The following is a 141,028-nucleotide window of genomic DNA, read 5'->3' as shown; positions in this document are numbered from 1 at the left end:
AAACACAAGTGTTGGTTAACGTTTGGGCAATCGGACGCGACCCCAAGACCTGGAAAGACCCTTTAGTGTTCATGCCGGAGAGGTTCTTAGAGCCCAACATGGTGGACTACAAGGGACACCATTTTGAATTCATACCATTTGGGTCAGGCCGTCGAATGTGTCCTGCAGTTCCACTCGCTTCTCGTGTGCTCCCCTTGGCTCTAGGATCCCTCTTGCACTCCTTCAATTGGGTCTTACCGGATGGGCTCAATCCCAAAGACATGGACATGACTGAAAGGATGGGAATAACACTGAGGAAATCTGTTCCATTGAGGGCCATGCCAGTACCATATAAGGGGATCCAAACTCAGGTATTTGCATAGATATGCACTTGACATTGATCTACCTCCTCTGTAAGTTGTAACTAGCGATCAACTGTAAATGGTGCTGTAAAATAAAGAAAGGGGGTGCATCAGTACGTAACTGATCAACAGTACTGTGTGAGTAGACTGGAGTTGTAAAATAAAGGAGGGGTGCCTCAAAATGTGTGCAACTAGGAAATTAAAATAAGTAAGATGTGATTTCTCTGGGAGAAAAAATAACCATTAAAGGCTTGGGTGGTGTTTGTATTTTTACTTAATTCTAAATAGAAACTTAATACTTAATAGTGTTAAATATTAGATTATTTGTTTTTGTAGAATATTATTTCTATTAACTATTAAAAAGCAAAAAAAAATCAATATGTTATTTTTTCTATTTAGAAAAAACTATATATATTGATTTTTTTTATTTAGTAAAAGGTTTATAATAAGTCATGAAAAAGTAGAAAAACAAACCACCTAAATTTTAAAACTAAATTGTTTTCAGCATACTGAAAAGCTAAAAAAACAAACACCACCTTGGACATCTTTTAGAAATAAAAAGATTAAATTATGGGAGGCTCTAAATCATAATTAATCACACGATATAACATTTACTAAATCTAGGGATAGGAGTCCTGGGATTGATAAACTTATCACCAAATTTTGTTCAAAAAATAGATCGCGCTTCTTGTTCATAAGAATTAAGGTAAATCAATAATAATTTTACAATTTTCAATTTATTTGTTTTTAATGAAATGTCAATCTTAAATTATGTCTAAATACGAAATAAACGCATGTATTAAAATTTTTCATCAAAATAAATAAACCTTTGTGATAATCATACTTATATTGATACAAGTTTTTATATAATATATTTGAATTTTTATTATCTTTTGATGAAAAATTATAATGAGAGAACCTATTTTAAATATTGGACAGGGTTTATGATTTAATTACATTATTAGAAAAGGTTTAAAAAAGGCGATAGAAATATATGATCGATTTTAATAATTAATGTAGATTTAATCAAATTTTATCTCGATATAATTTCATGGGGAGCTAAATATGAAAGTGCAAGATTCAATAACAATGTTTCATATTGTTATTGTTAAGTTTTGCTTCTTATTTGGGGCCTTTCATTAACAATGTGAATAACTAAAGGAAAAGGGGTTGTAATTTTTTCCATTCAAGCTCTGGACTCTTTTTAAAATAAAAGAAGAAGGGGAGGAGACATTGCACCAGATATAGCGTTGTTCTCCACCGAACGTACAGACGTATGTCGCATTCCATACGTGGACACAACTTGAAAGGGGTCAAAAAAAGTCACATTCTCCTCGAAAATAATTATGGCTTTTCAAATTTTTTTATTTATGGGTCCGTTCCAAGAAGAGGAGATATGGTCCCGGCATCCTTGAAAGGATGCAAAGATGTCACATTCTCTTCTGAGTTGAACTTAGAGATTGCTTTCATATGAAATATTTTATGTCCTTAATGTTCCGTGTTCTATTTCCTGGTGCAATGTAATGCTACCTTTGGGCTTAAATATAACATTGGAATAGGTCTTTGGGGGGACCTGTACTCCGGTCCCCGCCTAACCCACCTCCATTGTATATAAATTAAATAAGAAATCATTTATTTTATTTTTCCCTTTTTAGCATAAATAAAATAAATATATATTTTTATAAAAATTTATGACTGTGTTGTCATCCCTTGAATAGATTCTATAAATAGATCGGTGCATATATCCCACTTATATAAGAATTAATTATATTTAGAGAAACAAGGAGCTTATATTTTTACCTTTTTTCTTGTTTTTATTTTTTAATTAATAATGTGAATTATGAGAGTGTCTTTTATTGAAGATGAAGAAGTATGTACATTGCATTAGGATCAAGATGTCGCATTCCATTTTTAGGACCATCTTGAAAAGGTTTGCTATTCGACCTTATATTTATTTTTAGCTTTTTTTTTTTTCAAAAACAAGTAAGAGATGACCCCGACCTCCTTGAAAATGATTCAATAAGACATAATATTTGGAAAATAAAATACTTTTAAATTTGTAAAAAATAAATTGATATGTATTGTCATCCCTTGAATGAGTTCCATAAATAGGTCGGGTATATATCTTATTCACCACTCACAAAGAGTATATACTTTTACTTTTTTTTTTTTTCTTATTTTTACTTTTCACTTAATTACAAGAGTGTCTTTTATTGAAGATAAAGAAGTATGTACATTGCATTAGAATCAAGATGTCACATTCTATTTTTAGGACCCTCTCAAAAGGGTTGGCTATTCGATCTTAAATTTATTTTTAGGTTCTTTTCCAAAAACATGTAAGAGATGGTCCCGAACTCCTTGAAAAGGATTCAAGAAGACATAATATTTGGAAAAGAAAAAAAATATATATTCTCCTTCTAGATGTTTAAGTTTATAATTGTTTATGTTATAACGTGCTTTGGTTCTTCTTTGGCGACTTATTTTTCCTAAAATATTATAAAATAGTAAGCTCCTTTGTATAAAATATAGTATTAAATCTAACTTAGCTCAAGTCATCATATGTGTAACGAATCGACCTTCTCGTGTCATTCTCTTTAATAATTTAATGTCTCTTCTTGAAGGTTTTTTTATTGCTAAAATCAGTCCTCAAATTGTTAAAGCACTTTACACCCTTTTATTTATATTTAACATTTCAAATTAAGTATAAGAAATATGAAGCTTAAAGGCCCAGCTTGCTTGTGCAAAATATTGTTGTAGAAAAAATTACATAAATAAACATTTTAATTAATTTATTTATTTTTTATAAGACTGTCAAACTTATTATAAAAATAATTTAGTCAGAAAGAAAGAATTGGTTATTAAGAAACATTCTTTCCTATATTCTTAAATGATTGTTTAAAATTTTTTATGGTATTAATAGCTCATTTTAACGTACGGTTATATTAAATTAATATAAAAAAACCTTTTATAATAAGAGAATTTGGAAAAAAAAATTATCTATATGAATTTACTTGAAGGTTAGAAAAAAAAAGGAAAATTTGATGTGCAAATTAAAAAAAAAAAAACAATATATGAGTTAATTATTATTATTTATTATTTATTATTATTATTTTCTTTTTTCCCTTTCCCCTCACCTCTATTGCCACTCCTTACATTTCATCCATAGTTTCTTTAAGAAATAGGTGAGTTTTTTTTTTTTTTTTTTAATTATTTCATTTTATTTTTATGTTGATTGTTCTTAATTATTAAGTTTGTATGAATTAATTTTCATTATTTTTGGGTTTGCATTTACTTGATTTGGATATTGTTTGTGGACTTTGGGTTGAGTTTAGGTGATTCGAATATCATTTGAACCTTGTTTATCCATTTATATCTATGATTTGGGTTTGTTGACTTAGGTTTTATTTGAGTTTATCAAATATTATTTTGAGCTTAGACTATTGATATTTCATTGGACTTATTTGATTGGGCTTGTTGTTGAGTTTATTAATTATTGGGTTTCAAATTGTTGAATGCATGATTTGGGCCTGTTAGGTTAGAGGTTTTCATATTTGGATTTGGACTTGATTTATTCTTTAAATTTTGAGCTTACATGTTATTTGACTTAAGTTTTATTTTATGTCATGAGTCCATTTTTTTTAGACTTTTTTTTACTAAGCATGGATTCGTGACACATGAAAGACTGAATTTTATGAAAGAAAAGAAGACTCAAGAAGACTGTAAATAGGACATGAAACCTTAAGTAAAACGAGGGTATTGAGCTTGCTATACATTTGTTTAGGTATACATTTTATTTCTTTACTTTTATTTAGTTTCATTTCTAGTGACTCCTATAAACATCTTTTTGTATGTATTTATTAGTTGTATACAGAGTTGAATATTTGATAGCTTGGATATTTTGTTTTAATAAAAAAAACAATTAAGTAGTTAAGTTTTAATAAAATAATTGTTCGAAAATTTATTATTTTTAATAAAAAAGAGTTATCTTAATAAAAAAATTCAGATAAATGGTTTTAGAGGAATCCATAAAATTGCTTGTAGTAAAAATAAAAAAAAATGTTTTTAATAACAACTATTTGAAATTTTATTTATTTGTTTACTAAAAATTATGCAGAATTTTGTTTTTAAAATAAAATTCTTTACTAAAAATTATCCAAAAAATTGTTTTTAGAAAAAATTGTCCAAAAAGTTCATTTTTAATAAAATAGTCCAAAAAAATGTTTTTTTTTTTAAATAAAACTTTCTTTCCTCAATAAGATTGTGATTAAAAGTTCTTTTTTATTATTATTTTTTATTTTTATAAATATATGTCTTAAAGATTTTTTTTTTTTTATTATAAATAAGAATATGATGAGAGTCATTTTTATAAATTGAAGTTGTAGAAATCATTTCCTTAATAAATTTAGATTGAAAATATTTTCATATAAAATTTATAAAAAAAATCAATTCCTTTGTAAATAAAATCAAGTTGGAATATTCTTCTATAAATAAATTTGTAATTTAAAAAAAATTTATAAAAATCTTTTTTCTAAATGAAATCCAAAACCTTCTAAATAAAAATTGAATTGAAAGTTTTTTTTTTCAAATAAATTGGTAATTAATTATTTCTTTCTAGATGAAATCCAAAAAAATTATTGTGTAAATATTTTTCTTTTAAGTTTGTAGAAAATCTTTTTATAAAATAAATACAAATTAAATTAAAATAAGTTTGTAAATAAGATTGTAAAAATTATTTTCCTAACAAAGGTAAATAAAAACCATTTTTTGTAAATAAGATCAAACTGATTTTTTTAAATAAAATTGATTTTAATAAATTCTTTTAACAACATTGAGTGTAAATAACTTTCTTACAAATAAAATTAAATACAAATAAATTGAATCGTATAATTTGTTGAAAATAAATTAAAATTTAACAAATAAGTAAATTGAAATAATTAATTAATTTATTTTTTTATGTAAATAAACCATTTTCAAAATTTCTTGAAATTGTGTTGTAATCTTTAAAATAATCAAATCATTTTTTTTTATCAATTTAATAAATCGGTTTGTGTAGTTCTCTTGTCATGCTTTTTGTACATTATTGTAATATGATTTTTGTCACCATGATTTTATTATATATTGATTTGTATTATTATTATTATTCAATATTTTTTATTAATTAATTAATTGTTATAATTCTCTTTACTTGTTTAGTATAAACTGTTAATATGCCGGCTTAGAGGGTTATTATGACTTATCAAGGGTTATTATGACTTATCACTATATCTACTCAATGGGTAACTTGCTCTTGCCACGTGGACTTGATTTTTTAGAGACATGTATTTTCTTAGAAAACAAAGAGTGATATTATGATTTTATTTTTTATTTTATCTTCCTTTTTAACAATAAAAAAAAGTAAGTAACAACTTCAATTTTTTTAAAAAATCATTTTTCACATAAAAATGAGTTTTATTATCCCGTAGGAACACACGTAAAAAATACGGGTCCACACATATATTGTGCAAAAATTATTCTATCCATATTTTTAATGACGAAAAGTGAATTTATGGCTAAAAATGACATTTTGCCCCGATATTTAGTTTATGGAAAAAAAAATTGTGAAAAAATGTGATATTTGTTGTAGCGATAATAGTTTAAAATAATTTTTTAACAATATTTTTATCTAAAATGAATAATGAATAAATTTAACTTTTTCAACATATAAATAAGTGAAGTTTTTCATTTCATGTACACATTTAATATTGAAGATATAATATTTTTGAATGTTTTGAATTAATATATAATTAATTAGATCGGTCTTTTGAATTAAAAAAATATTCTTAAATTTTGTTAAAATCATTTAAAGACTTTAAATTATTAATTATGTCTTATTTAATTTATTATTTATTTACCTAATTTTTTTTAAAAAATATATATATTTGTGTTTATAGGAGAAACAATAAAGTCATGATTTATAATATATTAGTTTTGATGATTAGATCTATTTTTTGAGTTCCAAATATTTTAAAAAATTATTAAACTCATTAATAAATTCAATATAAAGTATCACTCGATTTGGAGTTCATTTTTATAGTGAAAATTTATAAAAATAATTATTTGTAAAAAAAATTAATGTAACTATTATGAAACAATTTTTATCCATAAATTTATGGTATTAATGAGCTTATTAATTGAATGTCAAATTATTTTTAAAAATTATTAAATTTATTATAACTTCAACATATTAAGTTTTGTTTAATTTGGAACTTATTTATTTTGATTAAAAAATTATAAAATAATGATTTTACATAAAAGAGAAATAATAGAGTTATTTTAGACCAATTTTTGTCCACAAATTTTTGGTATTGATTGAATCATTATTTGAATTTAAATTATTTTTAAAAATTATTAAACTTGTAAAAGAAAAACAATAAAGTGTTGTTCTAAACCAAATTTTTGCTTATAAATTTATGGTATTAATTAGTTCATTATTTGAGTTTTAAATTACTTTTAAAAATTGCTAAACTTGATAATAAATCTAACACATTAAATTTTGTTTAATTTAGAGTTTATCTGTTTAATAAGAAAAATTAGAAAATAATGATTCCATGCAGAAGAGAAATAATAAAATTAGTTTAAATCATTTTTTGTTCATAAAGTTCTGGTATTAATTGGTTCATTATTTGATTTTTAAAAATTATTAAACTTATTAAGTCTTTCTTAATTTGGAGTTGATTTGACTAATAAAAAAATTTGTAATATATATATATGGTATTAATTGGTTCACGATTTGAATTTTCCTATTATTTTTAAAAATTATTAGACTTGATAATCAATCTAACACATTAAATTTTGTTTAATTTAAAGTTTATTTGCTTAGTAAAAAAATGGAAAATAATGATTCCATGTAGAAAAAAAAAATTCAGTTTAGATCAATTTTTGTTTATGAAGTTCCGGCATTAATTGGTTTACTATTTGATCTTTTTTTTTTTTTTAAACCATTAAACTCGTCAAGTCTGGCTTAATATGAAGTTTATTTTACTAATATATATATATATAGTTAGAGAGACAATAAACTAACCTAGACATTTAAAATAAATTTTGGTCTATAACTTACTAAAGTTATTAACTATTAACTTTCATGACATTTTAGTATTAATTAATCTGGTTTTAAATTTCAAATTATTTTTAAAAATTAATAAATTTTATGTATCAAGTACAATTTGCTTTGAAATTTATTTGTTTAAAGAAAATTTTTAAAGAAGTTAATAGAAATTCGAAAAAATACTTATAATTTAAAAGAAGATCATATTTGACGTTGATATCAAATCGGGGAAAGAAAAAAAGAATGATATCACGTTTAATTTTATTTTATTTTTAAAACTTGTTACATTTTCCTTTTATTTCAAAAAAACCAATGATACAACTTTTACTTATTTTTTTAAGTCTTTTATTTATTTCACTTTGTTTTTTAAAACTATTCTAGAAAACAACAGTGAAACGGTATTAAAAATTTTTAAAAACGGTTTTTTGTTTTTAGAACCAGTAAATTGTTTTAAAATCACACAACCAACAGCTCCAAAGATTTCAAACTTTTTTATTTTCACGTTTTCTACTATAAAAAAAAAAAAAAAAAAAAAAAAAAAAAAAAAAAAAAAAAACTTAGTATGAATCGAGGTATGTAGTCTTTCGTTTAGATTTATAATCTTTTGTTGGTATTTAAGGTGGTATCGAAGGATTCGCTAGAGAAGTCAAGTTGTTGAAAGTGATTCATTCCCGCCAAGGACTACATTTTCTCCGTTGCTGTCCAGCGCGGCCATATAACGTAAGGCGGCATATTGTCACTTTTACATTGGATTTGTCGTCATTTTTATCAGAAAATACAAAGGATTCTTGTGATTTGCTCATTAGATTAATATTTTCTTCTGATTCCATTTTGCTAGAAAGCATCAAGTTTTCTCCCGCAAGCATATTATAGTTTTGTTGTTAGTACAAGTAGTAACTAAGAAAAAAAATAATATATTTTATAATTTCATTTTTCAGAGAATATTTTATAATACGGTGTTATCACAAGAACATAATTTTTTTTTATAAGATTTAATTAAATATTAAATCCAAGCAATTTAAGACCCCGCCACGACCATGCCAATTCGTTATTGGCTTCAAAATCTCCATCCCGAAGTGAGGTCCAACTGGGCAGCAAGTTTCACCTGCGAGCTTCATTCAAAAGATGGAGTGGACTACAAATTTTCTTGTTTGGTTGATTATCCCTTTCTTATCAGCACTGCTCTTGCTACTTCACCGGCTAAACTCCGGCTTTAATAAGCATCTGCCACCGGGACCGCCGGGATGGCCAATTTTCGGAAATATTTTCGATCTGGGAACATTACCACACCAAAAACTTGCTGGCCTAAGAGACACGTATGGGGACGTCGTGTGGCTAAATTTAGGTTATATTGGGACGATGGTGGTTCAGTCCTCTAAGGCGGCCGCTGAACTGTTCAAGAACCATGACCTTTCTTTCTCGGACCGGAGCATCCACGAAACCATGCGAGTTCACCAATATAACGAAAGCTCTTTGTCCCTGGCTCCATACGGTCCATACTGGCGCTCACTGAGACGTCTGGTGACCGTGGACATGCTGACCATGAAGCGAATCAACGAGACTGTCCCGATTCGTAGAAAATGCGTGGATGATTTGTTATTGTGGATAGAAGAGGAGGCACAGGGGATGGATGGAACGGCTCCTGGTTTAGAGTTAGGTCGCTTCTTCTTCCTTGCCACATTCAACATGATCGGAAACCTTATGCTGTCACGAGACCTATTGGATCCGCAATCGAGGAAGGGGTCGGAGTTCTTTACAGCAATGCGCATATCGATGGAGAGCTCGGGCCATACCAACTTTGCTGATTTCTTTCCATGGCTTAAATGGCTGGACCCGCAGGGCTTAAAGAAAAGAATGGAGGTTGATCTTGGAAAATCCATAGAAATTGCTTCCGGCTTCGTTAAGGAGCGTATGAGACAAGGGCGGACGGAGGAAAGCAAGAGGAAGGACTTCCTGGATGTGCTGCTAGAGTTTCAAGGTGATGGAAAGGATGAAGCAACTAAAATTTCCGAGAAGGGCATCAACATATTCATAACGGTGATCCTTGAAATCTTAGATTATTTGATGCACATATAATTCCATGTCACTTACGTAACTCTAACTACTTGATGCATGATCATATATGGTGCAGGAAATGTTCATGGCTGCATCAGAAACCACTAGCAGCACCATGGAATGGGCTATGACTGAGCTCCTGCGCAGTCCTGAGTCCATGACTAAGGTTAAGGCAGAGCTTGGTCGAGTTATTGGAGAAAAAAGGAAGCTTGAAGAGAGCGACCTGGATGATCTCCCATATTTACAGGCTGTGGTGAAAGAGACACTACGATTGCATCCTGCAGTTCCATTCCTAGTTCCACGAAGAGCAGTTGAAGATACTAAATTCATGGGGTACCACATACCCAAAGGCACGCAAGTATTCGTGAATGTTTGGGCAATTGGAAGGGAAGCCGAAACTTGGGATGATGCACTATGTTTTAAGCCAGAGAGATTTGTAGACTCAAACATGGATTATAAGGGCCAAAATTTCGAGTTCATCCCATTTGGCGCAGGGCGAAGGATTTGCGTAGGAATTCCATTAGCCTATCGAGTGCTACACTTTGTGTTGGGGTCGCTGCTTCATCATTTTGACTGGCAACTTGAGCGTAATGTCACGCCAGAGACAATAGACATGAAAGAGGGGCGCGGGATCGTAATCTGCAAGTTTCATCCATTGAAAGCTGTACCCAAAATTAAGCCTATCTCTACCTGAATCTCTTTGATGTATTATCACAATGTAACGTTTTAGATTATGTGTTCTCCCAGGGCTTTCTTTCAGTCATCTGATTACAAATCCTGCTTAATGCCCGAGACCTAAACATAAGTTTCTCGTTAACACTTAGATTGTGACAATAAAGCTTGGCTGATGGTTATTTTATTAGTGTTATTATAATTGCGCAAAACGTACTGTGAGTGATCTAATAACAAATCCTACTTCATGCAGAAGACCAAATCATTTTCCCATAACATCTCATAGTTACCATGAAGCTCGATTGATATATCATATATTATTATTATTATTATTATTATTATTATATGAAAATGTGATAAGTATATATATGATTTTAAAATATATATATATATATATATATATATATATATATATATATATATATATATTGTTAAAAGTTATTTTCGTGAGGTATATTTTTAAATAATAATTTATTAGTGCATCTTTATCCTAGAAATTATGCATGGCAGCATACGAGAGGAGGAGGGATGATTTATTTTATTCAGATAAATAATAATTTGATAAAAAAAAAGATGAAAGTTATACATACACAAATATGATAGGATCTTTAATTGGTATTAAGCCTTAAAAGATGGTAAAGTAAATGTGTGTGGTGGATGAAATAGACGTTAACAATAAAAGGGCTCCTGTTATGGTCATATAAAATGATATTTAGTAGTTGTATTTTTGTGGATATAAATCAAACCGTGTTCACAAGAACACGAGCTAAATGTCGTTTTTAAAGAAACGAACCAACTGTCGTGATCTCAAGAACATGATCTAAACGCTGTGTTCTTGAAAATATGATTACACATAATCGAAAAAAGATCATTTATATTATAACCTATAATTGAAAAGAGATCACCTCTGTTGTAACAAGTTATTATTCATTTCAATTAGAGAATGATACGTGCGTTCAATAAATATAAATATCAAAGAGCATCTAAGAAAAAGATAATCTTACATTCGAGTGAGAAATTTGCATTAAGAAAATAGATGACACTGACAATGAATATTAATGTTAGTATTCTCAAATCGTATACATGGTTATGGACAAATTTGAAGAAGTCTATAATAGTTACAAATTTGGCAAAATTGTTTTATACAAAGAAATTAAAAAGAATTATCGTATACAGGAAAAAAAAAAAAACACACCGATGCGGTCGACAACATTACGCCCCCACCATTGCTAAATCCGCCAGTAACTACATCCACGTACGCAACATCACCTTCTGGACTTAGCTGCTATCTTTTTAATCCAAACAACAAGGGTATATTCTCACAAGAAAAGCTGTCAGGATTCTCCCATGCATATGTCCAACCACACTCAAAGATTACCACAGAGGACATGGCATAAAGTGCTATAATTTTGTTAATAGTTTTGGAACTACCAATTTTTACAAATAATTAATTTTTTTAATTTACTATAAATTTATTAAAAATCTTAGTTTTGGGCTAGCTACAAAAGTTCGTTCTGGAATTTGGGCTTGACCTGTCCAGGCTTAGGTTAAACTGATGATGTAAATAAATTTAAGTTCATTTGAAAGAGTCAAAAAAGTTAAGCATATAAGAATTTAAAAATGATTTTTTTCTTTTTTTTTAAATAGTTTTTGCTATTGTTTTACTGTAGAATTTAATATCTACATTTGCACTATATAAAGGGTCCACGACGAGGTCCGGGGCTGCGTGTACATGCCCAAGGTCAAAACCGAATGGGCTCGAACTATCTTATACGCCCAAAAGTCTGGTGAATTGGGTTTTCTTCTCATTCCAAGACCTAGCCCACTCTACCATGGTATGATACTTATGACGCAGGCCCACCAGGGTGATTCGCATAGCTATGGACTACCTGAAAGGACAGGTCAAACATCAGCCCAATTAGTAATTTGAGATTTCAGGAACCCTACATAGAGGGTTTTTACTTTTTAGAGACACAACACTGCATCCTTTGTGGGAATCAGGAAGCAAAAGATTGGTTTAAATAATGATTTCAGGAGCATGATAAGAGAATATTCCAATACAGTGGAAGAAAAATTATTGCAGCTTGAGAGAAGACTGGACAAACAACGAGAGGAACATGAAAAGGAAATTGATGCGCTCTTATTAGCTTTGGAAGCTCTGTGACAGGAAAACAAGATCTTAAAGGCAACAGCTACGGCTAGAACCTCGCAATAGACGTCGATTGTCGTCCATTCCGTGGAATCTCGACCTTCCCTCCAGTCAGCTGCACCCATTGAAGATCATGTGAGAGCAACCAAACCGACTAGTATACCTAAACAAGATTTTAGACCAAAGGAATCAATTCCACCATCGAGAAGACAAAGCCCATAGTTGAATGATGAGACAACATGTGGCAAGGATAATACTATATAATGACAAATCTATGATAAAAAAGAGACTTTTTTTTTTGTTACAACATTTAAAAAACTTAATAGTAAATTAAAAAATGATCTATCCCAATTAAAAAATAATAAATAAATAAATAAAAACAAGTCCTTAAAATAAAGACCCGAGTTCTTAAAGACACAAAAAATGATGTAAAAAATAATTAGCCACATTCCCCTAGTCACGTGGCATTATGCGGCAACATACCCATTAATAGGCAAGTAGCCCACAAAAATAAAACACAAAAATAAATATTTTTCTTGTCTAAAAATTCCTTAACTGATGTGTTTATAACCAAGAAAAAGAGTAAAAATGAAGTGGCTATGAAAAACTTGTATAAGATAATACAAGTTATTCGAGCTTGAGACTTTAGTAGGAGATTTGTCTTCTTACAAACACAAATCTCAATATCTTCTAAAAATGAATCCCATCAACAAGCAAATGCAAAACCTTAACGAATATCGTGTACAAGCAAATACGAAATCCTGTCTATGAAAAACATGGGAATAATTTTTTATTATTGATTCTCTATCAGAAACATTATAATGATATTTAAATAGTTTTTGCTATTGTATAATTTAAATCCTTATGGTTATATTTGTGTTATATAAATAGCAAATTTTTTTATAGTTTTTGGTATTGTACAACTTAAATCCTATGGTTACATTTGCGTTATATAAACAATCCATGAGGAGGTCTGGGGTTTCGTGTCCAAGGCTAAAATCGAATTGGGCTATAACTAATGCATCATATATGCATTACTCAAGGGCCCTTTAGCCCAACCCCACCAGATCCTGGTATGTTTGGAGCAAGTCTAACAACGTAAATTGTATGGCTTGAAATGGTGTATATGAGATGGTAGAAAAGTCTATTTTTGGATAGACTACTGGGTATATATGTTGCCTCTTGTGTCTTTCGTGGATGAAAATAACTTACATTACATCAATTGGGATGTCAAAGTGTATGATTTTCTAAATCAGGATACCAAGGAATGAAATCTCCAAGTTATTTCAACATTTCTTTCATCGAATGTTTTAACAGATGTTAAAGCACTTCCAATTCCTTTCTCTCCCATTGAGGATAAGATTTTTCTCCAAATTGTAAGTTTACTCTTAAATCAGCAACTTGGGCAATGAAAAAGCCTTCGATGCACCCTAGATAACAAATGCTGCATTGGATTTGGAAGTCAAATCTTTTACCAAAAATAAAGTTTTTCCTATGGTTAGTTATTAGAGATGTCTTCCCTACTTGTGAGTTTTTAATTGCTAGAAGGTTGGAAATTACAAACATGTGTTATCTATGCAAATAAAATGTTGAGAATATTAACCATATTTTTAAATTTTGTCCTTTTGTTCAAGGAATTTGGGATCGCATTAAGTATAATTGTCCTACACCTCTTTTCTATGAAGGTGACTTCCTATCTTGGCTTGAAACAATGTAAAAAAACTATAAAATTAATTGCAAAATTTACAAGCATCCTATGGAAAAAATTTCCATTATCTTGTGGAATGTATGGATCCATAGAAATCAAGTTTTATTTAAGAAGATCCAACCCAACACCTTTCTCATAATTGAGAAAACGACTTTAAACTTCCAAAATATTCAGAATTATATGATTGACTCATATCTTCAAACCGAATGACGCAAAGTCCCTTGATTGGTTGAAAAATGGATTTGTTGGATTTCTCCAATTAATGGAATATTCAAATTAAATTTTGATGCTTCAAGGATAGAGAATAACAGTGTTTCAAGATGGGTTATTAGAGACTTTAATAGACTATAAAAATGATTGTTATTAGACATATAAGTAATGCTTCAATAATTATTATAGAATATATGACATTAAGAGATAACATGTTAGTTGTCAAGAACAACAAGTTACTGAACCTAGAAATTGAGGGTGACTCGAAAATAGTTATAAATTGTTATAATAATAATAAAAATATTATTCCTAATTCTATTATGTTATTGATGGAGGATATTTGGAAGTTATCTCAAGATCTATATATTTATGATTGTTGTCATATTTATAGGGAAATGAATAGAACAACATATTGTTTAGCTAAGAAAGGTATTTATAATCTAGATTCAATCATTTGGTGGTCAAATTTTCCTTATTATGTTAGAAAATTTAATTTTGAAGATTATTGTGACACATTTTTCAATCGTATTTGTAGGTGTTCTATTTCATAGTCACATTTCGTGTATATATATATATATATATATATATATAAGTGACAAAAGCCCAACTTCAGCCCAATTAATAATTTCCTATTTTAGTAAATAAGCTATGTAACATTTAAAGTAATACTTTATTTTAAATTCAAAAGGGTAGGTGAATTGGCATTTGGTGGGTCTTCTAGTCGTTTTAACGCAATTATAAAACGAGTCAAGCATGATTTAGCTATTTAAATGTAAAAGATGAATGAGTTGCCATCTGCCAGCATCATACCATTTAAAAAATAAAAATAAACAAATCTACATCTTGGATGGAACTTGGTGCTGGGGTGGTGTTTTCTGTTGACTTAATGCCCTACGACATTTTTATATTTTCAATGGCTGTGACTCAAATTAACAAATTAATTATCAAGGAATAATTTGTTCATTATCAAATTAACAAATTTTCAATGGCTGAACTAATACATTATAAAAATAAATAAAAAATAAAAAATAAAATTGGTGACACAATCATTCAACCAACAATTGTTTCTAAAATGTAGAGTATATTCCAAAGCAAAAGTAGGAAGTTCGCTCGGTGCATATGTCCAAGCCTCATATGGTTCAAGGAGGTGCATGTTGTTACACTAATTTTTCATCTAACTTTTTCTAGAATCTTTCTCAATTTTTATATTCTTTTTTGAATGTCTGTGTCAACTTTTTGATAATGTACATAAAAATAGTTTCCAATAAAAAATATTCTCTAAATCCCTACAATTAAATTCACATAAAAATTTTTTCTATCAATGTTTTTATGAATACGACTTTATTTATATTTATTAGAACACAACTTTAGTTGATGCTTAAGATAGTATGACTCTAGTTCGTGTCTTAATGAACATGATTCATCCATATTCACATGAATCACGGGACCTAAAATATGTGGCACAACTTGCGAGCCATGAAAAATGAAAATAGGGAATGACGTATACTGATATACATATTCATATTAACAATAAATAAATAAGATTAAAGTCACTTTCGCCCAGATACAGTGTGATATTGCCATAATTTGATGCAATTTAAGTAATAAGGACCGTGTCGACAGTCTTACACGAGAGAGGCACGTGGCAATTCAAGGGTTCAACTGACCTGGTGTTTTTTTATGATCTAAAGTAACAGAATATTCCAAACTACTGGTGCAGTGCGTGGGGGCGGGTACGTCCAAAATAGACCAAATCGCAAGGGGGTCTCACAGTCACTCAAATCACACAACAATTTAACAAAGGACTGCTCTGGGGTCATGCTTTCGCTTACATAAGGGAGATGGAGGTCACATGCTTCCTTGAAGGAATCATGGCCGACTGGGCTTCAAATATTCTTCTATGGTGTATCATCCTTGTAATCCCGGTTCTATTCCTCCTACTTTGCAGGAGAAGGTCGGGTTCAGTACGGCTGCCTCCGGGACCGCCGGGATGGCCGGTTTTCGGGAACATGTTCGATCTGGGAGCAATGCCACACGAAACCCTTGCGGGGCTGAGACACAAGTACGGGGACGTTGTGTGGCTGAATTTAGGAGCTATAAAGACGACGGTGGTTCAGTCCTCTAAGGCGGCAGCTGAACTGTTCAAGAACCAGGACCTCTGTTTCTCGGACCGCACCATCACCGAAACCATGCGCGCTCAGGGGTACCATGAAAGCTCCTTGGCCCTGGCTCCATATGGCCCACACTGGCGCTCCTTGAGGCGTTTGATGACGATGGAGATGCTGGTTACGAAGCGGATCAACGAGACTGCCGGGGTACGTAGAAAATGTGTGGATGACATGTTGTCATGGATAGAAGAGGAGGCGCGTGGGGTGGGAGGAGAGGGGCGTGGAATTCAGGTGGCTCACTTCGTCTTTCTGGCGTCATTTAACATGCTGGGAAACCTGATGCTGTCATGTGACCTGCTGCATCCAGGATCCAAGGAGGGGTCGGAGTTCTTCGAGGTTATGGTCAGGGTTATGGAGTGGCCAGGCCATCCCAACTCTGCGGACTTTTTTCCATGGCTGAGATGGATGGACCCACAGGGCTTAAGGAAGAAGGCGGAGCGTGACCTTGGAATAGCCATGAAAATCGCTTCTGGATTTGTTCAAGAGAGGATAAAACGAGGGCCGGCGGCGGAGGACCATAAGAAGGACTTCCTGGATGTGTTGCTTGACTTCCAAGGAAGTGGAAAGAATGAGCCACCTCAAATTTCAGATAAGGACTTGAACATCATCATTCTGGTAAGTCGTCAACTCACATTCTTCTTGTTACTATCTGGAATTAATAAAAATATTAATTTCATATGTATTTTAAATACCTTAAAATATCAAAAGTTAATTTTTTTTCTTACTTTATATAATTAAAATTTTCAATATTTTTAAGATACTAAAATTTATTATATTTTAATCATAAAATAAAATATATTATATTTACTCTAGAATTAGGAGAGAAAATGGTAAAAAAAATAATAATAATAGTTATATTTTATTTTTCCATATGAACAATTTTGTAGATTGATTGTGAGTACTATTCTTAGATTATGCTAAATTGTGACTCTAGTTGAAATGCTTTAAGTATGAAATACTTTTGTTAATAGTTTTTCCATTAAAAAAAATTTTAGATAAAATTTTAAAAATAAATAAATAAAGGGGAAGAGAGAAGAAGCAAAGAAGACAAAGGTTAAAAATTTGTAACTTTGTTTATTAAGACACCATCGTTCAGAAAAAATAATAACTTACAACACCAAAATTTGAAAAACCGTTTGATGCAAATAAAAAATAAAGAATGACATAAAGGGCTATTGGTGCAGGAAATATTCATGGCGGGATCAGAAACCACTAGCAGCACGGTTGAATGGGCACTGACGGAGCTCTTACGCCATCCCGAATGCATGGCGAAGGTTAAAGCTGAGCTTGGTCGAGTTGTTGGAGCAAACGGTAAGTTAGAAGAGAGGCACATCGATGATCTCCAATATTTACAGGCTGTCGTGAAGGAAACATTCAGGTTGCACCCTCCAATCCCATTTCTGGTTCCTCGGAAGGCAGTTCGAGACACCAATTTCATGGGATACCATATTCCAAAAAACACACAGCTTTTTGTGAATGTTTGGGCCATCGGAAGGGAAGCGGAGTTGTGGGAGGAGCCTTCGTCCTTCAAGCCTGAGAGGTTTTTAGACTTAAACCATATTGATTATAAGGGTCAACATTTCGAGCTGATCCCCTTTGGAGCCGGTCGAAGGATGTGTGCAGGAGTTCCATTAGCTCATCGGATGGTGCACCTTGTTCTGGGGTCCTTGGTTTACCATTTTGACTGGCAACTTGACAGCAGTATCACTCTTGAGACCATGGACATGAGAGAGAATTTGGCCATGGTGATGAGGAAGTTGGAACCACTCAAGGCTCTACCCAAAAAAGTTTCTCTCTGATGTTTTAAAAATTGTAAGCCTCATCACTCAAAAGTACGTAGAAATAAACTACTTTATGTTTATCTGAGGAATTAATATATTTATGGAATAATTTGAGTTTATTTTAATTTGTTGCAATAATCACAAAAATAGTTATATTATAATGAATGCTAAAAATTCCTCTCCATTGTATTAAGAATGCTCTTAATTTTTGGAACGGTTTTTATTAATTTATGTCTCTGTTTCATGATATCCACTCTAAAATTTTAATTATTTGCCTTTTAGAATTAAACTTTTTCTATAGAAGATGGCAAGTTGTTGTTGGTCTACTCCTAACTAATAAATTGATTTTGGTTTTGGATTCTTAATCTAATCAAACACAAAATTTGAATTCATTGTCAACCTAAATCAACTATAAATTCCAACTGTAAATTCCACCTTCAAGGGCGGATGATCAACCCCTCTGATTAATTTATGAATATTAGTGGGTCCATCAAACCCAAATATTCTATGTAATTTCTTTTAAAAAGAAAAAACCAACGTGGCCTACTGATACACGTAGAAAAGACGATTTTCAAAATAAAATATTTCTAAAACAAATTGAAGAGGTTGACGTGTATAAAATTCTATATATTTTTAGTTAAATATATTAAATTTAAATTTTATTTATTTTTAGTATGTACCATTAATAAATGATGGTCATGATAAGGTTTATAAATTATTTTCAAATATAATTAGAGACAAAGAAGGTAAATTTTGTGAGACTCAGCTTAGCAAACAGGTCGATTATTTGGGGCATTTTTGTCATTATCATAAGCCCTTCACTTTCATTACATCAATGTGCATTGCCTCGTGAAATAGCAATAGAATTTCTCTAAACATTTTTAATTGACGTACTAATTAAACAATATCTTGTTTCAAACATAGGAGTTACTAAGAGTTAAATTTGAAAAAAAGAATCGATTATATGAGAAATGCTTTAGGAAGTTATAAAGAGATAACCTGGATTGTTGAATAGGGCATCTTCTTTGCATAGATTAGGTATACAGACATTCCAACTTATTAAATAAAACATGTGCTATCTATGCAAATAAAATGTTGAGAATATTAACTAAATTTTCAAATATTGTCCTTTCGTTCAAGGAATTTGGGATCATATTAAGTATAATTGTCTTACACCTCTCTTCTATGAAGGTGATTTCCCATCTTGGCTTGAAACAATGTATAAAAACGATAAAATAAATTGCAAAATTTATAAGCATTCTATGGAAAAAATTTCCATTATCTTGTGGAATGTATGGATTCATAGAAATCAAGTTTTATTTAAGAAGATCCAACGCAATCCCTTTCTCATAATTGAGAAAGTGACTTTAAACTTCCAAAATCTTTAGGATTATATGATTGACTCCTATCTTCAAATCGAAGGATGCAAAGTCCCTTGATTGGTTGAAAAATGGATTTGTTAGATTTCTCCGATTAATGGAAGATTCAAATTAAATTTTGATGCTTCAAGGATAGAGAATAACATACAGTGCTTTGAGATGAGTTATTAGAGACTCTAATGGACTATAAAAATGATTGCTAGTAGACATATAAGTAATGTTTCAATAATTATTACAAAATATATGACTTTAAGATATGACATGTTAGCTGCCAAGAAAAACGAGTTCTTGAACCTAGATATTGAGGGTGACTCAAAAATAGTTATAGATTGTTATAATAAATAAATAAAATGTTATTCCTAGTTCTATTATGTTATTGATGGAAAATATTTGGAAGTTATTTCAAGATCTATATATTTATGATTGTTGTCATATTTATAGAAAAACGAATAGAACAATATATTGTTTAACTAAGAAATATATTTGTAATCTAAATTCAATCACTTGATGGTTAAAATTTTCTTACTATGTTAGAAAGTTTAATTTTGAAAATTATTGTGGCACCCCTTCAATCGTATTTGTAGGTATTATATTTCATAGTCTCCTTTTATAATAATAATTAAAAAAAAAAGAAAAAAAAAAAAGTGACAAGCCCAACTTCAGCCCAATTAATAATTTCCGATTTTAGTAAATAAGCTATGTAATATTTAATAGTAATACTTTATTTTAAATTCAAAAGGGTAGGTGAATTGGCGTTTGGTGAGTCTTTTAGTCAAGGAGCAGGTGGGGTTTTAACGCAATTATAAAACGAGCCAAGCATGATTTAGCTATTTAAATGTAAAAGATGAATGAGTTGCCACCAGCCAGCATCATACCATTTAAAAAATAAAAATAAACAAATCTACATCTTGGATGGAACTTGGTGCTGGGTTGGTGTTTTCCGTTGACTTAATGCCCTACGACATTTTTATGTTTTCAATGGCTGTGACTCAAATTAACAAATTAATTATCAAGGAATAATTTGTTAATTATCAAATTAACAATTTGTCAATGGCTGAACTAATACATTATACAAATAAATAAAAAATAAAAAATAAAATTGGTGACGCAATCATTCAATCAACAATTGTTTCGAAAATGTAGAGTATATTCTAAAGCAAAAGTAGGAAGTTCGCTTGGTGCATATGTCCAAGCCTCATATGGTACAAGGAGGTGCATGTTGTTACACTAATTTTTCATCTAAATTTTTCTAGAATTTTTATGTCTTTTTTAGAATACCTATGTCATTTTTTTCAATAGATAAAAGTCGTTTACAACAGAAAATATTCTCTAAATCCCTATAACTAAATTAACGTGAAAACAATTTTCTATCAGTGTTTTTATGAACACGATTTTATTAATTTATACTTATTAGAACACGACTTTGGTTGATGCTTAAGGTAGAATGACTCTAGTTCATGTCTTAATGAATATGATTTATCTATATTTATAAGAGTACAACTTAAATCGCACTCAGGAGCATTTGATTTGTGCTCATCAGTATATAATTTAATATCCTAGTTCTTATGAACACGGATAATAATTATATTGTGCACTTCAATCCCTTCTGACCTATTTCGCAAAAACCAACAAATCTAATGGACTTGCATGGATAGATGCTAAGAGATTTTACTTTATAAAATCTAAGATTCTAAGCCCTTTGAGGATTTTTACCTGGTTAGTATGGTTAACTACTAGAAGCATTTCAGGACTAATTACGTGAATTTTTCCCTCAAGAGCCCGAGCAGGAGGACTTTCCCCAAAACCAATGATATATTGCTTTTGAAAGTTACAAAAGAGGACAGAAATTTAATAATTTGAGAGGATGTGGTAATATAATATGGAAGCCGGTCATATGAAAAAATAGATGTTTAAGTTAAAGCAATTAATATTTGATATAACCGTTGACCAGTCTAGACATGGTGATGATGATTAGGATTTGAAAATTCATGGACAGCTGACGCCCTTATAAAATGTGTTTGCTGTCTCCAGTTACGATCTCATATAAAGATTTTTCACCTATCACATGAATCACGGGACTTGAAATATGTGGCACAACTTGCGAGCCATGAAAAATAAATATAGGGAATGACATATACCTATTCATATTAACAATAAATAAATAAGATCAAAGTCACTTTCACCCAGATATAGTGGGATATTGCCACGATTTGATGCAATTTGAGTAATGAGGATCGTGTCGACAGTCTTACACGAGAGAGGCACGTGGCAATTCAAGGGTTCAGCTGACCAGGTGTTTTTCAATGATCTAAGGAACAGACTATTCCAAACTACTGGTGCAGTGCGTGGGTCGCAAGAGGGTCTCACAATTACTCAAATCACACAACAATTTTTAACAAAGGACTGCTCTGGGGTCATGCTTCCGCTTACATAAGGGAGATGGAGGTCACATGCTTCCTTGAAGGAATCATGGCCGACTGGGCTTCAAATATTCTTCTATGGTGTATCATCCTTGTAATCCCGGTTCTATTCCTCCTACTTCGCAGAAGAAGGTCGGGTTCAGTACGGCTGCCTCCGGGACCGCCGGGATGGCCGGTTTTCGGGAACATGTTCGATCTGGGAGCAATGCCACACGAAACCCTTGCGGGGCTGAGACACAAGCACGGGGACGTTGTGTGGCTGAATTTAGGAGCTATAAAGACGACGGTGGTTCAGTCCTCTAAGGCGGCCGCTGAACTGTTCAAGAACCAGGACCTGTGTTTCTCGGACCGCACCATCACCGAAACCATGCGCGCTCAGGGGTACCATGAAAGCTCCTTGGCCCTGGCTCCATATGGCCCACACTGGCGCTCCTTGAGGCGTCTGATGACGATGGAGATGCTGGTTACGAAGCGGATCAACGAGACTGCCGGGGTACGTAGAAAATGTGTGGATGACATGTTGTCATGGATGGAAGAGGAGGCGCGTGGGGTGGGAGGAGAGGGGCGTGGAATTCAGGTGGCTCACTTCGTCTTTCTGGCGTCATTTAACATGCTGGGAAACCTGATGCTGTCATGTGACCTGCTGCATCCAGGATCCAAGGAGGGGTCGGAGTTCTTCGAGGTTATGGTCAGGGTTATGGAGTGGTCAGGCCATCCCAACTTTGCGGACTTTTTTCCATGGCTGAGATGGATGGACCCACAGGGGTTAAGGAAGAAGGCGGAGCGTGACCTTGGAATAGCCATGAAAATCGCTTCTGGATTTGTTCAAGAGAGGATAAAACGAGGGCCGGCGGCGGAGGACCATAAGAAGGACTTCCTGGATGTGTTGCTTGACTTCCAAGGAAGTGGAAAGAATGAGCCACCTCAAATTTCAGATAAGGACTTGAACATCATCATTCTGGTAAGTCGTCAACTCGCATTCTTCCTTGTTACGATCCGGAATTAATAAAATAGTAATTTCATATATATTTTTTAAATACCTCAAAATATCAAAAGTTGTTATTATTATTATTATTATTATTATTATTTTTACCTTATATAATTAAAATTTTAAATATTTTAAGATACTAAAATTTATTATATTTTAATTATAAAATAAAATATATTTTATTTAATTAGAATTAGGAGAGAAAATGGTAAAATAATAATAATAATAATAATAATAATAATAATAATAATTATTATTATTATTATTATTATTATTATTATTATTATTATTATATTTTATTTTTCCATATGAACAATTTTGTAGATTGATTGTGAGTACTATTCTTAGATTATGCTAAATTGTGAGTCTAGTTGAAATGCTTTAAGAATGAAATACATTTGTTAATAGTTTTTCCATTAAAAAAAATTTAGATAAAATTTTAAAAATAAATAAATAAATAAAGGGGAAGAGAGAAGAAGCAAAGAAGACAAAAGGTTAAAATTTTTTAACTTTGTTTATTAAGACACCATCGTTTAGAAAAAATAATAACTTACAAAACCAACATTTGAAAAACCGTTTGATGCAAATAAAAAATAAAGAATGACATAAAGGGCTATTGGTGCAGGAAATATTCATGGCGGGATCGGAAACCACTAGCAGCACGGTTGAATGGGCACTGACGGAGCTCTTACGCCATCCCGAATGCATGGCGAAGGTTAAAGCTGAGCTTGGTCGAGTTGTTGGAGCAAACGGTAAGTTAGAAGAGAGGCACATCGATGATCTCCAATATTTACAGGCTGTCGTGAAGGAAACATTCAGGTTGCACCCTCCAATCCCATTTCTGGTTCCTCGGAAGGCAGTTCGAGACACCAATTTCATGGGATACCATATTCCAAAAAACACACAGCTTTTTGTGAATGTTTGGGCCATCGGAAGGGAAGCGGAGTTGTGGGAGGAGCCTTCGTCCTTCAAGCCTGAGAGGTTTTTAGACTTAAACCATATTGATTATAAGGGTCAACATTTCGAGCTGATCCCCTTTGGAGCCGGTCGAAGGATGTGTGCAGGAGTTCCATTAGCTCATCGGATGGTGCACCTTGTTCTGGGGTCCTTGGTTTACCATTTTGACTGGCAACTTGACAGCAGTATCACTCTTGAGACCATGGACATGAGAGAGAATTTGGCCATGGTGATGAGGAAGTTGGAACCACTCAAGGCTCTACCCAAAAAAGTTTCTCTTTGATGTTTTAAAAATTGTAAGCCTCATCACTCAAAAGTACGTAGAAATAAACTACTTTACGTTTATCTGAGGAATTAATATATTTATGGAATAATTTGAGTTTATTTTAATTTGTTGCAATAATCACAAAAATAGATATATTATACGGAATGCTAAAAATTCCTCTTCATTGTATTAAAAGTGCTCTTAATTTTTGGAACGGTTATTATTGATTTATGTCTCTGTTTCATGATATCCAGTCTAAAATTTTAATTATTTTCTGTTTAGAATTAACCTTTTTCATATAGAATATGACAAGTTGTTATTGGTCTACTCCTAAATGATAAATTGATTTTGATTTTGGATTCTTAATCCAATCAAACACAAAATTCGAATTCATTGTCAACTTAAATCAACTATAAATTCCATCTTCAAGGGCGGATGATCAACCCCTTTGACTAATTTATGAATATTAGTGGGTCCATCAAAGCCAAACTCTACGTAATTTCTTTTAAAAAGAAAAAACCAACGTGGCCCATTGATACACTTAGAAAAGACGGTTTTCAAAATAAAATATTTCTTAAACAAATTGAAGAGGTTAACGTGTATAAAATTCTATATATTTTTAGTTAAATATATTAAATTTAAATTTTATTTATTTTTAGTATGTACCATTAATAAATGATAGTCATAATAAGGTTTATAAATTATTTTCAAATATAATTGAAGGCAAAGAAGGTAGATTTTGTGAGACTCAACTTAGCAAATAGGTCGATTATTTGGGGCATTTTGTCATTAGCGTAGGCCCTTCATTTTCATTACATCAATGTGCATTGCCTCGCGAAATAGCAATAGAATTTCTTTAAACATTTTTAATTGACGAACTAATTAAACAATATCTTGTTTCAAACATAGGAGTTACTAATAGTTAAATTTGAAAAAAAAATCGATTATATGAGAAATGTTTTAGGAAGTTATAGGGGATAACTTGGATTGCTGAGTAGGGCATCTTCTTTGCATAGATTAGGTATATAGACATTCCAACCTATTTTAGTGGAATGACGTGTTATTTGTTTACATACATTATTTCATAAGGAATTCAATGTAAATTTTGATGGGATGCAAAATAAACTTTTTCTAAAAATATATGTAATAGTGAGAAATGGAAGCATTAAAAGGAAAAAAAAAAAACGTATTCAATGATTTTGTATAAATTTATGTTTTCATAAAGACATATAAGCTAAGTGACTCTATTTAATATATAATAAGACCATTGTTAGATGATAAAATTTATACATTATGCCTAAAGTTAATTCTAAAAATGTTAAAGTGATTTTTTTTTAATAAAAATGAAATATTTAACAAAAATTGAAAAATCATATATTTGAACTTATTCTTGATTTAATACTTGAAATGTGCTTCTCTTAATTTTTTTTTAATATAATAAATTAGTGAAAAACATCATTAAAAGTAATTTTTATCTATATTTAAATAATAATTCATTTTTAATAAAATAATTTCTAATAAAATTAAATAGTATTAATAAAAATATTTTTACCATAAATACTTCAAAATATAATCCCGAGATATTTTCGGTTTCAATTATCAACTTCTTTATATACCTAATTTCTATTTACAATAAATATTCCACAATTAAATGTATTTATTTGTCAAAGTTGTTGTATTTAATATTATTTTTCTAAGGACATAAATCACATCAATGCAAATTAATGCAAGACAATGAATTAATTACTTAGCACCTAACCTTATCAATATCAATTATTTTTCATTTAACTAAAAGTAACTTATTGATATCAATCAAAATAAGTAAAGTGAACTTATTATCAATAAGTTTAGTTTTACTTATATCTGTTGATATCAACAGATTATGTTTAATCCAATAGAAAAAGCCAAATATTTTAATTTTTTTCTATTCATGTTTGTTGTCCTCTTACTTTCTTAATAAGCACCTAATAGTTTTCACCTAAAAAACATTAATTCTTTAAGGTGAGCATAGAGTTTAGTAAATAATCATAACACGCAAATATTAAAATGGTGGATCCAAGATTAAAATAATAATAATAATAATAATAATAATAATAATAAAAACGAAAACAAAATACAAAATATATTATATGATAATTTTGTCCTACAAAAAAACTAGCGCAACATAATTATAATATAAATATAAAGAATGTATGAAATGTAAAACATACTATCACAATTAGACATATATGTAGTTAATTCATCAGCCATACAAAAGCCTACTATTCATGGTCATCACATCATAGTCTTTAGGATTTTACTACCTTGAATCATAATACTAAGGGCCTTATCTCCGAGTATCACATCTAGGGGCATAATAGAATGTATTCTGTCACTTCGAGGCTTTGCTACCCAACTCAACATTAAAAATAACATCATCTTATGACTTCCATCTTGCTATATATAATTTCACGATAGTATATATAATTTCACGATAGGGCATAATAGAGTGTATTCTGTCCAAAAGTCTAAAGTTTATTTACATCATGATAGTATATATAATTTCACGAATTCTAAATATATGCAAGTTAACATACAATTGCTTGAAGTCAAAGTAATATTTGTTTTGCAAATTCAATATAAAACATGTGTATTTGTCTAAATAACAATTCTTATTTTAGGAAAAATTTAGTAAAATCGTACATATGGTAACTATTCACAAAAATCTTTATCGGTAAAACTACAACAAAATTTGCAATACGATACCTCCTCAAGTCTAGGTTCTTCCATAACAAAAAAAGTTTAAGTAAATATAAATATTTGGGAATTTCATAAAAACTGAATTAAGATTCTTAAACTTTGTTAACCTAATCCAACCTATATAGCAACCTAAATTGAAATCTACATACTTTCTAAAGTTAATAAATTAGGAAAACAAGATCCAATTTAAGTAAAACTTATCCATTGACCAGTTTAGATATTTTAAAAATTAATAGATAAATCAAATAATTACCAAAAGATCATCAACCTCGCGTAAACTTAAATTGGTTCCAACTTTATCCAAAATAGAGCAAGTTGAAATACTACTCATTTTCTTGATTTTTCATTAAATAAATTAGTTCCAAAAATTATAAAACTCTTTAAATATACTCTATGATGAGTGTATAAAATAATAAAAATAACTTATGAGCCCATAACAAATTTAATAGTATACCCATATTCCGGAATTCCAAAATTGTCTTAGTACACCATACTAAAAATTCACTCACATTTACAAAATTCTTTTCCTATGAAAATGGATTTAGACTCGAGTGAAATTGACTTTTTGGTTTCATTTTCAAGTGTACTAGTTTATAAAGGGTCAAGATCTTTTGTCAAAACATTTCAAAATTTTGAGATACACGAGTTGTAGTTCAAAAATATCTTAGTCAAATCGACTAAATCTCCATGTTTTTTCATCAGTTTGTTCAAAATTTTTGTATTAGGTTATTGTGACCCGATTAGGATGAAATTTAAATGATTAGATGCCTTAAAATGTCTATTATTTTATAAAATAATTATGAGTACCGATATTCTTCCAAAAAATCACAAAATTTTGAAAAACATGAGTAGGCCCAAACTATTTCAATCGACTTTTCATTGATGTTTTCTGATCTATTTGGACTTTCCTTATAATACTAACATTATCTAAATGTAAAGAAGTTTAGATGGTTAAAATCGTTATTGAGTTGGGGTGCTAATATTTTTCTAAAAAGTTTCATAAAGAATCCAAAGTGGTTGGAATACCAAAAATAAGGTATTCGTCCATCATAAAAATTTCCATTTTCTTCTTTCATGTGGTTGATCCCCATTGACTCAACTCAAATATATCGTATGGAGATGATTCAACTTATACTCAAGTCTTTCTAATGTTACAATTACTTGAAATTCATCTATTTGTGAATTGAAAAAGTACAGTCAAAATTCGCTTAAATAACAGTTGATCGCATAGTAGTGTTCAGTGGTTGTTGCATTGGTTTATGATCAGTTAAAAAGAAAAAATAGCAGAGAGAAAATAAAGGAACAAGGAAAATAAAAGAAGAAAAAAAGAGAAGAGGAGAGTTAAAGATTTTGGGTTTGTAAGGATAAGAATAAAGAAGAGCACATTTGTGTTTTTTAACATTTTAAATTCTATTCCAAAAGAAAAAAAAAAAAAAAAAGAAGAAGAAGTGAAACCAAAGAGATTTTAGTGATATCTAAGATTCCTCTTTATTTGTTTTGTTTTTTTTTTTTTCCTTTAAATTCTTGCTGGCCAGTGGCTCATACATAAGAAAAAGACACTGGCTGCGTGACCGTTTTTCCCATCCTTCTTCTTGTTGTATAGGGATTAAAATATATATATATATATTCTTTGGAAAGCGTTTTATAATTCAGATAAAGCCATAAATTAAAGTATCCGGAACAAGAGACTCTTTGGTGGCCACAGTCCAAGCGTTACAGAAGGAAAAAGGTATCACCAAGTATCAGCACGTCATGTTAAAGTCGAACCTTGATACCTGAAGGCCGACAAATCACAAATTAGACTTCAAATAAGTTATTAAGTATTTAATTTATAATAGATATTAATATGTTTTGCTTTGAGAAAATCGATAATTGGAAACTCTTCGGTAGTAGTAGTACTGGCTATGATATAATGATTGTTCCCACGTGAAAAAACCTTGTCACGAAGGAACTGAATCCAGCTCACATCGGCTTAATGGTGGGTTGACAAAATTAACAACGTGGACTTTTGGTGTTTTTATCCAATAATATAAAGGCAAGGGTCGGCAAGCCCACTGTATGGGTTGCTGTTATCGGACAATTCAAGCAATATATAAATTTATATTACATTAGCAGGATCAACAAAAGTACCCAGGGACCGAGCTAGGAGAGCTCACATGCTAGCTTCAAACTTTCTTCTTTATTTGATTGTGATTTCATCTTCAGCTCTGTCCTTCATACTTTGCCGGAGAAAGTCTGTCTTCAACCGGCTACCTCCTGGACCAACAGGATGGCCAATTCTGGGCAACATGTTGGATCTCGGAACAATGCCGCACCAGACACTTGCGGGGCTAAGACACAAGTATGGGGACGTGGTGTGGCTCAGGCTCGGTGCCATAAAGACCATGGTTATTCTGTCCTCTAAGGCTGCTGGTGAGCTGTTCAAGAACCACGACCTCTCTTTTGCTGACCGCAGCATTGTGGAAACAATGCGAGTTCATGAATACAACGAGGGGTCCTTGGCCCTGGCACCTTATGGCCCATACTGGCGGACGTTGAGGCGTCTCGTTACGACCGATATGTTCGCAGTAAGGCCGATTAATGAGACAGCCAATGTGCGTAGAAAATGTGTGGATGACATGTTGTTATGGATAGAAAAGGAGGCGCTTGGGGTGGATGGAGAAGCGTCTAGTGTTCACGTTGCGGAAGCTGTCTTCCTCGCCATATTCAATATGCTAGGAAACCTTATGCTATCACGGGACCTGTTGGACTTGCGATCCAAAGAGGGTTCGGAGTTTTTCACCATAATGAGTAATCTAACGGAGTGGTCTGGCCATCCTAATCTGGCTGACTTTTTCCCATGGCTTGGATGGCTGGACCTACAGGGACTAAGGAAGAACATGGAGCGTGACCTAGGAAAAGCTATGGAAATGGCTTCTGGATTCGTCAATGAACGCATGAAAAAACAGAGGACGGAAGGGACCAAGAAGAAGGACTTTCTGGATGTGCTGCTGGAGTTTGAAGGAAATGGTAAGGACGAGCCCGCTAAAATCTCAGACCGCGACGTCAATATATTTATACTGGTAATATTCATTACCTTTTCTTGCTTTTGTTGCGATGGTTGATTACACCCAAAAAAAAAATTCTTGAATGATTTGGTAAAAATATTTTACTAATCAAAAAGTGTCATCAAGGATGAAATAAGTGGGATGTAATGCAGGAAATATTTATGGCGGGATCAGAAACCAGTAGCAGCATTGTTGAATGGGCAATGACGGAGCTACTACGCAACCCCAAATCAATGTCGGAGGTGAAAGATGAGCTTGCTCGAGTAGTCCGAGCAGATAGGAATGTTGAAGAGAGCGACATTGATGAGCTCCAATATTTACAGGCCGTGGTGAAAGAAACGTTACGATTACATCCTCCAATCCCATTCCTAATTCCACGGAGTGCAATTCAAGATACCAGCTTCGTGAGGTACCATATACCAAAAGATACTCAAGTTCTTGTGAATGCTTGGGCCATCGGAAGAGACCCGGGTTCTTGGGAAGACCCATCATCTTTCAAGCCTGAGAGGTTTCTAGACTCCAAAAAAATAGATTATAGGGGACAAAATTTTGAGCTGATCCCATTCGGTGCAGGGCGAAGGATTTGTGCAGGGATTCCATTAGCTCATCGAGTGCTGCACCTTGTTCTGGGGACGTTACTTCACCATTTTGACTGGCAACTCGAGGGCAATGTCCCCCCCGAGACCATGGACATGAAAGAGAAGTGGGGGTTGGTAATGCGCAAGTCTCAGCCATTAAAAGCACTACCTAAAAAGCTTACATAGCATTGAGCCACAAATTTACTCTAGGAATCCATGTTATGGCTCAAGTCCCTCCAAAATGTAAGTCTCTGTTCATATATGTATAAACACGAGATTTGGAGGATTCTATGATCTCTGTGCCGGCATATGTATTTTTTTTTTTTTTTTTTTTAAATAAAGTGACTGGACCCCATGATCCAGTCACGTAGTGATGGAATTACTACTATTTCACGAGTAAGGAATTTAATTTTGTGAAATAGTTCATCATGGAAGGAATAAAATAAGCTACATCAGGGCCAGTAAGATTGATGGAAACTATTCCGTTTTGTATAACCTAAAGTCCAGGCTTAGAGAAGAGCATGAAAACTACATGGGCCAAGCACAAAATTAGTCGGAACTTAAGATGATACAACCAACAGTCGGTGTGAGCCAGGCTCGGATTATTGTTGAACAATTTTAAGGAGATCAATTCTATTAGAATCTTAATTATATCTGATGCCAACGAATGTACACCAGAGATTAATTAATCTATTATCTTTTTATTTCAAAACATTTATAATTTTATTTATAAATTTATGTTTGGCATGTATTTAACTAATATACAAAAGAAATAAAAAGACTAGTCAAAAAAATTATCTTAATATTTTTTATATTTCATTCATTAGAATTTGAAAATAGGATAGTTAAAATTAATTAATTAATTTATTAAAAAAATTAACTATTTTATTGTGTTGAAAATATGAAAAATCTAGGAGAAAGCTTGTTAAAATACATCTATGCCAAAATTATCTAGGTGGCTAAGCATCAAATTCAAGGACATTTATAGGCAATTCTAGCTTGCCATCCATTTCGACCTTTGCCTTGGGTTGCTGCTGGCTACGAGCCAAGGGTTGGCAACTAAAGTCAATGATCTTCCAAATCCATAAGGTTATTAAGAAAGTTGTGAAGTACATTAGGGTGCATAGAGAAGGATTATTTTCTTGTAATATTACTCAAGAATGAACAAGGATCCTTGTAATAGTACTACAGAATAAACAAGGAGCGACAACTAAAGAGGTACTAGCCCATGTTGACATATATTCTATAGTAAAAAAAAAAAAAAGACGGTAGGTACGCAATTAGATTATGAAAAAAAAATCAAGAATGAAGATAAGCTCAACCTAAAAACATGGAGTAGGGTTTTGCATAAGTTCAAGTTTGGCCATATTGCAACATTGAAAAACCATCTTCCTCCAAATCCCCATGCTCATTGGGTTAATTAATAATAACAAGGATCATAGCTTCATATTTGTCTATAAATTAATGTCTTAGCAATGATATGTCTGACCCATTATAATAGACAAAAAACAAAATAGATAACACCATAAATCATAGGGACTTCGATAGAAAAGTCATAACAAGCACAATAGGGTCATGTTTTTTTTGCCCCCATCACCAGAAGGTTCAACCTTATTTAATCAGAATTCCTGACACGAAGGTACGTCAACCTTATACCCGCAAGTGGGGTAAGAAGATTTGCATCACCATTTGATTTTTTTGACTGCTAACTTGAGAGATTCCCAAGCTACTTCGATCATGGTGCCAACCTTGACCTAATTCTCAAATATGGTAAATTGATCTTTGTCAACCTCCAACGCTTACAAGTAGGAGAAAAAGGAAAAAAATACTGAAGCCTAATCAATAAACATCAAACCCTTGGTAAAAGTGTGGTATCAAACACAAAAGACTTCTCTTTATCATTATTCTTAAGATAGTTCGAGACCTAAGCTTACTCTTGGATAAGCTCACATCAAATGCCAAAAGAATCTTGTGATCTTTTGAAGACCCAATCTCATCGTGTACAAATCTAAAAAAGAATTGCAAATAAATAGACAAAATGGTATTTTTAATAATATTTTAGTAATAGCAATTTCTTACTATATTGCTACTATTCTTTATTTTAATAATATTTTAAAAAAAAGACAAAAAACACATAATTGTAAGATAATTAATTAAATAATAATCAAATCAATGCGATCAGTATCTATATATGTATTTTGATAAAAAAATTAATTTTTATTATAAAAATATATATTTTTATTCATAAAAGGTATAAAATAAAATGAAGGATTAGATTTGCAAATCGGGATGATGAATCATCCCTTATAATTCAATAATCTTTGATTTAATATAAAAGTTTATTTAGGTTGATGTATATAACCAAGATAATCTCCTTTGAAACAGAATCCAAAAAAATAATATAAAATAAAAAGGCAAAGCATTGGTACTGCTCGACTCTGTATTTTTCTATTAAAAAATTATGAATTAAAAGATGTTAAAGTTAGTGGGGATGGAAGAATCCAATGCAAGGTGAGGGAGCAACACATGTGGGAATTTAGAAAGGACGTGAATTATTTTAATAATAGTAAGTTGAATCTATATGTGAGGAAGGTTTATGTGTAAGGTTGGTAAAGGCTTAATAAGTTGTAAAAAAAGTATCAAAATAGTAAAAATGTTCATTCATTGCACGATAAAATATAAAAAACAAATCTTCGTTTTCAGAAAGGTAATAAATGAAAAGGAGAAAGGTGAAAAGAGAAAAGTACTTCAACGATTCATTTTGAAAAATGGTACTAATCAAATAATATCTTTGAATATTAACTGTCTTTTCCCCTACACGTCATAAGTTTGTTTTATAAGGGGAAAAAAACTTATATGGTGTGGACGTTGTTTGGGGTGGCCCAAAGAGGAGAACACAAGCTGAGACGAAAATGGAGTTGTCCACCGCTTCCATTGTTTTCTGGAGCTGTTTCTTCTCAGCAGCTCTACTACTTTTCCTGAGATTGATCAAATTCACAAAAGGTTCAACCAAATCTACACCTCCAGGTCCCCAAGGATGGCCTATTTTTGGCAACATATTTGATCTGGGAACCGTGCCGCACCAGACCCTTTACAGGCTTCGACCTCAGCATGGACCTGTTCTTTGGTTACAGCTTGGGGCCATAAACACCATGGTCGTACAGTCTGCCAAGGCTGCGGCTGAACTTTTTAAGAATCATGACCTCCCTTTCTCCGACCGCAACGTTCCATTTACGTTGACCGCACACAACTACGACCAAGGTTCGATGGCTCTCGGCAAATATGGCCCATACTGGCGAATGATCCGGAAGGTATGCGCCAGTGAACTCCTAGTCAACAAGCGGATCAATGAAATGGGTTCCCTTCGGAGGAAGTGTGTCGACGACATGATCCGGTGGATTGAGGAGGATGCGGCCAAGTCAGGTGCGGAGGGAAGAGCAGGGGAAGTGGAACTGCCCCACTTCCTATTTTGCATGGCATTCAACCTTATCGGCAACATCACGCTGTCACGCGATGTCGTGGACATCAAGTCCAAGGACGGGCACGAGTTCTTTCAAGCCATGAACGGGGTCGTGGAGTGGGCAGGGAGACCCAACATCGCTGACTTCTTCCCCTTGCTGAAACGCTTGGACCCGCTGGGGATGATGAGGAACATGGTCCGAGACATGGGACAAGCCCTCAATTTAATTGCGAGGTTTGTGAAGGAGAGAGATGAGGAGCGGCAGTCTGGGATGGTGAGGGAGAAGAGAGATTTCTTGGATGTGTTGTTAGAGTGCAGAGATGATGAGAAAGAAGGTCCCCATGAGATGTCAGACAACAAAGTGAAAATAATCGTACTGGTAACAGATATTCAATCTCTGTTTACTCTCCTTAGATTTGGCAAACCACTCTAATATTTTTTAGCATCCTGCTCTGTCAATGACTTTTTACTCATTCAATATGTCTGGTATGTCAAGAGTTATGCTATTCATGCCCACTTGCTCTGCCCAATACATCCACAATAGATATAAATTGCCCATTATTTTTAAAGAAAACTATGAACTCACTGTCCACCGGTGTTGTAGGAAATGTTCTTTGCCGGGTCAGACTACAAGCAGTACGCTCGAATGGGCTATGACAGAGCTACTCCGCAGACCTGAGTCAATGAGAAAGGCCCAAGAAGAGCTTGATCGAGTTGTTGGACCACATGGGAAGGTTGAAGAGAGCGACATTGATCAGCTGCTATATTTGCAAGCCGTGGTGAAGGAAACTCTACGACTGCATCCCCCAATTCCTTTACTGCTTCCACGAAATGCATTACAAGACACAAACTTCATGGGCTATTTCGTACCCAAAAACACACAAGTCTTTGTCAATGCATGGGCGATTGGAAGGGACCCGGATGCTTGGAAAGAGCCTCTCTCTTTCAAGCCTGACAGATTTTTGGGCTCAAATCTAGACTATAAAGGGCAGAATTTTGAGTTCATTCCATTTGGATCTGGACGACGGATTTGCATCGGTATATCTTTAGCGAACAAATTGCTGCCTCTCGCTCTGGCCTCTCTGCTTCACTGTTTTGACTGGGAGCTTGGCGGCGGTGTCACTCCAGAGACCATAGACATGAATGAGAGAGTAGGAATAGCGGTGAGAAAATTAATACCGCTGAAACCAATACCCAAAAGGAGGACTGTTTGAGATGCCCATGAAAAGGAATAAAATGGCTAAGTTGCTTTTGCAATTCAGTGGAAAGGTATTAATGAGAAGGATGATGTTTTGGAGCATAAGATGATATATCGGAGTACAGACTAGCATAAGGGTCTGTTTCTTGTACTCTATGTAATCCATTGATCCAGCTTTGTTGGTAATGCTAGTTACTCTTTGATCTCCTGTCTCACGGATCAAGCATCCGATCATGGTAACTTGTATCTGAATTGATTCTCTATTTATTTCTGCTTTTACTGTAAGCTCAGAACTTGAGTTTAAGGACTTGGGGAATTTTAAGCAGATTCTTAGGATGGAGATATAAAAATAATAAAAAATAAAAAATAAAAAATAAAAGAAGAAAGGTTTATAGACTCTGACAAACTGTAGGGAGACGGCTTTGTGCTGATGGCATCTTTAGCAGGAATTCCGTCGACACTAGCTCATAAAGTGATGCATCTTGTCCTCCTGGGGTTGTTGCTCCACCGTTTTCATTGGGATCTTGAATGGGATATCTTCCCAAAAAAACCTATTAAATTTGGCAGACAGGTGCATGTCAGTGACGATGCAGTCTCAACCATCAGAAGTTACCCGAAAAGCCCACGGTCTGAGACTGAAAAATTATCAAGGATTTTTGGGTTGGTATAAGTCTCTCAAAAATGTATTACTCTTATTTTTCGTAGTTTCACTTTTTTGGGTCCGCAGTTTGCAGTAAGAGCATAAGCTTTATTTCGACTCAAATAAACACATTCAGGGGAAAAAAATATTATTATTTTTAACTCTCAGGACATGATATGAACAAGCTTCAAGCATCAATGGTCAAATTTGTTAATTAAAAAACTAAGTTCCAAGATTACCATCCTCAATTTGGTCTGCTCCATGGGTGTTTCCCAATTCTTTAGATTGAATAGAGCTTTCAATCTGTGAGATGAGATCTCCCACTCTATACTGACAAACCTCTCAAGAAGTTGGCTGTCAAATAGAAAAGTTAAAGTCATCAATAGTATCCGTCCCAATAAGCTTTCATTCACTAAATCTCCATGCAGATAAATGAACCAAAAAATCGTCATCAAGTTATGGTATGAATTTAAAAGTTGAGATCTCGGAGACTTGAGGCCTAAGATCAATGCTGAACTAATCAAGTAATTCATACATACACATGGTAATAAATCCAGAATTCACAAATTAACAGTATCAAAACAACTCCCAGCTTGTGTGTTATTCAAGAAGTAATTTGCAAATTCTAATTAAACATTTTAATGCATGTTAAGAATATAAGAAACATGACTCTGCCTATTCCCTTACTACCAAGAATATGTATTGAATTCAATAAATAATTTAGGTTATAACAATAAAAAATAAAAATTAGATTGAGAATTGTTATTACACAAAAAGAAAACATAAAATTTAAATATTTAAAGCCGTTGTAAAAATTTCAGCAAAGTTTATAAGTTGACTATCCATCACTTTTCAAAAACCAAGATCATTGTACTTGACATTGACCACTGAAATAGATGTATGCACCATGTCCAACTGCAAGATAGTATTTAGTGGTATCGACCTTACTCTGGTTGGAGTCCTTCAAAGAAACAACGAGCTCCAAGACTCCAACAAGTTTTGTGTTTCAGTGTTTTGTTTCATTGAAGCTTTATAAGTTGCAACTACCTTTCAAAATATTGATTCCAAGCGTGAAAGTAATATACAATATCTTTTTCTTCCTACATGTACTATTAATCGATGAGATAAAATAGTGATTATAAGTTCTCTCAAGTTTTCTTTCATTTCTTCTTTTTTTTTTGCACGTAATTATATTGTCACAAATTTAAGTGTTTTTTGAGTATTAGTGTGACTCTTAGATAACTTGACCAAGTTGTTAAGTCAGTCTTCCTCATATACTTAGCTCATTAGGTTAAGCAATCAACTCGATTTGGAAGTTTGCTAAGCAAATGACTTGACTTGGAAGTTTGAAAGAAAAAGGAGGCAACAATTAAAGAGTTTGGATGAATGAAGCTTATATTGCATAATAATGATTTACGAGGTTTGCTCACATATGCTTGGCACCCTTGTCAAATGGAGTCTCCAACTATTTATAGGCATCAAGTGGAACTCCTTGAAACTTTGGTGGTTCCACACAATTTTAGAATTCCCCTAGAGAATGTTACATAAAAACCTATTTACAAGATATATATATATATATATATATATATATATATATATATATATATATATATATATATATATAAGAGTCTTCAAGAGTTGTGAACAACTCTCTAGAATCCTCCACATCTCCAAATCTATCTAATATCTCATACTCATGCGTGGATGTCTCCAAATTAAGGCGGAACAATCATATGATGTCAAACCGAATGTGAACATTGAAGTGCTCATCTCCTTGGGCAAAAGTAAAAGAGAATGGGTGTTTGAGGATGAAAAGGATAGTTTAATGCTCAAAGCACAATGACATTTCATGAATGGAGAAAGAAAGCTAAACTCCTATCAATATATATTGGAGAAATGATGAGATTATTCGGCATTGGAGAAATACATATTACTCAGTTGTCATAATTGAATTAAGGTAAATTGTGCAATTAAAATTGTCGTTCTCTTTGTATGAAGAAAAGGTAATTTTGGAATTGAACATCCCATTTGAGTAGATAAACTTTTAATCACTTGACATTATAATAAGACACAATCTAACGAAGGGCGTCAGAATTTTCATTGTTTTTTGATAGCTCTCCATAGGAATTAGGGGCTAACAAGAGTTAGGCTTGGAGTCCCTCGTATAAAATTAAAAATATTAGAAAAATGTATTACTTGGGCATTGCAACAAAGATAAAGTAGGTGTTAATTTCAATTTAAACATTAAAATTAAAATTACTTTTTAATGAAGGAGCCCCAATTAGTTAGAGCTTAATACTCTACAAGAAAATTAACTTTCAGCAATAAAATATTTTGTCATTGAAAGTCTACATTGCGTCTACAAAAATATTTCCCAACGAAAATTCTTTCGTGCCTTATTCGTCACCTTAAACCCGTCGCTAAAAGTTTCGTGACAAAAATCTTATTTCGTCACCCAAAGTTTTCCTTGATAAAATAAAATTTTGTCACTGAAGGTGTTTTCCAACGAAATATTTCATCGACAAAAGTAAGAATTTTTGTTACGAAAAAAATAAAATTTGTCCCAAAAATCGTCAATATTTAATGCCGACGAATTTTATTTTTGTTGCCAAATATTTTTGGTAACAAATTAATTTCATCGGTGATAGCCTACTGTCTCTGTGCTAGCTCACCCGTCAAACATGTGACTAGGCTATGATAGGTGCTCTGCACTCCCCAATGAGTCACCAATCCTAAGATTTCTTTGGCTGCAGCACGCTTAATAACTACAGAGTATTTTATGACAAGGCCCCCATTTGTTCTGAAAACTAATTGGTGATCAAAATAGGGACCTTATATTATTTAAGTTCACTCTCCATGGTCCATTAGGGTGGTCGTTGGCCCCCCATAAGGCCAACACTATTTATTTATTAAATAAGGTATGCAAGTCGACATGAACTTGACTTGAACTCAATTATACTCAATCCAAAATCATCAAAGGGTGTTAGATTCAAGTCATATCAAATTTTGTCACCTCTAAACAAACCTAATGTTGAATGAGAACAAATTAGAGGACTATAGTTTATTAATAGCTAGAATAAATTCAATTTCAGACTTATAGATTAAAGTAATAAATTTGAAATATAAAATAAAAGTACGATTGAAAGACAATGTTAGGGGAATGCCAAAGTGCAATACTCATATTGACATTAATAAAATAATAATCAAAATGAAATTAGGATTCTACATCATTTTTTTTCTTTCCCTTTCTCATTTATTCCAAACAAAAATATCAAACATGATGAAACACTATAAATATAAATCATATAATAATTTATGATATATTTCAATTATTTTTATAACTATATTTGTTTTAAATATTTTATTAAAAATGCATACAAGTATAAAAACTCCTTTACGAGTTAGTAGCCATAGAAGTTACTATTTTGCAGTATAATTTAAGATTTTATTCTTAATAACTAATCAATTTTGATAAATTAGTAATTAATAATTAAAAATAATAAATATATAATTGATTAATAAAAAATTAAATAACCAATTATTAATAAAGATGTGGTTGAAAACTTTTTAAAAAAATTATATTTATATAGAATTTCACATGTGCTATATATATTGGACATTTTTTATTTTGTAAATATGAAAATAGAGCTAGGCATATAGTACTTGCAATATATTATATCATATAATATTTAACTTATACTTATTTATTTATTAATAATATATGATATTTTCGTACACATAAATAATATTTGGAATTTTATGTAGGTAGAATGTTTTTATAGACACTAGACAATTTATTTGAGAAATTTAATTATGACCAATTATTTAAAAACCAAGTAATAATTAAAAAAAAAAATCTATTCATTTAAACTAGGTAACTAAATGTTAGTATAAATTTACTTCTTGAGTGGATAAGGTATGATTTTGAATGAGAACAAATTAGAGGATTATAACTTATTCATAGCTAATATAAATTTAATATTACATTGAACTTGTATGGATAACTTTTACCTAATATAATAAAAATCATTTAGTAGTATTTATGTATATGTAGCACCATATAATAATATTGAAATTTAAATAAATTTATATCATAGGATGTAATTTTACATATCTTGGATTATCTATTGTTATTATTTATATATATAAAAATATAAATAACATATTACACTATAAATATTAATTGCTTAAATAATTTACATTTTTGCTATTTCATAACAATACTATTATTACATAATAGAACATTTAAATTTAAATAAATCTACATTCTAGAATTTAATTTTATGGATCCTTAATTTTTATTATTATTTATATAAATAAAATATTATAGTATAAATATTAAGTGTCAACAAATATATATTATATTATTTCATAGTATAAATCATCTACTTATTTATTAATATTCTTTTTTAATATCACAATTTAATAACATTATTTAGTGACAAAATTACTCAATTTGTCAGGAAATAATATAATTACCGACAAAACCATTTTGTAAGCAAAAATAGATAAAAAAAAGTTGTAACTTTTAGTGAGGAAATTATTTTCATCACCAAAAATTATAATTAGTGATAAATATTTTCGTAGGGAAATAGTTTATTTTCGTCACAAAAATGTTTGCACCAAAAAAAAAAAGGCCAAATTTTCCCGCCACATCTTTCAACAACAAAAATTTCAAATTCGTTAGGAAAAGTTTGTAGAAAATTGACATTATTAACGACATCTAAAATTTCATCCGTAAAAGTTACTTTTAGCGACAAAAATAGAATTCACCCCTAAATTTTTGTCATAAAAAGTACATTTTCTTAAAGTGATTGATGGCACTGAAACAAACTCAAATTCTCACTAATCAATAGCAATAATTGAAAGTACCTCTAGCAAAAGCAAGATTTGTCACAACTGATTTAAAGCCACAAATTGTGCTCTAATGAAACATGTCAGAATAAACTATGCAACTGTAAAGGCTCAACTCACTCAACTTAACTCAAATTGTTGTTAAGACTCTATCCATGGATCTAACATATATCTTGAACAAATTACTAAATATGCTAAAAAAAAGTTCAAAGAGTGTGAAGTATGATGAAAATTTTGACAAATGAAAATTGAGCAATTCATTATATGAGAGATGAAAAATGAAGGTTATGGAAAGAGTTGGAGATTAAATAAATATGAGAAAGAAGGTTGAAGGACATAACTTGAAGTTTTAAACATTCAAATTAAAGTGACTTTGAAGTGAAATTTGGAGCACTTTCCAAGGTAATTTTTGAGCATGCTATAAATCATTTCGAAGTTCAAGAAGTCAAAAGTCCAACGCTTCAAACAATGTACAAATCGGAACTGAAATGAGAAAGATATGGATAATTGAAGTGAATTGCACAAAGAGAAACGGGGAGGAAGCTAAGTTCATATAGTCATGCGAATTGAAACAACAAGGGTGACATTCTAAAGGTTTTTGGAAACTAGTTCACATGTTGATGTGAGATTGATCTGAATTGAGTTATTTCTAAAGGTTTTTGGCAATTGTTTGGCATGCCACTTATCATTTCGCATGTCCATGTGAAACTTGAAGTTTTCATGTGAACTTCTTTCTCCTTGTGCGAAATTGATAAATTTTGAGCCTCAAACTCATGAAATTCAAATCATACAACTTTGATTGTGTTGATTTTCATGCAACAATTTATGGTGAAAATTAGAGAAAACGAAAAGAAAAACACTTGGATTTAACGTGGTTCGGCAGATTATCTACATCCACGGGAATAGAGAAAAAGACTTTCATTATATCTTAAATTAGGGTTACATAAAAGGGTATTTATACTAACCCTCAGATAATGAAATTCCAAAAATACTCTTAAACTATATCACGGGGGGCAACCCCCCGAACCTATCATTCACCCACAACAATAAAAATATAAGCTTGAATGACAAATGTCATCGCTTCGCTCTGACATTTGCCTATTTTTCTCCATACGTCTTTCATTCAATATGAACCACATATTACAACAAATTGAAAACCCTTGATTTGGAAGGAAGCTTTTACGTGTTCTCTACGATCTTGTCATGTGTCAACTTAACTTTTGGCGTATAAATAGGATATTAGATTTCTTTTTTAGAGGCTTTGGATTTTCTTAGGATAGGGAGAAAATTATATTGAAGATTTTTTGTGTGTTTTCTCCATTTTATTAATTTAATCAATTGAATATTTTTATTTTTTATTTAAACATGGTTCTTTATTCTTCTGTTATAAATTATGTGAATGAAATCATCATCATGAGAGGCTAAAAAGTTACCTTAGGGGATGAAACATGAAAACTTAAGATTAGAATCAAGGGAAAACAATGAGTAAAATTAAACTAAAAATAGAATGAATGAAAAATTGAAGCATAATAAATGAAAATAGAGATATCATCTAATGTTAGTTTAAAATATTCTACTCCATTTTTTTTTTCAAATTTAATTACATTACATTTAATATCATTTTTGTCCAAACCTATGTTAAAAATTAAGTTGACCCAAAGTTTGAATCATGAAGATATAAAATTTTATTAAATATAAATAACTTCTTAAATAAATAAAAATATTTATGAAAAATAATATATTCTATATTTTATTAATTATTATTATTATTATTATTATTATTAGATCGTTTAAATTAATTAACTAATCCAAAACCACAGCAAAAACTCTTCTTAAGCTTTGATTTTCAAAATTCTAGATAAAAATAAATAAATATATTTCTTAATAATTTAAAGATGGTAAGAACCAAGAACCTTCATCATCCCATAGTTGATTGCTTTGAAGTACTTCTTGATCAACTCATCGTCCATCGTTTGCGTGGAATTCACCAGTTGCTTTAGGCGTGATCTCTCCATCAATTTGTAGTCTCCAAATGTGGAGATAAACGATGATGGGTATTTGTGGGGCTTCATAGTGGGTGATGGAGGAAGTTCACATGCATGGACTTGGCTGCTTGCAAAATCAAAGAAATGAAATAGAAACTTAATTTAAAAAATAAATAAATAAAAATGAGAGAGATAAGAGTGGGAAACGTACGAGAGATGTGAAAGAAAATCTTATTTGAATGAAGGTGAAAAAAGAAAAATAGCAAATCAAATTTAAAATATAAGAAAATAATAATAACAATAAAAATGCAAATATACACAGGGCACATGTAAGTGGGCCTACGTGGTGTCGATCGGGGAAAATGCGGAGCCGATAACTGGATCTTCCAAAATACAACCCATCCTTTATGGGCTGGATCATCCATTGAATGTGAGAGGATTTTGCCTTCGCCATGCCCCTTCCCAACCAAAGATGGGCCCACAACTCTACTCCGGCGTGCGTGAAGGCCGGCCCCCCTCCTCCACTAATGTTATAGGTTTGAGGAAGAATAGTGACATTTTTTTATTTTTTTTTCTTTTTGTTTTGCGTACCCCATTCTGGATCTCCGAAATCAAACCAGGTATCATAGAAAAAAAAATCACGACCATAGCGAGAAATTAGCACGAATTCCGGGGAAACACTTACATGAGGACTATATACAGAGCAACCTACAAAACTTGCACGGTTTCCAAATCCTATCATTTTATATTGAACCAAAAATAATGGAAGCTTGTAGATGGTGAATTTCAAAAAAATAATAATAATGGAAATTGTATGACAAGTCAATTATTAATTCAACATATTTTATATCAGTAGACTTCGTTTCACCAGGAAGAAGAAAACCAAATAATCAAAGCGTTAATTAAGAAGGTGAAAGGCCATGGACTCACTTTACCATTTCTCAGTATTTTAGAAATCAGTGACAGTAATTGTTAGGAGTTAGCTGAGTGAGCAAAAGTTGTGAGGCCGTCAGAAACTCGACCAACCTAAGAAATTCCCCTGTGCTTTGGCTCCTCTGTTCAAGAAACGCATACAAATAGAAAACAAGTGGCTCTCAGTTGAACAATTGAAAGAGCCACTTCAATCACTCTTTCCTCTTTCTTTAGTTTTGTTTTTTTCATTATGATATTTTCAAACTGTAATTTCTAAAGCACTTGGTAGTGCATTGTTAAATACAATAGGGTCACTCTTTTTTATATAAGGTGGTTGCGATGAACAAAGATGGAGAACAACATAAACTGGAAAGGAAATAGAGTAGAGCATGAGTTCGCTTCTTTGGTGGAGTGCTTTCTTCTCTGCGGCGTTACTAGTCCTGCTGAGATGGATAAAGCCCAGAAAAGGTTCAACCAAATTGCGACCTCCAGGGCCACAAGGGTGGCCAATTCTTGGCAACATATTTGATCTGGGAACCATGCCTCACCAGACCCTGTACACGCTTCGATCTCAGTATGGGCCCGTTCTCTGGTTACAGCTTGGGGCCATAAACACCGTGGTGATACAATCAGCCAAGGTGGCAGCTGAACTCTTCAAGAATCATGACCTTCCTTTCTCCGACCGCAAGGTCCCATGTGCATTAACTGCTTTGAACTACAATCAAGGATCAATGGCTATGAGCAACTACGGCACGTACTGGAGAACTCTCCGGAAGGTGTGCTCCGGTGAACTCCTAGTCATCAAGCGGATCAATGAAATGGCTCCCCTCCGACACAAGTGTGTTAACAGGATGATCCAATGGATTGAGGATGATGCTACAATGGCGCGTGTACAGGGAGGATCAGGTGAGGTGGAAGTTTCCCACCTTGTATTTTGTGTGGCATTCAACCTCATCGCCAACCTCATGCTGTCCCGTGATTTCTTCGACATGAAGCCCAAGGAAGGGAACGAGTTCTATGATGCCATGAACAAAATCATGGAGTTGGCCGGGAAGCCTAACATGGCGGACTTCTTCCCATTTTTGAAATGGCTGGACCCACAGGGGATCAAGAGGAACATGGTGAGAGAATTGGGACGAGCCATGGATATCATTGCGGGATTTGTGAAGGAGAGGGTTGAGGAGCGGCAGACAGGTACAGAGAAGGAGAAGAGGGATTTCCTGGATGTGTTGTTGGAGTACCGACGTGATGGGAAAGAAGGATCTGAGAAATTATCAGAGAGGAATATGAATATAATCATACTGGTAACCTTTTTTGTACTGCTGTTTACACCGTGAATGAAGTTGAATTCAATCTCATTGTTGAATGTGTCCATGATCAATGCAGGAAATGTTCTTCGGAGGGACAGAAACTACAAGCAGTACAATCGAATGGGCAATGACAGAGCTACTCCGCAAACCCAAGTCAATGAGAAAGGTTAAAGAGGAGCTTGATCGAGTTGTTGGACCAGATAGGAAGGTTGAAGAGAGCGACATCGATGAACTGCCATATTTGCAAGCTGTGGTGAAGGAAACTCTACGCTTGCATCCCGCGCTTCCTTTACTGATTCCACGAAATGCATTGCAAGACACTAACTTCATGGGCTATTTCATACCCCAAAATACCCAAGTTTTTGTAAATGCCTGGTCGATTGGAAGGGACCCGGAAGCCTGGCACAAGCCCCTCTCTTTCAAGCCGCGGAGGTTTTTAGGCTCTGATATAGACTACAAGGGGCAGAATTTTGAGTTGATTCCATTTGGATCAGGGAGACGGATGTGCATAGGTATGCCATTCGCTCACAAAGTAGTGCCCTTTGTTCTGGCCTCACTGCTTCACTGTTTTGATTGGGAGCTTGGCAGTAATTTAACACCAGAAACAATTGACATGAATGAGAGGGTGGGCCTAACACTGAGAAAGCTAGTACCTCTGAAAGCAATACCCAGAAAGCGTATTGTTAGGGATCGATGATCATGAAAGGAGATGATGAAAAAGTCCAAGTTCAGATTGTATAAGGGTGATCTATCATTGATCAAATCAGCATAAGGGACTATGTTTTTTATATCAAGTAATTTCGACTCCTTTAGATTAATATATATATATGTATTTCGATCCTTTAGATTTATGTTGTCTACCCATGTGGTGAATAACGATAAGCCTGAATCTTACTCAAATGACACATGACAGAGATCTGATTTTGCAGTCAACATCCGTGGCATCAGCGTATTTAAATTAAGTGGGTCTCAGTCTGTGTAGCAAACCATGGTGGAAAAGTTAGTAAATGTCTAGCTACTTCAAAGAAAGCCCACATATCTTAAAGAGGTAGAGTTACTAAATTCTTCTCCTTATTTGGAAACCTTGAAAGTGTACTTAATCGGATTAAGCAACATCAGAGACACCTCCATTCTGCATGAGATGCAAGTAAAAGATCACTTAATTGATCGGTGGGGAAAGGCTAGAGGTTTTCGGGAAAATAAGGATCGTTCTGAGATTTGAGTTACTCAGCCCAAATAACAGTCCCATGAAAAGAGTGAGTATATCATAATATCATACACATCAAATATATCATGGAAAGAGAGAGAGAAAGAAAAAGGGTTTTTTTTTATTATTATTATTACAATCTCCTGCGGTAATGATTTTATAAGAAGGAATGGCAAAAATATGAACATGATGATGATTCTACACGACGGAAAAACAAGGAAAGGGACATGCTCCATGGTTAAATCGAAAAGGGCTTGATTGATGCTTTTCAATTTTTCTTTATTTTATTTTCTTATGCAATTACTTTAACATTTTGATTTATTTTGAAATCAAATTATAATTGACTTGTCACTTTAAAATAAAAATAATAATAATAATAACATTTGAGATTGTCATAACAAAATATCCTTATGTTGATATCATGATTATCATTATTGAATATCAATACAAGTTACTTGTTTATAAAGATATCTCTAATAGTCGTGTTATCACCTACACAAACCATTTATTTAAACAGATATACTTCAAACTAAAACGATCGCGCAAGTTCAAAGAGCGTCTTTTATGTTATGGATAATTATCAATCAATCAATCAATCTAATGAGAAAATAACAAGTGGAAACTTTATGAAATATTAATGTTTGAAAATATTGCAAAAGAAAATTAATTGAAAATTCAGTATATTTACAATATTAATTTTTAATAATTTTTGACATGATATACTTGAGATTTTAGGTAAATGTAAAGCAACACGAGGTAAAACAAACCCATGTTTCTAAATGGGTTTCCAATCCATCAACGGTAATTGCAAATCCATTAAACTCCCAAGGCGTAGTCATTATGCATCACCCAATAGAAATGGACCGTTTCATCAGTCAAACGTAATCTTAACACTTTAATTTTCCATGTGTAAGTCCTTTCAAAAAAATAATGACCGTAGCAAATACAGCTTCATTTTAAAGAATGAAAAGGTGAAAGTTAAAAGGAGAAGTAGAAAAGGATGCTAAATCATTTCATTTTTGGGTTATAAATTACAAATGAATCAATGTATATATACTAGTAATTTAAAATTCGAACCAGACCATCCATCAGATTCTGCTTCATGGCTCTTCTTCCCGGCCGTGGAGTATATTTGGCCAGACAGCGCAGAGTCTTAGAACTGACGTCCCCAGGATTCGAACTCAAGACTTAGTCTTTTTTGTTGCTCTCTAGCCCAGATGGTACCAGGAGGGCAACGTCCTAAGCCTTAAGGCCTATAGGATCCAAGTTCAAATCCTGAGGAGGCCACTCTATGATGCCCATGATTGGCACAGAGCCAAATATATTCTGCGGCCCTGCCCGGATAAAAAACAAATGACGTCCCAACACATGGGACAGATATCGTCAGCCCAGGCCATAGAGTTGTTTAGGTTTGAGTAATTTGATAGCATGAAATGCTAGCATAAATTATGAATTAAAAAAATTATACAATAGCACTAGCATGTTAACTGCTAAGAAAAAAAAAACATTCTTGGCTTAATGTTAAAGAGAAAAACGTGAATATATGAATAAGTACTTAGATTTTACAGATATGCTGAAAATATATCGATAGATATTTTAACACATTGATAGATCAAAAATTAATTAAAACTCACGAAAATGTAAGAAAAACTCTTAGAAATAAAATTAGAAGTATAATAGACATTTTAAAATTATTTTGTTGAAAAAATTGATATATGTATGATATGACTTGCAATGTTAAATTTAATTATATCACGTCGATTAATAAAAAAAATATGAATTTTGTAAGTGTACACTCATTATAAAACTAAATTATTACAAATATACTAATGATGTGATTAAAATATATTACTATACTAAGTTAATTTATTTATTAAAAGCATATTAATTAATTGTAAAAATGTACTCATTTAAATTTAATGTAATACTAATTTAAAAATGTATTAAGTTAATATTCTCTCAATGGACTATTATTACACTTGAATATCAAATTAAATTTAAATCATTAATTTAAAACTAAATTATTGTAAATGTACTAATTATGTGATTAAATCGTATTTATGATTTTTATTTAAAAATATTGGTACATTTTGACACAAAATATTTTTTTTTATTACTTGTATTGTGGATATGCCCATAATTACCGATAATTTCGTCGATATATCTTACTTATATATTATATACATCTTCTCTGATATACGATGTATCGGTAATATATCCCGATATTTTCGTCATCGGCCAGAGTAGATGCCCAATAGCTTTGCTCACTGCTCACATGGGCAAAATGCCATTAATTTTGTACAAAATTATGCGCAATGCCATCGAGTGTTTCAGCACACCCATTCAGCAAAGGTATTCGCAACAAATAGCATTGTTCTTAACAAACAAAGGTCAAGCCTTCATGAAATATTCTATTTATAATGCTATATGATAAATCAACGAGTATGCTAAAGGATTGATATTCTGAATATAAACCATTAATAGGACAAAGGCGAGCTGCTATTCTTTACAAGGATGTGGCTGTGAGTTCTAAATTCATTCTTTATACAAATAAAATTTGTGGATGCCAACATAACAATTTAACTCAAAATAGGAGGAACAAATAACTGTTTGGATGCTCCATACAGTACCTTAAGCATCAGAAAATGCTCTCTCAATGACAAGGATTCCGAAGTATAAGAAACAGCAATGCCCAAATAGCCGAGCAGGGAGCACTGTTGGCCAAGCTGCATCCAAAACATAAGTAGCCTTACAGAAGTGTTGCCGACTACTCAAACCCAATGATCTCAATCATCTTTTATCATAGGAAGCAAGAAATCTTTTGTGATAGATCACAATTCAAAGATTGCAAGCAATGTTATTAAACCCTTGGGAGCAAATAATCAGCATGAGCTTTGCTGCCAACGGACTCCAGTGAGGCTCTTTCATCAAGTTCTCTTCCAAACCTCCACATATAGTTCAGACCAACAAGAAGTTCCGTAATAGAAGCTTCTGTCTTTGTTTGATTTGCAAAATAGAGGGTCTGCACCAGAAGCACATTGGTCTTGCAAACCATATGCTGCTTCTCAAAGCTCCGCTCAGAGTGCCACCTTATCATGTTATGAGCAAGTGGAGCTAGCCATTCTAATATCCTTGCCAATGCCAGACTCCAATCTGATGCAAGAGCAGCATCATAAACAGTTGAAGCCAAATTTTTGGCATATAACTTTAGCTTTGTCCTTAGAGAGGCTCTCACAGTTGTCGGTAATGAATCATAGAGGTCATCTCTTGTATCAAGGTCAATCAAGTGAGGAGATGAAGCTAGCTTCTCAATTGATATAATAACATTTGCATAGTGAAGAGCCAAACCAGCATCTCCAAGAGTAGATGCAGGTGCATTTGACAACCTACACTTAGAATTGAAAATTGGTACCTTAGTATGACTTCTCTTGCTGTGAAAAAGAGACTCTGTGTTGGAACCTTTCACTACATCAATATTTTTTGAACAAATACCATTCGACTTCAGAGAGCCATTGCTTAGCGTCGTACAGCTCTGTAGGATAGGAGAATCATTTCCACCATTCATGCATCCTCTGAAAGGTCCAACAGAAGTCAATTTTTTGGTTTTCAAATGTGAGTGCTTTCCCAAATGAGCAAGTGACTGATCATGATCTGCCCGTTCCTTGTCAGACGCTAGCCATGACCTGGAAGCTGACCTGCCAAGAGGTCCTGAATAAAACCTTGATGAGTTGTGCTCAGATGGATGAATTGAAGGTTGCATTAGAGCTGAAATTGAATGACTGCGAGTAAGCAAATCAGTATTTTTGGGATCACAGACATCGCTTCCCTCCTCCTTTGCCATTTGGTCAGTCCCAAAGATATATTTGATCCTCTCAAGGATGGTAAAAACTGATCTTACCAGAAGCCGGACAGTGTGATCATACGATCTACTCCACGGAGACATCTCACATAGATTTCTCACTTCATGACGCTGCAACATAACCTTCTGCTGAAACTCCAGCAATTTCACCCGATCCAAATCCATATTTCCCTGCATTCTCCTCAATGCCTGTTCAAGCTCTGCCAACACTTCCACCTCTTGATACAGTTGTGAGGTAACCGCAACAAATCTCTCCATTTTCTTTACTTTCCTGTCCATCTTCTTCCATTTATACTCCCACCCACACCATGCAACATCATTCTGAATTGAGTCATCAAAATAACATTCAAAATGCTGAAACCTTGGGTTCGTGCACCTCTTCCCAAGCCTAGCTGTGGACCTCATCACAAACTCCAAATTTTCAATTATTTCAGCAAGTGCAAGACCCATAAGATAACTATCATCGTCAGATAGAAGCTTTCTGATCCCAAGTGAGTTCAAAATTTCTTCTTTCAACCTATCAAGTTCTCTATCACTCAAACCATTCCACAAATTAACCACCTTAGACATCAAACTTGCAACTTCAAATGCCAAAATTCCTATGATTCTCTTGTCAGGTTCAGCCACTTTTTTACGTGAAGTCCTCCACAAACTACTGAACCACTTCTCAGTGCCCATGCCGCCCCTCATTATACTACAAAATAACCATAAAGAAAACCCAACCAAACACCTCAATACATCTCACAGTTCCTGTATCATTTTTTAAACAGAACCCCGGTTAGACAATTGAATCTGCAATTGGGCAGCCAAATTACAAGTTTGCTATTTTCGCTCGCAATTACAAACCAAAAGCAGCTCTCACACATTATCAAAGTGCACAAAATACTGACAAAATGAGAGAGAGCTTGAGTATCACGAGAAAAGTAGATCTGAAAATACAAAGCCACCAAGAAAATGACAGAAAATTAACCCCAATTTCCCACCTTAAATCTCATAACTGATAAACGAATTGCCTGACATACCTAAACATATACACTGAGAAAATAAATATATAAACCCTAAACGTAACTCCTGAGAAATTTGGGAAAATGTCAGAAATTTTAAAATTTTCAAACCTAAAATTTCCATTATTAGCACCCAATAAAGCAATAAGCTCCGGTCAACCCAACCTAAAACAACTACAAGGCTGAGTTCAGTAGAGATTTTCACTTTTTAAGAAACAAAAAACAAAATAAGACATCAGATTCGTACTTATACCATTCCTCAGTTTGCTTAATAAATTAATAAGGAAAGAAAAAAAAAAAGAGGGAAATTACCGTTGTGATTTGAAGAACGATGAAGAGCTTATCCGACAGCAGGCTGGAACAACAGTGAGTTTCAGTGGAAATGAGGTGGAGGGCCTAAGTTATAATGTACAACATCACCGGCTTCAAATAGCCCCGACCATAGAAGGCCAAGGGGGAAGAGACAAAAGGGCATGAGAGGCGGAAATCGGTCAAACCGATGTGGGAAACGGGTTGTTTCTGGGTTTATCCTAGTGGAATATTAGGATGGTGCTTGATGCAGCCGAGGTCCAAGTGATGGAGGCCCTATCGAGTGATGAAACGACATCGTTTGTGATTGGGTTTTGGTGTCGAAGCGGACCCACCACGACATCGTTTTGGTCTGAAGAGACAGTTTTGATTGAAGGAATACCAAGCATATGGGAATCCCGCGTTAATTTCTGAGATTGTGGGGTTGGGTATTGAGGATTTTATGGGGCCATATGCTTGTCACGTGTACCGTAATCAATATACAACTAACCAAGTCTCCATCACGATGTTGAAAGGCTTGCTTCTCCCTCATAAATATTGCATCTACTCTTGTCCTCAGGCGGACATGTGGGCCTGCTCCTCTGTCGTCGTCACTCATGAGACGCGGCTGCAATTTAAATTCAAAATGACCCTCCGAAGACTTGGAGGCCTTCTTCTCAAGTGGGCCTTCCCCGTAGATTCGTGGGTCTCTCATCTCTGCGCCTCCTATAGTTGGGCCTCTCAGTATGTGGGCCGTGGTCCCTTCTTCTCGGTGCTCTATAGTTAGGGCCCTTGACTCGATGCTCGGTTCAACCTCAACCATCTATAGGTCTATATTTAAAAAACCGAAAATCTTAAATTGAGATAGCAAATCTTCTAAATCAATTGTCAATGTCCACGTGATACCCATCTCATCTGTCTTGGAGAACAACAGGCCATAACTCCGGTGTGAGCGAAACACGCAAGACACCGCCATAAATACCCCACTAGGATATTTTATATTGGTAATTTAGAATAGCAAGGCATGCACGCTCCCAAAATTTTGTAAAACTTTTTAGATGAGAGAGAGAACCAGAATAGTATTAAATCAGTTGTATTCAACCAAGAAGCCTTTGAGGCCTAGACTTTTTCTTTATCCAAAACCAATGAAACTAGACACTGCTGTGCTTCAATCTCCCTGTCACTCCTCTCCTTTTTGTCCTTGCTGCCCAGTTCTTCCCCCTCCTATTCCTACATTCTAATGCGTCTGTATATTTTATGCAGCCCATGATTCAACAAAATGGGACCCTCACCCAGAAAATTTTGGCCATACACCCAACGATAAACCAAGGCCCATATCAATAATTTTATTAAAAGCATAATCCCAACAGGCTCCCTCTCCGTAATTTTAAAATGCGAGGGAAAGGAAAAGAAAATGCAGTCATGATCAATGGAAGAGGAGAGAAAAACGGAAAGCCAACAAGGCGGTGGATTTACATAAAGTGGCAAAAATTATATTAATAGAGTTAGCTTGGAGTGTGAGTATTAGCAGAATCAACCCACATGGAGAGAGAAGCTGAATACATATATTAATCTACATATATGACTTTAATTATAGCTTTGCAGCTTTATTTCAAGCTTATTCATTTATTTTGTTCTGAAAGACGGATTTTAAAATATTTGGGTGTGGTCCTCCCTCTATTCCTTCCCCTCCTCCTCAAGGAACTACGAGTAAAGAAAAGGGGAAGTATTATTAATGATAATATAAATAAATATATTTTTTTTACCTTTCTTTTTGTTGGGACTCTTCAAGGTGTTAAAGGGTATGAATTGGACTTATCTCCTTTATCAAGGCGTGTATCGGAAAACCCAATTATTCAATTTTTAGTTTTTCTTTTTAAAATTTTTTTATATTAATGGTAGCCCACAATGGACTGTCGTAAAGAGGAAAAAAATAAATGCTACCCCTTGAAGACTTCTTTAACCCCACATGCTCATCACTAGGGAATCTCCCCTTTTATGTACTGCTTTTCTCTTTCTATTCAAATTTGATAGATAAAAAATGTATAGTATAAATGGAAAAAGAGAAAAAGAAAAGATGGTAAAAAGAAAATCTTGAATGCGTCCACATCTCTAGAGGGGCCTTGTTTTTGTGGAGGAGTGGCTTTCACATAAAGAAGACACTGGGTGCACCAAATAAATGTATCCCACCTAACTTGTGTATTTTTTTGAATTATTTAGATTTTTTTTACTTTTTAGGAAATATTTTTAAAGTGGGTCCTTCACGTGATAAGCGTTGAAAACATGTGCCACATTCATGGTTGGGTGAGGTGGGTGACTTGGGTCCAAGGGTCAGACCCGCCCGAGTTGTTCGGGCTTCCGGGTCGGAAGATTGCTTTCTTGGTACTTGGTTGAAGGCTTGAAGGCGACATGTGAGTCGAAGGAAAAGGGGTTGTTGTTTTGTGCCAAAAGTGGAGTGGGTTGGGCAGAGTCATCAAACTGAATCATACGTTACAACTTCTTTCGGTGTCAGGCGTTAAAATCTAGGTGGTGTACTTGGACAATTCGATTTTGGATCAAAACTAGATTTTGTCAAGGCAATCTTTACCGCGCGCAAGGCATTGTTTTCTTCCTTCAAGTCAAGTCAACCAGAAGCTATTTACTTCATCCTAAGACCGCTGATTACCCGCTTTGTCATCTTTGGCCGATGTGGTACTTAACTGATTGAGATGCGCCACGACAGCTAATGGATAATTTGAAAGTTGCCATGTCAAATGCTTTTTGCTCAAGGCTTTCATGATTTTGCTGAGATGGAAGGTGAAAATAATATATATATATACACTAATTTGTTTTTATTTGATTGGTTCATTTGTGTTGAATGGTGCAAGGGACTAGGTATGAATGTATGACAATAGGAGGACTCGTGAGGAAGGTGAGGTAGATCAAAATTTAGAAGGTCTATTAATTGCACTGAACATATATGCCATAATTTCAGCATTCAGAAAGTGGGTAATTAGTGAGGGGATATGGAATAACTTGAGGATATAGAAGACAGATAAGATTTGGAAAGTGAGTGTATATAATTGGCCAGGGGTTTGTCTAGTTATTATGGAAAAAATTATTATATACTCTATTGAAGAAATTCACTAGAAGATAATAAGTAGAAATTGGTAGAAATATGTAATAAAGCCAAACAAGTTTCTATTTACAAGAATAAGGCATCATAGTACAGGAAAGGCAAAGGTGACTGCATGCAAATGAAATTATTTAAATAATTTCTAATAAAATTTTATTTATGACTTTTTTTTGTAATTTTATTAAATTTATTGTCAAATAATTGTAATTTGTATGAGTTGATACAATACATATTATCACAATCACATGTAATTACAACACATGGCGGGATTTGTTAAAAAAAAAAAAAAAAAGAAATAAAAAATTTACATTTCAAATATATTTTTCTAATGCCATTTGGAAAATAAAATATGATAAATATTTATATATCAACTTACCCATAGATAATTTAGAAATTTTAGGCTTTGAATACACTTTTTTTTAAAAAATATATATTTATATCCAAAATTTTAAAATTTGAGATTTTATGTCTTTATTTTTTAAAAAGCATTATAATTTTACATTTTATATAAAAATACATTTATTTTTTTTTCTAAAACAAAAAATAGTAAATATATCCTAATTCATTCAAAAAGCATAGAGAATAATAATTCATACCACAATAAGAAAAAAATAATGGTTTATTTGGTAAGAGGTTTTATTATCTCTTAGTTTTTATAAAATAAAAGTTCATTTGAAAACTTAAAATATTAAAAATATTTTTAAATATATCTTAAAAATAATTTTTATGTTTAATTTAATATGTTATATAATTATTTTTTAAAACAATTATTAGAAAATAAGTGAAAACGGTAAAAACAACTAAAAAAATGTTAACTAAAAGCATTTTTTAAAAAAAATATATATATATACAAAACTGAAAATTTGTTTTTGTTGCCTGTTTTTTCAACTTTTTTGTTTTAGAGTTGTTGGTGCCAAACAAACCCTAAATATCTTAAACTAGTTTTTAACCTTCTGAGAGCGGTTGTGGATTAGAAGATTAATACAACAAGCGTGGTGAGATGCAAACTGTTGGATGGGCATGAAATTCAGAGAAAAACGATGATTGGATGTGGGAGTAAGGAGTAGAAAGCAGAGGATCATAGCTCATTTGTGACATATAAAAAAAAAAAAGATAGCGTGTAGTGAGGTGATATTAAGAGAAATAATAGGACCAGGCCGTCAACGGTCTTACCGACAGCCTTTATACCACTGCTTTGCTTTTGCAGAGTTAGAATTGGATTTTTCCGTTTCCATGGGCTTTCTTTTTTCCTTTTGTTTTTTTCTTTCATTTGTTTTCTCCCTTGTTATTTATTTTTGGGACTTTCTCCTCCTTTTCTGCCCACCCTATCAGGGCACCCCCTACCTTTCTCTCAATATTTACCAACTTTGCCATCCCTTTCAATTAATACCCCTATAAAAGCTAACATTATCCTTCAAAAAAAAAAAATGAAATTTCCACTTAATTATAATTGCATTCCAATCACGCTTACCCCTTTTAAAACCTATCATTGCTTCGACTATTCTTTATTTAAAAAGGAAAAAAAAAAAAAAAAAAACCAATCTAAAGTTTTTACCATTCAAATTTGAGACACCCTTTTTAGCCATCAAATCCCAACATATATGATATTGTAAATTTAAAAATAAAATAAAATAAAATAATTTTCATGAAATGGCAATCAGGGTCTAAAGCCTAAAGGTGACAAAAAGGGTGATGCAGATGGGGGAAGGGGACACCCACAATTGCCCCTCCACTATCTGTGGGCGCTCCAATCATCGAGTGGCGTCGGGTTAAAAACTTAAAAAGGTTCCTCTTTAAAATTGTGATGGGGAAAAACAGATGGGAAATGTAGGCTGGGGATTTGAACTTTTGGTATGTAAAATAATGGATTATTTTATGGCGGTTTCATGGCTTTAACAGCCCACCTCTAACCCTATTTGACCGCATTTTTAATCCAAACAACTGGTTTTGGAGATTTGGAGTTTGTAAAACCGCTTTTTAATCACTCGGAGAGAAAGCAACTATATTTTTTGAGATTACCGAATTGCCCTTCCCTTCCTCTTCTTTTTCCATCTAGGTCAATCATCTGTAAAAGATTCCATTAATGATACATATTCCGCCTGAATTAAAATATTTTTTATATTAATATGGGAAAATAAAAATTATATATAAAAAAAAACAAACAAAAAAACATTGAATTGCCAACTGGTTTAGCGTTGCTTGTAAAGTAAGACATGTCTCAGTGCATTGACTTCATTTGGTTAGATGTCTCTCTGCCTTTTGGCAAGCCACTCCTAATGTTGTAAGTTGTCTATAATTTAAAACAATAAAATAATATATTAGGTCTTATTTTCCCTTGAAAATTCAACTTTGGATGGATGGATATGTTGGTCATTCACGACAAAGGAAAAGGTAGATTGCAATCCTTTAATAAAAATGGAAGCAATTATTAAAAAATAAAAAATAAAAATGTATAGTATTTAATATTTATATAGTTAGAGGAAGATGAGATTCAAATTTCAACACCTACTAAAATTTGACTTTGTCAAAGGTGGAAGGGGTTAAGATATAAATTATAATTTTGGAATAATTTAATTTTATTAGTTGGACAAGGAAAGAAAATAAGGAAGAGGGGTGATAGCTTTGGGCTCGTACTGTACAACCCCCAATATTGATAAAAGCAAAGATTCCATTTCATATCAAACACAATCTCTTGAAATTTTATGAATAAAGTAGCACAAACTTTCAAAAAAATTTCGAATCAAACCTCATAAATAAATTATTCCAAGAATAAATGAGGCATTAAATACAAAATCCTTGGTTTCGACAATATTTCCAAGAATGGGGTAAGGGGACAAAACAGAGGTCAAAGGTAATAGATTAGCCATTATGGTAACCCAAGAAAATATTTATAAATAAATAGAGATATATATATTTTTTTTAAATGTAATTTTGATCATTTGGGAGGGGTAATTTCGGTATCCAAAAAATGGAGGAAAAAAAAAGAGTTTTAATGCCTTCCATTAATGGAGTGAAGGTCTCTTTATAAATTCTCAACAAAGTTAAAAAGAAACAGCTTCTACTTCTGGCGCCATTTGCACTGCAGCTCTGTGTTCAAAACTTCTTCTTCGTTTTTCTTCTTCTTCTACATCTCCAGTCTTCGGGTCATCTGTCTTTCTGAAAAGCCGTTAGGGGATGGAAGAGAAGGAGAGTACGGTTTCTGGGTCACCTGGGAACTCGGAGGCTGAGTCGCCTCCTGTGAGTGGGGTGGTGCCCCAAGTGATGAATATGGCTATAAACATGAGCATGGAGAGAAGTTTGGGAGGTGGTGACGATGGCGGCGGCGTTGGTGGCAACGTAGGTGGTCGTATTAGTGGTGGTGGTGGCGGCGGCAGTGGAAGTTTTGATTTATTGGGGAGGAAAAAGAGAGGGAGGCCGAGAAAGTATGATGCGGATGGGAACTTGAGATTATCGTATGCAGTTTCACCACCACCTGGATTTACTCTGTCATCTCCTTCTTCTGACTTTTCTTCGAAGAGGGGCCGAGGCCGTCCTCCTGGGTCCGGCAACTGGCAGCTTCTGGCTTCTTTAGGTGAGTTAAAAGGGAAGTATACGGTCAGTTTGCCGTCCGTTTGGTTACCGAGAAAATTGAGGAAAAGAAATAAAATAAAATAAAAAGTAAAGTTTTAAGTAGTATGTTTTGTATTATTCTGTAAGCCAAATAATTGTATTTGGTTTGGTGTTGCACTTGCACCCACTTTGATTTCCTCTTGTTTTGGGGCAGATTGGTTTTGTTTTTCCCAACTACTTCGTTTGGTTGCTGAGAAAGTGCTGAAAACTGAAAAGAAATGAAGAGAAAGAAAAGGAAAAAAAAGAAAGAATTTTGGGTAGGGAATTTTAAATATTTGGGACCCAAGCAAACAAAAACTTTCGCCCAACTGAGCCTAATACAACTTTTTTGACTTGGTTGAACTTCTGTATTTTTCTCGGAAAACCAAAACCGTAAGACCCAGAATTTAATTTTTTGTTTTTTTTCTTTCAGTTTCTCAACTACCAAAAGGAAGGTGAACAACTCATGCTAGTTTAAGGTATTAGGAAAATTAGGTTGGAGTGCGGTGGGTGTAGGGTCTTAATTTTATCCTGGTGAGGAATCGAAATTTTGGTAATTAAATTTTTAGTTGGTGACACACCCAGGGTTTAGTGGAGGTAGGTCTTCTGTTGGGAAAATAAATTAGGGTTTTCATTTGGGGAAATTAGGGTTGCTGTTTTTTGTGGAATAGGTTTTGTTTATGAATTATGTTCATGGAAATTATCATTCAACGCTCTGAATCTTTTCTTAATAATAATGAAATGAACTAAAAAAAGGATCAAGGGCTTTGCTAGGTGTCCATTTTAGTTTTGTTTAGTCTTGGATTTATCTTACACCTATAAGTTGATCTGGTGAAGGCGAACTGTTTGCCAACACAGCAGGAGGGGACTTTACGCCGCATGTGGTGACTGTAAATACAGGAGAGGTATTGATATTTCTTGCTTCCTTGCTCTTATATTTGTGTCTCAATAAAGAGAGAAAGATCTCCGTAGGGATCTTGAATATATATTTTTTTTTTGAGCTGATAGGGATTGCATTTGTTACTTGCAGGATGTTGCATCAAAGATCCTCTCCTTTTCTCAAAAGGGTCCTAGAGGAATATGTGTTCTCTCCGCCAATGGAGCTGTTTCGAATGTTACTATTCGCCAACCCGGTTCTTCTGGCGGTATCTTGACATATGAGGCATGATTTCTTTCCCCTTCATTCTTCCTATCAAATTTTTTGGATTTTTTTTTCTGATTTCTTAAATTCTGATCGAGTAAATGATATCCCTCTCTATTTAGTTTCTAATTTTGCAGATGGGAAATTGTTTTTTTTTTTTTTTCGGTCCCTCTTTTGGTTTTCTCATAGCTTCTTTTTCACTGCATCAAGGACATGAATGTTGCTATCTGGGGTTGCTCCCTTGGCATACATCCACAAGCAATATATTTTTTATTGTCTTTAGTACACAAACTCGTCTTCCATCTTGAAGATGGAATGTTTGATAACAGTACAGCGCGCTCTTCCCTATTTTTTTCGTCTTTTCTCATAAATGTTGGGTCAAATCGATCTGTATCTCCTTCCTGTTATAGAGGAATGAGAGGGCCAGAACCACCTCATGACTGCATCACATAGGTTTTCTAGGATTGTAAGGAAGCTTGGGGTACGTAAGAAAGCTAATTCAAAATGAGATGATCCTTAAATAGATGCTTTTTGAAGCTATTTTAAGTGGCAATTAGAAGTCATTATTTCTTGAAGTTTCTATCAGACGTCTCTTTTCTCTCTCAACTGGCTGAACTGAGACCCAAGGCACTATCAAACACACTTAAAAGGACATTTTGTCTCACTAAGGACGCTTCTGGGGTCAGTGTTTCAGAATTTTTCTCTTTAAACTTAATCAATCAAATGGTCAATTCAAATTGCTCATTAGCATGTTAGACACCATGCATGGAAGAGAGTACTTGTGTGTGTAGGCATATTTTTGGATTTTGTGTTGATCTAGGGATTTTGACTAATTGTTTCAGTTCCCAAAATTATGAATGCATAATGAGTACTTAAGAAACCTTTTTATCAGGTTCAGGTGAGCCGGTCAGTTTTGGTAAAAAGTTGGCAAATGTTCTGATATGCATATTGATCTGATGTAGAAAATGTCCTGAACCCACATCGTCCACTCCAAGGTCAATCACATGTTTCTGCCATGCCAGGACACATGTAGTGTTAACAATAGAGGAAAATAGCAATGCTAAGAAAACTTTTACAATGTATTTTAGCAATTATCGTCTGAGACTAAATCTAGTTCTTTGATTTTTTTTTAGCTTCTCCTGTCATTTATTGGGGGTGCAACAATCCATTCCAGCTGGTTGGTCTTCTTCATGCATGGGCCAATGATGTGCTTTTCATAGATTGTATAGAACAAAGCATGGGCTTTATCCTTGTTATATTGTGGAGAACGAAAAATATTGCCTTTACACTCCACTATCAAGTATAGAGCATGATTTGAAGGAGTCTTAAAGCTTCTCGCTTTGCTACTGTTTTTCATTCATCTAACAAGTATATCTTCTGATGTATCCTAATGCAGTTTGCAATAAATGCAGTCTAGCATCTGTAGGTTGTAATATGATTATATTTATTGATATTTTATTGTGGAAATGGACTTTATTTTAGTATCCCCCTTCTAATTTAGTTCATATCTTCTTGCAGGGCCGCTTTGAGATATTATCTTTGTCTGGGTCATTCACGGTCTCTGATTCTGGTGGTGCAAGAAGCAGGACAGGTGGATTAAGTGTCTCATTGGCTGGTCCTGATGGTCGCGTGATAGGTGGTGGAATTGCTGGCATATTGACTGCTGCTGGTCCAATCCAGGTAAGGCCTTCTTCTCTTATATACATTAGAATGGAGTTATATACCCATGCCTACTGCTATTATGTGTGGGTCATGGTAATAAGATTCATTTTGGTAATCTTTTACTCTCAAATGATCTCTTGAATCAATAATGCAGGAATTACCATATGGTTCTGAAACTGACTGTAACATATAGGCACTCCCTTCTTGTAAATTGTCACTGTTATGGAAGTAGTTTTGCATAAGTTACTTTTAGGACATGCAAGACAAACCACAGCTTGTTGTATGGACTTGGTGCATGTTGAAAGTGGATGTATGTCTAGATGTCAGGCTGAACTACCAGATTATTCAAATCATTTTCAATTGGATGCACATAATTCAGTCATATTGAACATGTCCTAATGCTTAATGCATATATCCCATTGAGTCATGGATATAAAACAAAAGATGGAAGGTGAACACTTCACAGTATTATCAAGTGTTGTTTCCTCTGGTGTGTCTGTACATTGTGTATATCATATCCACATTTCCCCTCCAATGGTTGTGGTTGGATGCGTGTGGCTAGCAAGCCACTAAGGATTTTCTGCAGTTTGTGAAACTGCTAAAATTACAAGGGAAAATTGGTTAATAAGTTTATTTTTCTATTTTTATCTCCCACCAACCCCATGCCAACTACCCCTCTTCTTCACTATTTCTTTTTGTGTTTCTCCCCACCAGCGGAAGGCTAATGGAGTTAATCCATTGATGGGTTGGATTCAATTTCCATTTGGATTTACTCTGTTTTCTATATGTAAACATCAAATAACCTCAATGTATCTTCTTTAGTGAGATTCATTTGGGTTCCCGTTTGCTTGGCCAGATTGTTGTCGGCAGCTTCATGCCCAATGGTTACAAGACACACAAAAGGAAGCACCATCGTGAACCTACGACTACCTCCATTATCCCACCTGCCCCAGATACAGTTACAGCTGCAAGACCAATCTCACAAGCAGCACCTGAAGTTGGGCCCTGTCTGAACTCAACATCCCCATCACATGGACAAAGCCATGGAGAAGCAGATGACAGTGTGAACAATAAACAGATTTCAAATGTAATATCTTTGCAGAGCGCTGCTTGGAATGGGTCTGAGCACAAATCTGAACAGAGACCCTCTCCTGACATCAATTTGACGGTGCCCAGTGAATAGGTAATTTGCATTTTCCGTTTTTTATTTCAAATCTAATGCTTGTAACTTGAAAGGTTATTTTGGTTTTTAGGTCAACTTTAGAGACCGAGTCTGATGGCACAATTGAATGAGGCTAATTTAACTTGCATTGTTGTCCTTGTAACAATTATAATTTTGTAATATTTCTGCCTGAGATTGTTAAAGATTATTAACAATTGTAGCCTTAAAAAAAATTTTAGTTGTGTTTGTGTTTCCAGTTGGACATTTAGTTTTACACATTGGTTACCATCAGCACTCCTGTGAAGTTTGTAATGTTTTGGTACACGCCAAATTTTTATTGCGGGTCTCCGCTTGGGAATTTTATTTTTGAAAAATGAAGTTGGAACTCAAGAGCATTTTGCTGTGCATTAAAGGTTATGGTTCTTAAAGCAATATTAAGTAGCTGTCTTCAAATGATTAGGGGTCCTCCTGAACTTTTCTGAACTTTGAAAAGAGGGAAAATCAAGTGGGTGAACTAAAATTCTCCTTTGTCTCTATGCTTGAATGATGAACATATTCTTGTTTGGATTTTATTTATGGCATTCTGCCAAGTGATGAAAGCCATAATCGAATACTGTTGTGTTGCACTTTATTTTTGTCGTTGCTGCTGTAAATAGGAGTAGAAATCTGCATGTTCAAACTGGAAGCTGAATATCTTAAAATTCCACGCAAAAATAGAAAATTATTCAGCAACTTAATTTTATTCAGAAGTTGTGATGGGCGGCTCTTCATTTTGAAAATGGAGAATAATTTTGGAGTAGAAACCCCAATCAGGATGGGAGAGAGTAATTGCAGGCTGTCCAAATGGGTTGCGTCTTACATAAAAAGGAAGATAGTCAGCATCCTCCAGTCCCTCCAAGTACTGCCGCGGATCCCCACCTGGTCCTAAACAAACCCGTTAAGTTGTTTGACTCCCAAGTAATTTGTAAGCAAAATTATTAAATGTTTTTACCTAGGGTTGTATCATTGGCATTTTCTGCCATGTAAGGAAGTGGAAAAATTGCAGTACCAGCCTGCAACAAGCCAAAAATAATAATAATAATTAAAAGTTCACAGAGGCGTATATGCTTAAGCTTACCCACAAGAACAACAATTTGCTTCTTAATACGCCAATGGCACAAGCTAAGGCTCCATCAATGTTTCGCCTATTGGTCAAAGGAAATCAAAATTCAGCACATTACCAGATACCAAACAAGAAGTTGGTGCTCTACGTTTTACCAACGCTCCATATTTATTTCAATCAATTTCGAACAACAATAAGCATTACTATATTTAAGTTATGGGTGTTCCTTAACATTGTATACTAACTCCTTCGCAGAAGACCATATCCCATCTTCAAATCTTTCTAGACAGAATTTCACGAAATTCTGGCAGAAAGGCCAAGGATCAAGAATCGTTAACCTAATTGATTCGCTGTGATCAGATATGGTCTGCGAGTGATGCTGGTTTTATTCCATCGGAAAACCCTAAGTACCAGAAAACCTCCTAGTCCAAGAACAAGAAGTTTCCTCCTTGGACCCACGTTGAGCTTCTTCACCCAAAGGTAACATTGTTTTCTTCTTATCTTATTCGTGATCGCGCTCACCAGACACTGCATTCTGGTTATTGACGCTGCATTCAAACTTTCTTGACATCATTCGCAGTAGGGTACGGCGACACGTTCCTCTAATTTAGGCACATGCAATGAAAGTCGCTAGACCTTTGAACTTCTGCAATTAACTATGACATTAGACTTATTATTTCTAAGATGTATTTATTAGGGTACGGCGACACATTCCTCTAATTTAGGCACATTCCTTTCTTGTAGCATCTATAGATGTATTTATTATTTCTTTGGGACATTAGACTTAGAAGCTTGATTGTTGCGGAAACGCTGGATGACGACGGAGTAGAAATCCCAGTGTGAATGGGTTGGTGATATTGCAGGCTGCCCAAATGGGTGTTCCTTAACAAATGAAGCAACATCAACAGCATCCACAAGGCCATCCAGATACAGCCTCAGCGCTCCCCCAGGTCCTACCACACATTCAGCAATCCAAGATCAGAAGTAAAAGTTAAATGAAATATATAATCTCAACACTAAACCAGTAGTTTGATTCTCACCCAGTTCTGTATCATTGACATTGTCTGCATTGTATGAAGCAGGGAAAATCCCTGTATTAGCCTGTAACATAGAACATTCAGGTTCACAGCCTAACAGAGGTTTAAAAAACTAGTCCACCTAATAAGCATAAAAAATAGATATATAATACGACAACTTCAAAATTACAGGATTCAGGATGGCTTTGTAAGGAGAATCATCAATCAACAGTGTGTTGGATGAAGAGAACCGTTTCCCAAGGTCACTGCTTTCCCATATCTTCCTCAGCTCCTTTAAAAAGAGGGGTTTAGTCTTCTTTTCAAGAGACTTGAACCCGGTGTCAGTGCAGCAGACTTGGTCCTACATAAGATCAAGTCGCTTGGATTTGGGAAACTTCAAAAAATCGTTTTGAAAAGTTAAATACTTACCCACGCGAATAACAGCTTGCCTCTTAATCCTCCAATTGCACAATCCAGAGCGGCATTAAGGTTCCGTCTATACAGGGGCTTAGGTTAACACTTGTTTTGTACATCAAGCATAGAAATAGCACTTGAACAAATATAATGATGGATAATTTAGTAATACTGACTCTATGGAAGAAGACCATATTCCAACTTCAAATCTTTCGAGGCAGAATTTCATGAAATCTTCAGAATGAGGCCTGCTATAAACTGGATATAGGAAAAAGAGAGAGTAGAGTAAATTTCAGTTACAAAGGATTAAAAAATGAAGGTATTCATAGTTTTTACCTAAGTGGTTTCCGAAGACCACGTCAGGCCGTCGGTGTTTTGGAATCCTGGGCGTGTCACACTTGAACGCCTTGTGTAACAGCAAACCACTAAGGTTCATTACAAGAAGATTCTTTCGTGGACCAAGGGTTAGCTTCTCCAACGAAAGACCAAAATCATTTCCTGAATCTTTTTCATTCTCACTCTCGCTCTCACTCTCAGTCTCAGTCGGAACCACATTCTTGTTCTTCGAGATGTCCAACTTTCCAGACATATTTGGTGATATCGGTAGAAAGAGAGATGGAACTGCCATGAAGAAGCTGTTGGTATTTATAAAGAAAGACGTAACTCTTGGCAATTAAACAACTGATTGTATTCCATGATTCATGTTTGGGTAATTGAGCCTGCTTCCGAGTTGACACTTCGGTTAGTGTGTGCACTCATCTTGGGAACTCTCATCATCCTCCCCCAAATGGTACATTAACTGTTTCGTTTGCAAACCTACGTTTTGTTTTTGGGTTTGCTGATCGTCAACAGGCCTCCGTCATAATTGCATCATTGAAGCATATTGAAAAGCTAAAATTCTTTATCAATAATTGAAGATTCTATTTATTGAACTTCTTTGTAATTTACAATTTTTTTGATAAGAAAATCGATGATCTTTCAATGCTTGGCTGTGGCCTTTTATACCATATTTGTCTACTCCTTTAGCAGGATTTTTTTACCATTTGTTTTCAATAATTGATTTTGAAGTTCATCTCTTATAAAGGACTTTACTAAAACCCACAAATGAGGTGATTTTATATTGTTTATTTTTTAAAACCTTTTAATTTTAGAGTAAACTCGTGATGTTAATTAGGAATTAAGTATTTTAGTCAAATTAAATGATTGATGTTATTTCTTTATTCAACATCATCTAGAAGTTGGATGTTGAAGTATAATGTTTTGGGATGATTCTCGAACACACACTATAAGTAAATTATGAGTAGTCATATTGAAAAGTCAGAGCCGCTCCTTCTAAGACTTACTAGAAAAATAGAGTACACCCAGAAATATAGATGTAGCGCCAAGTGGCAGAACCTTCCCGTAACACCTATCCTATTTCTTTCTAGTACCTTCTGTGATCCAAACTCATCACAATAAAAGTCTCTGCTGCCCAACTTTCTGTTCGTACACTCAGGCAAAGAAAATTAAGCACCAATTTGGTTAGAGCTCAAAAAACCGAAGCAAAATGAGAGGGGTAGATGACGGAAAGGGAAAGGAAACGGTGACGTTTGGAGCACCTAGTCATGACGAGGAAGGTCGGAAAAGGGTTGAGAAGGTGGAGGTCGACACCCACAATGTAGACACACTTAAGTACATCGAAAAGAAGCTGGAGGACAAGGGAGTGCTTCGAATGGAGCGTCATCCTGCTGACGGGCTTAGTCTGAAGCGCGGCCCACCCAAGTCCGGCCACGGCGGCAAGTACACTTGGGAGGGTCCTGACGACTTGGTTCACAACGAGCTCGAGGGTGCGCCACCGGCTTTGGATGAAAAGGATCCCAACTTTGTGGATGAAGAGGAGGAGGAGAGGATTGTGAAAGGGGAAGAAGAAGATGTGGCGGGGCTTGTTGTCGGTGAAGTTGAGGTGGCCAAGGCTGCTGAGGTCAAAGAAGGGGTTGCTAGAGTTGAGGTTGATCCTAGCTTGAAGTTGAAGGTCATATGAAGAGTGTTTTTTAAATCTTAATCTAAATTATATATATGGCGTCTTTTTTTTTTTTTTTTGTAAGCATGATTATATAATAGTAATATGACTTTATTTGTACAATTGTACGTGTTCTTTAATCATCCGCAGTTTACGATAATTACAATATTACACAAAAAAAATAAAAAATAAAAAGGTTTTTAAGACAATATTGTTTCCAAACAGAATAAAATTTAGTTTGAAAATTGGTTTCGAAGAGAGGCAGTCAAACATGCCTGGTGGGCCACGTGTCGGTCTAGATAAGCATATGCCAGTTTGGGATTGGGATGAGATTTGGGCCGACCAATCCCTAGGTCCTCAACTTATAAGCTGGTCAGATTATTCTAAAATATTGGGCCTTGGCCCGGAACTTGGTAGAGACCCCTCAGGACGGGGTGGGGTAACAAATTGTAGAAAGAGCTAACAGGGAGGAGGCGCCATGATTAAACTGCTTAACAACGCTTCTTCACAAAAGAAACTCTAAAAAATAAGAATATTTATGACCTAACACGTGTACCCAGTTCCCTTCACATTTCATTAGTGTTAGTGGATGACAGCACAGGGGTGGCTGTTGGCTGAATGATGGATGGATGCCTTGTTTGGTTACAGCAGTAACTCTTTTTATCTCCAGTCCTTTCTCTAACCAGCCTGAAGGAACTCCAACCTTTTCCAGTTGGTCATTTCCTCTAGTCTTTTTCTCCATTCGTTCCCATATGCTTGTATTTTGCTTTACAAGCCATTTGTAAACCACCTATACTAATCATTTAGCCATATTCCACACCATTCTGGATGTGATTTTATAACGTCTACCACTCACCATTGAGACACTCACCCAGAGTCTCCAACCCCCTGTTTTTTTTTTTTTTTTCTCCCACGGTTTTTTTTGTTTGTCGTTAAGGATTTGATGGACAATAGATGTGAAATTGACTAATGCTTAACGGTGGGAGGAGAGACGAGATCAAACCTCAATGAAAATGATAAATTAGGTATGTTGGAAAACATTTATGGTTAGGACGAGGACAGTGCATATGGCTTGCAAAACAAATATTTAACAATCTTAGACCTGTCAACGAGGATATGGTGTGGGGGAATTGAAAGAATGACGGATGTCTTAGCGGTTGGGCTGATGAAAATGGAACTTGTAACTTGTAATGCCTCCGATGATGTGAATGAAGGAAAAATCATTTGGTTAGCAGATATAGACCAATCAATATAAAGATTTTGCATGAGTGGAATGTCCCACGAAATCCTCTTTTTAAAGTCATTGGATTGCAATTTTGTGGGTTTAAGAGATTCAAGAACGGCCCACTTCCTTTTCCTCTCTCTCTTCCAATGTAGTAAAAATGATTAGCACACCATTGTTGATAATGGAAATAATGAGACATGGTACAATACTTAGGAATTAAGGGAAAGCGTTACGAGAATCCAATGCGATGGACTGATGATGTACAACCAACTCGTAAATTGACTTGCATATATGGTCAGTCCGTCCATAATCCAATCGGGTATTTTGTAATGTACTGTATGTATGCCAATGTGGGGACCTATCTATTAAGTGGAATCGAGACATTTATAATTGCTTCAGAGAAGCCTACAGCCACGATCTCGGAAAAACTCCTTGAACGAGGGGGCTTTCCCAACCGACACATCTAAAGCTCATATCGGATAATTGGATTAACCATGACACCGCACATCGTCAGGGACAACTTCCTTTCCCTTTTTGTAGGAAAATTTTGCTCTTTAATTTACCATTTGCCAGCTCCACAGTACTTGAAGACCCTCATGCCTGCACCCAAGTGCATATATTCCTGAGGGAGGGCTAGGAGGGGGGGGGGGGGGGGGGGGGGGGCCTCCACTACTTGTTTCTAATAATGTCAACCACCACTACATTAGCAGGCATTTCAGAATCCTATAATTCCTTCACTCCCAGAACAGGCCATACCAGTCCCACATTGCTTCCCTTTATCGATCAGCAAACCAATACCATTTGAAACTGCTCCTTCATTTATTTTGAAAGATTTTATTCATGTGTAAGGCCCCAAATCCCATTACATGGGTGTGATCATTGTTTGACCCAGAGGGATACAGGAAACTTCAGTGGTATGAAATCAAGGTTCAGAAACCCAGATATCACTGGTTTGACCCACCCTGCTTCTGAATTCACCCATCACACGGCCTGAGTCCATAAGGATTAATTCTCTACTTAAACGTTAACCCAACTACCCCAAAAAAAAAAAGAGAGAAAAATCTTGACTTAGGTATAAGATTTATTTTGGTAGGTGGGTAGCTTTCAACCACACAGTTCCATTCAGATTTTCCAAAATACACCTTTCTTCATTCATATTATAAGACCAGAAAGAAAAACACATTCACATGGAGGCTACGCAAGACCTTTTGATTGCATTGGATTTGTCTTAATGCTAATCAAAAAACTGGTCATAATTTAAACACTAAGAGAACAACCAAACGTGCATTTAAATAAAACAAAAATGAGTAGAAAATATGACAGTCTCTGTGACGAAATCTTGAAACACAGAGACATGTGATGCATCCCTTTCAGACCAGCAAGATTTGGGCGAGAAACCCATCTTAAATTAAAGGTATCTGAGCTAACCAAGTTTTTGTTTTATATCAGATTAGTGTCTCAAACGCTTTATATCACCGACACATCATATGGTCAATGTCTGGAAAACCATACAAAACTATAGAATCTACACCATCGTTGACAGAGAGAGCTCCGCAGACCCCCAAACATACTTTAGTCTAAAATAATATGGTCCATAGGTTTATGAATCTAAGAAATTGTATTTTTCAGGGATGTCGAATCATTCTTCATCTCTCTCTCCGCCTAAAGAAAATAGAAATTATATTAGTTTAATCAGAGTGTTTCATTTATGGTTGAAGGAAAACTCACACAATCACAAGAACCTCATTGAACTCAACGACATGTAGGGGACAAATGGTAGATGGAACATCACTTCCATGTGTGCTGTGCATCTTGGACCCCACCATCGTCTCACCTTTTCCTTGCCACATACTTGCCTCCATCTCCATCCCATCTACTTTATTAACTCTCAATCACATTACAAAATCTAAGCTGACTTAAAATAATCGGGCTTTTCTTTCTCTTAGATCACACATCTTTTCAAGTAATTGACTTGAGTATTAAATTCCTTAACATGCCCTTCATCACTTAGTTTTTTTATGGTAGCAAAAGTTCTGAATGAATGTTGGCTTCTTGTTGAGACTTTAAATCTTTGGCAAGCACATTATCTTCGACTCTTATGCATTCACACTGTTTATTATTGCAGGATTAGGTTGATTGGAAAAAGGGGAAAAGGGGTTATGATAATTATGGTAGAAAGGAATGTCATCATGTGGGATTAGCTATTGCCTTCATGTTGGTGTTGAAAGGAGATTACTTTGGAATTTGAAACTTGATTAATAATTATGACACAAATTCAGAATTATTATTTCTAATTTTTTTCTTCAGCTGCCATTGATTGTAGAATCAGTTTACTTATGACTAATTATAGTGCATTAGGTGATGATCGGGAAAGATGAAAGCCTATTCAAACGGCTAGTTTTGCATAGCTATCACTGAAAAAGATAGTATGATCTTAAGTTCATTCACCATTATCTTACCATTTTGGTTTAGGTGTCAAATATGAATCATGGGCTATAGGTGTCAAATATGAATCATGGGCTAAGTCAAGCTGTTGACATTAAAGGACTGAAGTCATCATAGGCTGCTACTAATATGAGCCAGATATTCATTATTTATTAATATTTCAAAAAAAAATTAATAATTTCAAGTGACTCAATAACCACATAAAACAATTCAATAAATTAAATTCATATTTTTATTTTACTTTTTTATCTGTATTTGTACTAATTACCTTTATAATTTTTTTTGCTATTCTACTGTCTTTATTGCTACTTGAACTTATTTATCTTAATTATAATTTATAAAAATAAATATATCAATTTTATGATTTAAGATATATTTTAAGTTAATAATTAAATAATAAGTTTTAAATTAATTGAAATATAATTTAATTTAAAATCAACTTAAATATTTAAATAACAAATATTAAATTTCACCAAACATAACTTAATTATATCTTAATTTATTTAATTCACCCTGTATTTATAAAAGGGTAAAAAAGGTAATTTGATAGTAAGAATTGTTAACATGGTTGGTGGCTGTGTGCCATACACCATGCATTTCACATTCTACCAAAAAATATTAAATAAATAAAAATACCCCACAACATTTCTTATTCTCAGCAACAAAAACAAGACAATTGAAGTGCTTATTCCTCCAACACGTTGCCTCGAGCTTACTCCTTTTTTGTTTTTTTTTCCTCAAGAAAAAAAAAAAGATAAATTGAGGGATGCATACATAAAGACGAAAAAGCCCCTGCCGACTCTGACAACAGCGACAGCTCGAAATTGCACCGATTGCCTTTGTATTTGTGTCGCCCGACTCTTCCCTATTCTTATCGTGGCATGGGCCATGGGTAAGCGTACGAAATAATTATACAGAAATTGGCTAGCAAAACTAAGATCAGTCCACAGAGGCTTGAGGGTATGATAAAAATGTGATTCAATCAATGTTCTATAAGAAAAAAATTAGTCACATTATAATTAGTTCACACTTGAATCAAAATAAAATCAATTTTTTAATGATTGAAGAATTAAATTAAGCTGGATTTGATTTGATTTAAATGATTGGTTGGACGTTTGTTAATTTTAGTTATATATTTAATATGTTTTTAAAAGTAATTAAAACAATTTGATTTATAGTTTAAAATATATTTAAAGTTTATAATCAAAATAAAATAAATATATTTAAAAATTAGTTTGATTGCACTCCAATAATGATAGTATTAAAAAAATATTAATATTAAATATCATAAATAACAAGCCATGAAAATATTAAAATATCAAATTATTTCAATTTTTATTGATTATGAAACAATGAAATCCAAAGCAAAGTTATGTTTTTAAAATTTTCAAAGCGAATCAACTTAAATAATAAAAATCGCATTGATTAGGTTTGATGGATTTGTTGGATTTTCAAATTTTTTTATTGCATTTTTAATATTATATACAATTATATTGACTCTCAATTCAAATACGAAAATACATCTCCTTCAATGTTGTATTTTCATTAAAAATATTTATTTAATAAAAGTTTTAATATAAACACGTTAGATCAATAATACAAAAAAATAAAACAATCAAAACAAATGTACATGAGATTGTACTTTTTATTAAAAGTTGGGGTCATATTATCAAAACATTTATCCAAATCTTTTTTATTTATTATCTTTTGTTATATCAACAAAATATTTAATACAAACACATGAGAGTTCAAGAACACTTTTAACGTAATTCGACTAATCATACTTATATTTATGGATGAAAGAAAATATTTTTATTATATCATAAAAAATATTATAGAGTACAAAATCAAATATAATTATTGGGTTCTCAAAGCATTTTGTGTTTTTAGATTCATAAAATAACCCAGATTAAAAATTTGAGACACTTCTCAACATTGTTACTTACCTTTTTTGTCACTTAAAATAAAATAAAAATTTAATAAAATTTCAAATCAATTGAAATTAAATACATTTATAAATTTTTTTAAGGGATATTAATGAAATTAATTCATTAAATAAACATCTCTCAAAATTTATTCCACAAGTATATATACTCGTAGCTAATGCAACTTATGAATATTAAGAAAAATATCACCTTCTATGCTCTGTTTTGGTCCGTTTCTTTCTTGGTTATGTCAAAAGTGACTCCAAGTACACAGAAGCCATTGAATTAATTGTCACCAAACCCAATTTTTGAGTTGTCATAAAATTAACATTAAAAAAATCTAAAGATCTTTTCAAATATTCATAGTAATGTTTTTGCATCACGTCTCGTTTCACAATCGAAGATATTTTATAAAAACATTTAAATTGATTTTTATGTTTTTTTTTTTTTGGGTGTTTTTAGAAAGCAAAATGTTTTTGTGGCAGAAACCGCAAAACTCCCAATTCTTCCCCACTTTAACAAGTTCTCCAACTGCCGTACCCTTTCGCAAGCGCAGACATGTCAAAGGGCTATATAGTACTTTCACATAAGACAGGCTCACGATACCCGTGCAGTAGTCCCACAGAGGGAGACAATATTGAGGGCGTTTCCGCCATTACGTAATTTTGAACGACGTCACATGCACGTGCTTGTCCTTTTCTTTTTTTCTTTTTTAGTTTTTTATTTACTTTTATTTAAGAAAATAAACCGTATTGACGGTTGATTCACAGTTGATTACCAAACAAAATACGTATAGTTAGAATGGGAGAGGCTCTAGTCGGCCCAATAAACAAGTGTTAAGTGCCAAAACGTGAAATGGTAAATGACGGTGGCGACCGATGACTAGAGGGTGGTGACCGGTGACAAGGCGGCGGCGATGACATGTGTACGTTATAGTGGTGTCTTTTTACTTGTTTACGTGTAGGCCGCACCATTCGTAGCTGGAGCAGTTTTGAGGACGTGCTGCTTTGGAAGGGCAAAGAAACAACACTATTAAAGAAGAGAGAGAGGAGAGAAGGAGGCTACATTAAACCCAGACCAGAACCAAAGAAAGCTTATATAAGATACTCTCTCTCTTCATCTCGGCACAGCTTTCTTCTTCCGCCTCCCTCCTCTGGTGCTACATTTATTTGTGTTGCTCTCTACTTCTGTTTTCTCTTATTAGAGGAGCAGAAGCTCTGGTTCGTGGAGATTATTGGAGAGAGAGGGAAGAGAAAGCTGGGCTTTCTATGCGGTTTGCCTTTAAGGCTTGCTTGTACGAGTTTAGAGGATTGAGATTCGAACGGAGTTTGTTCTAGTCATCTCTTGTGTGGCTGAGCCAGGCCACTGACATTCCAGCTCCACCACCATTGTTTTGCGTATATCGGAAGCAAAACCACCAGAAAAGAAGAAATATTCGTTCTCTTTTCGCAAAGGAACTTCTTTAAATTCATGCAGATCTAGTGGGTTTCTTTAACGAACTGTGCCGTTCAGTCATCTGATACTCTTGTTCCTAGCTTCCTACTCGCTTCTCCTCTGCATTTGCTTTTTTCAGAGCAAAAGACAGAAATGGATCGGCTTTCGTCGACAACTCTTCTTCCTGATGCACTTCAGGGAACGAGAGACGACATTTCTGAGCAACTTGGGGTAGTTTGGAGTCAGATCAAAGCGCCAGTGATCGTACCCCTCATGAGCATTGCGGTGGCCGTGTGCTTGGCGATGTCACTGATGCTCTTCTTCGAGAGGGTCTACTTGAGCATTGTCATCGTTCTTGTAAAGCTCTTTGGGCGAAAACCAGACAAGCGTTACAAATGGGAGCCCATGAAAGACGATGTAGAGTTGGGAAGCTCGGCTTACCCGATGGTTCTGGTTCAAATCCCAATGTACAACGAAAAGGAGGTGCTCTCTCTTGCGGTTTCCTTCTGTGGTTTACTCTGTTTTAGTAAAATTTTCTGTTGAGTTTCGGTTTTGATTTTGATTTTGATATTTTTGTCTTTGTTTCATACATGTCAACAGGTTTACCAGCTCTCAATTGGAGCTGCATGTGGACTCTCATGGCCCTCCGATCGTATCATAATTCAAGTCCTGGACGATTCAACCGACCCCACAATCAAGGTATCCACATCAAATTCTCAAAACATTCCGATCTGGGGGTGTCCTAACAATTTGGATAAAAAAAATGCAGGACTTGGTGGAGCTAGAATGTCAGAGATGGGCAAGCAAAGGCATAAACATCAAGTACGAGATAAGAAGCAACAGAAATGGGTACAAAGCAGGAGCTCTCAAGGACGGAATGAAACACAGCTACGTTAAGCAGTGCGATTACGTAGCTATCTTCGACGCCGATTTCCAACCCGAACCTGATTTTCTGTGGCGCGCCGTTCCCTTTCTCGTCCACAACCCTGAAATAGCTCTCGTTCAGGCTCGTTGGAAATTCGGTACTTTTTTTCTCTCTTTAACTCGACTCCGTTTTTACATTCTAATCTATTGTTTTCCCTCTACAACAGACACACCCCCCCCTCAATTGAGTCAATTCTAATTTGCAAAACTGTCGGTGGGTCTGGAAGCACAGATCCTACCCTCACAACACCGGTTACCGCTGTGACAATCCCCACCGTTTGATTTCCATAAAGTTGTGGGAGTATTGGGCTGTTCTAGACAAGTATAGGAAATGGTAGGGTCCCACCTCTTGCGTGGTGGACCCTGGTCCAGACACGTGTGCCTTTTTTTGGCAACTAACCCTCATGTTGGTGAAATTAATGACATGAAGTGAAAACTAAAAACCCTACAAGTCTTCTTCCAGCTGGAGTTTGAGTTTTGCTAATTGGGAAAAGTCCCAGTCCTAACGTACGGAATAGTCGTTTGTGGAAGTAGCAAGAATCGAGTTGGATTGGTGATTGGTAAATGACGAAATAACCCAGGGCTTTTACTGAAAAAGCTGTCTTTGAAAAATGCTGGATTTCGGGGGCGTATCTCCCACCAGGATCCATGTCCCAGACGCTCAATCACAAGAATTGACAAATTTGGAACTGCCGAAATGTTAAGGGCACTTCTGTCTTTCAAATCTTCCTTGCTTCCCAGCAGCAGCATGTGCTATCGCAGCGGTGGACCTCACTGCTTTACCAGCCGACAGTTGGAATTTAATTTTCTCTTTTCTCTCCCACAGTGTTCTGTTAAACTATTTAATAGTAACGTCTGCCAGCTAGGACGCTGATGTGGCAGTTTCTTTGCAGTGAACTCGGACGAGTGTTTGATGACTAGGATGCAAGAGATGTCATTGGATTACCATTTCGCCGTGGAGCAGGAAGTGGGCTCCTCCACCCATGCCTTCTTTGGATTCAATGGTGATTACCCAAGTTCCAGAATGATTTCGCTTTTCTTTTTAATTTTTTTTTTCCTTTTTTAAAAATTTATTGTTCGAAGTTGGAAGGTGCTTAAAGATTAACTGAGTGAACAAAGGAACTATATGATATGGTAATGGAAATACAGGGACAGCGGGTGTATGGAGAATTGCTGCACTGAACGAAGCTGGGGGATGGAAGGATAGGACAACAGTGGAGGATATGGATCTGGCAGTGAGGGCTAGTCTCAAAGGCTGGAAATTTGTCTACCTTGGTACTCTCAAGGTATATGCATATGTTATAATACTTCTGTGCTTAAGGCTTCCCAATTTTTGAATTTATTTTCTACTGATTGATGTCTCTTTAGAATCTTGTTTTGTTGATGTTTCATTATTTGACTTTAAATTTGTCGATAGGTTAAAAATGAGTTGCCTAGTACCTTTAAAGCCTACCGCTACCAACAGCATCGGTGGTCGTGTGGCCCTGCTAATCTTTTCAGGAAAATGGTAATGGAGATTGTAAGAAACAAGGTCAGTGTTGTTTCTTGACCTCCACATTTGAAATGAAAATTTAGAACCTAAAATCTAGGTGATTAACTCTCCCATTTTCTTGTTAATGTTTACTGCAGAAAGTGTCTTTGTGGAAGAAGGTCCATGTGATTTACAGCTTCTTCATAGTTAGGAAGCTTGTAGCTCACATTGTCACCTTTGTCTTTTACTGTGTGGTACTACCAGCAACTGTTTTGGTTCCTGATGTTGAGGTTCCCAGGTGGGGAGCAGTTTATATCCCTACCATCATTACCATCCTCAATGCAGTTGGAACTCCAAGGTTTGGTTTCTTGCAAGCTCAGTTTTCTTCTCCATTGGGTTGCATAAGCCCATGGTTCCCAAAATCTCAACTAAAAGTTCAATTTGCTTTTAAGACTGCCATTGGAGGAAAATTTCTAAATGGGCTAATGGGCTTGTCGAGTTCAGTACTATTCATTTTGAAGATTGTTGTTGGAGTCCACCAGAGGCTTGTTCTTGAAGAGAAAAGAAAACACACAATTTCTTTCCTTGTAAAAGCATTCTTCAATAGTTCAGTTCTTTACTAGAAGTTGTTCCAAAACAGACCCACTTGGTTGCAGTTCAACTTTCTGGATTGCTTTCCCATGGTTTTTATTCCTCATGTCGCTTTAATTAATGTATCTTTCAGGTCACTCCACTTAATGGTTTTCTGGATCCTTTTTGAGAATGTCATGTCCCTACATCGGACCAAGGCTACCTTGATTGGACTGCTGGAAGGCGGTAGAGTTAACGAATGGGTTGTAACTGAGAAGCTAGGAGATGCTCTCAAAGTTAAAGCAGCCACTAAGGCACCCAAGAAACCACGATTCAAGATTGGAGAAAGGTAGGTATTAGTAGTACATAATTCAAATTTCACTCACGCTGGGCATTGCTAGAATGATAAGACTTCTGAAGTTGATGGTGTCTGATTCATGTTTAAATGTGAACAGACTCCATTTGCTGGAGCTTGGAGTTGGAGCTTTCCTCTTCTTCTGTGGCTGCTATGATGTTGCCTTTGGAAGAAATCACTACTTCATGTACCTTTACGTTCAAGCTATTGCCTTCTTCATTGTGGGGTTTGGTTATGTTGGCACCTTTGTTCCCAAGTCTTAGAGGGAAATCTGAGGTGATGCTGTACTTTTTTGCTACTCGGCCGGTCACTCTGCTTGTGCCTCTCTCTTCTTCAGCCTATCTATGTGGCGTTCCTAGCTACACTTTCCCACAACTTTTACATTCCATCTTGTAAAAAATAAAATAAAAATAAAAATAAAAATAAAACCCTCCCCCACCCCCAGAAAAAAAAGAAAGTCTGCAAATTCTTTCAAGACAGAACATAAAAACAGTTGTTCCTCTTGTGAATATCCAAGAAACCTCAAGAACAGAACCAAACAAAATATTGTGGGAATGCAATAGGCAGAGAAGAAGATCAAGGAGGAGCAGCAAGCCAAGGCAGGTTTTCCCGTGGTAGATAGTTTTAAACATTTCGGAATGGTTTGTTTTGTAATTTTGTAGTTATTTTCCTTTCTCTTCTTTGTTGTGGTTGGGATTGTTCTGTGATAGAGAATAAATCGATGGGAGCAAGATAATTTTTGCACTATAAATTTCATGTTGCTCTACACTTGAACTGTCATATGACTTTGTTTGAAATATGGGAAAATAGGATCAATTTTACACTTGAACTCGACTCTACCTGAGTGGATGGAAAATTGATCATGTAGTGCACGAAAGCACAAGAAATTAAAATGCAAAAATATGATCCTGCTTAACGAATCAAACATGCTTCTTTAAATTCCCCACCCCCACCTTGATTTTATCACCAAAAAAAAAAAAAATCAAATATAATATTTTAATTAGTTTAATATTTTTACATAAAAGTTAAATTTAAGTTGAATAAGTTTTAGATAATATATAGAAATAATTTGTTTATTTTAAATCTACTTTTTTTCTTTTCTTTTTTTTTTTCTCTCATTTTTCTTCAAAATTTTCAAAACTAAATATAACTTAAAATTTGAATTTTTTTTTTTTTTTAAATATAACACTTCTAATCATTTATTTTATTTTTTATTGAATTCATATTTTGAAAGAATAAATTCACTTCTTATATTTATACGATCTTTTTAAAAGTCGAGTTGGTTATTTAAAAAAAATTAGTGACCTCTTCCTCTTTTTTTTTTTTTTGGCAAAAAAACTCAATATTTGCATAAAATCATAAAATACAGTAATATTAGAATTATTTAAAAAATAATAATTTTTTTAAAAAATATTTTCAAATTTTAGGGTATCTGTGCAATAAGCCCCCTAAAATGTTTAAAAAAAGGAAGGCTGTGATTCTAATTTCTATGAAGCAAGTTGCAACCATGTCCCATAAACAAGTGGTAGCGCCAATCTTGCAAGGGCGTTAAATCAAATAAAGGGGAAGAGAAGGAAAATGGCGAAACGAATACATCTCTCAAAATTCTCCATCGGTAGTACCCTGAACAAACCCCAAAAATCCCTCTTGCTTCCTTCCTGCAAGCCCTTCTGCTCTCTCACAGAGAAGCAAGAAGCTACGTCTACAAACAACAGCACCACCAACCTCCAAGGTCAAGTCCAAGAACAGGCCCGCCATGAACATGTTCAAAAGCTCCAAACCCTCCTCCAACAGGGTCGTACCGAAACCGCGCGAAGGCTCATCAGGTCTATGCTTTTACCCAAATCACCTTTCTCTTCACCCTCTCATCTCTACACTCTCTTCTCCCTCTCTTCAACCCCCATGAAACCCCTTTTCTCCGACATGCTCTTATCCATTTGTTCCGAGTCCAAAATGGTTTCGGAATCTGCGGAATTGTACATGTTGATGAAGAAAGATGGTGTATTGCCATCCGTAGCGTCTCTCAATCTGTTTCTTGAATCTTTGGTGTCGACAAAACGGTACGAGGAAACTCTTCAGTTGTTTTCGGAGATTGTGGAGTCCGGGCTTCGACCGGATCAGTTTATGTATGGGAAGGCGATTCAGGCGGCAGTGAAGTTAGGGGACTTGAAAAGGGCTATTGAGCTTATGACTTGTATGAAGAGGGGAGGGGTGAGTCCGGGTGTTTTTGTGTATAATGTTGTGATTGGTGGGTTGTGTAAAGAGAAGAGAATGAAGGATGCGGAGAAGCTATTTGACGAAATGCTTGATAGGAGGGTGGCACCCAATCGGATTACCTATAACACACTTATTGATGGGTATTGCAAAGTGGGACAGTTGGAGGAGGCATTTAATATTCGGGAGCGGATGAAGGTGGAAAATGTGGAGCCGACCATTATTACTTTCAATTCGTTGCTTAATGGGCTTTGTCGGGCACAGATGATGGAAGAGGCACAACGGGTGTTGGAAGAGATGGAAGTTTATGGATTCGTTCCGGACAGATTTACTTATACTACTCTTTTTGATGGCCACTTGAAGTGTGGGAATGTGGATGCTTCAATTACCCTTTCTGAAGAAGCAGTAAGGAAAGGGGTTCAGATTCTTGATTATACTTGTAGCATTTTGTTGAATGCGTTATGTAAGGAAGGGAATATGGAGAAGGCTGAGGAAGTTTTGAAGAAGTTTTTGGAAAATGGGCTTGCTCCAGTAGGGGTGTTTTTTAACACAATTGTGAATGGATACTGCCAGGTTGGTGATATTAACAAAGCATATACGACAATTGAAAAAATGGAAGCAGTTGGGTTGAGGCCCAACCATGTCACTTACAATTCCTTGGTCAAGAAGTTTTGTGAAATGAAGAATATGGAGGAGGCAGAGAAATGCATAAAGAAGATGGTGGAAAAGGGAGTTTTGCCAAATGTCGAGACATATAACACTTTAATTGATGGCTATGGGCGGAGTTGCCTTTTTGATAGGTGTTTCCAGATTCTCGAAGAAATGGAGAAAAAGGGGCTAAAGCCCAACGTTATAAGCTATGGTTGTCTCATAAATTGTTTATGCAAGGATGCTAACATTCTTGAAGCTGAAGTAATACTTGGTGATATGGTACACAGAGGAGTGGTGCCAAACGCACAAATATACAATATGCTGATTGATGGTAGCTGTATAGCGGGGAAGTTGAAAGATGCTTTCAGGTTTTTTGATGAGATGGTGGCAAGAGAGATTGTTCCCACGCTTGTAACATACAATATTCTTATAAATGGGCTCTGCAAAAAGGGTAAAGTAATGGAAGCTGAAAACTTGGCCTCTGAGATCACAAGGAAAGGTTTGAGTTTTGATGTGATCACATACAACTCCCTAATTTCTGGATATTCTAGTGCAGGAAATGTTCAGAAGGCTTTGGAATTATATGAAACTATGAAGAAATCAGGAATTAAACCTACTCTAAATACATATCATCGTCTCATAGCTGGATGTGGCAAGGAAGGACTGGTGCTAGTGGAAAAAATTTATCAGGAAATGTTACAGATGAATTTGGTTCCTGATCGGGTTATATATAATGCACTTATTCATTGTTATGTTGAACATGGAGATGTCCAAAAGGCATGTTCTTTGCACTCTGCCATGGAAGCCCAGGGGATTCAGCCTGACAAGATGACCTATAATTGCTTGATTCTGGGGCACTTTAAAGAGGGTAGGATGCATGAAGTAAAGAATCTTGTCGATGATATGAAGATTAGAGGATTAATTCCTAAAACTGAAACCTATGACATACTGATTGTGGGGCATTGCAAGCTAAAGGATTTCGATGGAGCTTATGTCTGGTACAGAGAAATGTTTGAGAATGGTTTCACTCCCAGTGTCTCTATTTGTGACAATCTTATCACTGGCCTTAGAGAGGAGGGAAGGTCCCATGATGCTGATGTTATTTGCTCAGAAATGATTATGAAAGGAAAGGATGATTGTAGAGCAGATGAGGATGCTTCTGCTGTTTGAAAATTGTAGTAAGTGTTTGTTGGGGTTAAGCTCTCAGTAGAGTAATTCATCTACAAAGAAAGGCCTAGGTATATTGGGAGACCTTTACCATATTTTGATGTTTCTGTTAGCTTATTATTTCCTTGTTGATCCCAAAATGCAGGCAGGGGCTTAACTGGTCTCGAAGGTGGTAGATGAGATTCTCCATTCAAAATTAGCATTAAAGCAGATATGTCAGAGGACTAAGCGCTGGCAGACCTTCCACAATTATGAAGATTTGGCAGGGAGATATTCATGCTGTATAAGTTTTAACAAAATAATTAAATTGATCTCCAAAGAAAACCAGGTATCTCATACTTATAGCCGTGCTATGTTGTTCAGAGTTGTATATCTACTCTAGGCAGAATTCCTTTTTATATTGAAGGGTGTGGAATGGAGATATTTATTTGAATATGTTTTTTGATCTAAAAATAGAAATTGTGCCACATACTGCAACATGTTAGATTGAATTATGAGCCACATCTTATGATATTCTTTTCAAAAGCTTTAGTTGGTATAAGTTCTCGGAAATTTATAACACAGATTTGTTATGGATCAATGTGGTTCCTCTAACTAAAGATGATTCATGTCCCTGTGAGCTGTACCCTTTTTTAAGCAACATGTGTCTTTCTGGCTTATTATTCTTTATTATTACTGAATGATGAAGAAGGGATTTATATCTTGTTGAAATAAATCTATACACTGCTTGACAAATCATTAGATATTTCCATACAGATGTCTTGATGAGGAAAATTTAAAACTTAGAGATGTGGTTATTCATCCTTTCCTAGTCATCTAGGAACTGAAGACAATCGATTATGGATAGTAATATATGCCACACTCAAGTATGACTCATTCTTAGGTTGCTGCAAGTTGACCAATCTTTCCTAGGAAAATCTTTAGGGCTACAAGAAACCTGGGTGGGAAATTTCTCTTCTTTTTTATTCCTTCTTGATACTGGTTATAATGTAGGAACTAATATGGTTTTTCTTAACTGACTTACATATATTAGATCCCAAACCTGAAGCGTGTTTGAAGTTGTTTATCTATAGGCTTCACATTGATTTGCACATGAGAAAACCTACCAGAAAGTTAATAAAAAGCACAATAACTAACAACTATTGAATCAGGGGATATGGCAGTGAACAAGCATGTTTTATCGAACAATTCTAGTAACACACCTCATTCAATTAAAGAATCCTTGCGACAAATGGTATCCTAACCTTCAACAATAGCTTCCAATAAATGAAAAATAAAATGTAAACAAATTTTTGCCTAAATTATGGATATAGCTTTTGTGGAAAGCGTTACCCAGCTGATGTTGTTAACTAGAAAAATTGATAAGAGGAATTGAGATGAGAGTCCAACAATGAGAATTAAGTTAATTTGATTTAGAGAAAAAAAGTCAGAAAAGTTGTAAACCATTATATTTAACTTCATATGATTAGAGGTAAGTAGATGGTTGCATCGCGTGAACTCAAGGTGCGTGATACTTCCATTCTTTTTTTCTTTCCCAGATAAGTAAGCTCAATGAATATGTTGATGACATCATAGAAACGATATATCCAGGTATAGAGGACATATGATGGGTAACAAAGGGCTTAGTCTGAAAAAGAGAGGACAAATAACTCCTTCCTGTCTTGGGCCTCGATCAGACCCAACTCATTTTACAAAATCAATTAAAAGCATCTAGAAATTTTTGAAGTAGTTTGGTATTTGTCACTCTCATGGCACGGTTGAGAAAGAGATGCAAGAAAAGAAAAATGGGATGCTGAGGTGTGTTCCACGGATGGTTGAAGGGTAGTCACTGAACACCTGAGAGGTGTTGGACTGTTGCCATCAAGCCAATTGACCCTCCTCGGTTCTCGTATTTTTGTTAGGTAGATTTTCTTAATGGCGAGGGTTACTGCTGGAAAGTAGTCAAATTCTGGGGTGGCAACAAGGGAACCAACAATGGCACCAAGCAATAAGCTGAAAATACCGTAGTTGAAATGAAATGAAAGGAGGGAGTATCATCTCCTGCTCACAGGATCGTAACTCAATGCCCATAAAGCACACAATAAAAGGAAGCTGCTTACACAAGGGAAAACAGAGAATTGGAGTAGACTTCCCATTTGATGCCTCTCAGTGAACATGGGCAATTTCCATTGCAATTGTGAGACCACAAAGACCCAGGTGATGTCCTCAGAAAATCAATGTGTACTAATGTTATAAAAAAAATTTGGTACCGATGGAAATATGGTGGGTTCGAGGTTCTAGAACTCGAGATTTAAATTGCTTCAGCAAAATTTTACCATGAATTGTAACTGATATAACTCACATATCATGTGATTTTGAATGACAAGTGGATGAACTTGTTACAAGGGTTATAGGATTATACAACAGTAGTAGAGTGTTACCCATTGAAATTTAGTTCGTGTGTACACCCGTTGGAATGATGCTGTGGGGTGAAAATTCAGAACGAATCAACCCAAGTACTTAGAATCAGACACAGGAAACCTCAAAACCTATTTTACCATAACGTCACTCCCTCAGTAAGGTTAGCTGTTCAAAAAATATTGAAAAGACGTTAAAACTCAACATATGAAAAATACATCAAAGAAAGTATGGAACAAAGTTTGAGATTTTGGGTCTCCCTTGTTGTCAGGGGTTATTCCTGCACAACAGGCCAATATTTACATCTTCCAAGCCTACAAAATGAGAGGAGAAATTCAGAATAACTGAAAATTCAAACACACCTCCAACAATTTATGCTAGGATTGTCCCAACTGATTTGAACAATTCAAAGGAGCATTTGAAGGAGAGAATCACTCTTGCATGATTTATGCTCTTTCAAACTGCATTGCTTCAACCCGGAGAGTATGAAGTATTCCCTCTCCATGCATATTATCATATACTAAAGCAGGATGAGAAAACAGCAATTACTCCCATAAATATTTCTTTTCTTTCTCTTCTCTGTTTTTCTGTCCATATCTTTTTCCCTCCTCATTTTTCTGTCTCCTTTAGTTCTTCTCTCTCTCTTGCTGCAGATTTCTACTAACATGAAATGTAAATTGCAACGAGCATTCCTATGGTAGATTGCCATTGCTTTAATAATTCAAAATTCAAATATCCCACATCCAAAATGTCACAAAACTTCAATGCCATGATTTTGGAGCAACCTCCCTGACAAAAAAAAAATGCAAAAATCTTCTTGTAGGAAGGCATTTCAATTCACAATGCTTATAATATATTAATCAAATCAATATTGCAAAGCACTCTGATGATTAAATCATTTTACAAAATAAATTTATGAATCAAACCCTATTCTACCACTGGGCGAGTAATTGAGTTGCCTACCTACCTCACCCAACCCAACAAAGAACATAGAACTACAGCTAACATTCTCCAAATGCCCCAATTCATCCAACAACCAGCATTCCACATGCTTAAATTTTTGTCTTGTCTTGTCCAAAGGACAGCACCAAGAAATCAATATATTTGCACAAGACAACGCCTAATTTAAAGGGATTATCACGGCATTCCCACGAATTAATCAAACGGAACTGAAAATTTCCCACACTTTCCCCATTCCCAGTCAGCATATGAGGCTTAATTGATCAAGAAAGACATATAGATTTCAAAACCATGGTTTAGCATTGCTCGAAATGCAGAAAAATTTATTATCAAAAGCAATCCAACAACGTGAATTCAAGACCTGAAATCACAAAACCGAGAAACAACTGGTAACCAAATCAGAGAAGTTTGAGGATATCCTCGGCGCCACTGAACGTAAACGCACCGCCCTCCTCCAAATTCAAGACCTTGACAACTCCATCGTCCACCAACATGGCGTAACGCCTCGACCTCACTCCCAGACCCACAGGCTTGTCGCTGAGATCGAGCTCGCACCCAATAGCTTTGGTGAAGTCCCCATTTCCATCCGACAACAGGAGCACTTGGTCCTCGATCTTCAAGTCGGCCTTCCAAGCCTTCATGACGAAGGCGTCGTTGACGGAAATGCAGGCGATGGTTTCGACCCCTTTGGACTTGAGCTCGCCGGACTTTTCAACGAAGCCGGGGAGGTGTTTCTGGGAGCAAGTGGGGGTGAAGGCGCCGGGGACGGCAAAGAGGATGGCTTTCTTGCCCTTGGTGAGGTCGGAGACGGTGGTGGTCTGGAGCTCTCCGGCGGAGTCGAAGTAGGAGAAGGTGGATTCTGGGAGCTTGTCACCGACGGCGATGGTAGCGGATATGGCGGTGGAGAATCTGAGGGGCTTAGGGTGGCGGAGTTTGAGGGAGAGGGAGGCGGGTGGGAAAAGGGCAGATGCGGAAGAAGAGAAAGAAAGTGATTTGGCGGAAGAGAGGAGCCTGGCCATTGTTAGGGTGGTTGCCATGGCGGCTGCTGCTGCTCCTTAGATTCAGGATATTGCGGAGTTGGAGTCTTGTGCCTTGCTTGGCTGCGTTTGATTGTAACGAGCTTGGGTGATTTGGGGGCGATGGGAGCGATGTGGAATCACGTGAGCATGCAGGGGATTGGCACGTGACATGGCCGTTTTGCCCTTTTTGTTTTTTTTTCTTGCTTATTCAATCTCATACATCTGTGGCCACATATCTCGCGATCGAGACTCACGATGCGTCTGATGGTAGGGTTTGGGCTCTCGCCCTTCGGAGCGTCCATGGGCCTATTAACCACCAATAGGATGAACAATAAATAACTGTCAGCCTCGATTGATTCTCTTCTCCATGTAAACACGTCTATTACCGTCTTTTTTATCTCCACATGAAATGGAGATAAGAAGAGTATCTTTGGTACAACGAATTATCTTGGCATAAATATTTGGAATTTGAAGATATGCAAATTCAAACCCATCGTCAAGGGGAACGGGGCATACCCCACAAACAAAAGACGAACGTATTCGGTATTCCCCTGTATAATCGAGACGCTATTGCCCCATCATAAACTTCTACTTCTCATGTCTTCCTATTCCTCCCTTTCTATGAATCTCCGTTATCGGATACGTTGGAATCTTAGATGCTTTTGAAGTTCTTAGGAGCGACATGAGAGAACCAATTTCCTCATCAGTCAAAAAGTCCACGCGCAATCAAAGAGAAGTTTGCAGGGAATGACGTCGAAACATGTATCTTACATTTTCAAAGACTTGCCCTGATTTGAGATTCCGCTGGCCTGCCTTTGCAACAGATTTATCAAATGTGTTAGTTAGTTTGGTCTGACTTATGCATTTTTATATTTGGATTAGCTCCAACCAAACTAGCAATTTGTCATTTCTTAAATGAATTAGTTAGTCTCAGGCACCATTCCAACAAGGCATAAGGTCTATGCGACACATTATTTAAATTAGTTCTAAAAAAAATAATTCTTTATTATTTTTAATAACAAAATTCTGTTTGTGAACTCAAAAGTTGAAAATAATTCTCGTAAATCATTTTTTGTAAAGGTATTGCATAAATAGAATGCAAAAATTTTCAAAATATGTAAGAGTTTGGCAAATAGAAATGTAAAGGTTGCACTCACTCTTACAAGCCTTATATTGGAGTTTGATTGTTAGATATTTTGACTACTTCACATCTAAGGCTGGTTACATTTTCTACCACGATAAGCATGACATGACCTACCCTGACCTACCCACAGCCAATAATAAATCACGTATTGGAAAAACTATGATTTTGAAGTTAAGACGAAGCATCCAATGAACATTTTATACCAATTTTTTCTTTATAAAATGTAACTATTGAGATAATTTTTAAATATTTATCCTCGCTTTCAAAATAAATAATAGTTTTAAAAAATATTATATTACATTTATCTAGGCTAAAAAATAATAATATTTTGTACAATTTTAATCATAAAATATAAAATTATATTATTAAACAAAAACTTAAACACTCTAATTAAACAATATAATTTTTATTAAGGTTAAATTTACAAATATAAAGAATTTTCACACTTAATTGTTTTTTTTTTGTTAAATTAAGAATTAAAATTTAAAAAATTCCGAACAATTTTTCATTTTTATTAAATCAGGATTAAAGTTTGTTAATACTTAATTCTTAATTTTATCAAAAGCTACCTAAGTTTCCTTTAATTTGAAAAAAATACCATTATATGCAAATAGAAAGACTAAAGTAATTTGAAACTAATTTTACCTAATTGTTTTTTAGTGTCTATTCATCATCTAAAATTTAATATTCTTTTAATATATTTTATTGGTATATGACGAACTTTATTAATGTATTAATTTAATTTTATAACGAGATTATTAATTACATTAAATACAAATATATTATTCAACATAAAAAATTCCATAGCTATATATCAAAGATATAAAATTTAGAAGCAATATTAAGCATATCATGCACAAGTCATGGTGCATGCGCGCATGAATACTGTTGGCCACTGAAATAGTCATATATTTAAAATTTCAATTTTTCAATGAAATAAAACAATGTTCGGAGTCAACACTGTTGGCCACAATATAATGTCGACACCTCCAGACGATTGATCGCTGACTGTATATAAAGTCCATAGCGTAGACTGAAAAAGCCATGCGCGAGAGGCCATCGACACGCCTAAAACTGCCCCCTTTTATTAATTATTATCAATTTTCTTTTGGCTGTAGGTGCAACCACCCACCAGATGGGGACATAATGCAGACGTACGGTTGAGAGGGGCCTCCAGAACTGATAAAATCATCCCAACACTTTGCCGTTTCTGAGATATTCGAAAAAATCGAAGGAAAAAATCTCTGAAGTGCTAAGATTAAAAATGGACTTCACTGGATGGCATCACCTTATTTTTATGCAGCATACAATTTCATTTCTTTTAGATTTAATTTTAATGGCTATTGAAAGGGTAGGGTAGCAGAGTATCAGGGTGATGGAGAGCAGGGAACTGTGGTACCGACTCGACTCCTGACTCTCCTCAACTACTACAGTCCTAGTCAGCACATGTGCCTCCAAGAAATCCGCCATATCCCACGCACTTGCAGCACCCATGAGCATGACAATCGGTCTGTAACCGTTACGTGGTGTCCGTGTTCTAAATGGCCCCTTTTAGCCATTAAAATACATTTTTTGAGTCATTTGTTCAAATTACCATTTTTCTTTCATACTTTGTTTTATAATTTTTTTTATTAAATTTTTTTTTTTAATTTGAGATTTCAATACAAATTTAAAATAAATGGTTAATTTGGACCATAATTTCAAAATATACCTAAACCGCTAAAGGGCCAATTTGACCAAAAATTATGTTACATGTGCTTTAGTGGAGTGCTTAATGAATTTTGGATGAAAATAGGCCATGCCATGAAACAAATATTATCTTTAAACTCTTTCTCCAACTTGTACTCAAATTAGTCTTTGACTTTGGGCCTATGAATATCATGGGGTTTTTTTTCAATTGGGTTAAAATCATAATTTAGACTTTTAGCCCACCTCTCAAACTTAGTTTCAAAACAGATGTTTTCTTGTTAAGATGTATAAAGTTGAATTATTATTCTAATAATAAGGGTGTTTTAAGTTGAATTATTTTTAAAATTTTATATATATAATTTGGTTATCCTATTTTACGCAAAAAGAAAAAACTAGGAGATAGAGATTCTGAATTTTTTTATATTATCTTTTCATCATAGTGAAATTTTGCAGGACCTACAAGTTGGTAACTCTTATATTAAGAGTCAACCATTATAAGTTTTGTATACTAATATATTTTAATTTTTCGTATTGTCATCGCTTTCAAAAAAAATAGGATTAAGGTGTTTTAATCATTAACATTTATCTCAACTATAAATTACCCAAATTTATTTTAATTAGATTGAAATCGAATTTTAAAATGTAATTTATTAATTTGTAAAGGAATGGCATTTAAAAAAATGATTTCATTTCAAATAAGAAAAATAAAGGCATCATTGACGTTCTTAAGTTTGAAAAAATGGCCCAGTTGATATTATTTGAAGAAAAAAAAAAAGAAAAGGGATTTTGCTCAAAATTGGTGTTTCATTTTATAGGCAACAAGCATTTGAGGGCGCGGAGAATCGGATCGTAAAGATGCCGGTTTGATTCCTTTTTGGGTAGTTGGCAGAGCATGCGGCTTCAATTGTAAGTCAAAAACCACGTGAGGAAAGTCCAGTCGCCAACGGTAAAACATTAAGATTTTGAAAAAGAATAGGAAGAAAAGAGAAATGGGAAAAAAAAATCATGGAAATTTGAATTGGGTTGTCTTCCATTAAGGTCGTGTTCTAAAATTATCATGATTATTTTTATCTTTAATTAAAAAAATTTAAATAAAATTTATAAATATAAAAATCAATGATATTACAATAATAATTACTTATACTTATCTCCTACCGGAGGATGAATTTTAGGTAAGTAAAATTTAAAAGGCCATAAACAGTGTTATACTAGAACAGTAGAACTAAACCCGACCGGAAGACGAAAGCTATGAGCCTATGAAATGATAAACACGGGGCGGCCCTAAAATCAAATCTCTATTTCTTAATCGGACGGCTGCTATTAACCCAAGCTTGCCTAAAAATACCCTAAGGTTCCCTGTCAGTCGTGTGAAACCTTCTAAGCTCTCACTATTTCCTTCAGATTCCGAAAGCAGATCTAAGCTCAACATGGTTACCATCCAGTTCGTGAAGGCGAGGCAGATCTTCGACAGCCGTGGCAATCCTACCGTCGAGGTTTGATTTCCAAAGATCGATCATCACTTTCGATGCTTTCTGCGTTTCTAACAGATCGATCATCACTTTCGACGATCTCTATCTCACCTTCGATCTGTGACAAGCTACCAAGTAGATCTGTTTATGTAGTTGGTAGCTTTGATTTGAAGCTGTGTTTGTGAATGAAATGTGGATTCAGCTGTAGAACTGTGAAAAATTATTATTTATTATCGTTAATATAAGATTTATCCCAGCTGAATCAGTTACCTTCAGTCAACGGAACAAGTTTAATTGAGTCATTCACTGGGTTTAATATCTATTCAAATCGTATTAAATCGTTTTTTTTTAATGATTTATAAGGTTATTCCCAAATATCATTCTAGGCGTTGTATTTGTATTTATTGTGATTAATTTGGAACCATGTGATTAATCATTCGCCTGAACTGCGAGATTTGAAAGTCTCAGATCGGTAACATCTGTTGATTTCAAATATATGATTGGATATGGGGTTTTGATGTAGGTGGATATTGGTCTATCAAATGGTGCCAAGGTTAGCGCTGCAGTGCCGAGTGGTGCATCCACAGGTGAGACTCTTATGTTTAACTGGTTGGATTAATGATCTCTGTCTCTGTGTTCATGTCTTACTAATTATTGTTTATTTCTTTTCAATTGGGGCCGCACCAAATGAAAAATAAAAACAAAAAAAAAAAGAAAAAAAGAAAAGAAAAGGTGATATTGTTGGAATAAGGATTCTTGGAAACGATAGGATCACTAAATCAGTGATTATATGTCTCTCAATGATTTGGTCTTTCTGAAAAGGCTAGGAAAAGGAATAGGTCGCATTCTTGAGCGATTGGGAGCATTTTCCTTTCTTCGTTCCCACTATCTGAGGTCACTTTCTTACGAAATTGGAAGAGTTTTTCCCTATCATTTTCAACAACGTAATGGAGGGTAAAGATTTTTTGAAAATGTAGAAACCATTGAGGTTGTTTTTCTTGCTAGGAAGGCCCCAATCTTTCATTGGAAAATAATTGTAGGAATATTTTAATAGCTCAAATACTGATGGTGGATATTTTATTTTGATGCATTGAAAATCTTACTGCCTCTTCAATCAACTTTGGGGGAAAAAAGGTTATGGCTTCCTACCTGCAAAACATGTTTTTGCTGGGTATGCACAAAGAAAACAGAACCAAGATGCTACATTTGACAGTCAGTTGTGAGCCTGAGGATTTGTCTCACTGCTTCACAGTTTTAGTTGTGGATAGGTTTTTTTTTTTTTCAGTGTTCTCAAAAATTACTCTGTGCATGTATGCTACCTTTTGGTTGCCTTGTAAATCTCTTTGGTAGATATAGTTTTTTATTTGGAAGTTTTAACATTGCTATAGCTAGTCATCAGTGGAAGAATGTTTCTATCTTCCATAACTTCATTTGTAGAAACTCTTGTTTTGAGAAATCTTATTTTAGTTGTGTTGTGACATTTCTATAACTGATGCTTAAAGATGTCTACTCTGTTAACATTTTTCTCATGCTATCTATTTTGCTTCTTAGGTATTTATGAAGCCCTTGAATTAAGAGATGGAGGATCAGACTACCTTGGAAAGGGTGTATCAAAGGTCAGTTATCACGGCCGAGTTCATATAGTTCTTGTTGAGAATAGATACCCCATGCTAATATTATTATTATGTTTGGTTCTTTGGCTTATGTAGGCTGTTGCCAATGTCAACACAATTATTGGCCCTGCATTGATCGGCAAGGTTGGTCCCATCCAGCTTCTTCACCCTGCAACTCTTTTTCCCTCTTTGGATGCTAATAATATATATACTTGGGCAACCTTAACATCACAACTCAGCAATGCTTAACTAGTGGAAAACTTTTATTTTTTGAACCTTAACTTTGATGTGTCCTGAGCTCAAGTTGGTTGAACTTTGAATTGATTAGCATTATTTAGGAATTGAAAAACAAAATCATTTAATGATAAATGATCGTATATTGCTCTAAGATAGCTTCCTGCAACTGAAACTAAAATTTTCTTATTGGTTTGAACGGCAAGGACCCTAGTGACCAGACTGGCATTGATAACTTCATGGTTCAACAACTTGATGGAACTGTGAACGAGTGGGGTTGGTGCAAGCAAAAGGTTGGACCAAATAGCTTTTGTGTACACATTCTTTTTATAACACATATTCACCAATGTTCCAAATTTGTTTTTGCAAGCAAAAGCTTGGAGCTAATGCCATACTGGCAGTGTCCCTTGCAGTTTGCAAAGCTGGGGCCATTGTTAAGAATATTCCCCTTTACAAGGTACGATATGGCCTTCTTTATATAATTTTATTTATTGCCTTATGTATTGCCCTAGATTTCTTCCTTTTTCTTCTATGGACTTATTAAGGTTGTTTTATGTCAATTGCCCATTTGGTATTGCCAGACATTGTAAGTGCAAGAAGAATGGCACATAAAATGCTGCATGTTATAGTCATCATCTTTGCATTATATGGTTGTTTTTTTTGACATCTTTGTAAAGAAATTTGAGAATCTGTTGTGTTGCTAGCCTGTATTGTATTAGGCACCAAATGATTACTATAATCAGTTGTAGGTCCTACTGTATTAGGTATATTATTCTAGGTGTTTCTTGTGGGGCTATTAAGTACTGATATTACCATGTCTTTTGAATACAGCATATTGCAAACATTGCTGGCAACAAGCACTTGGTGTTGCCGGTTCCTGCATTCAATGTCATCAACGGTGGTTCACATGCAGGAAATAAACTCGCAATGCAGGCATGCCTCTTGATATAACCTTCTATTTGTTTCTTAAAGATGCTCCCTGGTTGAGATTTATCCACTTGTGTTTGCAGGAGTTTATGATTCTTCCCATTGGAGCTCCCTCTTTCAAAGAGGCCATGAAGATGGGTGTGGAAGTATACCACCATTTGAAGGTGTTTGTTATTATTTATTTATTTATTTATTTTGGTACATTGCCTAGAGGACTACAACTACGTCATCACCTCTTAACTCTGTATAATACTGCAGTCTAGTTTACCATTTAACACTGAAAACATGCGTTTCTTGTGCTTGCTATTCTATCCTGTTACAGAACAGTATAATTCTATGGAAAAACGCTGCCTAAAAATAGTAATTGGATGCCCAAATGCTGGGAAAGCTGGGGAATTGTCTGTTCTTGGCCCTTTTGTGTAGGATATAATGATATGCATTTTCTTTTCTTTTGCTTTTTCCCCTCCTTAAATTTTTTTTTTTTGATAGATAAAGGGAATTATATTAAACGAAAAGAGGAAGCACCAAAACAGTGCCCTCTAAGTATATAGGGAGTCTACAAAAGCAGCCCAAAGGCTCAAAACCAAGGGGGGAGGAAAGAAACAAACCACTTTACCTTCCCTTATTTAGAGCCTAGCCAATAAAAAAAGCTAACAAGATAAAAAGGGCTCAAAACTATAAACACCCTAACCCAAGACGAAAGATTACATACAAATGAATATTTCAGTCTTTGAGTAAGTATGAATACACCTTGTTGAGTAAGTATGTTGTGATTTTCTCATACATCATAAATTTCATTGCATTCAGTACTTACATTTGCAAAATCTCTACTACTGTTTGGTCTTCTGCTAATTGCTAGCTTCTCTTGCTTATTCAGGCTGTGATTAAAAAGAAATATGGTCAGGATGCCACAAATGTTGGTGATGAAGGTGGCTTTGCTCCTAATATACAGGTCAATTTTTCATGAAATGTCATGTCAGTCAGTTCCCCTCCTCATGACGAGTCAACCTCTTTTGCTGTTAATTTACTCACAGCATCAATTTTTTCCCCTTTTTGGTGTGAGTTCAGGAGAACAAGGAAGGTCTTGAATTGCTCAAGACAGCCATTGCTAAAGCCGGTTACACGAAGGAAGTGAGTTGTTTTCAATTGTGTCAATTCTCTTAATGGTTTTTAATACATTGTAGGAGATTACAAAAAGTGAGATCTCCTTTTTCTCAGGTTGTTATTGGTATGGATGTCGCTGCATCTGAATTTTATGGGACAGATAAAACCTATGATCTGAACTTCAAAGAAGAAGTGAGTTTGCTTTCGATCTTCTTTGCTGCATGCACTTCTGGTTTTTGTAGGTTAATTGATTATTGAATAAAACTGGGTTGGATTGGGCCGTCCTCTGGTTTGGTGAACTTCCTCCCTCTGTTTTTAAGACATTGGAACTATCTTTTAGGTGCTCTTTCAATTTATAAGATCGTTTATTTTTGGCTCAAATATGTTTTTATTATTTCTGATCATTTGTGTTTATACAGAAGAAAACAATGATGGCTCAGAAAAGATCTCTGGAGATGCTCTCAAAAATTTATACAAGTCATTTGTGAATGAGTACCCTATTTCATCAATTGAAGATCCATTTGACCAAGATGACTGGGAGCACTACACCAAATTAACATGTGAAATTGGAGAGGAAGTACAGATTGTGGGAGATGATCTCTTGGTTACCAATCCCAAGGTTAGCATGGATGTTTTGGTTCTCTAGTGATCCTGTTTGAATGTACAGAAGTGTATATGGACTGCACAGGAAATGACAATGGAACACGAAAACTATTATGTAGTTTTGCTGTCTTTTTTCTGACCTCTACATACCCATTCATGTCTGCAGAGGGTTGAGAAGGCAATCAAAGAGAAGGCTTGCAATGCCCTTCTTCTCAAGGTATTGTTATAGTAGATCATTTCTTTAAATGGAGATCTCATTTTCACATTCAGAATTAGGAATGGAATAACAGTGTCACTCTTTTACCCATTCTGGAAACAGGTCAATCAAATTGGAACTGTAACTGAGAGTATTGAAGCTGTAAAAATGTCAAAGAGGGCTGGGTGGGGTGTAATGGCCAGCCACCGCAGGTTTGGAGATTAAATCTGAGCAGAGTCTATTTTGGTTACTGTATATTATGTTCCTCATTTTTTATACAGTTCAAGTTGCTGACATGGTTTGATGATTTTGTTTCAGTGGAGAAACTGAGGACACTTTCATTGCTGATCTTTCTGTGGGTTTGGCCACGGTAATTATATGCTTTAAATTTGAGGGAACATTATTTTTAGAGCCTTTTGGTGTCTCAACTGATCTTTCTTCCCCTTGAAATTGCGTTGGGCCAGGGTCAAATTAAGACAGGAGCTCCATGCAGGTCAGAACGACTTGCAAAGTACAATCAGGTTAACATCCTTGCTCCTTTGGCCTTCACTCCATCATCTTCGTACATAGTACTTGAAGTTGCACTTTCAAAACTTTGATTAAGCCTTGGTTTGTTCAAATTATGCTAATGTTCTTTTGTACTTTCGCAGCTCTTGCGAATTGAAGAGGAGCTTGGCGCAGATGCGGTTTACGCTGGTGCAAAATTCCGCAAGCCTGTTGAACCCTATTAAATTTTGGGTAGTGTTGAATCAAGACTTGTTAATGCGGAATTTACATTCCACTCTGCGGTCAATAAAGTTTTAAGTAGAACGATCAACCTAATGGGGACTGAATCCTCTCTTTAATAATTACTGTGGAAGTTTTGTTCTGAGAGCCAGCATAGTGCTGAACCCGAGAAATATTTTGGTAGTAGGGGGGCGTGGTTGCTCCTCTATATAAGCCTATAACCAAGTTGCCTTTCCTGTGTGGTTATAGAAAGTTTATCCGTTTCTGTTTCCTGTCTTGTTTTATTTCTTCACCTGGATTCTCTATCATGAATGGAGAGCCCCCAAGATAATCATAATCTTTTGTGCTGCGTATGTGATTTTGTTATCAAACTAAACAAAAAGGAAAAACTCAAGCTCAGGATCCTCCAAAAAAATGCAATCATTAAAATAAATAAATTAAAGGTGAAAATCTGCTTATCAGGTAGCATCTGTATGATGAGATCGCCTGTCTTCGGGGCGAGGTTCGAGCATCTGCTAGGGAAAGCTTTGGGACTAGGATACAACAATATTGTTGGTGAAAATCTGCCCTTTTTTTTTTCCAAGAAAGATTTTTTTTATTTAAAAAAAATTTTATAATATAAAAAAATTATCATTGTAATTTCAATTATTATATAGAGACCTCGGGGGCATTGTTGGCATGGTCGTCAAATGATTAAGGGTCTTTTTAATAGATTTCTGTTTTTGAGAATTAAAAAAAAAAGGAAAAAAAAAAATCATGTTTAATAACAAAAAAAAAATGGAAAATAATTTTTTGTTCTTAAAAGTATAAAACAAGATAATATCTTTTGATTGTTTTAAAAAATAAATATAAATATAGGCACAAGTAAAAATTTATTTTTAAAATATATTTAAAAACATAAAAAACATGTTAATGATATTTCAAGTTTCTAATCAAAATTTTTATTTACAAAATATAATAACAAAATAAATCTATTTTTTAAAACGGTATTTAAAAACACTTTCAAAACAAAAGTCTAAAAAGTTAGAGCTTGAACTCAACTTCAGAACTTCAGATATGTTGAAGATGATATATTTCTATCGGTGAACCTGCTAAGGTGTGTTTATATTTATTCTTTATAGTTCAAATTATCTCTTAACATAATTTAAAAGAAGCATTTAAAAATACTACAAAATTTATTCTAAAAATTCACAATATTTTCAAAATAAATGTTCAAAAACTTGTTTTTAATCTAAAATTTCTCCTACTTGCTTTTTAAGTTGAAAAAATGTTTTCTAATTTAAGAACAAAAAATATTTTTAAAAACAATTATCAAACAACTCCTTTATTTTTGAAGGGTTCGAGAATTGAGGAATGGGTTAGGGATGAGGATAACAGACACTTAAATAGAATTTAGGTTAACCAAGCCGTACGAGCAAATAAAACGACTCATATAGTTCAAATTGTTATAAAACAAGGACAAATACAATGCAAATCAAATTGAGAAAGTTGAGAGAATGAAAGAAAGAGAGAGAGAGAGAATGAGAGGAATAATTTTTCTTTCTTTTTCTTGGGATGTATATTATAGGAGACAGGAAACCCTTTTTTTATAGGCTTTCCAAATGACTTCCATTAATATCCCCATTAATGAATATTAATGAAACTCATAAATAATATTAATGGCTTCCATTAATGGAAGTCATAAATAATACTTAATTAACATTAATGTGGTCGCATTCATTACTACAATTATAACACTCCCCCTTGGATGTCCACCACATTGAAAAAATATACCTCATTAAAACCTTGCTAGTAAAAAACCCTATAGGAAAAACCCAGCGAAGGAAAAAGAGTACAATATTCTTTTCTTGGTATATTAGGACTGCCTCGCTAAAAACCTTGCCAGTAAAACCTAGTAGGACAAAACTTGAATGAAGGAAAAAAAAGTACAGTACACTAACACCCTTTTACAAGCTTACTCCCCCTCATGTCGATATCTTTGAGTTGACGCATTCCAATCCTGTGTATTAACTTCTTGAATGTTGAGGTTGACAATGATTTTGTGAATAAATTTGCTAGATTATCACTTGAGCATATTTGTTGCACATCAATTTCACCACTCCTTTGGAGTTCATGTGTATAAAAGAATTTTGGTGAAATGTGTTTAGTTCTATCTCCTTTAATATAACCCCTTGTTATTTGTGCAATACATGCAGCATTATCTTCAAATAATATTGTCAAGTCACTTTTGATAGAGGAGAGTCCACATGATTCTCGAATATTGATTACTACTCAAAAAGTGCTATTTCATAGCTTGTAATTAACTCTTTTAAACACTTTTGAGTAGAAGTTATTACATTTTAACTCAATTGGCATGTTAAGGACCTTTGCAATCAATTCTAATCAAATTGTGTAAGTTTTGGTGTTTTTGTTAGTAATTTGATCACCAAAGCAATCCAAGATTGAGGAGAGTTATTTGGAATCCATGGCAAAGCAATGAAGAGCTCAGAAACATGAAGAACCGAAGCTTTAAAGTCCTTTACCATAAGCAAATCCGGAATGCAAGGAGGGGAAGCACAGAGAAATCTGCCATGAAACATTTTTTATAACAGTCATGTTAGCCACTTTTGGAGCACTTCCTGAAGTCCACTTTATGCATGCTATATGTCGTTTCGAAGCTCAGGAAGTCAACAATCCAATGCTTCAAACAGTGCACGATTCAAAGCTAAAATGAAGGAGTTACAACCATTGGAAGCCGAACACCACAAGCTGAAAGCCAACTTCGCAGCGCTGTGAAATCAGCCTTTTGCTGCGAAGTGATTTTGCAGCCCTTTTTGTGCGTCTGCGAAATCTTGCAGACCTCGTTTTCACCTGCGAAATGGTCCTTAGTGCTTCCCAATATTTGCGACCGACACTTTGAGATATTTTTCTTCAGATTTTTGTTGTCTAAATCCCCAAACTCTCCTTGTAACCCACATATCATAGGATTCCTTAGTCTTTAAGCAAGAACAAAGGGTGAATAACCTCTTATATATAGTTTGTAATTTTCTTTAGAAAATCATCAATCTCTCGGGAGTTTGTTCTTGGAGACAACCTTTTGTAATAGTAAGAAATATATTTTACAGAGCACTTGCTCTGTTTTTCCTATATATTTTTGTTTTTCTTGTTATTTTTATTTCTAGCCAAACAAACTCTGAGGATGTTTCCTCAGAGGATGAGATGCTAGACTCTTTGTCTCTTGGAGTGAAGAAAGCCGGGTAAGTTTCCTCATGCATAAATTGGAAGTTTTGTTGTTTTAGTTTTTAATGAAAAGAAAGTGTGATCCGTTAATGGTTTTTATCTTTTTAGTTAACTTAAAACGCATTTAAATCACCTGGGCCAACACTTGGTAAGGCAAGTGATCTCCATCCATTGAGATGCACTAGTTTATCTCTTGCGAGCCTTTGGGAGGTGGTTTGAAGGTAGGATTTTCTAGAATAGCCAACACTTGGTAAGCTTTTGGACTCTAAGGCGACATCCATTAGTTATCTCTTGCGAGCTTTTGACGGGTAATCCAAGGTTAAGGATCACCTTGAATGGAAAATGTTAGGTGAGAGACATGAGTCATTGCAAGATGCATCAGTGAGAGGAATTTAGTGTTTGAACCCATTAAGGGAAAACATATGTACCACACCGGTTAGAGAATTAACTATATGTTAATTCTCTAATGCGAGGAAAAGAAACAAGTGACCGGAACTCCCTTTTTGTACAAGGAATTTGAGCCTAGTGATCTGAAACTCCAAGAAACACTTTTCTTTGTAAGTAAAATTAGTTACTATTTTTGGTTAGCTTAAAACCAACATTTTCCACCAAAGATTATGTTTTCTTTGAAAGCTAACTTTGAAATGAAAATGCACAAATTTAGCTTTGAATTAATATCAATTGTGGAGTGAAAACCCATCCCAGTGAACGACCCTAAAGCCACTATGCTATGCTAGCTAAGACTATCCTAGTACATGGTGTAATAGGTTATAAATTTTGTTGATTACTCCCTTCTGAGGACCATAATCAAGGGACACCAGCTGGACACGTATCAAATGGCACCACTGTCAGAGACCATTGAGAGGACATGAATCAGCTGAGACACCAATTGGGAACGAATCAAATATGTTGGATCATAGACCTTAGCCATATACATTCACGACTTGCTTCATGAATTGTTAGTATTTCTGAATGATTTGATGATATGGCTACCATTGTTTGTTTGACAAATCTCCATGAAATAGCAGTACCATTGCAATTAAACACATACCTTGTTTGTGACCTACCTTTATGTGGATCTAAAAGATATCCTGCATTTGCATATCCAAGCAATTGTTGCTTTGATTCCCTTGAGTAAAATAAACCCATATTAGTAGTCCTGCGAAGATAACGCAATATATGTTTGATACCATTCCAATGTCTTCGAGTTGGAGCAGAACTGTATCTTACTAATAAATTGATAGAAAAAGTAATGTTTGGACGTGTACAATTGGCAAGATATATAAGTGCACCAATAACACTAAGATATGGTACTTCAGGACCAAATAACTCTCCATCATTTTCGCAATGACGAGATGGGTCTTTTTTCACATCAAGTGATCGGACAACCATTGGAGAACTTAAAGGATGCGCTTTATCCATATAAAAACGCTTCAAAACTTTCTTAATGTATGTTGATTGATGTATTAAAACTCCATTTGGAAAATGCTCGATCTGCAAGCCGAGACAAAATTTTGTTTTTCCAAGATCTTTCATCTCAAATTCTTTTTTCAAGTAATTTGTTGTTCTTGTGAGCTCTTCAGGAGTTCCAACAAGATTTAAGTCATCAACATACACTGCAATAATTGCAAATCCGATTTCTGATTTCTTAATGAAGATGCATGAGCATATAAGGTTATTCACATACCTTTCTTTTAGCAAGTATTCGCTAAGGCGATTGTACCACATGCGTCCAGATTGCTTTAATTCATACAAGGATCGTTGTAACTTGATTAAGTACATGCTATGAGACTTTGTATTATTTGCTTCAAGCAATTTAAATCCTTCAGGGATTTTCATGTATATATCATTATCCATAGATCCGTATAAATATGTTGTAATAACATCCATGAGACGTATATCCAGTCCTTCTGAGACTGCCAAACTAATTAAGAAATGAAATGTGATTGCGCCCATGACAGGAGAATATGTTTTCTCGTAGTCAATACCAAGTCTCTACGAGAAATCTTGTACTACTAATCGCACTTTATATTTTATAATCTCATTATTCTCATTGCGCTTTCATACAAATACCCATTTGTACCCAACACGTTTTACATCTTCAGGTGTTTGGACTACAGGTCCAAAATCTTCTCGTTTTGTTAATGAGTTTAATTCTGCCTGAATAGCTTCTTTCCATTTTGGCCAATCATTTCTATGTCGACATTCTTCTACATTTCATGGTTCGGGATCTTCATAATTTCTTATGACTTTAGAGGCCACTTGGAAAGCAAAAATATTGTTAATAACAATATTATTTCGATCCCATTTTTCTCCCGTGTGTACATAACTTACTGAGATCTCACAATTTCAGGTATTTGTGCCTCTTCAGGGGCTTCTTGTTCAATATGTGCCTCTTTGGGCGCTTCTTGTTCAATATGTGCCTCTTCAGGGACTTTCTGCATTATTTGTGCCTCTTTTAGGGTTATAGATTTATCAATTTTAAACTAATCAGTCATTTTGATGACCTCTTCTAGAGTGCTAAATTTTTCTTGGGTTCTCCTTTTCCAGGGAGTTACATCCTTTAAGCCGACAGGTCTACCACGCTTCAGGCATATCTTAAATTCATTTGTTAACTGTCCTATAAGGACATCAATCCGTGCTGGAGTATTTGCAGCCGGGATATGTGACTTTGTCACTTTCTTTGTATCAATGAATGCATCTGGTAATTGATTTGTAAAATTTTACAAATGAATGATCCTTTAAACTTTTAGTTCACATTGATTTGTACGAGGATCAAGATGGGTCATAGTAGATGCCTTCCAACTAATTTCTCGTCGTTCTTCAGGAATCGACTTTTCTCCCCCTAATAACGGGAAAACACTCTCATTAAAATGACAATCCGCAAAACGGGCTGTTAAAACATCGCTTGTCAAAGGTTCAAGATATCTTATGATAGATCGAGAATCAAAACCTACATAAATCCCAAGTCTTCGTTGGGGACCCATTTTAGTGCGTTGTGTAGGTGTAATTGGTACATATACTGCACAACCAAAGATTCGTAAGTGGGAGATATTTGATTGTTTTCCAAGCACAAGTTGTGAAAAGGAGTATTCATGGTAAGTTGTAGGTCGAATACGAACTAAAGCTGCAACATTTTGGGTATGAGTATGAGCAACAGGATGCTCAATATTTATCCCTACTGACATGCAATAGTCAATGAATGTTTGAGAAGTAAATTCGTCAGCATTATTAAGAGGTATTGTCTTAATTGGATAATCTGGAAATTGTGCTCGTAATCTGATTATTTGTACAATGAGTCTAGCAAAGGCAACGTTACGTGTAGAAATGAGACAAACATGTGACTACCTAGTAGAAGCATCTATTAAGATCATAAAATAACGGAATGGTCCACATGGTGGATAGATAGGCCTACATATGTCCCAATGTATTATTTCTAAAAAGACTGGTGACTCAGATATGACTTTAGTAAAAGATGGTATGATTATCAATTTACCTTGTGAGCAAGCAACACATGAGTATTCATTGAGCGAAAGAATCTTCTGGTTCTTTAGTGGATGCCCATGTGAGTGTTCGATTATTCGACACATCATTGAAGACCCTAGGTGACCTAGTCTGTCATGCCAAAGGACAAAAACTTTTGGGTCGTTGAACTTCTGGTTCACGACAACATATGATTCAATAGGCTTTATAGTTGTATGATACAACCTAGAGAAGGAAGCCGAGAGTTTTTCCATTATAAGCTTCTGGCCAGATATAATGGAAGTAATGTAAAGATATTCTACATTATCTTCACTCATAGTTTCAATATGATATCCATTTCTGCGGATATCTTTAAAACTGAGCAAATTTCTTCTCGATTTGCTAAAATATAAAGCGTCATTTATATGGAATCTAGTTCCATTTGGCAACGTTATGTTTGCTCTTCCAGAGCCTTCAACTAAGTTTGTAGTACCAGATATGGTACTTACATTAGCTTTTATTAATGTCAATTAGAGGAAATATCTTTTATCTCGAAGAATTGTGTGTGTGGTTGCATAGTCTACAAGACATACATCATTCTCATTTATCTTGAGACCAAATAACACATGGATTTTAGATATAACTAAAAAAACAAGGCATAATGTAAATAACAAAAGAAAATCAAATGTAAATATAAGACATAATAATATATTATTTCATATATAAAGCAACATCAATCAATGTTAATTTTCTCATCATTTATCAAATGGTCTGTTTTTTCATTGGGACCTCCAAAGAAATCAATGTCATAGTAGGTTAGGTTCAATCCATCACCATCGATAAAGTTCATTTCTATCTCTTTTCCTTTTGCTTTTATTGATGCTTGGTAAAGGTTGACCAAATGTTTGGGCATACGACAGGTACGTGACCAATACCCATTCATACCACATTTATAACAATTATTCTCATGGTTCTTAGGAGGTTTATCTTATAAACGCTTTCCATTTTCTTGTTTTGCCTCGGTATTGTTCCATTTCGTATTGTTCCACTTCTAGTGGTGCAATGAGGCTTTCATTTTTTGAGAATTATTATTATAAGAACCATGGTATCAGGGATTTTTTCCACGACCACAACCACATTCTCATCCACGTCCACGAGTTTGAGATGATATTGCATTCACTTTAGGGAATGATTCAAATCTAGTTGGATGAGACTTGTGATTTTTCATCAAAAGCTTTTTTTTTTTTTTTTTAAACCTTCATAGAGATGATGACGAAGAAAAATCAGTGTTTTTGTACGATCCTGTAGGGATGCTTGATTTCCTTCTTTGATCATAGCTCCAAGATTATTGCATCAAGATGTATTTCAACATCAAGGATCTAAGATAGAGAGTTCTTTCTCGAAATGTCCAATGTCACAAATTTGAGTTTTGTGAGATTCGACATTGTCAAATAATTTCAAATATATGACAAAACAATATTGTTAGAATCAATTATAATAAATTGATAGTATTGGTATAACTTTGATTATAAACAGAATCAAATAATTTGTTTATAACTTTTAAGAATATGTAACAAAACAAATCAACAATAATATAAATATGTCAAATTTTATTCTATATAAATAACTTCAAGTTTAAGATACGAGAATTATCTTCAGAGCAATTCGTGTTGATAACGTGTTGTAAAATAAGGACAAATACAATGCAAATCAAATTGAGAAAGTTGAGAAAATGAAAGAAAGACAGAGAGAGTGAGAGGAAGAACTTTTCTTTCTTTTTCTCGGGATGTATATTATAGGAGACGGAAAGCCCTTTTATAGGCTTTCCAAATGACTTCCATTAATATCCCCATTAATGAATATTAATGAAACTCATAAATAACATTAATGACTTCCATTAATGAGTATTAATGGAAGTTATAAATAATACTTAATTAACATTAATGTGGTGACATTTATTACTACAATTATAACACAAATATCCTCTTTTCATTTGTGTTGTAATGATTAAAAACAATTTTTTTTTTTTTGTTTTTAAAAACATGAAATTAAGTAAAACATAATTAATAATTTTAATTCTTTAATGAATTGTTATTTTTTTTAAAAAAAAAATCAATCCAATTAATAGTAAATAAAATAAAATTTATGAGAACATGATGTCTATAATTAAGTATTAAATGTGTATATATAATAAAATATTTTAATTTATTTACATGTTAAAAAAATTTAAACTTTATTAATTATTTATTTTAAATAATATATTATTAAAAAATATTAATTTTAAATTATCATTATTAATTTTTTTATAAAGAAAATTACGATGTTGATATCTTTATATTCTTAACATATACTAAAATAATATATTTTTATAAAAATATATATATAATTTGTGATTTTATTATAATATTACTATTCATGCACAAAAAATATTTATTTTAATTTATTTTCAATTACAAAACTATTTTTTTAAAACTTTAATTAATAATATATAAATTGAACGTACACATTTATTTTTAAAAACAATATACCCAAACAAAAATTTGTTTTTTCTTTTAAACTATCTTTAAAAAATAACTCTCCAAACGCCCTTATTTTTATGAAACACTAATCTTTAACATAAAAAACAATTTATAAAAATAAACATTAGAAATTAAATAGACCGAAAAAAAAAATTTTCTTATTTTCAAAAATACAGAAATCTCATGATACAATTGGTGTTTAAACTGCAGTTTTTGAATTTTAATTTTATTGAAATAAAAATTAAAAGATAAAGTAAAATGATATTTTTATTAAAAAAACATTTTTATTTTTTAAGAGTTCTGTTTCTAATATTTAAAAGATAAATATTTTCATATGTTAAAAATATTAAAATACTTTTTAAAAATCATTACCAAATGATTCTAAATGTTTAACTTAACTATAAACTAAAAAAATTAATTTAATAGTTGTATTTGTAATGTATTAAAAAAATATTTTTTTGGACATAATTAGTTAGAAAATTATCAGAATCATTTGAAACCATTTTTTAGATTTTTAAAAATGATATCAAAAAATAAAAAATACCTAATTTTTTTTTAAAACATATTCAAACGTTCCGAAACATTTCGAAAAAGATGCTGGCTGTGGGGTTCGAACCCACGCGCACTTATGTGCAGAAGATCTTAAGTCTTCCCCCTTAACCTCTCGGGCAAACCAGCTGAGCTAACTTAACTTGGATGGCAGATGACTCGGGTTATGTCGTATTTATCCTATAGTTTTGGTTCAACCCTTTATATACGGTTGACATATTTTACGCCGAAGAAGAGAAACCCTAGATTGAGTGGGTGCGAGAGACGCTGTTGTTCAATGGCAGAGCACTTGGCATCTATATTCGGGACAGAGAAGGATCGCGTCAACTGTCCGTTCTACTTCAAGATCGGAGCTTGCAGGCATGGAGATCGATGCTCCAGGCTTCACACCAAGCCCAGCATCAGCCCCACCCTCCTCCTTTCCAACATGTACCAAAGGCCTGATATGGTCACCCCTGGCGTCGATCCTCAGGGCCAACCTCTCGATCCTCGCAAAATCCAAGAGCACTTCGAGGTTGTATCCTTCGTCCTTCCCTATTTTTTATTTTTTTAATAAATTTTGATCGTAATTCATTTGTTGTGATTTTTTTTGTTTTACATTTTTTATTGTCATGGAAGTCGAATGGGTTTTGATTTTTCAACTTTTTTCTCATCAACCAAACAACAAATTAGGCTTCTTATCTCTTGTCGGAACGCAATTCCTGAAATTAAATTAAATTAAACTGAAATTTATGTTTGCTATATATAAAGAATTGGGGTCTGACAAGAATTGAGAAAATACTTTTTCTTGCATATTCTTTAAAAGATGCTATGATATACAAAAACAATTAAAGAATAAAAGGTGATAAAGATTCTCCCAATGATATCTCCATCCGTAGCATGGAAAGTCAAACATCCTCCATATCTCCCATAATATCTCCATGCGAAAGTCACATATCTTCATATCTCCAATATAAAAATGCATTTCATTATGTATTTTAAAAGGAATATTTCCGATATAATCACACTATTCACACCAGGTGGCTTGAAGGGAACCACTTAGACGTTCTGTATTGCTTTAGCTAGCTGATGGATTTGTGTATCCGTCGAAGCTGATAATTTTGAAATGCATTCAATTTTTACTCTTCTACAATTATTATGAGTGCTGTTGGCACTGATGCCGATATTTTCTGTGGTGGTACTGGTTTCTGTTGGCCATAATGTTATTGTTTTTTATGCTGTTTTGCAGGATTTTTATGAAGATTTATTTGAGGAGCTGAGTAAGTATGGAGAGATCGAAAGCTTGAACATCTGTGACAATTTGGCTGACCATATGGTATTCTTTTGCTGACATTCATTCTTTGTTCTTTTGATTTTCCTTTTTTGGCCTAATAAATGAAACTGACTTTATCATATGTCCGTTAACAGGTGGGTAATGTATATGTTCAGTTTAGAGAGGAAGAACATGCTGCAAATGCACTTCGAAATTTGAATGGAAGGTTTTATGCAGGTTATTTTACCTCCATCCCTTTGCCTTCCTAATGAACACACACAAAAAAGAAGGAAAATGATAATAATTTAGGAAAAATAACCACTGATTTTGAATAAAATCACAATTAAGATGGTTGAATATGGAGTTGAACAAGTATCTCAAGGAATTCAATTAGCAAATTGGCTGTAATTGCAAAGTTCCCATAGTGGTTATTACTATAGTAATTTGTCAAGATTGTGCATCTTTTAGATGGTTGCTCCCCATAAAGTATAGGCCGCCATTGGTTGTCTTTTGATATGTCTTAGAACATTTTATCTTTTTTCTCTTTTTTATGCGTTGATGGATCTTGGAAAGTAGTAGGGGAGTGAGAAAAAGGGAAAAAAAATGCCCATTTCTTTTTTGTTTGGTTGACTAAGGAGAATGAAAAATAAAAGAAATTTAGTGAAAGTTATATAAGAATTTGTACAATTTCAAATTCTTCACTCTTTTTAAAAAGGGAATCAATTGGAGAATGATTGGAGAAAATTTTATTGAGTCCAAACTCTGTTCTTTTTCATTTTTCTCTTTTTTCCCTTACCTTTTTTCTCATAATTTCCATGATCTAGATGGAGTCTTATTTCTTTACTAAGATGTTTTGTAGTAGACAAATGTGCTGCCTAATGCTCTCTTACAGATGATTATTTTTCCCTTTTGGATCTGAAAACTTTGACCTGGACTGTTCTGCATGTGTTTATATTTATGCTCATGCCAGGTTTGGTAGTAACATGTGCAGAATAGTATAATTAGAATGGTGAGTTCATAATTGGTCAATCTAATGTGAAAAGCTATTATCTATAAGTGGGTATGCAATGCCTGAAATGGCTATAAGATGATTTATCATCTGTTAATTTACTGAGTGCCTGTGGTCATTCATCAGCAACTGGATGCTGTTTGACACAGATTTTTAATTATTTTGGGAATGGCATTGACACTTGCATGTTGTAACCCAATATCTGTTATGGCTTCACCATTATTTTCAGAGGAGTATGACATTATAACCACCTATTAAAAAAAAAAGGAAAGAAGGAATATAACATTATTAATGTATCCCATCAGTGCATCATAAGTAATCAAACTATAGAGAATAGTGATATTTTTACTGTGAATTCTTTTTCATAGTAGGGTAGTGTTGGACATGGCTACACCTGCACAGCTTATGTCTCTAATCTAGTGGACTGACTATTTATATGGGAAAGTGTTCTATATATTGTAGGTCAAAAACTTATATATCTCAATAGTGTATGTTCTGAGAACTTATACCATGCTGATTATCTCAATCTTTTTATTAGGGCGTCCCATCATTGTTGACTTCTCCCCAGTTACGGATTTCCGTGAAGCTACATGTAGGCAATATGAGGAAAATATATGCAATCGCGGCGGCTACTGCAACTTTATGCATCTGAAAAAGATTAGTAGGCAAGTTTGTGGTTGTAATTCTTTTTTTTTTTTTTTTTGGGTTTGTGTTCTGTGTCTTGCCTTGTTGCTTATGCCTTGGTGGTACAAATTTGTTTTGTCAGGGAGTTGAGGAGGCAATTGTTTGGGAGAAACAGGCGTAGGCGCAGTCGAAGCAGAAGCCACAGTCCATACAGACACCGTGGTCATGAGGAGCATCCACATGGTCCTCATGGTCCACATGGTCCACATGGTCCACGTGGTCCACGTGGCTCTAATAGAAGAGATGATGACAGAGATCATCGTTACCATGATAGGGGGGGTAGGAGGCCTAGAAGCAGAAGTCCTGCACGTAGAGGAGGACGAAGCAGAAGCCCTGGTGGAAGAAGGAATAAGAGTCCAGTCAGGGAAGGCAGTGCTGAGAGAAGGGCTAAGATTGAGCAATGGAATAGGGAAAGAGAACAGGCAGAAGCTACTAATAAGAATGATAATAGCCACAGTGACAATGGTAACAACAACAATGACTTTGAACAAGATGATCAACAGTATTATAATCCACAGCATCAGGAGGAGGACCAGCAGCAGCAGCAGCAGCATGGAGGATACAACTATTGATCCAATTGGAACTGTCTGGTTTGTCCCTGTGCCTATTTTCTATCAATATGATAGTCTTGGTCATTGGAATAAAAAATCTTTTTGCAACTTCTGTTTCACTAAGGCAGCCCATTTAGAAAATATAGCTTACAGCCCATTTTCCACTGTGCAGGTGGAGTACAGGTTCACTGTCCTGTGATATTGAAAGTAAAAACCTTTTTTTTCGTCTATATTTTTTTCCTTTCCTATCCAAAATAAAAAACAAAATGAATGGAAACTAACAAATAGGAAGAAAAGATCTCCTGGTTACTTGGGTGCATACATTGACAATTTGAAACCTTTAGCATTTTTGTTGAGACACTTGCATAAAACCAATGTTTTCTGTTCTTCAGAAAAATCCAAAAGCAAAATTTCCTTTTTTTTTCCTTAACTATCTTTTTGTGCAGATTTTTGGACATTGATGTATTAATCCAAATTATATATTATAAGAATTACTCTTAAGTCATTGTGGAAAATATTTTTCATTTTTGTCCTGAAACTTGGGCATTTACCTCTGTTCCTTGTTTTTCTAAGTAGCATGTTTATGTGAAAAGAAAAATTGCTTTTGGAGCAAAGTAGAAAAGAGATTAAAAAACAACTAGATTTTAACATTTTCCTTGTTGAAGGAATTCTATTAGCATTGGATGGGATTCTTTGTAACTACTTCAATTTCATTATCTTACTTAAAATTCTTGCACATGAATTTTTCTTTTTCACATTTGAAATATCTACTTAAAGCTATAATTTTCTAACCATTAGAGTCTCTTTAGAGCACAGGGAAAGAGGCATGTGGTTTTGTGTACAGATGTTTAATTGGGTGTCATTTAAATTGGCTTTTGAGAGTTGTTTTTAACTCCCCTAAACCCCAATTTCAACTGAAAGGACACAAACAAAAATTTGTTCGGTCCACTGCTCAATCTTAACCTGAATCCTTTGATGACAGAAGATTTACAAAGTGGAGCAGACAATCAATTCTTACAGGGTTTTATCAGTCCTTTGCTTTGTATTCTTTAGTGAAAGTTATGATCTTACATACTTTACGAGTTTTGCAGGTTCAGGTATTCCTGCTTCCCAGGATCGGGCCTCAATTTTTATGGCAGCTTACCATGATATTTGTATACAGGTTGGTTGGCTGATGTTGTCTGCAGAGCAAGTTTACAGGATTTAATGTTTTACATGGCGAAGAATTGGAGAAGCTGCTGAACCTCCTGAACAAGAAAAATACTCAACATCTTTGTGATTGCTTGTTGAGGTCTGTTGAAGTTAACCTATAGAGCGAGGACAAACAGTTTGGAACCTAAATAGCAAGTTTGCTTTTATCAAAGCTTCACCCAGTTGTTTTATTTCCTTTTTTTGGATTATGTTTTTGTGATGACATTATCAGGCATTTTCAGTGGCATTTCAAGTACTTTCTGGGGTCTTTCTGCTTCTCCCGGGCTGGTTCAAAATTGCATTATTAGAAAATGAATCAGTATACTTGCTGGACCTTCTGGTTAAAGTCTATTTTTTATGAGAGTGATAGGATTCAATGCTTTGTTCTGGCATGCAGAGTAGTGTATTCTTTTTATAACTTGATTGATTGTTGGGCGTTCCCAGGATCAGCATATCAAACGTATATTACTGTTTGTGGTCTCGAATATGGAAATGATTGAACGGCAAGGCCTGGGGAGCTGTTGGCACCCCTGAGTTCGACCCTGATGCTTGCAAAAAATGAAAATGAAAAAAAAAAATACTACCATTAATGCGTTAATAAATCAGGAATGCCCGGCCCATCACCATCACCCTCCCTACCATTTCGTTGGGCATATGTTTTATTTATTTTCTTGTTAAATGAAGGGCTTCTCAATATAGTTTTGCAAGCCTATAAAAAAGCATCTTGGGATTCTAATCGACGTATGCCAGCACAAGTTTGTAGCTTAATAAATGCCTTTATTTGGTGGTGACAAGTTTGTCTCTTGTTTACATGTAATGTAACTTTTGCTAGGTTCCTAACATAAATAACTCTCTTATTTCCAACAAAATGAAAATTCTAAGATCCTTTTTATACTGAAAATAAAGGTATAAGTAGATACCTCTGGTCAATTACAATTTCAAACTATACTTTGATAAAGCAAGAGTCTAAGAATGAAAGTTATGTGATTAGAAGTAAGAAAACTTATGTTTTTATTTTACCTACCATCAAGACAATGGAAATTTATTTCAAAAGTTACAATCAAGAGTGTTCTACCAAAGCTTTCTACCATGGTTTTTCTATAAATTTAACAAAAAGGTTAAAATACATTTTACCTTTTCAACTTTTGGTATGTTTTACATTTTATTCTTTTATATTCAAAACTTAAACGCTTTGCTCTCCAAAGTAGTTAAAATGCAACACTTTGTCCCGTAAACTCATTAAAAAATTAATAAATAATTTTTTAAATAAAGAAACAATGCTAAAATGCAAATAAAAATAGCCAAAATACAACAAAAAAAACATTTATAACCCAAGTTCAAAGTCATCACACTTCATAGTTGCATGTGAAAATTATAAATAGTTATGCAAATATCTGTTTAAAATAGAATTTTAAAATTGATAACTATTATATTTTAAAAGCATTTGAAAATTTTCACTTTAATGCTATTAATTCAAGTTAGTTTTACCTAATTCCATATTAGTGTTCATTCAAAGTACACAAAAAATCAATCTGTTTTATAATTTTATGAAAAATTTGTAATTGGGGACAAAATGTTAACATTTAATAAGCTTAGGATGCAAAATGTCAAATTTTTAATACGAGGGAACAAAATGTAAAACACACCAAAAATTAAAGAGTAAAATGCATTTGGTTCAGCAGTTGAGTTGTTGGTTGTGGGATTGGAAAAAGAGGCTTGATCTAGACATTTTGGTTATGTTTAGTTCTAGTAATTACTAAACAAAAATACCAAAACACATATTTTTCTAATGTTTGATGAATGAAAATTAAATATAATTAAAATGAATGAAAAATTTATATATGTTTATATAATAATAAATAAAAAAATAAAATGAGTTTAAAAAAAAAATGAAAATGATTTATTCATTTTTTCTTTTCCCAATTATTATTTAAAGCAAAGCTTAAAACAATTCACAATGAAAAAAAAACTCTGTTAGATTAGAGACCTCCTTTCAATAACAATTTCCAACGGTACCTTTTAATTTTGTTCATTGTCTTAAAAGCGACCTGCAAGCAAACTGCCCAATCAAGGTGCAACATAGATGTCAAATTCAATTTTGTTAGAATATGATGTGTGAAAAAGGAAAGGATCAATTTATTTATTTTATTCCTGGAGGGAAATTTGGCCCAAAAGAACCCACCCAGAAGGTGAAGCAGAGCGCGTTTGGGATCTCAAAGTCTAAAAAGGAAAAGGAAATCTAAAAAAGTTAAAAAAAAAATAAAGAAAAAGAAATACAAATGAGAATTTTGCCTCCACCACGACACTACCCAATATATTTCAGAGCTCACATGATTATATTTTGTTGGAACATTGCCAAGTGAAATAGCACCAAATGGGCAAGATGATAGTGACTGATTTGGTAGAACAATTAGCCAATCAAACATCACCAGCCATTCATTACTTACCTTTTGATAGCCTATGAGAGGCTCCTTCCTCCATGTTAACAAATCGTTCACAGATCCAATCCCCACTCCAAAAATGTCAATAATCCATGTTTAATGAGATAAATTTGGCCATTGAGATTCTTAAAATCAATGGTTGGTATACTCAGAAACATACCTAGTTTCCTAGGCATGGATAGATATTTCTTCTTACAGGTAGCGAGCCATACCAACCCACCCCCAAGACACAAGCTCATCTCCGCAAATCTTTATGAAAGGAAAATGGATGTTATTTTATATTAACAGATGACCAAGAGACATTCATCAACAAGAGGTAAAAATAACACCAAAATCCATCCCACCAAGTTTTCAGTAATAAACTCCACGGACATTAAGACGATGACTCAGTTCACCAGCTAAAACGACAAGTTTGAGCTTCACACAAGGAACTACTGGATTTACCTCTCTTTACTTAGCAGCAGTGTGCTTGGCCTTGCTATGACTTTGTAGAGCATTCTCAGAATTGAATGACCTGCAAGGCAGAGGACGAAATAAGTTTCTTCGACCACATCAAATAAAAACAATCTCCAGAACTTCCAAAGGGAAGACCCATACCTGTTGCAAGACTTGCAAGAGAATGATCCACCAGATTTCTGAACCTGCTGCTTAGGTTTTTCTGTGTTCGCAGGAGTTTTTCCAGCCTGCTTTGAAGGGTAAGGTGTTGCTGCATGACCACCACTCTTTTTGTCATCACTTTTTTTGCCATCTACACCATCAAAAGTGGCCATTCAGAAAAATCACCACCCACAACCCAAGCAAAGATCTTTTGATGACTCTCATAATAATAAATTTTGAGTAATAAACATTCTATTCGAACTCAAAATTATGAAAAGACGTTCTAATGGGGAAAAAGAACATAACTCAAAATCCAAGCAACTCACCAGTCTTTTGGGGAGTAACAAATTTTGCCTTCTTATCAGGAACAGGTGTTTTTGAAACAGACTCTGTAGGTCTTTTCTTGCTTGGTCCAGCCTTCAAGTAATAATAAAAAACTTTGACACTGATAATTGGTGTGGGATAATGTGTCAAAACATAATGTACACATAGACCAAAGAAAAAAATCAAAATACCTTCTTTGGTGTCTCTTTCTTCTTAGAGATTTCATTTTTGTCATCCTCATTGTCTTCATTCTCATCATCATCTTCATCCTCTGAGCTTGCACTTCTATCATTGACCATATCCTGGACCACAGATCGCCATGCAGAATTCAAAACACTTCAGATGGCATCATCTCCCAAGAAAACAATTTATTCACCAATACAGCCTAGAAGGATTTAACACATCTGCATGTGTTGCAATCATATAAAAGAAATGTGGAGTAATAGAACACAAGGAGTACCAACTTCAGTACCTCATCCTCAGATGATTCATCTTCATCATCCATTGATTCATCACTATCTTTGTCGCTATCATCATCATTTTCCTTGGGTGGTTTAGCATCTTTGTTTGGTTCTACGATCTTCACCTGCTTAGCTGCAGCAGACTCAGGTTTCTCTTGCTTAAGCTGTTGAGGCTTCCCTAAAAAATCGATTTAAAAATCCATATCAGATTTTGAGCAGCACAGAACTCAAAAGTGAAAAAAAAAGGCAATATCTTTACCATTATCCACAGTGGTATTATGTGGAATATCAATTTCAAATTCAGAATCAGAATCTGGAAAATATGAAAAAAAATCAGCATCTGAACAAAAACGAAAATCTTAAATTCTCAAACTATGCATGTGTAAAGACTCACCAGAAGAACTATCAGATGATTCAGATGTTGGAAGATAACAGCAAGCAGTCAAGGTCAATAAATAAACAGAAGATAAAACCAGTTATTCTACAAGGGTTACAATAATTAAGAAATTAAACTATAATGGGAATGGAGAGTAAATGAAACCATGAAAAGGATATTCCACTGAATTAGCAGCTTTATATCCACAAAAGTACACACTCCCATTTTTCCAGTTGTGGGATAGCTCAAATTTTTTTTCAAACACCAAGTCAAACGAGATCTGTGGGAATTTCTCTGCAGAAAGTGTTCCAAGAACAAGCTTCTGCCCACCAATATTTGCATATAGACAAACCAACTCATTTCCTTTGTCCTTCTTGATTTCTCCGAGAGAAGCCTGCAGAATAAAAGAATTTTAAATTCTTTAAATATGTAATGAATGGAACCAGCAGTAATAAAATCAATCGCACTAGACCTATAGTTCATCAATCATAACCTGTGAAATGTGAACAAGCATGTCATCCCCAGGTACCACCTCAAGAGGCTCTCCTGCTTTGACCTCAACACCTAGAAATGCAACATGTTACAAAGGTTTAAACTTGAGCTTACTTGTGACAAGGTTAAACAATGTAGCTGAATCAGAATCATTTAAAAGTATAACAACATCACATCAAAAGTAATGGTGCAGGTCATATAACAAATGAAAATTGGGATCGGACTGATTGGTAGCTCAGCTATGGGTAGAAAGTAAAAAAGAAAACAAAAATCCCCTGTATTAGCCTGCGCCAAACCATAAAATCCAGATCATGTTTCAAAGCTATGATATCGGTTTCTAACTCAAAAGGTCCTGAGGCAGATCGGAGTCGGCATTTAGAATTGGTTGGGCAATAACATAATATGCTAGTTAGAAGACTTTAAAAGTTTAGAAGAGTAATGACTTTTTTTTGGAAAAAAAATTACAATTTGCTAATGAAGAAATATTTAAAAATATAGAGATTCTTCATATCTGAGTCACAATGTTATGATTCCAAGTTGTCTCAAAAATCAGCCAAGTCAAACTATTTACATCTTAGCCAAGGCCAATTAATTGTTCAACTACACCACACTTAGATTGCATCTTAGATTTGTCGCCAAAATGCACAATATGCATGCATGCAACATGGCCAAGCAGGATATGACTCAGCCAAGGTGCATTCCACAAGTCCAGGCCAATAATTTAAACCATGATTTACACACACTTTACCCTGTAATAGAAAGGTATATACCCTTTTCTTTTTTTCACTTCTTTAGATTTCAGAAAACATTATTGTAAAAAATTTTAAAATTCAAAAGTAAAATGCAAAAGTTAAACAAATTTTCTCTTTTAGAAATAATTTTAAAATCACTAAAGAAAAAAAAACAAGTAGATAGTGGTTTCCAAATGACACTATAACCATGCAGTTCCCACCATAATTTTATTCTTAAAAAAGCCACAAAGAAAATAAGTTTAAAATGTGAAAACCCAGATATTTCATTGTTCAACACCCATTAATCCCAAAAAAACTTCCCTACTGTATTTAGTACAAGTACTTGACAAAACAGAAGTGAGTTCTTTAGTTGTTGACCAAAAGAACATATAGTTAAAGAGTTTTAGAGCTTGTTTGGGATCGTTTTAAAAAACAGTTCTTAATTGTTTTTGGGAACAAAACATTGTTTCGGAACTTGAATATGAAAAACAGTTGTTTAGCTTGTTCTCCTTGAAGGTCCTACACGCCAATGTAGGACACAAAAGTTTCAAAGTATTCTCTATATTTTCAATTGTTGCCCAAAAAATAACTAAAACATCTCAAATTTGATTTAAAAAATAATATGTTTTTGGAACAAGTTCTCAAAAAATTGTTTTCTTTCAAAAATTTGTCAAACAGATTTCCCGAGTTAGAAAGCCTCATTTTCTTTTATTTTACTTCAGCAACCACAGGACGTAGGGTATGGGAAGAGTGACATATGCACGTGAATTCAATAAACCAATACAGCATTAGAATAAGCCATAAAGATATACGATCGTCCATCGAAAGCCAAAAGCCCTAAGGAGAATATACGAACACAACAGATAAAAAAAATAATAAACCGCAGGAAATCCTTAATAAGGAAAACAAGTAAAATCAAGGTTTTAGACGCTACGCTTGTCATTGTTTGGGAAATGAGAAAACAAAAATGTAAAAACAAAAACCAACAATCAAACCATTGCATACGGTTCCGTCGTGGCCAGCTTTTCATTTTTTTCCTAAACCAAAACAACATCACACATACGATTCAACCTTTTTTGTTTTTCCTTTTCGATTCCCGAAGATCTCCTTATTTTTGTTTTTCCTTTTCGATTCCCGAAGTTCTCCTTATCCAAACAAGGAGTGACTACATAAATGAAAATAAACCATAGGGAGAAATATTTACCCCAAAACTCCATTTGAATGTCGAGACCGATCAATTAGGGTTTTCAATGCCAGATCCTGCAACTGAAAGATGGAATGAGAGTGTTAGGGCTGTTCGATGATATATTTATATATACAGAGAGAGAAAAAGAGAGAGAAAGAGAATGTGAAGGGAAGAAGCGTGATGATGTGTTGCGCGAAGCACCTTAATATGCAATGCACTAATTGGGACGGTTCATTTGCAGACTTCAGATCGAAGACGGTTAGACCACTTGGTACACTTCATTTCTTGAGTTTATTTATACAATTTTCTCTCTTCTCTTTCCACATGGATCAAAAATTAATTATTTAATAATAAAATAAAATAAAAAATTTATTTTATGAGTCCTATAATCATAATTATTTTTTCACTTTCTATAATTTTATTTTAAATATTAATATAAAAATGAATAATTTTATTCCAATAAAAAAAATGCAACGTTAAAAGGCTTTTACTAATTTGTGATTTTGGATCAATGAAAAAAAATTGTAATAAAGACAATTCCACGTGTAATATCGAATTTTTTTTCCATCAATGGTTTTATTTTAGAAATGCCTTTTTTTAATATAGTTTTTTTTATAAATAAACTAAAACCAATTAATATAAAAAATAATATATATGTTTGAAAGGAGAAACAAATTTACGCGGACCAATTTGGTGCTAAATACCAAATAATGATTTTAGGGATTTTGGAAACGAAGGGCCAGAATTCAGGTTCGGGATGGAAAAGCGTGTCACTTGCAGGTCTGTAAGTAAAATGAGGCGAATAATCAGAGATTTGAAACCAATTGCAAATATTTTTGACTTTAGGAACGTTGGGGTGTATCGATTTTGATACGGTCTCACGCTCCGAATCTTTTGTTCCTCTTTTTTCTGTTTTAAAATGGTGATGTGGCATCGTTTTATTGGATGTGCTTAACACGTGATGGCGGATTCACATGAGTACCCCACTTCAAAGAAATCATCGCAAATCTCGTTTTCAAGCGGAGAGAGAGCGAAGTGCAGAGGGAGTGAGAGCGAGAGCGAGGGTATTCAGAGTGTTTATATCTGCATCTGCGATTTCTTGGAAGCCATAACAGGATTCAAAGAGAGAGATGTATTCTCTTCTCTACGCTCTGGCTCCTTCATGGACTTCAGTGAGTGTTGTTCTTTCTTTTCTCCCTCCTCTGTCTTCTTTCCATACCTATATGTATATTCTGATGCATTGTTTCTGGCGAGGAATTAGGCGGCGATACTATTGACATTCTTCGTCTACCTGGCGATTGCTGGATCTATTCTACCAGGAAAGGTGGTTCCTGGAGTGATCTTATCAGATGGCACTCGTCTCCATTATCGCTGCAATGGTCATTTTTTTTTTTTAAACATTTATTTTAAATTTTCATGGTTTCTATGTTTCTGATTGTTTCTTCTCAATTAAGATCATTGTTGTTGTCGTTTAATTCTGTATAAACTGTCTGTTTGATCTAGGAGGAAATTTAGGAAGGAATAGATCTTGACATTTCGAATTTAATGGTTTTTATTGACATTGTTTCAAGTAAGCTGACTGGTTGTATTAGGAAAATTGACTGGACGGTTTTTAATTTTCTTTGGTGCTTAATATTAAAAGTTTGAGATGTAAAATCTTCAGGATGTGTTTTGCTGCTCTTGATTGGATTTGTTTTTTTGGAGTTCCAATTATTCCAAATTCCTTAGATTTACTTAATAGTGGCTAATGGTTTTGGGGGTAATGGAATTCAAATTCAATATACTTAATAGTGGCTAATGGTTTTGGGGGTAATGGAATTCAAATTCAATACCAAAGCAATCAAGTCGATAGCAGAGTTGGACTAAACCTTCAACTTTCAACTGCATGCACCCAGGTGCCGCCTCATTTAATTTATCATGCTACATCTTTCTTCGAGAGCAATTTCAAGGATGACGTATGACATTGTGCTTCTTTGCATTTTAAAATGCTTCACTGGTTCTCAAATTTCACAATTCTTTTCTATTTCTCAGGCTTATTATCTCTTCTTTTGCTGGTTGGGCTCCTTGGTGTTGGGGTTTGGATGAATTACGTATCACCAACAGTATGTGCTCACTCCCTTCCTATGCTTTTTACTGTTTATTTGAGTCCACTGGTCATAGACTGGTAAATTGTTGTTCATAAACATTATTTGATCAAATTGGAGCAGAATTTTGGGTAAAAAAAATAAAAAAAATCAATTACATATATTTGGAAATTTTGAACAAATAAAGGTTATCAAGAACTTTGATGTTGATTCATCAAAAATTTCAGTTGAAATTGGGAAAATGCTTAAAAATTAGAAAAATCATTGCCCAAAAGCTGGCTGCCTAAGAGTTGTTTGAACAAATTTGGATCCAGGTCAAGAAAAAGATTAGACCATAAATTATCAATTTAAAAATAGTATTATCCTCTAGCAGCATGATTGATCTTGTTTTTGTCATTCAATTCCAATTTATTCACACTTTGGGATTAGATTTGATGTATCTGAGGAAGCTCCATAGACTAGTAGTTGACACTATAAGGTTTTAAATTTATGTGTATCATGGATCTCCACTGGGGTTAAAGAATATTGCTAAAAAGAAAAGATAAATTATTTATCTACATATACAAGCAGAAAATGTGAAGCATCCAAAACTAAGTAATTGAAAAAGCATGCTGGAAAATTCAAAATGATGTCGAATTCATTTGGGGTGAATCCAGCTGGTGCCCTTTTCAATTATTGCAATCATTTGCATTGCTATGAGGCAATGGTTTATTACTTTTTAAACCTTAACTTGAGGAAATTGTTTGCCTGGATAGCATTTGAATTGGCTGCCATTTAAGATGAAGATGATAGAAATAAAGTGATCCAACTGCTTTGCTAGTGATGCAAGCTTCTCATCATCAACACAGCATGATTTTCTTTTAGTTTAAAATGCAATATAAAATTTTGACATACGTATATAGCATATGGAGTATTATTATACTTAAGGTTAGGCTGATTTGGGCCAAGCACGGTCCAATCTTATCCAAGCTTAATTTGGTGTCCTTGGGGAAAAACTTCGACCAAGCTCTGCTGAGCTAATATTCAAATTGGAATGATCTTTTGTCCAAATGGGTGGGTGTCAGGCCAGTTTTGTCCTATCAGTCATAGCTAATCGAGAATAAAGTCATTAATACTTTAATCCCAGTTTTTTTTTTCCCACTTGCTGGAAATTCAGTGGCATCTTAACATTGCAGGCAATATCAGACAGAGGACTTGAGCTTTTATCGGCAACTTTTATATTCAGTTTTCTTGTAAGTTACAACGTTATTGTCCATTACTCAGAAGATCTTTCTTTGGGGTGTTTTCCACTATTCAAGAATTGTTAGTATATCATAGTAAATATTCAACTGTAGCACTCTATTCTGTACCAGCAATTTCAATTGGTGAACCATTATCCTATTTGCATGCTCCTTCTATGTCTTGGACAATCTCAGCAGGTCTCATCCCAGTTATCAATAGTAATGATGCCTGGTTTATGTGAATGTTAAGATCAATCATTATAACTTCTAAGGTTTACCAAGTCTTGAAAATTGAAGAGTTTCTTTCTAAAAATTTCCTAGTTATCTTGTTGTATTTTTATGTAGTTTATATAGAAGGCAGTTAGTGTCTGCCATAGTTCTGTATAAAACAGTCTCTTCAATACTAAGGGTAATAAATATATAGTGGGGAAAAAGCGGAACAAAGCTTGGAGGCTGGTCCTTGTGGTTATTTTGGACCCTATGGAAGGTCAGAAATAGGAGGTCGTTTAACGAAGTTGAACAGCCAGACCAAGCAATCAAATCTTATTTTATATCTATATTTTGGGAATGGGTTAAAGTATACATAGAGAACCATTCGATGTCCATGATAGACTTTGTAGATTGATTGATCTTCAAGAAGGGGAAGGTTGTTTTTTGTTTTCCCTTTCCTTGGTTAGCCTTTACACGCCTATTATATACATCATATGTACTTTGGTGCACCTCCTCTTAGGTGCTTTTAGCATATATATGTGTGTATCTATATATATATATATATATATCTGTTTTTGCCCATTAAAAAACAATAAAATAATATTAATATATAGTGTCTATGGTAACATTGCATAAATCACAGGGAAAACATTTCATAAATTACAGAAGGGTGTCTTGAGATTTGTTTTCAGTCCTTTGTATTATATCAGATGTGTTCAATTGGCTTTCAACATACATATTGAAGAGGCCTGTAGAACAAAAAACAAAAAGGAAAAAGACACTTGAATAACTGAGAGGACAGTAGTGCGTACATCACTTGAGCATAATGACAATATATGCTGGGGTGCTGCATAGAGGTGTTTTTTCCAGTTTATCCTGTCTGTTATCTTATTTTTAATTCCTATGCCTTCATGCCTTTTCACTTTTAACATAATGAAAATGGAATACTATTATGTCATGGAGGCACAGCAATAATTAAACTGTTATACAATTTTTACTCTTTGATACCTTATGATTTTTTATAAACTTGCAACTGTAGGAGGCTGCCTTTTATTAAATATTGGCTACTTGTACTCCTTTTAGTGTCATATATTCTCATATTGGTTCTAAGCATTGTGTAATGCGATACCATTGCATATTTATGTTATGAAATATTTGTTTATGGACTACTTATTGATTTTATGTATCATTCCTGTTCTGTTTTGCCTTTTTATTTAGTAGAATTTTGCATTTTGTGAATATTTCAATTCTAAGTAAGCAATTCATGTTTTTCACTCCAATCTGTGCTCAAGGTGCTCTCTGTTAAGATTATCTTTTTCTAATGTGGCTGATAGTTATTGCTCTTTAACTTCTCTCATAATTTTTCTTCTTTCTAATTGTTTTGTATATATTTCTATTTCTTAATGCTAGGTGACAATGCTACTTTATACAGCTGGTTGCAAGTCAAGGAATCTGGGCTCATCTCTAAAGCCTCATGTCACCGGAAACTTAATATATGACTGGTACTTTAACAAATGCCCCTATAAGATGATTCCCATTTCGATTAAATATCATTCTAGGTTTTGAGGAGTTGTTTAGAAAATAGGAAGGGTGTAATTTACATGTGGATGTCCTTGGTCATTTTTTTGGCATTTTATTCTGACCTAGTTGCAAACAAATGTATGCATATTTCTCATGAGAATTTTGATCTTCATGAGAAAGAAGTGAAGGAAAGAATTTTAGAAATGTGTCTTTTCCTTACCACCCAATGGTACTCATGATGAAGCTTCAATCTCCTAGAGGATAATCCAAACCAGAATCATTGAATCCTCTTCTAGCTGAAGGTTAATCACAGTATACTTGAGTCAATGGAGCTTATATTTGATCTGGGCTTCCAGAGAATTCTTTTTGTGGAAGATCCTTGAATAAGCAATGTTGGATTTTTGCCAACTGATGCTAAGGAGATACAACAGATTTAATGAATTTCTAATTTCTCATTATGTTGTATTTGTTTTTATTAGATTCAGGAAATATTTGCATTTTCTACTGGGCATTCTAGTTAACTTCATTTTAATATGATCCTAGTTAGAAGCTGTCTTTAGTTTGAACATATATCAGTTAGAAAATGCGTTTGAAGCTGTTTACTGTATATTTCTTCTGTCAAAATATTGTGTGAATGGCCGAAAAATACCTTGGCCTTGAGTTTTGTATATTATATATAGACTTTACAAGAATGCTATACATGGAAAGCAAATAAAAGCAAATAAATCCGCACATGATTCTAGTCCTATACATGTAAACTATAATCTGTCAAATAAGGTATGCTAACTGTACAAAATAATAATGGAGAAATAAGGAAACAATTGTGGGTTAAAATGAGGAAAGAAGTGTGGGCTAAAATAAGGAAAGAAGTGTGGACAGCAAAGCTGTCCTTTGACATCTTCTCATCATATCCTGGAGTTCTCTTAACTACCTATTTGGAAGCAAGGAGATTCTAGTGTCATGACTATGCAAAATAGTTTCACATCTTCTTTGCTAAGATGAGAAATTTTTTCTATCAAAAGACTAAAAATTATATAAAAAAAAAAAAATGGCGGGAATGAGGCATTTTTCTTTTCCACCATCTCATGTGTCAGGCCAGATATCACATAAGGTTTGGTCTTCTTAGGGTTACACCTTTTTATGCTCTTATTGTGCTCAAATTTTTAACATTAGACAAAATTCTTTTTCATAAACAGGGTGCGGATGCGGGAATTTTCTCTTAGGGAGGCCAAGTAGACATATTTAAGTAACAACTGGGTTTGAAATTCAATATCTAATAGGGCCCTTGAGGCCTGGCTCAAGTGATAAAGAGTTGGGATGGATTTATGGGAGGTTCTGGATTTCAGTCCCAGTGGGGACAAAAAAAGAAAATACCTATAAATATATATATATACACACACACACACAATAGGTCTGCCATATTATTATTTTTGTAATGTTCTATGTATAATACAAAAGCTGGACTCTTGGAAACTTTACTAGGTTGTTAAATTTATGATGAATGAAAGATTTGGCATGGGCTGTTTGCTTTGTTTCCTTGGAGACTGGACTTTGCTTATCTTGATTTTGCTAATCCTTGTGTCATTCAATAGGTGGTTCGGGATACAGCTTAATCCTCAGTTTATGGGCATTGACATCAAGTATGTGATTGAGTCTTCAACTTTATGGACATGGAACTCTATGTTCATTTTATTAGAAACTTTCTGGATACCATACACTTAAATCAACTAGTGATCTTTTCTTTCTTCCTCTCTTACATATTATGGTTTTTCCTGATCTGAATTTGATGACAAAAATCAACCCATGGAGATTTGTTACATCATCATAGAAAACATCTTTTGCTTCGTAAGATGACTGGTTTTTCTTCTGTAGATTTTTCTTTGTAAGAGCTGGAATGTTAGGATGGCTGCTTATCAATCTTTCCATTCTAGCAAAAAGTATTCAAGATGCCAACTTGAGCCAATCAATGATCCTTTACCAGCTATTCTGTGTGGTAATCTGGCGATTCATTTATTTTTACCCTTTGTTATGAAATGAACGTCATGGGATTGCTGATGTCTTCATTTTTTGTTTCAGCTGTATGTCCTGGACTACTTTTTTTATGAGGAGTACATGACCTCCACGTAAGTGCATTATTTGTATCTCTCCAGCTGAATTTGTGATATTCCAAACTGTAATTCTCTGCTAGGTGTTATCTTGGCCCCACATTCCTTAAGTGGCCCTCTCTCTTTCTTTTAACTATTTTTCCGATTTAATTGTCATTCTTCTTCTATCTAATGTGGTTTATATGAGATTCCCCCCCCCCCCCCTTTTTTTTTCTTCTTTTTCCTTCTTTCTTTCGTCTTCTTTTCTTTTTACATTTTTTTATCTGAATTGGTGTGGCAGTTCCTGATGGCTAGGCATTTGATATGGCCTAACATCACCAATATTTTATAACAGAAGTTGTATTTGAATGATTTGAATAATCATGAAAAATTTATATAGTAGGAAAACATGCATGAAAGTAAGTTTTCTTTGTAAAGAATGTTGGTCTGATTGTGGATTCAAAATCCTTTGAGATCTCAAAGGAGATGGTCAAAGGAAAGGAAGTTGGTCTGATTGTTGAGAGGGGTTGAGTTCTTTCTGTTGGATCAGGTTTGGCAAGAGAGGACTTGTTTTGCTGTTGGAGGGTGTTGAACTCTGATGTGATAACTTTAACAGAAGGCCTTTTAGGTTGGAGTGGAAGGAAGGAGGAAGAGTTTTTAAGTTGGTACTTCGAAGCAATAATGTGGGTAGTTTTTTGCAGTGTTCAGTTTGTCAGCAGAGGGGAAGAGGTTTTCTTTAATCTTTTCAGAAGGAAGGGGTGGTGTGGAGGGTTGGAAGATTTTGGCAAGCAAGTTGAGGAGCATCAGTGTTGTTCTTGTAAACAGTCCTTCAAAGTTGCCTCAGGGGGATGCTTGCCAAAGGAGGGAGTGCTCAACCGATTTTCCTTGTAAAGGAGCTTCTTTTGTAGATGCAATTTCCAGAGGCAAGGGGGAAGTGGGAGAGGTTGTTTGCATCCAATGTGGGTGGGAGGAGTTAGAAAAAAATATGAAGAAGCATTCTCTTGTGGGTAGGTGGGGAGACTTTGCAGGTGAGGCTCCAAAGTTGGGTTGTCTGAAATCTTGGGCTAGCAAAAATTGGAGTCTGGTTGGGAACCTTCATCTACAGTTATTGGGTGGGGCTTTGATTTTATTTGATTTTGAGAATGCTAAGGATGCCAAAAGGGTATTGTGTTTGGGGTGTTTGTTTTTTCAAAGGAAAGAGTTTGAAGTTGGATTGGTGGAGCCCCGAGGTGGGTTGTTTTAAGGAAGGGGCTTCTGCTAAAGAAATCTGGGTAAGAATGATTGGGTTGTCCGTGCACTTGTGGAGAAAAGATTTCTTTAAGAGAGTGGGTGACGCTTGTGGAGGTTTTGTGGCTGTGGATACAGTGGAGAGATATCATTTACAGTGGGCTAGAATTCTAATCAGCTTTAACAGGAGGGTGCCTAGGCTCTTAAATGAGGTGGCAGGGTCTTCGGCTAACGCCATTCACCTATGGTGGGAGGCTCCACCATGGTTGTTGTCGGTTTCCACAAAGGAGAATCACTGGATGTTGGAGGTCAGGGAAGATAGCGAGGAAAGGTCATGTGCGGCTAGATGTGTGGGTGTAGAGTTTAGGAAGCGTGCAAAAAGTCATATGGCATCCTCGGAACCTTTGCGTGTTAACCAAGTTGTGCTGGACCCAATGTCTTTTCCTTTTCCTTGTAGCAACAAGTCATATGCCATGTAAAAATTTTATTGAACATTAAATAGCTTCCTAGTTCCCATATAAACAAAAAATGGCCTCTATAAGAAGCAACATTATGCTCTTTTTTAAGGCAAAGACTCTTTTCATAAAAAACAAGTTTAGAAACTGTTATTGAACTTAAAAGAAAGGCCTTTAACTTCTCAAAAGTCAATCTACACAAGGCATAAGATACTTTCTCATGAACAAAATGGGATTCTAAATTAGCATGGAACTCAAACCCCAATAAGGATTTTTTTTTTTTTTCTTTTCTTTTGACTAATTAAGTTCTTTGTCATGATTTTGCTATCAGCAATTTCTATTATATCTTACTCTTCCATTACTTTTTTTTTTTTTTTTCTGTGCATTATTTTTGCATGTCACTACATACCATTTCACTTAATTATATAAGAGTATGATGATATCAGGATGGATAGTGACACTTGAAAAACCTGGATTACTTAGGAGAAAGTTGGATTTGATTCTGGAGCAGGATTTGGTGATTCTGAAATCTGCTCTACTCTAATATTGGGACAATGCATCAGTTGAAGTATACACTTCATATCTCCATGTTTTATTTTATGTTCTTTCCTGACCATGAAAATCTTGATTAATTGCTTAGAGAAGTACTATATTTTCTGTACAATCTCATTCAGTTTATGTGTCTGACTTTTACAGTCTTGCTTCTTGTCTTTCTATCAGTCGATAATAGTAATGTTGTCACACTTTTATGATTTAATTTACAAATCTGACTCAGCTGTATGTGGTTATCTTTTATAGATGGGATATCATTGCGGAGAGATTGGGCTTCATGTTGGTGTTTGGGGATCTAGTGTGGATCCCTTTTACTTTTAGCATCCAGGCAGGAAACTATGATTATGCCTTTAACTTAGATTACATGAAAGAATTGTCTCCTTATGGATTCTTTTTCATTTTGTTACTTCAATTTGTGCTTAGATGTAATTGTACACCCTGGTGTACTTGGGTTGCACCAACCTCTTTTTGTTGATTCTTCTCTTTGTATGCTGTCAGGTTTTTTATGGTTCTTTATACAAATATTTTCTCAACTCTTTTGTCCTCATTTTTACTTGGAAAAGTTCTTTTATGCTAATAGCTTTGCACTATTTTGTCAGGAAATATTGGGTCACCATAACATGTTTCTAATGTTGTTCCTTGGAGTCTCACTTTATAAGTCTTTTAAATGATGAATCCTTGTCATGTTTGTTATAGGGTTGGTGGCTTTTAAGAAATCAAGTGGACCTAACAACAGCTGCTATTGTTGCAAATTGCTTTGTTTTTCTGATGGGGTAGGTCTCTATCGACTTATATTTGGCATTTGGCAGACTCAATCCAACTTTTTCCCAGAGCACCTGCTAAAATGACACTTCTATATAAAATGGGACAGGTATCGAGTGTTTAGAGGGGCTAACAAACAAAAGCACGTGTTTAAGAAGAATCCCAAGGCACTTATTTGGGGTAAGCCTCCAAGAGTTATTGGGGGAAAGTTGCTTGCGTCTGGTTATTGGTAAGATTCTCATTATCATCCTCATGTTTATATTGCTAGGCCTATTATTGTTATTGTTTTCTTCTTCTTTTTATTCTTGCTCATGTTTATATTATTAGTTTCATTATTATTGTCATCATTATCATTGTTGCCATTGTTGTTACCATTGTTACTTTTTAATAGGGAAACAAAAGTATATTACATAAGTAGGCAACAAAGAAAGTTGTGTACAAAGGGTGCCAACAGGCATAGTCAAAGAGAGATAACAAAAACAACTCCCTCCCTCAATGAGAACCTACACAATTTATAAAATCAACCATAAACATTAATACCTCATCTCTAAAAATATCCTAAACCGCATCATAAGAGAACAGGGGAGGGAACATGGATTTGAGCAATGGATTTGCTCTCCATTTCTGAATGATTTCTATTTTCTGTCCTTCTAGATAATCTAATAAATGCACAAACATGCAGCCATTTCTTACACTTTTTCCTAACAAAAGACCTATGCAACCCTAATAGAGTCTAGTAAACCAAAGCAGACAGAACATATACTACACCAAACAAAGAGAAAAATAGGTGCCATGAAAACCCCTGCTTTAACATAATTGAAGAGAATATGATCAATTGATTTTTCTTTGCCCTTGCAGAGAAACAATTCACCAAGGTCGAGCCTTTCATTTGTAGTTGGTCTAGTGTCAAAATCCCCTAAGATGCTTCCCAAGTAAAAAACCCTACTTTTGTCCGAACTTGAGAATTCTAAATTACTCCAATTTAGAAAAGGTATAGACCTTCTTAGATCCAAAACAAAATAGGGAGACTTAACTGAAAATTTTCATTAGTCAAATCCATCCAAGCCACCCTATCTTTTTCTTTATTCTACTAACTTTTCTTGTAATATTAAGAAAAATGTCTTCATGCTATCCAACTCTTAATCATTCAACGGTATAGAGAAACAAGGATTCAAATAGCCTCCCTCCCTTAACTGATCCCATAAATCCACCACCCAAGCATTCTTTGTTGAAGCTATGGCATATAACAAGAGGAATGAAACACTCAACAACAAATTCCCATACCACTTAGCCTTCTAAACTTTACTTTATTGCCCTCACCCATAACAATTAACAAAGGAGCCTCTACTTTTGAATAAATCCCACCCTCTATCACAAGAATACCCATCCTCCTCATCTTCCTCAAACTTCATAGCAATAATGTGCTTCCAAAGGCTTTACTTCTTGAATGATATTTCTAACTCCACTTGCCAAGAAGTGGCTCAAAGGAAAGATGTTTGATGGTAAGCCTCTATTTCCATTTCTTCATGCATGAGATCTATCACTTCACTAGATGAGGTTTTTTCTCAAGCACCTCTCCTTAAAGGAAGTCTTCTTGAATATTCTCCAAATTCAAGCTTACTTTCTTTGGGATAACAATGTTGTAAAGACATAGAATAGATGGGTAGGCTAGATAAGATGATCAAGAGTAAACCTTCCCTCTATGAAAGATGTTGTCTTTCCACATAGCTAGCCTTATATGAAATCACTCTTTCACCACATCGTAAACCGACTCCAATTTAAGGGAAAACCCAAGAAATAGTCGGAAGTCTCCCCACTCTACAACCCAATATAAAAATGGACTACTCCACATAAAAAATGATAGAAAGCCTTTTAGCCTTAATTTAAACTATCAATAAAGTCCATAATGTGTGGTTTGGGATCATTGAAGCCTTGAGACTACTCCATGAGCAAGGGTTGATAAAAAACCTTCAAATTTTGATTTGAAGCCCTTTCTCCCTGAAGTTACGCCATTACGTCCTCTCCAAATGCATTTGAACAAATAAAGGCGAGCTATGCATCATACCTTTCTTCTCCGCTTGCTTCCAATTTTTCATCCCATATTCATTAACTTCCTTGGGAAATACCCATGTATTTTGAAAATAACCAATAAAATTCATAGAAAATAGAAATTGGATTTTATCATAGTGAATGAGAATGTAATAAATTGATTCATGGCTAAACTTGCATAAAATACATCTAATGCTCAGGTCTTACTTATCAAGTTTCAAGGGTTAAAATCTTGCCTCTATTGCTTTCCAAGCAAAGAAAACTATTCTTAAATGAGGACAAGTGTTTGAAACCTCTGCCATGGGGAAATGATCCAATTTCATCTTGCACAAAGAGTTAAAATAAGACTTTACCTAGAACTTCCCCTTTTTTCTTCCTTCCACCAAAGGTAATCCTTCTCTCCACCATAAAATGTCACCTTATGAATGCAGACCATAGATCGAGGCACCTCCTTCCAACTCTCAATTTTGGAAATGCTTCTAAAAGCTAGGGCATCAATGACCACCTCCATTTCTAACCCCCCCCCACAAATCGATTACTCTCACCTCTTTAACTTAGACAATTCTAAAGAACACTGGAAAAATCTCTTTCCAAGGGCATTCCCTTATCCATTTGCCTGACCAAAGCTTGGTCCTCAAACCATTTCCAACTTGGATAACAGTTCTAAGACTAAACTCATCATGTTCCCTTCCAGTGTCTTTCCACAAATCTACTCTGAAGATGACTTCCCTCATCTCATATGTGCACCATCCCTTGTCCACTTTTCCAAATTGCCTTGAATTATCCTTGTCGTAAGCTATCTCCAAACCTATTTACCAAGAAAAGCACCATGAAGACTTTCCAGCTTTTAATTCCTGCCATTTCGCTATTTTTATCCTAGCACTCTATTGCCTAATTCACTAGATGCAACTTTCTCCACCCATATAGCTTTACCCTATAAGAAATCTCTATAAATCTTTTCTAATATAATTCTTTTTGGGAATAACAAATAAGGATATTAAATGAATTAATAGACTTGAGCATGTGCATTTGATAAGGGCCAATCTTTACCCCTTATAATCTTGTATCTTGCTAGAAAATAATCTCCTTTTAAATCTTTCCTCAACAAGAACCTAGCCAATCTATAAAATCAACAAGTATTTGCGTCCTAACCATAAACATCCTACCTTGCATCATAAGAGAACAACGAAACATGGATTTGAGCTATTAATCCAACTTCTCCTCATTTTTGAACAAAATGCACAAAGGTCTAGTCTTTTAAACTTTCTTATGTTTTTCCCCAAAACAAGTTTGTACTACCCTAAAAGAGTCTCTCTAATCACAAATGAATTCCTATACTTCACCTATTCTTCCAAAATTTCACATTTTTTTCATTACCCACAATTCAGGATGTTCTATTTTTAAGCAGATCCCACCCTTTCTTCGTAACCTACCTTTAAAACTATCCCAAATATCACAAAAACACCAACCCCTACCCCATCTTTCATAAATTTTCTAACTATAACTCAATTTCAAAGAGCTTTATTTCCTAAAGCATATCTTTAACTCCACTTAGAAATATCTTGTTGAGAAAAGAAAGATGTCTAATGCTAGGGCCACCTTTTCACTTTTCCATGCATGCGATCAATGACTTCATTAAGTGAGGCTTTTTCTTCTAGTACCCCTTCATCCTAAAGGAAGTCTCTTTAAATCTTCTCAAGCCACAAAATAGATAGACACAAAGATAAAGTGTTTCTTATTAAAGTAAGCTTCCTCCCTTTTGAAAAATAGTCTCTTCTACATAGTTAACTTTTTATGAAATCTTTCTCCCACCACATCACAAAGTCAATTTAAAGAGAGCACCAAAGGGGGTCCGCTCCACCTTACAATTGAGTATAGAAGCCAACCACTCCACATTAGCTACTCTCAAGATGGGAATCACCTTGCTTTTCTCTAGAGTGATCTTTAGCCTTGAGTTAGTTTTTTTATTTTTTTATAGTCACATAAAGATGTAACAAGAATCACTTCTAAACAATGGTGCACCCCCATGTACATAGAGGGTATACAAGTTGTACTAGAAAGGGATTGAAAGGAAAAGAAAAAAAAGAACTCAACAAACAATAGAAAGCCACCTAGCCCTAATTTAAACTATGAATGAAATCTTGTAATGTGCAATTCAGAATCCCTAAATATGCTCTTGACCACTCCATGAGGGAGTTGATAAAGACCTCTTTCAAATTTTGATACAAAAGCTCTTCCTCCTTGAAGGTCCCGTCATTATGCTCTCTCAAATTGTACCAGAACAAACTATGGGGAGCTATATGCCATATCTTTCTTCACCACTTACCCATGCCCTAACTTTCCGTACCATGAGGTGCTCCTTAACCGACTTCAAAAATAGCCATTGCATTTCAAAAATGGCTAGTAAGAAGTCATATGGCAGTTGAGTTTTATCAGAGTGAATGCGAATGTGATATACTAATTCATGGATGGACTCACACAAAATACTCACCAAAGACCAACCGCTTCTCATCAAGTTTAGGGTTAAACTCTTGCCCCATATCGACTCCCAAACAAGGAAAACCACTTTGAAAGGAACACAAGTGTCATAAACCTCTTTTGATGTGGGAGGATTAAATAGCCTATAACTCAACATCCTGACATGTATATGCTAATAGTGGTGCATGTTTGTCAAATATAACAAGAATTGAAGATTTGGAATGATCCATGTTAATGGTTTTTTTTTCTTTTTTCTTGAGAGGATATGATCATAGGCTAGGTTTTTTTTCCCCTTGAATTTTCCCATTTCTTATTCCCAAAAAAGGAAAAAAAAAAAAAAAAAAAACAACAACAACAACAAACTATGAGTAAAAAAAAAGTTTGAAGATCCATAAATAGAGTTGTAGCCTTTAGATAATGTCCATATAGAAGATTAAATGATGCTTCTATCCTTTGATTGACTAGGGCATATTTATCAACTTCTAGCCATGTATACCTCAACATCATGACCTATCTATGCTGACAATGATACATGTTTGTCAAATATAGCAAGAAATGAAAATTTGCAATGATCTACTTTGATGTCTTATTTTTCCATTTTTCTTTTTGTTGAGAAATTATGATCATGGGCTAGTTTTTTTCTCTTTAACTGTGTCTCATTTCTTATTCCAAAAGGAGGAAACAGAAGTGAAGGAAAAAAAGGATTTTTTGATGTCATCCATTATTCAAAATTTTATTAAAAACCAAAAATTAAAGTTCCGACTATTTCTATTATTAAAATTTCTTAATGTTAAAGAGTTATTACCGGTTATCTGATAAAGGGTAAGCTTGTTTTTTTTCCTTATATGTGCTCTGTAATCTTTTCTTGAGGAAGAAGGCTTTGTTTCCTTCCTCTCACTCAACACTTAAAAATGAAATTAAATCTAAAAGATAATTAAAAAAAACTCTAAGCTTTAATCCCAATTTCCTTACTTTGAAAACCTAAGTCCAAAAGTGGAAAAAACCATGACTTGAAAACTAGCCCAAGAACCCTTGCCTTGTATTAAATAAAAAATAAAATATAAAAAGAGAATAATATAGTCTGAAAAATAAATCAGATCTTAACTTATTCTCCTGTAGATGTTTGAAAATGATGGAGATGAAAATCTAATTAGAACTCAATTCTTGAAAACATGAACTCCATCTGTAAGTCTGATGTGAACTTGGAACTCCTAGCATCATAAGCTCTTTACTCATGTTTTCTTCGCACATATGGGTGTAGGTCCTTTGCAATCACTCAATAATCAAACCTTGAGTTAAAGATTAAGCTACTTGGAAGCAATATTGGGAGAGTAAGGTTAATGTGTTTGAATGGGATATATTCTTGAAAAAGTGTGGTAAATTTCAGCTAATTATGCCTTCACATAGAATCCTTCCTTGACTCAAAACATTAATTGGAACCTTTCTAATTAATTAAATGTTTTGAATATCTTCGTAAATAAATTAGGAAATAAAAATTAAATCACTTAATTAGGAATGCAATAAATATTTGAATAGTCAAAGACCTTTTAAGATACATTGTCCCATCAAGGAAACGAGTTGCACCTTGTTTTTCTTCCCCAAGTCAACTTACCAAAATGGTGATATTCCCTTTTCTCACTTTTTCAATAACCCAATAATGGTTTAATCCATGTGTAATCTAAAGAAACACCAAACTCCATAGTCTTGTACTTTGGCTCTCCCATGTTACTTCCCATTTTAGGTCATTTTCCATTTGAATAAAACTTTCTTGCTAGGAAAATTTCCCGAACATGAAACTTTTCATAAATGGAAACGTAAGGAGAAGCGCACTCTGTTTGTCACTATGCTTTCCCTACTCAAAATTTTAGCACTCTACCAAATACCAAATTTCCGAGCTAAACCCTGTGGTCTAGTTGATGCCTGATAAGCCATAACCATCTTCTACTACAATGTTGTGATTCCACTCCAAAACAGTTGAAATTTTAAGCTAAGCTAAAGTGAATGCAATCAGGTCTATCAAACTTCTATATATGTACAAGTAAGGCCCTATGTTAATGATCAATATGAGGACATAAGAGAACTATCTACCTCATTGATCTGCCATATATGCTCTTCTTAAATCTATGATTCATTCACATTTAATCACATTAAAAAGAAGCATCCTTTCACCAAATACATCGATAATACAAAAATCACTTTGCAAATATTTTCTTTCAAATGTAAACACACATGTCCAAAATTTGCTACAATTAAACAAGACTAACCACAAACATATTTACTACATGGATTCCTTATTCAGATCAACAAGCCTACATATTCAATAGACCATGCACCCAAACATATTCTAATTCCAAGTTTTAAGACCATATACAAACATGTAAATACACAATGCAAGAGGCTTAGATATGGCAACTCTTGCAAGATTGAGAACTAATTGCTATTTACCATGCTAGTCATGCTTACACTAATGATGGTCATTTAGTGAAACACCTAACAATATCATTCAACATAGAGAGTAACACACTAATTGTGAGCTCAACTCCTCCTATCACTAAGTCTAGTCATACCTATGTTGCAATCGATGAAATGGATTGTCCAATGAAGGTTTTAGAAAGGATCAATAACCATGAACTCCTTGCACTTGACTAATGCTTTGGACCATGCTCATCTCCAATCCAGATTCTGAGCACATTTGTTCATTGCTTATGTACTAAAATAGATACACCTTATTCATTGTGTGCAATCAATTTCATAACATATCGCTTTTGTTACTAAAATATCATGTCTAATAAGTGACAGTGCTTACATACATTTATCACCATGCTTGGTCTATATCGACTATTTTCCACCAATTTCATCTCCTGGATGGTGCTACAATTGATTATTCATAGAATCGATTATATAAAACATCATTGCCCATATTTTCTGATTCAATGCCGTTCTACTGTTTTCAAGATGTGTCGTCTCATGTAAATTCTTAGCCTCCCAAGATTCTCAATTATCTTGTTGAAGGGGATTCATGAGGCACTGTATTGCAATTACCTCCAGGACTGGTTGCTGGCACTTCCCTTTAGTTTACCTGACTTTATGTTGGGCTTACAGACAATCATCATTGATGTTTGGTCTATATTGACTATCTTCTAGTAAACTCGTACATGGATGGTGCTTCAGTTTTTTATAAAATCAATTAGATATAAAGCATGATTTATGCCTTTTGCTGATTTGGCACCTTCTACTGTTTTCATGATTTGTCATCTCATTTAAATTGATGTCCAAAAATTTTCAATAATCTTGTTGAAGGGGAATCGCAAGGCACTGTAATTACCTTGGGGACTTGTTGTTGGCACTGTCCTTTAGTTTACCTTGTGGGATAAGGTAATTCCTAAATCATACTGTGTTGACATGGTTACATATTCACAATTTTCATTTTGAATGTTCTCTTTTTTTTTCTACTTTTTGCAGTTCCCCAGTTCCATATTTTTATCCTACTTATCTTCTTATTCTACTAGTATGGAGGGAAAGAAGAGATGAAGCTAGGTGTGCAGCTAAGTATAAAGAAGTGTGGACAGAGTACTGTAGGCTTGTTCCATGGAGAATATTGCCATACATTTACTAGTAACAAGGTTCTGCATTTGTTTAACATAACCTGTCTGGCAAATTAAATGCTGCTGGTTTGTACTTCTACATGTAGGGATGTTGTTGGCCCTCAAATTATATGCTGCTTGCTGGAAGAACCTTGGGGCTCTTGTTTGTACCCTACGTATTTCTTTTTAATGGTTTTGTCATTTCAAAAAGATAAGTTTTGATCCTTCAACAAAATGCAGGCTTTCTTGTAGGGTTATTCCCTCTTTGATATTTGATGTTTTAATATGAAGGAAAATATCCAAATGTTTGACATTCTCTACTCTCTTTCCCTTCCCCCTTATGGGAATGAAATGGAGCAAACTTCTCATCGTCTGCTGCGGTGTAAAATTCCTATTTATCTTCTCTCTTCCTCATCCGTGGTATGCCAAGTTTAGCAAATATGTAAGTTACAAACTTCATTTATTGCTGGAAATGAAGCTCGGTTATTGGCAGTTGTGCGCAGTACGCAATGTGTCAGCTTACTGGGCTCTATGAAATGTGGGCCCATCTGTGTTCCTTCGTGTCCCACATGTCCCATCTTCATCTAAAACTCAGAGGCTGCAATTGGCTATATGCTCCTTCATCGGTACCAATGACGAGGGTAAGTATCCTATCTTATCTATGTTGCCTTTTTCATATTCAATAATTATTAAAGACACGAATGAGTCTTAACTGAAACCCAAGCTACCCATTAAAACATCTTTTTGTTTTTTTTAGTTGTAGTAGTAGATCGGTAGGTGACACTGAAAGCTTTTTTCAACGGCATGGTTATGCGTAGCCAATTCCAGAGACCAAATGAGTAAAGGAGGTGGTGGAGGTGGAGGTGGTGGTAGTGGTGGTGGGGTGGTCCCCCATGTCATCCTTGTCTCTTTATCTATATGCTTCTCATCTTTTATTCTAGGGAAAAAGAAGGCAGAGGCATGCCCCACTGTCTATGCTTTCCCTTCAGCAGGCGAACCGGGGAAAGTATGCTACAGAAAGAGGGTTGGGGTAGCCTGGGAAGCTTTTCAATGAATGACGGGGTGGTCCCCTTCGATTCATAGCGAGAGAAAGAAAAGACAATACGAGATTGGTGATTGTAGCGTGCACCCCTTGGGTCCCACCGAATTATAGGCGTTGTTTCTTTATGATTATTTTCCTTCCTAACTCTCTTTTGATCCACTTGGCTTTGGCGGTATTTGAGAAGGTAGGTGGGAGATCGGAAAATGAAAAGCTTTCTGGGACTGTTCTCGCCCAGCATCTCACATATTTTCTTTCTTAAGCCAATAAGATTTCTGTGCATCGAATCTAATCAACAACAGGAAATGCTTTCTACTAACTTTGGCATAACTTTCAAAATAGAAATAGATTATCTTATTTTTTGAACTATTTTCAAAAAAACATAAATAATTAAATATTTTGAAATTTTAAATTAAATAAAATTGTGCTTTATACAACACTGTCAAGGTAAAAGCTGAAAAGTATTGAATCATGGTATTATTTCAAAGAATTTGCTCAAAATACAATTAAAAATAAATAAATTTAAGAATTAAAAGAATACATAAAATTAATCTAATTTTTATAATAAAATAATACAGTGTTAACCATTAAACATGCCTCCCGATGTTCCCATTTTGGAAGTAGATTTCTTGAGAATCTAGTGGTCAAATAAAAATTTGGGTGGGCACGTGGGCGGTGTAGCCCTTGGCATGGTGAAAGGGCAATTCCCCTGTACGGATAGAGTTGGTAGCTCGCAGTCTCACAGGCGTACTTGCCCCCTTTCCACCCGACTTTATCTTCTTCCCATAAGGTTAAAAAGACAAAAAAACAAAAAAAACAAAAAAAAAAGGAAGAAAAAAAGCGAATTGATTCCTTCATTCGCTTTACTTTTCTACTGCCATTCAAAAGAAAGGCTGCGTTAATTGCATGTTGGATAATACATGTCATCAAAAACTAACTAGTTGTCAAATCTTTAACCCCATCTTGGCTCCTTTTAATGTTAATAATGGGACAAAACTTTAGCCTCTTACCGTTTCCACTAAAGAATGAGTCCATAATGCCACTTAAATGCATAGATAATAAGAGGCTTTAGTAGAATTAAGATGTACATTAATTTGTTCAAGTTACACAAATTTTAGTTGAAAAAATTGTCCAAAGTCATCTATTTAAATTTCACCAGCTTCTTGGAGAAATAAAAGATATTTATGATTTTGCTTATTTATAAAATATTTTGACAAATTATTAAAAATTCTAGTCATATTCGTTAAGTATCATAATTTAATTGAATATATAAGCGGATTTCTTTTTATATTTTTTGTAAAGTTTATTACTTTCCAATAGATTGACTTTTATTATTTTAAAATGTATATACATGAACATTGGATGGGTTGGCCCTTATGATTTTAAAATGCATATATATATATATATATATATACACCGGACGATGGGTTGTTGGGCTTACGCAATGATTGGCCTGTGGGCTAAGGAAGTGAATCTCAGCCTCACAAGTATAAGCAACTAAGGATAACTAGAAATCATGATGAGCACTGAGTGTTGAGAATAAAATACCAAAAGATTGATATAAAAAGAAAACAAAAAAGAATAGCAGGGCTCGGGGGTAGATTCTTGGAAAATGTCTTATGGGAAATCATTGCATGGTTGTGTTAGAAATTATGGGAAAAAAAAATTATATCGATAAATTTTAGTCACAAACGGGACTTGGACATAAAAACCTTCCATAAACCCCATTTTCAATCCTTGAAACCTCCCATAAATTCTCTCCATTCCTTTACTGTTGCCAAATTTTTTATATGGACTAACATTAATTGAATAATTTATATTTACAAAAACAGGTTAATGGATAGTTTATTATATATAATGAGCTCAATCAACTAGTGATCACATTTTGGATTGAGTTTTGCATCTTTTGAATAGAAGCTTAGTTGAGTGGCAAGTGTAGGCTATGGGTCTCATTGAAGCCCATTATGGGAAGATCGAATGAGAACCCAATTTGAGTTATGCTAAGTCCCCTCTCTAATCTAGATAGAAAGGGTTTTTTTGTTTTCCCATTGAACCATCATAATTATTATCAAGATCATAAAGAGAAAGACTTGATTGCAACAATCAATCACAGTTTTTTATGATGGTTCAAACAAATATGTTCTTTATAGTAATTTCCTATTATTAGTATCTTTTAATCATGTATGATTAATCTATATGATTATGTAAATATTTTACATTTACCACTTGAATAGAACATCGATATGTTTCTTTAAAACTATAATATGAAATCTTAAAAACAAGACACTCATTGCAATTGGAAGAGAAAAACTGAGAAGACAAATAAAATATCAATGGTATAACTTTAAAAATAAAAAATAAAAAGAAAAAATATTAGTTATATACATATTTTAAGTTGATATCATTATTGAGAACATTTCCTCTGTCATAAATTTAATTTTACATTATATTTTAAGTTTCCATACCTGAGGAACCTTAGTTGGGTTGTTGACAGCAATCAACCTGAATCTTCATTTAAAAAAGTAAAAATAGAATGGATATGACCATTGAAAGTTTAAGAAACCTGAAACCCAAGTCTAGCCCATTACCTTTGGTTGGAATAATAAAATGTATTCTAGATAATTCAATATCATTATTATCGCAATCAAGTCTATCAAATTCTTCTTATACTTATCTACCTAATCAACTCTGTCTATCAAATTCTTCTTATACTTATCCACCTAATTCGATATTTCTTCGTAATCTAAGTTCTTGCTCCAGCTTCAAGGCTTCATGTAACCATGTTCCAAATGATAAGTGGGAAGTGTTTCATTCAAGAGTGTCTATTAAGGAAAAATAAGAATTTCAAACTCTTTTCTAATTCCCATAATATATTTTGTGAGTTAACATAAAAAGTTTTTATAAAAATAATAATATTTATATCTTTAAAAGTTCATTTTAAAAATATAATCTAAATATTTTTGCTTACAAATAGACGAGCACCAACGCGAAATCTGAAACTTTGATTGTCTATTTATAATACTTTAGCAGGATGATGCGTAATCTGAGATTATTATTTTGTATTTATTTATATTCTTTGTCTCACCCTTTTATGCCCCAATGGATTAAAATTCTATTATTAATTTAAATTACAATATGAGAAAAATTAAATTCTTGTAAATTCAAATATATTTATATATAAATATTTATCATTAATGTGAATTAAATATCATAATTTTCATATTTTTTTTTTTACATCTTATTTCATACAAAATTGTTCTAAAATTGTTCTACACTTATGTTTGATATAAAAACTATTAATCAAATCAAACAAATAGAAAACAAAGAAAAAGACAAAAAAAATTTAATGTTGTTCAACGATTAATGTAATTTATATGTTTATAAAATGCACCAACACTCAATAAATTACTAATCATGATGAAAGAAAAGAGTTATAATAGTGAAATTTTCAAAAAAAACAAAACCTCTCAATTACGATTACACTTTCATAAAAAAAAAACAAAACTTTAAATATAAAAGAGTTAAATATAATAGGGGTAAACTCATTAATTAGTATACAAAAAAAAAAAAAAATCTCCAGGAGACGATGTCCCCTTCAACAATCACTAGCTAATTGAGTAATTCGATTCACTAAACAACTCGAACTTAACATCCCAAACAAAATCCAATAAAACTAGTTTATGTTTCACAATCCAAAAAAGTAACAAGAAAAAAATTTAATGTACTTTTTTCATATTTTTATGATAAATTAAATATTAAAAAATGATTTTTTTTTTCATTTTTAATACCTTTTAGAATCAGGCATAATAAAAAGTTTTTTAAATAATTTTTATCTTTCTAATTGTTTCTTATAATGCTTTATTAAACAAATAGATTAAAACACAATCAGAAGAATTTAAAAAAAAAAATACATTTTTTCTAAAATTCTGTGAAATATGTTTTTTTAAGGTAAAAAGGCTGTTTTCTATTTTTAGGAATAAAAAATGTAATTTTACAAAGAGGTCTAAAATTTCTGCAACATGGGATTTTGGTGGTTATGAGTTATGACTTACGACTTAGGAGTACGAAACCTTGATTTTTTTAATGTTTTAGTTATAATGTTGTCATGTCAATAATAAATCAAATAGGGGTGAGAGAGGCAGTCAGAGCACAGAACCTGAGATGAGCACGATGGGGATGTGGCCCACCTTTGAGAAGGATTACTGTCACCTCCCAACACCTACTAATTATTGTCATCATGAAATTCAGAATATTCCACCACCCACTACCACATCCTTTCATCATAGACCTAATTCATCCTTAGCCCCTTCTACTTTTAGATATTAGCTGAAGCCAACTCAAAAATTATTAGGGTATTTCTATGCAACAGATATGTAATTTTTTTTTTTTTTTTTTTAAGCAAATGTTTTATTAAATTAGATGAAAAAGTATTTCCTAGTTTTTAGGATTACTTAATATAGTGTTTGAATGACTTAATTTAAGTCATTAACACTTTAAATATATTTATAATTTAAAGTTAAATTTTTGTATCATTTGGCTAAGCGAGTGTTTGTTTTTTTAATTTTTTAATTAAAATCGAATTGATTTGAAGTTTCAAACTTCAAGTAGTTTAATTTTTTTTATTTTTTCTTAACTTATTACTTTTTTTATTTTTTTACTAAATAAAAAAATTAAAATATTTGATTTTTAAAAAATATTAAAAGTGAATTAATATAATTACAGAAAACTTGTAGATTTTTTTATGTGTTAATACTTAATAGAAATGCAATATTAAGAAAAAAAAAAACAACCTAATACTTAACTATTTAATTATAAATTCTATTTAGAATTAAATAAAAAAAATTATTTGCATCCTTTTTCTATTTCTATTTATCTTTTAGATTTGTTATTTAGAAATGGATTTCTCTTCTTTTTATGATTTTTTTTCTTTTTTTCCACCATCTTAATTAAGAAAATTACTCTATCACCTTTTTAGCAACTTATAAAGTCGGAAGAGATTAACTAATTTAAGTTTCTTTTATTTTAATTTAATTTTTTTCCTCATATTCATCGAAAATAAAATTTTTACAAATTTTATTTTAAATACAAATTAATTATATAATTAAGAATATTTTTATAATATTATAACTTATATTATTTTTTTTTCTTTTAAAAAAATATGAAATTATAATTACATCATTTTTTCTATACAAAATATTTTTTATTGTTTTAAAATTTTAATCTTATTTATTATTTTAATTTTAATAGAATATATATAAATTATTTTATATATATATATACTATAAGTAGATTTTCAATCATATAAAATAAATTTAGCATCGGATTTCAATTCAAAGTTAAAACACTATTAAATTTAAATTAATCGGACAGTTAGAGGTTGGATTGAAATGTGTTCGAATAGATTATTTTTTAATTTTGATTGAGTTTGGATTAGTTATCAACATGTGATATATCTGCTAACATTTTAATAAAAAAATATTAAATTAATAAATATGAAGTATTTTAAAGATTAACCATAATTTTTTTTAATTAAAAATGATTCATGTTTATTATTTCTCTTCATTCATCAAAGACTTCAACGAAATTTCTACGAGGTTAAAAATAATATTTTAAAAGTATTTCAAAATATTAAATTTATAATTTATAATTTTACGTCATAAGATAATCACGTTACCAAATGATGAGCTCCCGATCCTTTTCCAAAAGTAGAAATCCTAAACTTTTGTACTTCTCATTGGGACTGACCCTAGCCTATCCGGAAGAAAAGCAGCCGCTTAATGGACTCTCCTGAAAGCGAAAG

The 141,028-nt window shown here is 34.1% G+C and overlaps 18 protein-coding genes and 1 non-coding gene across 26 annotated transcripts in view; 14 read left to right on the top strand and 5 right to left on the bottom strand.

Moving 5' to 3' along the window:
- LOC117920053 (cytochrome P450 76A1-like) overlaps positions 1-619 on the top strand; it is a 1,942-nt gene extending 1,323 nt beyond the window's left edge. The window contains exon 2 of the mRNA XM_034837403.1: positions 1-619. This exon is cut by the window's left edge and continues 274 nt beyond it. Coding sequence (XP_034693294.1) covers positions 1-362 — 362 coding nt within the window. The 3' untranslated portion in view covers positions 363-619.
- Positions 620-8,532: 7,913 nt separating this feature from the next.
- On the top strand, positions 8,533-10,287 carry LOC117921142 (cytochrome P450 76A1-like). The gene is made up of 2 exons (XM_034838944.1): positions 8,533-9,462; positions 9,557-10,287. The coding sequence occupies exons 1-2, from the start codon at positions 8,551-8,553 to the stop codon at positions 10,172-10,174; spliced, it is 1,530 nt and encodes a 509-aa protein (XP_034694835.1). The 5' UTR covers positions 8,533-8,550; the 3' UTR covers positions 10,175-10,287.
- Positions 10,288-15,945: 5,658 nt separating this feature from the next.
- Positions 15,946-18,293, top strand: LOC117919973 (cytochrome P450 76A1-like). Its single transcript, XM_034837300.1, has 2 exons — positions 15,946-17,002; positions 17,572-18,293. Exons 1-2 carry the CDS (start codon positions 16,061-16,063, stop codon positions 18,184-18,186), a joined length of 1,557 nt encoding a protein of 518 aa, XP_034693191.1. The 5' UTR covers positions 15,946-16,060; the 3' UTR covers positions 18,187-18,293.
- A 3,594-nt stretch (positions 18,294-21,887) lies between these two features.
- Positions 21,888-24,302, top strand: LOC117919958 (cytochrome P450 76A1-like). The gene is made up of 2 exons (XM_034837279.1): positions 21,888-22,928; positions 23,581-24,302. Exons 1-2 carry the CDS (start codon positions 21,987-21,989, stop codon positions 24,193-24,195), a joined length of 1,557 nt encoding a protein of 518 aa, XP_034693170.1. The 5' UTR covers positions 21,888-21,986; the 3' UTR covers positions 24,196-24,302.
- A 4,770-nt stretch (positions 24,303-29,072) lies between these two features.
- Positions 29,073-30,727, top strand: LOC117920670 (cytochrome P450 76A2-like). The gene is made up of 2 exons (XM_034838265.1): positions 29,073-29,978; positions 30,116-30,727. The coding sequence occupies exons 1-2, from the start codon at positions 29,073-29,075 to the stop codon at positions 30,725-30,727; spliced, it is 1,518 nt and encodes a 505-aa protein (XP_034694156.1).
- Positions 30,728-33,419: 2,692 nt separating this feature from the next.
- LOC117920096 (iridoid oxidase-like) lies at positions 33,420-35,503 on the top strand. Its single transcript, XM_034837450.1, is given in 3 exon segments — positions 33,420-34,380; positions 34,606-34,622; positions 34,624-35,503. Coding segments are annotated over 3 exon segments (1,536 nt in total). The 5' UTR covers positions 33,420-33,453; the 3' UTR covers positions 35,216-35,503.
- Positions 35,504-43,811: 8,308 nt separating this feature from the next.
- LOC117921024 (iridoid oxidase-like) lies at positions 43,812-45,734 on the top strand. The gene is made up of 2 exons (XM_034838775.1): positions 43,812-44,894; positions 44,977-45,734. Exons 1-2 carry the CDS (start codon positions 43,980-43,982, stop codon positions 45,595-45,597), a joined length of 1,536 nt encoding a protein of 511 aa, XP_034694666.1. The 5' UTR covers positions 43,812-43,979; the 3' UTR covers positions 45,598-45,734.
- A 2,801-nt stretch (positions 45,735-48,535) lies between these two features.
- LOC117921289 lies at positions 48,536-51,580 on the bottom strand. Of its 2 annotated transcripts, none has more exons than XM_034839145.1 (2): positions 51,283-51,580; positions 48,536-50,895 (listed from the first exon to the last, which is right to left on the bottom strand). In XM_034839145.1, the coding sequence occupies exon 2, from the start codon at positions 50,654-50,656 to the stop codon at positions 48,968-48,970; it is 1,689 nt and encodes a 562-aa protein (XP_034695036.1). In that variant the 5' UTR covers positions 50,657-50,895; positions 51,283-51,580; the 3' UTR covers positions 48,536-48,967. The 2 variants fall into 2 exon arrangements, with proteins under 2 accessions (XP_034695036.1, XP_034695035.1); XM_034839144.1 differs by having other exon boundaries at positions 48,536-50,716; positions 51,283-51,579.
- Positions 51,581-57,412: 5,832 nt separating this feature from the next.
- On the top strand, positions 57,413-62,217 carry LOC117920888 (AT-hook motif nuclear-localized protein 7-like). The gene is made up of 5 exons (XM_034838566.1): positions 57,413-57,944; positions 58,799-58,866; positions 58,992-59,123; positions 60,621-60,782; positions 61,621-62,217. The coding sequence occupies exons 1-5, from the start codon at positions 57,548-57,550 to the stop codon at positions 61,945-61,947; spliced, it is 1,086 nt and encodes a 361-aa protein (XP_034694457.1). The 5' UTR covers positions 57,413-57,547; the 3' UTR covers positions 61,948-62,217.
- Positions 62,218-63,790: 1,573 nt separating this feature from the next.
- On the bottom strand, positions 63,791-65,047 carry LOC117920668. The gene is made up of 6 exons (XM_034838264.1): positions 64,795-65,047; positions 64,635-64,716; positions 64,474-64,540; positions 64,235-64,405; positions 64,069-64,129; positions 63,791-63,981 (listed from the first exon to the last, which is right to left on the bottom strand). Exons 1-6 carry the CDS (start codon positions 65,045-65,047, stop codon positions 63,791-63,793), a joined length of 825 nt encoding a protein of 274 aa, XP_034694155.1.
- A 919-nt stretch (positions 65,048-65,966) lies between these two features.
- On the top strand, positions 65,967-66,597 carry LOC117920894. Its single transcript, XM_034838583.1, has one exon. It carries the CDS (start codon positions 66,005-66,007, stop codon positions 66,476-66,478), a length of 474 nt encoding a protein of 157 aa, XP_034694474.1. The 5' UTR covers positions 65,967-66,004; the 3' UTR covers positions 66,479-66,597.
- Positions 66,598-73,089: 6,492 nt separating this feature from the next.
- LOC117920747 (glucomannan 4-beta-mannosyltransferase 9-like) lies at positions 73,090-77,574 on the top strand. Its single transcript, XM_034838354.1, has 9 exons — positions 73,090-73,969; positions 74,087-74,185; positions 74,256-74,508; positions 75,304-75,414; positions 75,560-75,696; positions 75,828-75,941; positions 76,040-76,239; positions 76,606-76,800; positions 76,907-77,574. The coding sequence occupies exons 1-9, from the start codon at positions 73,640-73,642 to the stop codon at positions 77,067-77,069; spliced, it is 1,602 nt and encodes a 533-aa protein (XP_034694245.1). The 5' UTR covers positions 73,090-73,639; the 3' UTR covers positions 77,070-77,574.
- Positions 77,575-78,319: 745 nt separating this feature from the next.
- LOC117919657 (pentatricopeptide repeat-containing protein At5g12100, mitochondrial) lies at positions 78,320-81,305 on the top strand. Of its 2 annotated transcripts, none has more exons than XR_004652118.1 (2): positions 78,320-80,909; positions 80,984-81,305. XR_004652118.1 is itself a non-coding variant. In XM_034836873.1 (2 exons), the coding sequence occupies exon 1, from the start codon at positions 78,385-78,387 to the stop codon at positions 80,839-80,841; it is 2,457 nt and encodes an 818-aa protein (XP_034692764.1). In that variant the 5' UTR covers positions 78,320-78,384; the 3' UTR covers positions 80,842-80,849; positions 80,984-81,305. The 2 variants fall into 2 exon arrangements, 1 of the variants encoding a protein (XP_034692764.1); XM_034836873.1 differs by having other exon boundaries at positions 78,320-80,849.
- A 3,145-nt stretch (positions 81,306-84,450) lies between these two features.
- Positions 84,451-85,313, bottom strand: LOC117921338 (peroxiredoxin-2E, chloroplastic). The gene has a single exon (XM_034839210.1). The coding sequence runs from the start codon at positions 85,230-85,232 to the stop codon at positions 84,594-84,596; it is 639 nt and encodes a 212-aa protein (XP_034695101.1). The 5' UTR covers positions 85,233-85,313; the 3' UTR covers positions 84,451-84,593.
- A 4,056-nt stretch (positions 85,314-89,369) lies between these two features.
- On the top strand, positions 89,370-95,196 carry LOC117920491 (enolase). Its single transcript, XM_034838062.1, has 17 exons — positions 89,370-89,540; positions 90,040-90,103; positions 91,068-91,132; positions 91,226-91,273; positions 91,570-91,656; positions 91,740-91,820; positions 92,195-92,296; positions 92,374-92,454; positions 93,168-93,242; positions 93,359-93,421; positions 93,509-93,586; positions 93,819-94,013; positions 94,164-94,214; positions 94,317-94,405; positions 94,512-94,563; positions 94,658-94,714; positions 94,844-95,196. The coding sequence occupies exons 1-17, from the start codon at positions 89,475-89,477 to the stop codon at positions 94,922-94,924; spliced, it is 1,335 nt and encodes a 444-aa protein (XP_034693953.1). The 5' UTR covers positions 89,370-89,474; the 3' UTR covers positions 94,925-95,196.
- Positions 95,197-104,714: 9,518 nt separating this feature from the next.
- TRNAL-UAA lies at positions 104,715-104,797 on the bottom strand. Its single transcript has one exon. It is a non-coding gene; the product is annotated as a tRNA-Leu (tRNA).
- A 104-nt stretch (positions 104,798-104,901) lies between these two features.
- LOC117920411 (splicing factor U2af small subunit B-like) lies at positions 104,902-109,713 on the top strand. 3 transcript variants are annotated; one of them, XR_004652238.1, is made up of 7 exons: positions 104,902-105,182; positions 105,897-105,983; positions 106,076-106,157; positions 107,468-107,594; positions 107,696-108,203; positions 108,337-108,371; positions 109,327-109,713. XR_004652238.1 is itself a non-coding variant. In XM_034837911.1 (6 exons), the coding sequence occupies exons 1-5, from the start codon at positions 104,946-104,948 to the stop codon at positions 108,183-108,185; spliced, it is 1,023 nt and encodes a 340-aa protein (XP_034693802.1). In that variant the 5' UTR covers positions 104,902-104,945; the 3' UTR covers positions 108,186-108,203; positions 109,327-109,713. The 3 variants fall into 3 exon arrangements, 2 of the variants coding, with proteins under 2 accessions (XP_034693802.1, XP_034693803.1); XM_034837911.1 differs by lacking the exon at positions 108,337-108,371; XM_034837912.1 differs by lacking the exon at positions 109,327-109,713 and having other exon boundaries at positions 108,337-108,372.
- A 2,178-nt stretch (positions 109,714-111,891) lies between these two features.
- On the bottom strand, positions 111,892-116,182 carry LOC117921269 (histone deacetylase HDT1). Of its 3 annotated transcripts, XM_034839115.1 has the most exons (11): positions 116,165-116,182; positions 115,982-116,043; positions 114,048-114,118; positions 113,734-113,948; positions 113,573-113,598; positions 113,439-113,491; positions 113,190-113,366; positions 112,909-113,019; positions 112,720-112,810; positions 112,394-112,544; positions 111,892-112,310 (listed from the first exon to the last, which is right to left on the bottom strand). In XM_034839115.1, exons 2-11 carry the CDS (start codon positions 115,992-115,994, stop codon positions 112,247-112,249), a joined length of 972 nt encoding a protein of 323 aa, XP_034695006.1. In that variant the 5' UTR covers positions 115,995-116,043; positions 116,165-116,182; the 3' UTR covers positions 111,892-112,246. The 3 variants fall into 3 exon arrangements, with proteins under 3 accessions (XP_034695006.1, XP_034695005.1, XP_034695007.1); XM_034839114.1 differs by lacking the exon at positions 116,165-116,182 and having other exon boundaries at positions 115,982-116,113; XM_034839116.1 differs by lacking the exon at positions 116,165-116,182 and having other exon boundaries at positions 113,190-113,356; positions 113,438-113,491; positions 115,982-116,112.
- A 782-nt stretch (positions 116,183-116,964) lies between these two features.
- LOC117920881 (delta(14)-sterol reductase) lies at positions 116,965-134,502 on the top strand. 2 transcript variants are annotated; one of them, XM_034838554.1, is made up of 13 exons: positions 116,965-117,135; positions 117,225-117,342; positions 117,995-118,065; positions 119,223-119,279; positions 120,888-120,979; positions 122,591-122,638; positions 122,871-122,991; positions 123,075-123,121; positions 125,563-125,644; positions 126,013-126,089; positions 126,188-126,307; positions 133,906-133,980; positions 134,115-134,223. In XM_034838554.1, exons 1-13 carry the CDS (start codon positions 117,094-117,096, stop codon positions 134,134-134,136), a joined length of 972 nt encoding a protein of 323 aa, XP_034694445.1. In that variant the 5' UTR covers positions 116,965-117,093; the 3' UTR covers positions 134,137-134,223. The 2 variants fall into 2 exon arrangements, with proteins under 2 accessions (XP_034694445.1, XP_034694444.1); XM_034838553.1 differs by having other exon boundaries at positions 116,966-117,135; positions 134,068-134,502.
- The last annotated feature ends 6,526 nt before the right edge of the window (positions 134,503-141,028 follow it).

Source organism: Vitis riparia, chromosome 8 (genome assembly GCF_004353265.1).
Source record: "Vitis riparia cultivar Riparia Gloire de Montpellier isolate 1030 chromosome 8, EGFV_Vit.rip_1.0, whole genome shotgun sequence".
NCBI classification, from domain to species: Eukaryota; Viridiplantae; Streptophyta; class Magnoliopsida; order Vitales; family Vitaceae; genus Vitis; species Vitis riparia.
This window is presented reverse-complemented; position numbering and strand designations above follow the sequence as displayed.

Excerpts from the sequence above, each read along its gene's own strand:
- LOC117921142 (XM_034838944.1), top strand. The coding sequence starts at position 8,551 with ATGGAGTGGACTACAAATTTTCTTGTTTGGTTGATTATCCCTTTCTTA. Across the intron at positions 9,463-9,556 it reads GCATCAACATATTCATAACG|GAAATGTTCATGGCTGCATC; the intron begins GTGATCCTTGAA and ends TATATGGTGCAG.
- LOC117919973 (XM_034837300.1), top strand. The coding sequence starts at position 16,061 with ATGGAGGTCACATGCTTCCTTGAAGGAATCATGGCCGACTGGGCTTCA. Across the intron at positions 17,003-17,571 it reads ACTTGAACATCATCATTCTG|GAAATATTCATGGCGGGATC; the intron begins GTAAGTCGTCAA and ends CTATTGGTGCAG.
- LOC117919958 (XM_034837279.1), top strand. The coding sequence starts at position 21,987 with ATGGAGGTCACATGCTTCCTTGAAGGAATCATGGCCGACTGGGCTTCA. Across the intron at positions 22,929-23,580 it reads ACTTGAACATCATCATTCTG|GAAATATTCATGGCGGGATC; the intron begins GTAAGTCGTCAA and ends CTATTGGTGCAG.
- LOC117920670 (XM_034838265.1), top strand. The coding sequence starts at position 29,073 with ATGCTAGCTTCAAACTTTCTTCTTTATTTGATTGTGATTTCATCTTCA. Across the intron at positions 29,979-30,115 it reads ACGTCAATATATTTATACTG|GAAATATTTATGGCGGGATC; the intron begins GTAATATTCATT and ends GATGTAATGCAG.
- LOC117921024 (XM_034838775.1), top strand. The coding sequence starts at position 43,980 with ATGAGTTCGCTTCTTTGGTGGAGTGCTTTCTTCTCTGCGGCGTTACTA. Across the intron at positions 44,895-44,976 it reads ATATGAATATAATCATACTG|GAAATGTTCTTCGGAGGGAC; the intron begins GTAACCTTTTTT and ends TGATCAATGCAG.
- LOC117921289 (XM_034839145.1), bottom strand. The coding sequence starts at position 50,656 with ATGAGGGGCGGCATGGGCACTGAGAAGTGGTTCAGTAGTTTGTGGAGG.
- LOC117920888 (XM_034838566.1), top strand. The coding sequence starts at position 57,548 with ATGGAAGAGAAGGAGAGTACGGTTTCTGGGTCACCTGGGAACTCGGAG. Across the intron at positions 58,867-58,991 it reads TGACTGTAAATACAGGAGAG|GATGTTGCATCAAAGATCCT; the intron begins GTATTGATATTT and ends TGTTACTTGCAG. Across the intron at positions 60,783-61,620 it reads CTGCTGCTGGTCCAATCCAG|ATTGTTGTCGGCAGCTTCAT; the intron begins GTAAGGCCTTCT and ends TTGCTTGGCCAG.
- LOC117920668 (XM_034838264.1), bottom strand. The coding sequence starts at position 65,047 with ATGTCTGGAAAGTTGGACATCTCGAAGAACAAGAATGTGGTTCCGACT. Across the intron at positions 64,541-64,634 it reads ATATGGTCTTCTTCCATAGA|ACGGAACCTTAATGCCGCTC; the intron begins GTCAGTATTACT and ends GCCCCTGTATAG. Across the intron at positions 64,130-64,234 it reads ACAAAGCCATCCTGAATCCT|GCTAATACAGGGATTTTCCC; the intron begins GTAATTTTGAAG and ends TCTATGTTACAG.
- LOC117920894 (XM_034838583.1), top strand. The coding sequence starts at position 66,005 with ATGAGAGGGGTAGATGACGGAAAGGGAAAGGAAACGGTGACGTTTGGA.
- LOC117920747 (XM_034838354.1), top strand. The coding sequence starts at position 73,640 with ATGGATCGGCTTTCGTCGACAACTCTTCTTCCTGATGCACTTCAGGGA. Across the intron at positions 73,970-74,086 it reads CAATGTACAACGAAAAGGAG|GTTTACCAGCTCTCAATTGG; the intron begins GTGCTCTCTCTT and ends ACATGTCAACAG. Across the intron at positions 74,509-75,303 it reads TCAGGCTCGTTGGAAATTCG|TGAACTCGGACGAGTGTTTG; the intron begins GTACTTTTTTTC and ends GTTTCTTTGCAG.
- LOC117919657 (XM_034836873.1), top strand. The coding sequence starts at position 78,385 with ATGGCGAAACGAATACATCTCTCAAAATTCTCCATCGGTAGTACCCTG.
- LOC117921338 (XM_034839210.1), bottom strand. The coding sequence starts at position 85,232 with ATGGCAACCACCCTAACAATGGCCAGGCTCCTCTCTTCCGCCAAATCA.
- LOC117920491 (XM_034838062.1), top strand. The coding sequence starts at position 89,475 with ATGGTTACCATCCAGTTCGTGAAGGCGAGGCAGATCTTCGACAGCCGT. Across the intron at positions 91,821-92,194 it reads AGAATATTCCCCTTTACAAG|CATATTGCAAACATTGCTGG; the intron begins GTACGATATGGC and ends TTTTGAATACAG. Across the intron at positions 94,564-94,657 it reads TTTCTGTGGGTTTGGCCACG|GGTCAAATTAAGACAGGAGC; the intron begins GTAATTATATGC and ends GCGTTGGGCCAG.
- LOC117920411 (XM_034837911.1), top strand. The coding sequence starts at position 104,946 with ATGGCAGAGCACTTGGCATCTATATTCGGGACAGAGAAGGATCGCGTC. Across the intron at positions 105,183-105,896 it reads AAATCCAAGAGCACTTCGAG|GATTTTTATGAAGATTTATT; the intron begins GTTGTATCCTTC and ends GCTGTTTTGCAG. Across the intron at positions 106,158-107,467 it reads GAATGGAAGGTTTTATGCAG|GGCGTCCCATCATTGTTGAC; the intron begins GTTATTTTACCT and ends TCTTTTTATTAG.
- LOC117921269 (XM_034839115.1), bottom strand. Across the intron at positions 113,599-113,733 it reads AAAGCTGCTAATTCAGTGGA|ATCTGAATCATCTGATAGTT; the intron begins ATATCCTTTTCA and ends TTATCTTCCAAC. Across the intron at positions 113,367-113,438 it reads ATAATACCACTGTGGATAAT|GATTTTTTAGGGAAGCCTCA; the intron begins GGTAAAGATATT and ends GATTTTTAAATC.
- LOC117920881 (XM_034838553.1), top strand. The coding sequence starts at position 117,094 with ATGTATTCTCTTCTCTACGCTCTGGCTCCTTCATGGACTTCA. Across the intron at positions 125,645-126,012 it reads CTTTTACTTTTAGCATCCAG|GGTTGGTGGCTTTTAAGAAA; the intron begins GCAGGAAACTAT and ends TGTTTGTTATAG. Across the intron at positions 133,981-134,067 it reads AGTTTACCTTGTGGGATAAG|TTCCCCAGTTCCATATTTTT; the intron begins GTAATTCCTAAA and ends TACTTTTTGCAG.